This window comes from Mustelus asterias, chromosome 22 (assembly GCF_964213995.1).
Source record: "Mustelus asterias chromosome 22, sMusAst1.hap1.1, whole genome shotgun sequence".
Lineage (NCBI taxonomy): Eukaryota > Metazoa > Chordata > Chondrichthyes > Carcharhiniformes > Triakidae > Mustelus > Mustelus asterias.
Window position 1 is genome coordinate 30,889,454 of NC_135822.1, and position 144,179 is coordinate 31,033,632.

At 47.2% G+C, this 144,179-nt stretch overlaps 4 protein-coding genes and 1 non-coding gene across 6 annotated transcripts in view; 2 read left to right on the forward strand and 3 right to left on the reverse strand.

Annotated features, from left to right (window-relative positions):
• Nucleotides 1-23,428: 23,428 nt before the first annotated feature.
• On the reverse strand, nucleotides 23,429-49,246 carry LOC144509990 (CTD nuclear envelope phosphatase 1-like). Its single transcript, XM_078239072.1, has 8 exons — nucleotides 48,961-49,246; nucleotides 40,212-40,278; nucleotides 36,211-36,329; nucleotides 32,951-33,022; nucleotides 31,294-31,410; nucleotides 29,060-29,171; nucleotides 25,396-25,480; nucleotides 23,429-24,152 (listed from the first exon to the last, which is right to left on the reverse strand). Exons 1-8 carry the CDS (start codon nucleotides 49,060-49,062, stop codon nucleotides 24,092-24,094), a joined length of 735 nt encoding a protein of 244 aa, XP_078095198.1. The 5' UTR covers nucleotides 49,063-49,246; the 3' UTR covers nucleotides 23,429-24,091.
• Nucleotides 49,247-50,292: 1,046 nt separating this feature from the next.
• On the forward strand, nucleotides 50,293-50,491 carry LOC144510284 (U2 spliceosomal RNA). The gene has a single exon (XR_013500596.1). It is a non-coding gene; the product is annotated as a U2 spliceosomal RNA (small nuclear RNA).
• A 23,467-nt stretch (nucleotides 50,492-73,958) lies between these two features.
• LOC144510269 (proproteinase E-like) lies at nucleotides 73,959-93,500 on the reverse strand. The gene is made up of 8 exons (XM_078239764.1): nucleotides 93,464-93,500; nucleotides 91,280-91,368; nucleotides 88,474-88,571; nucleotides 87,288-87,416; nucleotides 82,890-83,026; nucleotides 79,239-79,381; nucleotides 75,860-76,012; nucleotides 73,959-74,150 (listed from the first exon to the last, which is right to left on the reverse strand). The coding sequence occupies exons 1-8, from the start codon at nucleotides 93,498-93,500 to the stop codon at nucleotides 73,959-73,961; spliced, it is 978 nt and encodes a 325-aa protein (XP_078095890.1).
• A 9,591-nt stretch (nucleotides 93,501-103,091) lies between these two features.
• Nucleotides 103,092-116,848, reverse strand: LOC144509761 (proproteinase E-like). Its single transcript, XM_078238549.1, has 8 exons — nucleotides 116,804-116,848; nucleotides 113,504-113,592; nucleotides 112,669-112,766; nucleotides 112,434-112,562; nucleotides 110,165-110,301; nucleotides 107,739-107,881; nucleotides 106,015-106,167; nucleotides 103,092-103,152 (listed from the first exon to the last, which is right to left on the reverse strand). Exons 1-8 carry the CDS (start codon nucleotides 116,841-116,843, stop codon nucleotides 103,135-103,137), a joined length of 807 nt encoding a protein of 268 aa, XP_078094675.1. The 5' UTR covers nucleotides 116,844-116,848; the 3' UTR covers nucleotides 103,092-103,134.
• An 18,909-nt stretch (nucleotides 116,849-135,757) lies between these two features.
• The window catches only part of LOC144509988 (F-box only protein 6-like), a 29,011-nt gene continuing 20,589 nt past the window's right edge, over nucleotides 135,758-144,179 (forward strand). The window contains exon 1 of one of the 2 annotated variants that reach the window (XM_078239068.1): nucleotides 135,758-135,816. The gene's annotated coding sequence lies outside the window, so the exon portion shown is untranslated. The remainder of the gene's footprint in view (nucleotides 135,817-144,179) is intronic. The other variant, XM_078239069.1, reaches the window with a different exon arrangement.

Here is a 144,179-nt window from a genome sequence, read left to right on the forward strand (position 1 = left end):
GGGGTCAGACTGAGTGGGAGGGTCAGAATGTGGGAGGGGTCAGACTGTGTGGGAGGGTCAGAATGTGGGAGGGTCAGACTGTGGGAGGGGTCAGACTGTGGGAGGAGTCAGACTGCAGCAGGAGGAGTCAGACTGTGGGAGGAGTCAGACTGTGTGGGAGGAGTCAGACTGTGTGGGAGGAGTCAGACTGCGCAGAAGCAGTCAGACCTTGGGAGGAATCAGACTGTAGTGGGAGGAGTCAGAATGTAGTGGGAGGAGTCAGAATGTAGTGGGAGGAGTCAGAATGTAGTGGGAGGAGTCAGAATGTAGTGGGAGGAGTCAGAATGTAGTGGGAGGAGTCAGAATGTAGTGGGAGGGGTCAGAATGTAGTGGGAGGAGTCAGAATGTAGGGGTGGAGTCAGACTGTAGCGGGGTGGAGTCGGACTGTAGCGGGGAGGAGTCGGACTGTAGCGGGGAGGAGTCGCACTGTAGCGGGGTGGAGTCAGACTGTAGCGGGGTGGAGTCAGACTGTAGCGGAGTGGAGTCAGACTGTAGCGGGGTGGAGTCAGACTGTAGCGGGGTGGAGACAGACTGTAGCGGGGTGGAGTCAGACTGTAGCGGGGTGGAGTCAGACTGTAGCGGGGTGGAGTCAGACTGTGGGGTGGAGTCAGACTGTGGGGTGGAGTCAGACTGTGGGGTGGAGTCAGACTGTGGGGTGGAGTCAGACTGTGGGGTGGAGTCAGACTGTGGGGTGGAGTCAGACTGTAGCGGGATGGAGTCAGACTGTAGCGGGGTGGAGTCAGACTGTAGCGGGGTGGAGTCAGACTGTAGCGGGGTGGAGTCAGACTGTAGCGGGGTGGAGTCAGACTGTAGCGGGGTGGAGTCAGACTGTAGCGGGGTGGAGTCAGACTGTAGCGGGGAGGAGTCAGACTGTAGCGGGGTGGAGTCAGACTGTAGCGGGGTGGAGTCAGACTGTAGCGGGGTGGAGTCAGACTGTAGCGGGGTGGAGTCGGACTGTAGCGGGGTGGAGTCAGACTGTAGCGGGGTGGAGTCAGACTGTAGCGGTGTGGAGTCAGACTACCAGGGAGCAGTCAGACTGTAGGGGTGTGGAGTCAGACTGTAGCGGGATGGAGTCAGACTGTAGCGGTGTGGAGTCAGACTGTAGCGGGATGGAGTCAGACTACCAGGGAGCAGTCAGACTGTAGGGGGTGGAGTCAGACTGTAGCAGAGTGGAGTCAGACTGTAGCGGGGTGGAGTCAGACTGTGGGGGGTGGAGTCAGACTGTGGGGGGTGGAGTCAGACTGTGGGGGGTGGAGTCAGACTGTAGCGGGATGGAGTCAGACTGTAGCGGGGTGGAGTCAGACTGTAGCGGGGTGGAGTCAGACTGTAGCGGGGTGGAGTCAGACTGTAGCGGGGTGGAGTCAGACTGTAGCGGGGTGGAGTCAGACTGTAGCGGGGTGGAGTCAGACTGTAGCGGGGTGGAGTCAGACTGTAGCGGGGTGGAGTCAGACTGTAGCGGGGTGGAGTCAGACTGTAGCGGGGTGGAGTCAGACTGTAGCGGGGTGGAGTCAGACTGTAGCGGGGTGGAGTCAGACTGTAGCGGGGTGGAGTCAGACTGTAGCGGGATGGAGTCAGACTGTAGCGGTGTGGAGTCAGACTACCAGGGAGCAGTCAGACTGTAGGGGGTGGAGTCAGACTGTAGCAGAGTGGAGTCAGACTGTATCGGGGTGGAGTCAGACTGCGGGGAGTGGAGTCAGACTGCGGGGGGTGGAGTCAGACTGCGGGGGGTGGAGTCAGACTGCGGGGGGTGGAGTCAGACTGCGGGGGGTGGAGTCAGACTGCGGGGGGTGGAGTCAGACTGCGGGGGGTGGAGTCAGACTGCGGGGGGTGGAGTCAGACTGCGGGGGGTGGAGTCAGACTGCGGGGGGTGGAGTCAGACTGCGGGGGGTGGAGTCAGACTGCGGGGGGTGGAGTCAGACTGCGGGGGGTGGAGTCAGACTGCGGGGGGTGGAGTCAGACTGCGGGGGGTGGAGTCAGACTGCGGGGGGTGGAGTCAGACTGCGGGGGGTGGAGTCAGACTGCGGGGGGTGGAGTCAGACTGCGGGGGGTGGAGTCAGACTGCGGGGGGTGGAGTCAGACTGCGGGGGGTGGAGTCAGACTGCGGGGGGTGGAGTCAGACTGCGGGGGGCGGAGACAGACTGCGGGGGGCGGAGTCAGACTGCGGGGGGCGGAGTCAGACTGCGGGGGGCGGAGTCAGACTGCGGGGGGCGGAGTCAGACTGCGGGGGGCGGAGTCAGACTGCGGGGGGCGGAGTCAGACTGCGGGGGGCGGAGTCAGACTGCGGGGGGCGGAGTCAGACTGCGGGGGGCGGAGTCAGACTGCGGGGGGGCGGAGTCAGACTGCGGGGGGCGGAGTCAGACTGCGGGGGGCGGAGTCAGACTGCGGGGGGCGGAGTCAGACTGCGGGGGGCGGAGTCAGACTGCGGGGGGCGGAGTCAGACTGCGGGGGGCGGAGTCAGACTGCGGGGGGCGGAGTCAGACTGCGGGGGGCGGAGTCAGACTGCGGGGGGCGGAGTCAGACTGCGGGGGGCGGAGTCAGACTGCGGGGGGCGGAGTCAGACTGCGGGGGGCGGAGTCAGACTGCGGGGGGCGGAGTCAGACTGCGGGGGGCGGAGTCAGACTGCGGGGGCGGAGTCAGACTGCGGGGGGCGGAGTCAGACTGCGGGGGGCGGAGTCAGACTGTAGCGGGGTGGAGTCAGACTGTAGCGGGGTGGAGTCAGACTGTAGCGGGGTGGAGTCAGACTGTAGCGGGGTGGAGTCAGACTGTAGCGGGGTGGAGTCAGACTGTAGCGGGGTGGAGTCAGACTGTAGCGGGGTGGAGTCAGACTGTAGCGGGGTGGAGTCAGACTGTAGCGGGGTGGAGTCAGACTGTAGCGGGGTGGAGTCAGACTGTAGCGGGGTGGAGTCAGACTGTAGCGGGGTGGAGTCAGACTGTAGCGGGGTGGAGTCAGACTGTAGCGGGGTGGAGTCAGACTGTAGCGGGGTGGAGTCAGACTGTAGCGGGGTGGAGTCAGACTGTAGCGGGGTGGAGTCAGACTGTAGCGGGGTGGAGTCAGACTGTAGCGGGGTGGAGTCAGACTGTAGCGGGGTGGAGTCAGACTGTAGCGGGGTGGAGTCAGACTGTAGCGGGGTGGAGTCAGACTGTAGCGGGGTGGAGTCAGACTGTAGCGGGGTGGAGTCAGACTGTAGCGGGGTGGAGTCAGACTGTAGCGGGGTGGAGTCAGACTGTAGCGGGGTGGAGTCAGACTGTAGCGGGGTGGAGTCAGACTGTAGCGGGGTGGAGTCGGACTGTAGCGGGGTGGAGTCGGACTGTAGCGGGGTGGAGTCGGACTGTAGCGGGGTGGAGTCAGACTGTAGCGGGGTGGAGTCGGACTGTAGCGGGGTGGAGTCGGACTGTAGCGGGGTGGAGTCGGACTGTAGCGGGGTGGAGTCAGACTGTAGCGGGGTGGAGTCGGACTGTAGCGGGGTGGAGTCGGACTGTAGCGGGGTGGAGTCAGACTGTAGCGGGGTGGAGTCAGACTGTAGCGGGGTGGAGTCAGACTGTAGCGGGGTGGAGTCAGACTGTAGCGGGGTGGAGTCAGACTGTAGCGGGGTGGAGTCAGACTGTAGCGGGGTGGAGTCAGACTGTAGCGGGGTGGAGTCAGACTGTAGCGGGGTGGAGTCAGACTGTAGCGGGGTGGAGTCAGACTGTAGCGGGGTGGAGTCAGACTGTAGCGGGGTGGAGTCAGACTGTAGCGGGGTGGAGTCAGACTGTAGCGGGGTGGAGTCAGACTGTAGCGGGGTGGAGTCAGACTGTAGCGGGGTGGAGTCAGACTGTAGCGGGGTGGAGTCAGACTGTAGCGGGGTGGAGTCAGACTGTAGCGGGGTGGAGTCAGACTGTAGCGGGGTGGAGTCAGACTGTAGCGGGGTGGAGTCAGACTGTAGCGGGGTGGAGTCAGACTGTAGCGGGGTGGAGTCAGACTGTAGCGGGGTGGAGTCAGACTGTAGCGGGGTGGAGTCAGACTGTAGCGGGGTGGAGTCAGACTGTAGCGGGGTGGAGTCAGACTGTAGCGGGGTGGAGTCAGACTGTAGCGGGGTGGAGTCAGACTGTAGCGGGGTGGAGTCAGACTGTAGCGGGGTGGAGTCAGACTGTAGCGGGGTGGAGTCAGACTGTAGCGGGGTGGAGTCAGACTGTAGCGGGGTGGAGTCAGACTGTAGCGGGGTGGAGTCAGACTGTAGCGGGGTGGAGTCAGACTGTAGCGGGGTGGAGTCAGACTGTAGCGGGGTGGAGTCAGACTGTAGCGGGGTGGAGTCAGACTGTAGCAGGGTGGAGTCAGACTGTAGCAGGGTGGAGTCAGACTGTAGCAGGGTGGAGTCAGACTGTAGCAGGGTGGAGTCAGACTGTAGCAGGGTGGAGTCAGACTGTAGCAGGGTGGAGTCAGACTGTAGGGGTGGAGTCAGACTGTAGGGGTGGAGTCAGACTGTAGGGGTGGAGTCAGACTGTAGGGGTGGAGTCAGACTGTAGCGGGGTGGAGTCAGACTGTAGCGGGGTGGAGTCAGACTGTAGCGGGGTGGAGTCAGACTGTAGGGGTGGAGTCAGACTGTCGGGGTGGAGTCAGACTGGTCAAACACAGGCTCCTGACATCACCAGAGCCTGAAGGAAGTGACCTGTGATTAAGTTTCTACTTTTATTTTGGTGATTATTAATTTTTGGCAGTGGGGTCAAAGTGGCTCTGGTTTACGTGGGTAACACTGCAGTCATACCAGTGGGGAAGGACTACACACAGAAATCAGTGAAATGTGGCAACCCCGAGTGGGCAATGGTCAACAGAATGTTTCCTGGGGCCGCAGTCAGAGCCCAGAAGGGCCGCATGTGACCCCCGGGCCGCTGGTTGCCCACCAAAGGGTTACAATCACGAGTTTAACTGGTCTTACTCCAGTTCCTAGTGTGCTCGGGCTGGTTGCGGTAAACGCTCCCAACCCGGCACCAACTCAATCAGGAAGGCCAAATGGACTTGGAAGCAGAGAGACATTTCAGAGTAACACAGTCGGAAATCTGCTTCTGGAGTGAAACTGAGGCACACACTTTACATCCAACAACGCCACACCCAAATTCGGAGTACTGGATGCTCTGACTGAGAATTATTCAGCATTAATAATTCCCTCAAATTCACAAATAAAAGCTTAAAATGAGGTCAAATTTAAATCTGATGGCGAAAAAAATGGGAATACGATTAACGCACAATGTAAGTGGATATATCCAAACGCTTGCACAGTGGCTCCTTCCCAGCTTTACCACGGACTATATATTTAAACAGCAATTCAGGGAGCTTTCCCCCTGCCCCTCAGTCACTGCGGTGGATTGTGTCACTTTTCTGTCTCCTTAGTTCCATTTCACAGTTCAGTGAGGATGAAAGTGCCCAGGTTCCCACACCTGCTGTTCTTACACATAACTGCTTCAATGGATAAGTGGCAGCTCCCCCAGCCAGGCAAAAATACTTGGCTACTTGGCAAAAATAATTTTGAAACGGAAAAACAAAATGCGGTGCTTTCTGAAACGTGTCATGCTGGGTTGAGTTGAGTTGAACTCTCCCAGTCCCTCAGCGGGAGGTGTCAATGCTGATGCGTCTGGTAAGTGGCAGGCTTTCAAAAGTGTGTTAACCAGGGTTCAGGGTAAACACATTCCTCTTAGAGTGAAGGGCAAGGCTGGCAGAAGTAGGGAACCCTGGATGACTCGGGATATTGAGGCCCTGGTCAAGAAGAAGAAAGAGGCACATGACATGCATTGGCAGCTGGGATCAAGTGAATCCCTTGAAGAGTATAGGGGGTGTAGGAGTAGAGTTAAGAGAGAAATCAGGAGGGCAAAAAGGGGACACGAGATTGTTCTGTCAGATAAGGCAAAGGAGAATCCAAAGAGCTTCTACAAATACGTAAAGGGCAAAAGAGTAACAAGGAAGAGAGTAGGGCCTCTTAAGGATCAACAAGGTCATCTGTGTGCGGATCCACAAGGGATGGGTGAGATTCTAAATGAATATTTCTCATCAGTATTTACTATTGAGAAAAGCATGGATGTTAGGGAACTTGGGGAAATAAATAGTGATGTCTTGAGGAGTGTACATATTACAGAGAAGGAGGTGCTGGAAGTCTTAAAGCGCATCAAGGTAGATAAATCCACGGGATCTGATGAAGTGTACCCCAGGACATTGTGGGAGGCTAGGGAGGAAATTGCGGGTCCCCGAGCTGAGATATTTGAATCATCGATAGTCACGGGTGAGGTGCCTGAAGATTGGAGAGTGGCAAATGTTGTGCCTTTGTTTAAAAAGGGCTGCAGGGAAAAGCCTGGGAACTACAGGCCAGTGAGCCTCACATCTGTGGTGGGTAAGTCATTGGAAGGTATTTTGAGAGATATTTAGAGATGCAAGGACTGATTAGGGACAGTCAGCATGGCTTTGTGAGTGGAAAATCATGTCTCACAAATTTGATTGAGTTTTTTGAAGAGGTAACCAAGAAGGTAGATGAGGGCAGTGCAGTTGATGTTGTCTACATGGATTTTAGCAAGGCCTTTGACAAGGTACTGCGTGGTAGGTTATTGCATAAGGTTAAATCTCACGGGATCCATGGTGAAGTATCTACATGGATACAAAATTGGCTTCTTGACAGAAGCTAGAGGGTGGTTGTAGAGAGTTGTTTTTCAAACTGGAGGTCTGTGACCAGTGGTGTTCCTCAGCGATCAGTGCTGGGTCCACTGTTATTTGTCATTTATATTAATGATTTGGATGAGAATATAGGAGGCATGGTTAGTAAGTTTGCAGATGATACCAAGATTGGTGGCATAGTGGACAGTGAAGAAAGTTATCTCCGATTGCAACGGGATCTTGATCAATTGGGCCAGTGGGCTGACAAATGGCAGATGGAGTTTAATTTAGACAAATGCGAGGTGATGCATTTTGGTAGATTGAACCAGGGCAGGACTTACTCAATTAATGGTAGGGCGTTGGGGAGAGTTACAGAACAAAGAGATCTAGGGGTACATGTTTATAGCTCCTTTAAAGTGGAGTCACAGGTGGACAGAGTGGTGAAGAAGGCATTCGGCATGCTTGGTTTCATCGGTCAGAACATTGAATACAGGAGTTGGGACGTCTTGTTGAAGTTGTACAAGACATTGGTAAGGCCACACTTGGAATACTGTGTGCAGTTCTGGTCACCCTATTGTAGAAAGGATATTATTAAACTAGAAAGAGTGCAGAAAAGATTTACTAGGATGCTACCAGGACTTGATGGTTTGAGTTATAAGGAGAGGCTGGATAGACTGGGACTTTTTTCTCTGGAGCGTAGGAGGCTGAGGGGTGACCTTATAGAGGTCTATAAAATAATGAGGGGCATAGATAAGGTAGATAGTCACTATCTTTTCCCAAAGGTAGGGGAGTCTAAAACTAGAGGGCATAGGTTTAAGGTGAGAGGGGAGAGATACAAAAGTGTCCAGAGGAGCACTTTTTTCACACAGAGGATGGTGAGTGTCTGGAACAAGCTGCCAGAAGTAGTAGTAGAGGCGGGTACAATTTTTTCTTTTAAAAAGCATTTAGATAGTTACATGGATAAGATGGGTATAGAGGGATATGGGCCAAATGCGGGCAATTGGGATTAGTTTTGGGGTTTAAAAAAAAAGCGGCGTGGACAAGTTGGGCCGAACGGCCTGTTTCCATGCTGTAAACCTCTATGACTCTAATTGGGATTGCACAAGCACCCAAAGACTTGTGTTGTCCTTCCTCTGTTAGCTCGGGCATCTGCAGGCTATCCCGCTGTGGATGGCATCACAGCGCAGCCTCCCCCTGTTCTCACCTGACATCTACATAAAGGCGACAAGGTGACATAGGGGTTAACACTGCTGCCTCGCAATGTCAGGGATCCAGGTTCAATTCCAGCCTTGTGTGACTGTCTGTGTGGAGTTTGCACGTTTTTAAAGTTTAAAATGTATTTATTAGTGTCACAAGCAGGCTTACATTAACACTGCAATGAAATTACTGTGAAAATCCCCGAGTCGCCACACTCTGGTGCCTGTTCGGGTACACTGAGGGTGAATTTAACATTGCCAATGCACCTAATGAGCGCGTCTTTTGGACTATGGGGGGAAACCGGGGCACCCGGAGGAAACTCACACAGACACAAAGAGAACATGTAGACTCAGCACAATGACCCAAGCCAGGAATTGAACCTGGGTCCCTGACGCTGTGAGGCAGCAGTGCTAACCACTGTCACTGTGCCACCCACACATTCTCCCCGTATCTGCGTGGGTTTCCTCCGGGTGCTCCGGTTTCCTCCCTTAGTTTAAAGATGTGCGGGTTAGGTGGATTAGCTATGGTAAATGTGAGGGGTTATGGGGATAAGGTGGGGGAGAGGACCTGGGTAAGATGCTCTATCGGAGAGTCGGTGCAGATCGATGGGCCGAATGGCCTCTTCTGCACCGTAGGGATTCTATGATAGCCAGGTGCGCTTGCCTTTCCAGCAGGAGTTTCAGAAGTCCCGGCTTTGCTCTGTGATTTCACCAAGTTCATCAGGCTTGAGTGTCAGTGAGCCAGTGTCCACACTGGCCATTAGCCAATGGCAGAGAGAAATCTGGTGGCCTGCTTAACCACGCCGAGGCCCAACCGTAACTAAGGGCAACCTCAGTGAACTCAACACAGAACAAGAGTGGAATCTCAGTCTTTCTTTGTTCCTACACGAGGCAGTGCTCTTTGACTGCACAGGGAGATAGCAATTTATGTCTTCTTGTTTACATGTCATCATAAAGTGTACAGCTAAATGACTTATTAACTGATGGGTGGGAGCAATGGGCCAGAATCTCATACTCCCCCAGCGGGGTGTTAGGCAGTGGTGGGGAGGGCGACTGTGGGAGGAAACTGGAGCACCCGGACGAAACCCACGCAGACATGGGGAGAACGCGCAGACTTCACACGGACAGTCACCCAAGGCCGGAATCGAACCCGGGTCCTTGGCGCTGTGAGGTAGCAGTGCTAACCACTGTGCCGCCATAGTGTGTTATAGGTTCTTCCTGAATGAATGAGCTGGGATGGTTTGAATGGCCTTTTTAGTGTGACATCATGAGAAGAGTTGGAATTCACAACCATTACAGGCTCAAACAGTACAGTACAATTGGATTAATGTCTATAGCCCCTTCTCCTGCAGTATCATTAGGCTAATGACTAGCTTTTACTTTTGTTGTTGCCTACCTCACGTTGCCAGTCTCTGGAATTCCTTTGAGCAAGAATATTCCCAGCAGCCACTGTTCAAATTAAAACTCGGATGATGAGTGGAACCAAAAGGAACAACATAGGACATTCTTTAAGCTTATTAAATTAAAAAAAAAGAAACAGATGGTCCTTTATAATAAGGATTTAGTTATTCAAAAGCTTTGACTGCTATTGTTATAGTTAACTGTGGTACAAAACAAAATCATTAAAAGCAGCTCCTTACCCTCCAGCAGTCCGTGAGATTGGAGAGAATCAGCAGAGTTATAGCAGAAAGTCCAAGTGTCAAAGAGAAAAGCTGTAGGATTGTGGCCCCCATAATTAACCTTCTCCAACACGGCCGTGATGTCAATCCTGCAATGAAGTCCAAACCGCTAAATGTTTTGAAAAAAATAATATTGTGACAGCGAATTAAGGATCTGGAACAATGCGTAAAATACTTATTTCACTCAGATCCTCACCTGACTCCTTTCAGTCTGTTGGGAGCTTTCTCATGTCCTGAGAAAGGGAATACGATGCTGTAATTCCATCATCGTTACGACTACGAGGGCGCTTCGTACAATTGGCTCCAGGAGACAGAAAGAAAAAGGCTTTGGGCGAAATGTCATCCTCTTGATCCCAGTGGTTTACGACGCAGGGAACAGCTTGACATTTCACCTCCTGCACTCCTGTTGGAGCCAGGCGTCACCGGGCAAACGATGGTACTTCTAACAGGCAAACAAACTCCAAAAGCACCGGGCTGCTGAGATGTTAGCAGAGGAAAGTAAACAGGGAGGTTTGTGAACAATTTCAGTGAGAGGCAGTGTACACAAGAGGAGGAGGTGGGGGGAAGAGCAGACAAAAACACAGCAGGTCTCATCGGCAAAGGTTTCATAATTTACAGTACATGACAGGCGCAAACTGAGCTTTGAGAATTGCCAACCTAGAATTCAATCAACATCTTTAACCAACCCCCTACGAGCACATTGCAAAAGAAAGAGGAGAGGTCATCCTTGTTATTGCAACTTCAGAGAACGAGAGCCTTGGTGGAAATTTCCAAAATATCACACTCGTTGGATGGAACCTTAGTTAAACGAGCAAATGCTAAAATAGTGTTCACAGGGATAGGAGTAGGCCATTTAGTTCTTTCAACATGTTCAGCTATCCATGGCTGATCTAACTTCAATTACTAGCCTCGATCCTGTAATAATTAACACACTCACCTGCCAAAAACCTATATGGCACAGTGGTTAGCACTGCTGCCTCACAGCACCAGGGACCCGGGTTCGATTCCCAGCTTGGGTCACCGTCTGTGTGGAGTTTGCATGTTCTCCCCATGTCTGTGTGGGTTTCCTCCCACAGTCCAAAGATGTGTAGGTTAGGTGTGTTGGCCATGTTAAATTCTCCCTCAGTGCACCCAAACAGGTCCTGGAGTGTGGCGACTAGGGGATTTTCGCAGTAACTTCATTACAGTGTTAATGTAAGCCTACTTGTGACTAATGAATAATTTAACTTTACTTTAAATACCATCAATAATTTCAACAGAGCTGTGGTTATATGGATATTTTCAATGCTAGTACATGTCCCTCTCGTGAAAACTCCTATTTTCTTGGCAATTTTAGCAACTGGTTGTAAAGGATTGCACTAAAAGGCCTTTCCATCTCTTGTAGTACTTGTAGAAATATTTTCAATGAAGATGCTTTTACCTTTAATTGGCATTCCTGTAGCTCAGGTGTCTGAAGATCAATAGGCTCCCATTATGTAGATTGTGTTGTGGATGTACAACCCTGCAGTCAGGATGAACTGGTTTCACTGATGTAATTGCGTAGAACTGAGAGGTGGACATTGCTTCTCTGCAATCCCAACCAACCACAGAACTGCCATATACCCCCTTCAGTCCAGTCAGTATTATACTCAGTGAAGGCTCAAATTGCTGTGAGATTGTCCCTTGGAAGGGGATGTCAGACCTGAAGGTTTTAATGTGTTTGGCACCCTCTCCAGTTACAGTACCCGCTGGCCTACATTGGTTTTCAGTCTGATAGTGCCTCAATTTTAAACCTTGTTTTCAAATTTGTCCATAGTCTCATATATTGCCCTCAGAAGGAGTGCAGCGGATTCACCAGAATGTTAGGACTTCAAGGGTTAAATTATGAGGAGAGCCATCATTAACATGTTTGAATTTCCTGGGACATAAAGGATTAAGGAGCGATAAGATTGAAGTTTTTAGGATTTTGAGTGAATTTGATAGGATAGATAGAACAAAACATTCTCTAGTTGGCAGGTGGACGTCTAAAAGCAGGGGCAGATCATCTTGGAGGGAAGTTAGGGAATCTCCACAAAAGAGTGGAACTCTCTCTCATTAAAAAACACGAGATGTTAACTCAGTTAATAACTTTAACTCTGAGACTGATGGAACATTGCTAGCCAAGGGTATCAAAATGAGTTGATGGACTTAGGATGCAGACCAGCCATGTTTTCATTGATTGGTGGAACAGGCTCGAAGGGCCTAATAGCCTACTCTTGTTCCTATGTTCCTAAGGTCGGGGAAAAAGACATTTGGCTTTGTTTCTATGTGATTCCAGCCCCACGTTATTGTGGTTGATTCTTAACTGTCCACAGGAGAGGCCTGGCAAGGCACTCAGCTATATCAAACGGCTGCAGTTCACAGAACATAGAACATAACAGCGCAGTACAGGCCCTTTGGCCCTCGATGTTGTGCCGACCAGTGAAACCAATCTAAAGCCCCTCTAATCTACACTATTCCAATATCATCCATATGTTTATCCAATAACCATTTGAATGCTCTTAATGTTGACGAGTCCACTACTGATGCAGGCAGGGCATTCCACGCCCTTACTACTCTCTGAGTAAAGAACCTACCTCTAACATCTGTCCTATATCTCTCACCCCTCAATTGAAAGCTATGTCCCCTTGTGCTATCCATCACCATCCGAGGAAAAAGGCTCTCACTATCCACCCTATGTAATCCTCTGATCATCTTGTAAGCCTCCATTAAGTCACCTCTTAACCTTCTTCTCTCTAACAAAAACAACCTCAAGCCCCTCAGCCTTTCCTCATACGATTTTCCCACCATACCAGGCAACATTCTGGTAAATCTCCTCTGCACCCTTTCCAACACTTCCACATCTTTCCTATAATACGGCGACCAGAACTGTACGCAATACTCCAAATGCGGCCGCACCAGAGTTTTGTACAGTTGCAGCATGACCTCCTGGCTCCAAAACCCAATCCCATTACCAATAAAAGCTAACACACCCTATCAACCTGGGTGCCAACTTTCAGGGATCTATGCACATGGACACCCAGATCCCTTTGTTCATCCACACTACCAAGTATCTTACCATTAGCCCAGTACTCTGTATTCCTGTTACTCCTTCCAAAGTGAATCACCTCACACTTTTCCGCATTAAACTCCATTTGCCACCTCTCAGCCCAGCTCTGCAGCTTATCCATGTCCCTCTGGATAACACACTACTATCTTCTCAAGGGTGGGCAATAATTGTTGGCCTGGCTAGCGCTGCCAACATCCTGAGAAGAAACAATACTTAAAAAAAGTGCTATGAGGGCCTTCACTTAACAAAAGACATTGTTACTTTTGCTTATTCAAAGCCCCCAACTGTCTCCGAGGACAGGCCAGGAGCTACCAATCCAGGCTGCTTAGCTGTAGGTGCCCTAGAAATTAGCTCAAAGTAAAGCTCAAAAAGGATGAGGTTGTTGAATCTTTAAGATACGAATATTTGTGGCAGCTGTGCCTCAGTTGCTGGCATTCCTGCCTCCCAGATAGCAGCTTCTGGGAGTTACGAGAATAGTCAGGACTTGAGCCACTTGCCACAGGATATCTAGTCTCTGACCTGTTCTTCTAGCCTCAGTATTCATGTGGCTGGTCCACAAGTTCCTAATCAATGATGAGACTCCCAGCATAGTGATTGTGGAGGATTGGTTCATGACATTTCCTTTGAACTGTTAGATGAGTTCTTGTTGATACTGAAGTGGCCTGAATATTATATGTCCCTCAGCAACTCAAACCTGAATGTTGTTTGATCATTCATTTGCTGTTCGTGTGGTGATCTTTAGCGCAAAGGACTGCAATACTTGCCCTACCTAACAATATTGCTAGCACTTTAAAAAATAATTTATGTTAGGACCACTCTGAGGATGCAACAAGGTGATAATATAAAGGCAAGTTCTTACAACTCAAACTGCACAGTTACTTTCTGCACATTGTGTGGCAGCTGATAAAATTCTTTCCCTAGTCCAGCATTGCAACTAATGACGCTCAGTTTGGGTTAGAAATGAAAATAGCAGTGCAAATTAGGTTCAGTAAGATAGTGAATCAGCACTAGATGTACTTGAAGTTTCAATCTGTAGTTAGTTTGTATTGAGGGCTCCAGGAACAGACTGCGGTGATTAGTGAAAGCACAAGAAATACCCTGGTAAAAAGCTGCATCTGTGGACTCTGACAGGTAGCACAGTGGTTAGCACTGCTACCTCACAACTCCAGGGACCAGAGTTCAATTGCAGCCTTGGGCGACTGTGTGGAGTTCGTATCTTCTCACTGTGTCTGCCTGAGTTTCCTCTGGGTGTTCTGGTTTCTTCTCAGTCCAAAGATGTGTAGGTTAGATGGATTAACAATGGTAAATGCATGGGGTTAGAGGGATGGACCTACGAAAGATGCTCTCTCAGAGAATCGGTACAGACACAATGGGCTAAATGGCCTCTTTGTGCACTGCAGAAATTCTAAGCTTTAAATCTCACACAATTGTTGATGTTAACAAGATGAAAATTAATCTTTATTTCATAACAAGATCACTTGTATCTCAGACCCAAGAGAATTATTCACTTCCACCCTGAAACTGTTCAAGTTTGAAAGTTTAGTTTCAGAATGCAGGGGAGATTTGAGTGTGGGGATAAAGTTTTTGTAGATTATGTTTTTCAGATCTCCTATCTATGTCTTCCAACTGCAGTAGGCAGGCACTTTAAATCTCACTGAATAAGAACTAGATTAATATTCATGAAATTGCAACCAATAAATGGGAGAAACTTAAGAGTGTAAATGCTTAAACACAACTGGGGCTCTCCTTCATACCAATATTGAAGTAGTAATGTTACTCAGCATTGATCTCAACTTCTCTAGAGTGGAAAAGGCAATATTATCCACAGCTTTTGCCTCCTGCCACTTGGCCGGTACAATCCCAGCACAACCTTCAGTCCTCGGCCAAAGGGACATGGCGCTGTTGAGTCCAGAGGCAGGAGTGGTGAAGGACATCATAAATTCGCCCGACATTCTCTCACAATTGGTGGCAGAGCTCAACGGATGGTGATAAGCCTCCAGTTCCCTTCCCCAAGGGGCGCAGTGGCTAGCACTGCTGCCTCACAACGCCAGGGATCTGGGTTCAATTCCAGCCTCAGGTCATTGTCTGTGCGGAGTTCTCCCCATGTCTGGGTGGGTTTCCTCCGGGTGCTCCAGTTTCCTCCCACAGTCCTAAGATGTGCGGGTTAGGTTGATTGGCTATGCTAAATTGACCCTAGTGTCAGGGGATTAGCAGGGTAAATATGTGGGGTTATAAGAATAGGGTCTGGGTGGGTTTGTGGTCGGTGCAGACTCAATGGGCCAAATAGCCTCCTTCTGCACTGCAGGGATTCTATGATTCAGGGAACTGTGGTGCTGTTATGCAGGTCAATTCGGCACAACCCAGGAATCATACCTGGATCACAGAATTGTACAGCGGAGGCAGCCATTCGGCCTATCATGCCTATTCTGGCTCCTTAAGAGAGGAGTCATGCTTAGTCTCACATCACTACCTCTACCTTGTGTCCAAAATCCTGTTAAGTTCTTGAAATCACCAACTCTTTTAAAATTATTTATGGGATTAGTTCTATCACACTTTAAAAAAAAATTTATTGGCAAGTGGACTGGGAGGATTAATACGGAAAGACAGTACACTAACTGGTACGGTTTTGAAACAGTGGATGAACTGGGAAACCTTAGTGTTCACATACACAATATCTTCAAGGTGGAATAAGAAATTGATCAGGTGGTTAAAACAGCAAATGAGTTACTTGTGTTCATAAATATAAGCAGAGAATATAAAAGCAAAGAGATCATGCTAGAACTTAATAAATCACTGAGCCTCAGCTGAGTACTGTGGACAATTCTGAGCACTGCATTTTAAGAAATAAAAGCCTTGAACAAAGCTAGAGAGAGATGGTTTACCAGGATGGCCACTACAAAGAGCAGTTTGATAGGTTAGGATCAGATTAAGAAGTGACCATTAGAAACAAGAATCATTTGCTCCATTCGGAGGGCCAATGAACATAGCTTTATGACAAAAGATCCAGAGGAAGAGGAGAATTACTTCCCACTCAGAATTTGGAATAGATCTGTGGCCTCTGCCTGGCTCCAGCATCAAGTTTCACACAATTGCAAATCATATTACAAAGATCTGTTATCATAGAATAACTACAATGCAGAAGGAGGCCTTTCGGCCCATCAAGTCTGCACCGACCACACAATCCAACCCAGGCCCCATCTCCTTGACCCCACGCAATTACCCCCGCCAGTTCCCTTGACACTATGGGGCAATTTACCATGGTCAATCAACTCAACTTGTTGGTTTTCTGCTAAATTGTGTTAAAATTCATTCGTGGGATTTGGGTGCCACTGGTTGGGTCAGCTTTTACTATCCATCCCCTTGAACTTGCTAGGTCATTTCAGAGGGCATGTAAGAGTCAACCACACTGCTGTGGATCTGGAATTACGTGTAGACCACCAGATTTCCTTCCTTAAAGGGAATTAGTGAACCAGCCAACTAGTTTCACGGTCATCATTCAACTTCTTAATTCCAGATCTTTACTGAATTCAAATTTCATTATCTTCCGCGTTGGGATTCGAACCTGGGTCCCCAAAGCATTATCCTGGGTCTCTGGATTACTCGTCCAGTGACAATACCAATACACCACTGGCCTTCCCTTATTGATCAATCAAACCACACTGCAGGATAATCAAAGACAGGAAAATGTTTTTTTTTCTCCAAGTTTATTCTTCTTCAGAAGGTCCAAATGTGTTTGGGTTTTGACATTTGTAAATAAATTTCAAAATACATCATTAAAAAAAACACACACTGCCTCACCCTTTCATCAAATTATAACAAGGGAATTAATATCCTGCCAATGACCTTTAATAGCTACCAACATGATTAGGTCATTTTTAAACATACAAAAATATTTCACTCTAATCTCTGCATGTAAATTGGTACAAAAATGTCTCCAACTTCAAGTCTATCGCAATATAAACAGTGTGTGAACTACAGGAGAGCTTCCTCCTCATGCGAAGAGAGGAGACTTCAGACCACAATGGAGGCTTTTGCATGTGTGGGTTTATCCATTAGGATCGAACACATTGGTACTGATACCATACAGGAAGAAAAGTGCATGTTAGCTGATACACCCATTAATGTTAAATCATTATTAGTGACAGACTTGCACCTTGTTACTCTGATCTATCAAGATTGTCAAATTTGAGCAAGTTGACTTGTGCGATGTTGTCCAGTCAAGTTATAACTGGACTGAGTTCCCACACTGTACGGTTTTTAAGTCTGCTGCAGTGTGGCAATTTTGCTGCACACACATTAAACCTCCCCAGAAACAAAACCGTTCCAGTATGAGCAATCATCTGCAACTTGCACTTTTGTAGCAGCATTCAATATAAGACTTTCCAAAACTCTATGGAAAGCCAAAGGGAGTCTGGATTTGAAGCAGAGTGGAGGGGAAAAGGTTAGGGGTAAGAGGCAGGCTGCAAGGAAGCCAGAGGGGGCGTCGAAGCACAGAGCATTAGGGAGAACATTGCAAAGAGGCAGCTGGAGCATTGGTCAGCGAGGGCGGAAGGAGAGCGCGATGTAAAGGGGGCCTGTCAGAAAACATGCAGCAGTATCAAGTTGAAAGAGCAGGAAGGAATAAAGCCCTTTTGAGGTTCAAAGGAAGATAAAGATTTTGAAATCACATTGGGAGGATGGGGAAGCAGCAAAGATTTGGGGCAGCAATGAAGATTTGAAGGACAGGAGGGTTGGGAGATACAGGATGACAGTGGTCGAACTTTGGACAAGTTGTGATGGGTCGAACTTGTGCATCAACGACCAATTCGGTTGTGTTTTCAAAGGAAACAAGTCCACCCTGACTCACCAGAGAGACACACACAAAAGAAACGACAGAAGATCTGAAGTAAAAGGAGCAAAATGTTTTGGACTTTCACAGTAGCTCAAACTGTTTGCAATCCAGGCCAACATTCTGGGCGATACCCTTCATTTCATAGAATCATAGAAACACTACAGCACAGGAGGAGTCCATTCAGTCCATCGAGTCTGCATCAACAACAATCCCACCCAGGCCCTAACCCCGTAATCCCACACATCCACCCACCAATCCCACTAACCTGCATATCCCAGGACACTAAGGGACAATCTAGCATGGCCAATCCACCTAACCTGCACATCTTTGAACTGTGGGAGGAAACTGGAGCACCCGGAGGAAACCCACACAGACACGCGGGGAATGTGCAAATTCCACACAGACAGTGACCCAAGCCGGGAATCGAACCCAGGTCCCTTGAGCTGTGAGGCAGCAGTGCTAACCACTGTGCTACCGTGTCACCCTCTTTTGGTAAAGGGTCCCACCTAAAGACTCAACCCACTTTCATTTTCAAAGGCCAATTGCTCAACCTACTGCCCATTTCCAGCATGTTCAGTTTTACTCCTTGACACAGTGCTTAATGGACTACAGTAAGGAAATGGAGTCTACAGGCAATTAGCGAATTGTGACAGCGTGGTGTACAATTGTCTACAACCAGCTGGCGACCAGACACTCAACGAGGAGGTTCTTATTGATCTTCCTAACATCCTAGTTCACATTACGCTGTTAATTCTATCATCTTTTCTGCATTTCTTTTGCTTTTCCATTGGTCAACAGGATACAAACTTCAGCTACACTAATGCTCAGCACAGTGGTACATTGGTTAGCACTGCTGCCTCACAGCACCAGGGAGTCAGGTTCGATTCCGGCCTTGGGTGACTGTCTGGAATTTGCTCACTCTCCCCGTGTCAGCGTGGCTTTCCTCCGGTTTCCTCCCACACTCCAAAGATGTGCAGGTTCAGTGGAATGGCCACACTAAATTGCCCCTGAGTGTCCCAAGATGTGTAAATTGGATGGATTAGCCATGGTAAATGTGTGGGATTACAGGGGCCTAGGTGAAAGGTTCTGCCAGAACATTGGGGCAGATTCGATGGGCCGAATGGTCTCTTCTGCACTGTAGGGATTCGATGATTCATGGCAGAGGAAAAGAGCACAGGATTTCTTGGGTTGAGACCATAGAAAAACTTTGTATTAAGGCAGGGAATAGAACTTGTGTACCAACACACAAGTTAGGAAGAACCACTTTACACGAGGGCAAATATTTGGACTCGCTTTCCAGGCAGGGATAACCAAGTGCACGCATCAACTGAACACATGATACAAAAGGGGAGTTCCAGGAAACAGGAAGGATCTGTGTCAATGGGTTTGTTCTTTGTTTTTCTTAGTATATACGTCACTGCAATATGTCCAAATCTACAAGTCAGACTGTGAAAACAGAAAGTTTAATCGCATTCACAACTTTATCCTGCAAGCAGCTGTTAAAAAAGAATCAAAACTCTAAACCCAATAAAAACATTAATTGACTGACAATGGAAACTGCAGAGCTACAGGTTCAGACCAGCGATCAAATTATGTTACTAAATTGGATTAAATTTGTGTTTTTAAATTCAGGTCTACACCTTCCATGCGTCCATCCATTTTCCCAAAGACAAACAGAAACCAGCAAATTTCAATGATAGCCTATTTTTGGATTGGTTGGCATCAACACTTAGCAAGACATTGGCATTTGAGACCCCCCATCCACCGCCACTCACCCTCTCATAGGTGCCAACTCATTTTGGGGCTAGACTTTACAGATGCCAGCAGCCAACTGCAACCTAAGCCAAGAGGAGCAACAGTGCCAAACTGCATTCCTATTCTCACACAACATCCGGCACTTTTCCGGAATGGTCACTGGATAACAGTCAAGATCCTGATTTACCTCCCCCCTCCCCCGCCCTCTAACTGCACTGTGGAGGCTAATCTCAGCAGTCCAGATGAAGATCGGCTAACCAGAAGCAAATTAAGGATCAAGTAAGTTGCCTTTCTAGTCTGTATAAACGCCACCGTGAGCAATGCACTTACTAAATCACCCAGATTGGTGCAGACTAGGAAGATCACCAAGAACTGCCATCACATTTAAATGAATTTCAACTTGCAACTAAAATTGCTTACACAACATTTCATGGAATCTTTTCAGGGTTGCCAGTGGCTCACACTGGAGCAAGTCCACTACAAAACAGATTGGATTTCTGTAGCTAGCCAATCACAAAAAGAACAAGAATCAAGCGATGACTTCCATATTGGTGAAGTACAGGGATGGATGGAAGTGAAAATCTTGATTTGGGCAGGTTTTTCCCAATGGTCACCATACCGGGAGATGGCAATCCCACAAAGCTCCTCTCGGCCATCCCCTGACATAGTTTTGGACTACCGGCCCACACCATTATGTAATGGTTAAACAGTGCTCAGTAAGTAAACCAAAACAGCTGTCGGCAAACTGGGCAAGATGTTCTGCAACGCTTGAATATACAGGTTTAGCATTACAGCTGTACTCTTCACATTATAAATACTCAAATACACATGGCGACAAGAATTTTTGGTCATCCCAAGTCATTTATAGATCAGTTCTGCTCAAACTGGTGCACTGAGAAAGCACCGACAGTCACCAGCTCCAGTCAACAGTGCCAATAGTCACCGGCTCCAGTCAGAGTTAACACTCACCGGCTCCAGTCAACAGCATCGACACATACCAGCGTTAGAAACTGCTAGATTGCTCAGATGAGCAGTTTTGGGTAAAGACAGCATGGAATGGCGCACATCACACACAACTAACTGAATAACACATCAGGCTTTCTATCAAGGCTGTCAGAAATAGCAATTAGTGCTGTTCAAGAATACAGCACAAAGGGTGGCACGGTGGTACAGTGGTTAGCACTGCTGCCTCTCAGTGTCAGGGACCCAGGTTCAATTCTGGCTTCGGGTCACTGTGTGTGGAGTTTGCACATTCTCCCCGCATCAGCGTGGGTTTCCTCTGGGTGCTCTGGTTTCATCCCACAGTCCAAAGATGTGTTGGTTAGGTGGATTGGCCATGCTAATTTGACCCTTAGTGTCAGAGGGATTAGCAGTGTAAATATATGGGGTTACGGAGATAGGGCCTGGGTGGGATAGTGGTCGGTGCAGACTTGATAGGCCAAATGGCCTCCTTCTGCACTGTAGGGATTCTATGAAAAAAAATCAGTGTAACTAATTAAAAATATAGGCTTAACAACTGGGCTCAGAAGGTGGTCTTTCAACACTAACTCAAACAGTACAATAGATTATCTCCAAAAGCAGGTTCCTTTTGTTTTATATAGCACCCTCCTATTTATGGCAAGGTACCCGTGGTACGAACTGATAAAACAATTAGTTTTGCCTCTCTCTTAAATTAGTAAGACCTGGGGATCCCTGTGAACCCAAGGGCAGGAATGGAGTATCTCGGGTCCATCCGGGAGCCGCAGCAGGCAGGCCCAGCTGATTTTAAATGACCAGGCCTCATTAACGTTATTATTACTGATTAAAGCAGCCAGAGTTGGTGGGAAGCAGCAAGCTGGCCATTAAAACAGTGCAAGGTTGATGTCAGAATCATTTCTAACTGCACTGTTACACCCTCACCCCTCCATCTGAAGCCTGTTTTCACTAGGCCCTGGAGTGTTTCAGGAGATTTAAGATTGAGGCTACAAAGTGCGGACAATAATATAATAACTTTTAGCTATATCATGGCAGAACCTCTGCTTCCTTCACACGTATTTCCCCTAAAAAAAAGAGTTTCACTCTACATTTAAATATCCTAATTAATATGGCAAACTCTACCGAAAAACTTCATATGCAAGAAATTTGAGAGTCATAAATGTTATTGATAATGCCTTTTTTTGGCTAGGGGAAGAGGTGCATAGGTGTAAAGTTCTCCCCATTCTCAGGCTAAAAAACCAGGTCTGTTATGAAATTAGCCACCATGATGCTGTTAAATACATACTCGGAGGTTGAAGAAGACAGTTTCATTGTGTTGATGGTTGGTGCTCCGACAGCCACTCCATGCATGGCGGCTATGGAACCAAAGCCTTCAAGGGAACAGTTTAGCCAAGGTACTAACCCAAGAAAGGATCAGAAAATCATAACCAACCTAATCGCTGGACCTAGATGTAAAGAACCTACATCACTAAGTTAATTACCCAGCTCTCCTCTAATCTGCATTATACCGATGTTCAAGTTAAATGTGCAAGAAAAGCCCAGAACAACAGTCTCCCCCTGTTGCAAATATCTCACTTCCATGACATTGCAGGCAAAAAAATAACTTGCCTCATTACATCAAGGCACATAAGCAGCAGCAGCATCAACTAGTGACCAATGAAGAGTCAAACCTCTTTAAACCAGCCTGTGCATAGCAACAGTTCCATATTGACCTTGAGCTTTGTGGAGGCCAAACTACCAAAACAGAACACAATGAATTGCTTGGCAGCCTTTTGTCTAATGCCATCAAAATGAAGTGCATCATCAGCACAGGAATCTTGAACTCCATGCAGCTGTAAACTATCACAATTTATAAATGGCCAGATTGCAAAGCAAACGTTAACTATTTTAATCTTTGGCCGTTTGGTGTCCTCTACTTGATTCAAAGTTCCATGCAACATATATCCATTCCCATTTTCCCTAGTGTTAAACGTGGTAAACTATTTGGACGCAACAGTGCAGAGTTCTCCAAAATCCTGGCACAGTTCAAAGAAACGTACGAAGCCCTTACATTTACACTCCGCTCCCTCACATCTATCCAGATAGCCCAAAGTGCTTCCCACCCTACATCTCTTGGAAGCACAGTTACTGTTATGCAGATGAATGTGGGAGCCACTTTACCAAGGCCCACAGACGCAATGAGGTGAATTACTAGTTCGATCTGTTTCGCTGCTCGCCGAGAAAAGATGTAAACCAGGAGAACATGCTGCTCTTTTATATGGACTTTAACCCCTAGGTCAAACTTGACCTACAGAGAGCGCATCACCAACTATGCCGTTACACTCACATAGCATGAAGCCGCACAATGTGACTGCAGCACAAGTGTTTCATTTTGAAGTAACTTGATGCTGGTTAAATGGACGTTAACAAAGCAATTCTCTCAGGAAATTTAAATTAAAAGACTCCCTCTCTGGTCATACTTTATTGCTCCAGCCCTGCCGTGGTGAGACCCGCTCTGGGGGGGATGCAGTGGGCCAGCAAAAACAGCAGGACTGGAAGATCCAACAATGGCCAGGCTGGAAAATCCCAGTCTACATGTGAGCGGCGGCACAGGGCGGGATTTTCCGCAACATTTCCAGAGGCGAAGGTGGTTCGTTATTGGCAACAGGTGGGATCGTCCGGCCTTACCAACGTCTGCGGCGTTTTGCATGGCTTTCCCATCCCACCACCGAGGAACCTGCGAGGCTGGGGCAGAAAGAAGGGTTCACCTTCGGCAGGACTGGAAGATCCCGCCAGCAGGAAGCACTGGAAAATCTGGCCCAGTGTCAGCAGTGGACACATCCCTGCTTTCACTTCTTACTTCTATCTTATAAATTCACCCCCATATTATACAATACACAATTTTCAAGCAGCAATCCCGTCACAGGGGTCAAGAGCAGAAATGGAGCTCACTTTTCCCTCCTCAGACCAGAGGGGTAAGGCTAATTCTAGCATTGTCGGAGACTTTTCTAGACTGCATGGTTCAGTAACGTGGCACATAGATCCTTTTACCTATCGAGTCAACAGACAGGTCTAGAAAGAGGAGAGGTGGGGGAGAGAGAGAGAGATAGCGAGATGATCAAATAAAATGCAAGGTAATTGTGGAAATCCTAGTGGAGATGAGCAGGATTTCAACTGAAATTGCCAGTCACTGATGAGGAGAAGCTAATTTCAGGCAAGACGGATGGTTGCAATGATAGTTAAGTTGCACCACTTCAGGCCACAAATGAAGTCATGATACAAATCATCCATTATTGTACTAGAAATGAGATTTTATTCTTCATTTGATATGCAATTATTAATACTGTTTGATAAAAGCTGAATTGACAGAACTATTCACATTAGGGAGGAGCTTTATAAAAATCTAGGCCTAAACAAAGCCTTGTTCTAGATTTGTGGTTTAGCACCATTGACAGGCTCAGACTTGGGATTGCTTCTCCTGGTCAAACAGCTGGGTGAAAACTTGGCATCATACGGAAGGACGGAGCAGATAAAAAAAGCTCACCTCCCTTTCAATGGGAAGCAGCCTGGTCACCTTTTGACCCATAAATTAATTCTCATGAGACTGTCTTTTTTTTTCCATAATCAAACATTAAAAGGCAGAACACTTCAAAAGAAAAACTCCCAACTCAGACAACTGAGCGAAGTTTAGCTGAAAAATACCATTTTATAAACAAAAAGATATATTAAAATGCATTGGACGATGCACCATTCCAGCACGGATTTGAACGTGTGTAACATTCACATACATTTCTGTCCACGCAGTAGTAAACAGGTCTTGACTATCCACTGAGCTTATGTCACTTCATGCATACTCAGAACCCCCTCCCTGGAGTGCAGGATTTACAATGTTCAAAGCTCAGGAGGAGATAGCATGAGCTGTCAACAAGGGTACACCAGAAAAACCTAATGCAAATGTCACCATAGTCTATGTTGGTGGAGATTCCGACTGAGGACGGACCGAACATCCGACGTAAACCTGAAGGAAGAGGAGGAATAAGAAAAATCAATTTAGAGCACAACTGACATTTTGTATCCCCGTTTACTAACCGCACCCTCCACCTCTGCCCAGCCCAGCCCATTATTTTCTCCTTTCTTCATTAGATGAGGCAAACACTTGCTGGGATGCGGTTCCATAGACGACAGCAGTCCTTTGCTATTCCTCTCTTTATTTCAGGAGAAAGTCCGAATGGGTTCCATGAGGTTATTTGACCACAGGTGGAAGGAGGTTACAGTACGAGTCATTGGTTAACATTCAGCAGCAAGGACACGTGGGGCAGCACGGTGGCGTAGTGGTTAGCACTGCTGCCTCACAGCGCCAGGGACCCAGGTTCGATTCCTGGCTCAAGTCACTGCCTGTGTGGAGTCTGCACAGGTTTCCTCCGGGTGCTCCGGTTTCCTCCCACAGTCTGAAAGGCGTGCTGGTTAGATGTATTGGCCATGGTAAATTCTCCTTCAGTGCACCCGAATAGGTGCTGGAGTGTGAGGACTAGGGGATTTTCACAGTAACTTCATTGCAGTGTTAATGTAAGCCTACTTGTGACACTAATAAATAAACTTTAAACCTCAACACAGAGGGAGATGAAGCAGTGCATTGGTGTTGAGCATAAACAGTGGCATAAACACCACCATCTGCAAGTTCCCCTCCAAGTCACTCACCATCCTGACTTGGAAATATATCACCATTCCTTTGCAGTTGTTGGGTCAAAATCCTGGAATTCCCTCCCTAACAGCATTGTGGGGTCAATCCACAGCACATGGACTGCAGTGATTCAAAAATGCAACTCTCCACCACCTTCTCAAGTGCAACTAGGGATGGGCAATAAATGCTGGCCTAGCCAGTGACGCCCATGTCCCACGAGTGAATAAAAAAATCCCCCTAAACAATGCTGGAAATTGGAAATAAACATCGGGAATACTGGAAAATACTCAGGAGGTCAGGGGTCTTCTGTGGAGCGAGGAATAGTGTTAATGTGAACTGTTAGCAGATAGTATACAAAATGCCCACTAAACCACTGGAGCGAGATACACACTTTTGGATAACAAAAAAAGAAAACAGAGGTGGACACACAATGTTTCCAATCAGGTAGGGCAAGAATTCATCAGACCTGCTCTTTGCAAGACACACGAGTTAAATAATCCTTAAAAGGTAACATCCATGAAGTTTGACCAGCATGAGAAATTCACAAAGCACGCTATATGCAGTAATTCAGTCAACTTACCTTAATGCATCAAGCATAGGTAACAGGTTTAATAAAGCTGTATCCCCAGGATCGCTGAACCAAGATTTTATCGGAATAGCATTATCTGTGTGGGGAGGCAAAAAGCAAACACAACTTTAACACAACTTTCCAAGGAAACTACACAAGAAAAAGTCCATCCAATGTCCCATCTATCCTTCTGCTATTGGATCTAAATGTTGCTTCTCCTGTTTACATTTATGATCTCCAATCCTACAAGCCAGAGTTGTTTTAAAATAAGCAGTCATCATTTACATCAAGTCTAACAATTGCGCTCTTTATAACGAAAGAGACATCATACTATCCAATTTTTAAAAACTACTGTTCTGCTGTCAAGGTGCTCTCTGTTTAATCGGGTCCATCACAAGTGAGCAAAGCCTAATTTGTACCATAGAATTCCTACAGTGCAGAAAGAGACCATTCAGCCCATTGAGTCTGCACTGACTCGCTGGAAGAGTATTCCACCCAGGCCCTCCTCTCCCCCTCTGCCCATAACCCCACGCATTTACCACTGCCAATCCACCTGACCTACACATTCTTGGAGCGCGAGAGGAAACCGGAGCACGCAGACACGGGAAGAATGGGTAAACTCCACACAGGAATTTACCCAAGCCGGGAATCGAACTTGGGTCCTGGCGCTGCCAGGTGGCTGTGCTAACCACTGTGCCACCAGTTGAGGTAAGGTAGAGGTCAACTGCAATCAATGAAGCAGGTTTACTGATCGGCAGGTGCCTTGCACATTTTTGGCTGTACCTCAAAAAAAGAAATCCAATGCTAAATGTCTGAGTTTAACCAGCTCAATTGTGGACTGGTCTCAAAAGATGATTCATAGTCAAGTCACACACTTCAAAAAGCTTCCTTCCCTATCTAGAGTATAGAGATTGAGGGGATTAACATCTGTCCTCGTAGATCAATGCCTCCCCTTACACCTTGAAACGATTCCCTTTGCTGTTCAAAAGGAACATCCTACTCGGAAAATATTGTTTCCATTGAGAGAACAAGATTCCATTAATGAGACTGTTAAATAACCAACTGTGTCATGATAGACACCAGTGGCCAATTTGCTTCATAAATAATTCACATTAGATTTGTTGATGTAAACACAGCGTCCATTTATATTTTAATCCAGACTAAAATCCGAATTAGGAACAGGGAACAGAGGCCTCGAGCCTGATCCGCGATTCAATTAGATGACAGCGGATCTGCACCTCAGTGCCAGTCTCTTGCCTTTGCCCCATGTCTGTAATTATCTCTATTTTGAAAGTTCCAATTCACCAAGCATTCATATTATGGGCGTTTGCCAAAGAAAGTTCCAAATTCCTATTATACTTCTGAAAAAGCACTCCGTTTTCAATGGTTTAGCTCTGATTTTAAGATTGTGCCCTGTGCTCTTGATTCTTCCAATAATGGAAACCGTTTTTCTCCATCTAACCCATCAAATCCTTGTAATACCCCCAATTACATTACCCCCTCAATCACCTTTACTATGCTGGAAAAGATCAGCAGGTTTTGCAGCATCTGTTAAAGTTTATTTATTATTTATTAACACTGCAATGAAGTTACTGTGAAAATCCCCTAGTTTCCATACTCTGGCACCTGTTTGGGTACACTGAGGGAGAATTTAGCACGGCCAATGCACCTAATCAGCACGTCTTTGGACTGTGGGAGGAAACCGGAGTACCCGGAGGAAACCCACACAGACACAGGGAGAACGTGCAGACTCCACACAGACAGTGACCCAAGCCAGGAATGAAATCTGGTCCCTGGTGCTGAGGCAGCAGTGCTAACCACTGTGGAGAGAGAAACAGAGGTAAAACTTCAGGTCCATATGACTTCTCTTCAGCAGAACAGTCATATGTCAACTCAGTTTCTCTTTCCACAGATGCTGCCAGACAGGCTGGATTTTCCCAGCATTTTCTGCTTTTGTTTCAGATTTCCAGCATCTGGGGCAACATGGTGGCACAGTGGTTGGCACTGCTGCCTCACAGCACAAGGGTTCAATTCCAGCCTTGGATGGCTGTGTGGAGTTTGCATATCCTCACTCTGTTGTGTGGGTTTCCTCCGGGTGCTCCGGTTTCCTTCCACAGTCCAAAGATGAAGGTTTAGGTGCATTGGCCATGCTAAAATTGACCCTTAGTATCCTAAGATGCATAGGTTAGGAGGATCAGCGAGGTAAATGTATAGGGTTATGGAGATGGGGTGGGCCTGGGTTGAGATGCTCTCGGAGAGTCGGTGCAGACTCGATGGCCTCCTTCTGCACTGTCAGGATTCTATGATTCGATTAATTCAGATCACGTGTCAAGTTTAGGCAACCTGTTCTCCAGGTATCATTCTGGTGTTGGACCAGAAAATAAATGTCTGCAATCAATTGCACAGATTGTAGACACATTGGCAGAGAGTTAACAGTAGCAGCAAAATACACAGCCTTCAAGTATTGAAGAGGAAGGGTGAATGACTACTTGTGTAATACAAGTATATTCTTCATGCTGTCACTGGATAACTGTAGGCAGGAAAAGCACATTAAAGCATATATTAAATGTTCAGTAAGACTTCCCCTCCATTGTTACATGTCCTGTTTCAACCAAAGTTTGTGCGTACAGATCATAATTTACTGCTGGGAAATTTTCAAAGTTTAAATAATACAAAAGAAAAATTACATAACAATGCACCCATAAATTTCCCATTGAAATATATCATTGCTTTTAACTGAAATGCAACTGACGGAAAGGATGCGAGCGTCCTTGAAGGGGTGCAGAGGAGACTGAACAACCCGGTCCCAAGGATGAGGGATCGGAGTTACAAGGATAGGGAGGGAAAGCTGTGGTCATTCTCCTTGGAGCATAGAAGATAGAGGAGTGATGTGACAGAGATGTGCCGGATGAGGAAGTCAAAAAAGCTGTTCCCCATTAATGGATTGTACAAGGACTGATTTAAGGTTTTGGACCAGAGATGGAAAGGGAGGATGCAAGGTAGATTTTTTTTAAAATGCAGCAAATGATGATGACCTGGAACTTGCCAACCAGGAGGGTGACCATGATGTGGAGATGCCAGCGTTGGACTGGGATGGGCATGGTAAGAAGTCTCACAACAGCAGGTTAAAGTCCAATAGGTTTATTTGGAATCACGAGCTTTCGGAGCGCTGCTCCTTCCTCAGGTGAGTGGAGTGACTCACCCAATGAAAAGAGCAGCGCTCCGAAAGCTCATGATTCTAAATAAACCTGTTGGATTTTAACCTGGTGTTGTGAAACTTCTTACTACGGAGGGTGGTAGAAGTGGAGTTGATCAACAATTTCAAAAGGTAATTGGATGAGCAACTGAGGGAAACAAACTTGCAGGGATACAGAGGGCGAATGGGACTGACTAGCTTGCTCTACAGAAGGCTAGCATGGACTCAACGGGTCAATTGGTCTCCTTCTATGCTGCAATGACTCTAGATTAGTCACAAAAAGAATAAAGTTTACTATGACCAGGAGTTAGAATACAAGTCACCCATCACTGAGTATATTCAAATTTAGGTAAATAAGGGATATGGGGAGTGAGTGGGAAAGTAAGTTGAGACGGAATATCAGTCATGATCGTATAGAATGGCTGATCAGGCATGAGGAGCCATATGGTGTATTCCTGCTCCTATTTCTTATGTTCTTACCTGGGTGCCCCCTGTATGCACTGGGCGAATTATCTAATATTACAATACTCGAGAGATCACTGTGAATGGCTGCAAGGTCTTTTACATAGCTGCCCAATTCAAGTGTACAGTGCTGAGGAAAGAATAAAATAACAGTAAACCACAAAACTGCATTCAGTATAAATTAACAGAGTAAAAATTCACACCATACAGGTCTACTATTCTCCTTTCATCCCCAGCTTTTCCACCCATACCCACCCTCTGCTCCACTCAGAAGATTATTGTAGAATCCCTACAGTGCGGAAGGAAACAATTTGGTCCATCGAGTCTGCATCGACAACAATCCCACCCAGACCCTACCTCCGTAACCCCACACATTTACCCCGCTAGTCTCTCTGACACTAAGGGTCAATTTAGCATGGCCAATCAACCTAACCTGAACACCTTTAGTGTGCAGGAGGAAACCAGAGCACCCGGAGGAAACCCACGCAGACACGGGGAGAACATGCAAACTCCACACAGACATCCAAGGCTGGAATCAAACCTGGGTCCCTGATGCCGAGAGGCAGCAGTGCTAACCACTGTGCCACTCAAGATGACATCGAGGGCCTTGCTGGGCTAGGGTTTCACTAGCACCATTTCAAACCCCACCCAAGCGAGCACCATTCACATCAGTACATTGGTAGGCATCACAGAATGGTGATCCTGTCCCAGCAATCAAACGGGCTTCCAGTTCATGGATGGACAAGGGGGGTTAGGTTAATGTGTCCCCGCTCTAACCCATGGGATGTTTCCATCAATGGAAATGGCCACACTGCTTTGCCTCCCAGATTCAGCTAAAATTCAAACCAGGCAAACCCCAGGTCTGTTAGTCACCTCTTGGCGGACGGGGTGAGGGGTAATGAGGGAAAGGGATGCAGTAGTATTTTCATTCTTCTCCTCCCTGCAACTGTGACTCCCCAGGAATAGCCAGCATTAAATAGGAAATGGACACTTTTCCATTTGAATTCAATGGAATGGAATCTGCGCTTTTACCTCCACATGCACAGGAATTCACCGTGCATCTTAGAAACATCTCATGAACACAGACTGCTCTGTAGGCAGATACTAGCAGCAGCGGAACCCTGGGGCTATTATTAAACATGAAGCAGCTATGCACAAAGGCTTTCGGGGAAAACATGTGATACAATAGAAGAAATTCCATCCCTCCATTATCATTGTTCCCTTTGCATTACAGATGTCTTAAAAAAACACATGCAAGAAGTTTTCTTACAACAATCAGCAAACATTTTTTATTCTTTTACAGGATGTGGCTGTTGTTGACTAAGCCAATATTAATTGCCCAACCCTAATTACCCTCCAGAAGGTGGTGGCGAGCTGCGTTCTTGGATCATTGCAGACCATGTGGTGTAGATACACCCACAGTGATGTCAGGGAGTAAATTCCCAGATTTTGACCAGAGGCAGTGAAGGAACGGTGATTCAGTCCCAAGTCAGGATGGTGTATGGCTTGGTGGTGCGTCTGCTGCCCTTTTGTCCTTGCAAGTGGTAGAGGTAGTGGGTTTGGAAGGTGCTGTCGCAGGAGTCTTGGTGAGTTGCTGCAGTGCATCTTGTAGATGGTACACGTTGCTGTTACTGTGTCAATGGAGGAGGGAGTGAATGTTTAAAGTGATGGAGGGGTGCCAATCAATTGGGCTGCTTTGTCCTGGGTGATGTCAAGCTTTTTGAGTGTTGTTGGAGCTGCATTCATGTAGATAATATTTTAATCACACTCCTGACCTGTGCCTTGTAGATGGTGGACAGGCTTTTGGGGGCAAAGTGGTGGTTATCCATTGCAGATTCTCAGCCTCTGAACTACTCTCCTAGCCAGAATATTAGACCACTTAATCATGGTCTGTATTACTGTTGTAACCTTAGCACCGTACAAGCAAAATCTCAACACTTATTTTAATATGATTTTGTTCCTCTCAATGGATTTATCGAAATAAGAGTTACAATAAACTTTATATATATATATATATAAATAAAAAGAAAGGACAAATGAACCCCAGTTTGTGTAAAAGCAGAATACCTAGGGCTGGTGTAGAGAGTGAGCACACACAGGAGGAGAGTATGAACAGGACAGGATGAAAGAGAGAGAGAGAAAACACACAAGAGCAGAGAGAAGAGAAATTATATCAAACTTCACTCACGAGACATTGTTTCAGACATCTCATTACACTCTGCGCTGGTTATGGAGCATCTGCTGTTCCGTACCTGTCTGTAGTATCGTCGATTTAATATTTTCTTGTTGTTGTCTAGTTTGTCTGCTACAGCTGCACCATAGATCTCCATACTAGCGGTGAAAATCACTAACTCGTACCACTGGCTGGCCTGGCAAAAGTACACAGCCGCAGCTGCTTATTAATGCACAATTTATTTAGCAGTTAAAATTTTTTTTAAAAACCCTCATTTACTTATTTAATGGCAACAAATGTTGACAGTGATGTAGATTTAGACCCTGAACGTACTTTGGCATTGCTTCCACTGCTGCTAGCAGCCAAAAACCCTTCATGTCAAAAAATCGGCTAACTGATCAGGAAGTGGAAGTGTAACTACAGGGATTATAGGAAAAGCATTGTGATGCACAGCAGCTTAGCTGTGCACTGCACACCAGATCACTAGTTACAGTCTTCGTGTGTAGCTAGTCACTGCGTTTATACTCTATGGCTGCAAACTCAACTCAGATTATAATGGAGACCACACCCAATGCTTCTGCTGCCTTGGAAAAGCAGCTAGCATCATCAAGGACCCCACACATTCCCGGTGGAAGAGGGTAAAAGATACGAAAGGCAGATCACATACCGACCGACTCAAGAACAGCTTCTTCCCTGCTGTCATTAGACCTTTGAATGGACCTACCATATATTAAGTTGATCCTTCTCTACACCTTAGCTGACTGTAACACTATACCCTGCATCCTCGCCTTTCCTTCTCCCCTATGTACTCTATGAATGGTATGCTTTGTCTGTATAGCACGCAAGAAACAATACTTTTCACTGTGACAATAATAAATCAAATCAAATCACAACAACTTGGATTTACACAGCATCTTGATCAATGCAAAATATCCCAAGGAACATCAAGGAAGCTTCACCAGGCCAGTAAGCTGTAAACGCAAGTGCAGACTGGAGAGCCCACATTACATCATTTCTGCTTTTGCGACTGTAAAGCTGCAGAACAAAGACGCTGTAAATCACTAATAATCTCACTGCTTGATGGGCCAACCCTCAGCAGTTCACCTCATCACAGAATTGTACAGGGCCATATTGACCACAAAACAACCCAAGTTCAGCAGAGTTTGGACTGAGTTGATCTCAATCAAGGAATCAGTGGGGTTACTAGAAACGGCCCTGGTGCTGTTAAAGGTAGGAACAGGAGGCACACTTAAATCATTGAGACCCTGCTTGCGATTGCTATCCAAAGTTTCCCCAAGAGAAACAACACAGCACAAAGACTAAGGTAGTTTCAAACTGGACTCTGATGCCCCCTGCAGACGCACTTGATGAATAACCACATGGATGAAACACTGGCAGGAACCACCGCACCCCAAGCTTTAAGTCCCATAGAACCAAATCTCTGCATGAGCCTGTACCGTGGACCGGTATCCCAGCATTGCTTAACATGTCATCGCACCCACAGAATCATCTCCCAGCACGTCAGTTGCTCGGAGTAGAGAGAAAGGTTGAAGGGCACAGTGGGGGAAGAAAAGGAAGACTTTTTAATCCCCCTTCCCTTTGTCAGAAACAATCTAAATAAATCCAGGGAACTAAATGAATTTGTGGTCTGCGCACTTTATGGGTATTGGAGCATTTTTGTTCTAAAGTGGGTTAGTACTGTACTTTAAGATTCATTGTGTTTCCAGCTAACTTACCACTTCTAGAAAGAAGTCCACATGAGGCCTTTTATGTACAAAAAATCTGATTGGATGTCTGTCGACAAGTACCTGAAGAGAGAGAAAATGTTTCCTTAAATAACATTCTAACCATAAGCATAGGATCCCTACAGTGCAGGAGGCCATTTGGCCCAGAGAGTCTGCACCGATTCTCCGACAGAGTATCCCATCCCATCCCCATGCATACACCCTGCATCTTGGGACACTAAGGGACAGTTTAGCATGGCCAATTCACCTAACCTGCACATCTTTGGAGTGTGGGAGGAAACTGGAGCACCCGGAGGAAGCCCACCCAGACACGGGGAGAATGTACAAACTCCACACAGATAGTGACCCAAGGCTGGAATTGAACCCGGGTCCCTGGCGCTGTGGCGCACCAGTGCTAACCACTGTGCCTCCCTGCATGGAGCACATAACAAAACATCACTCACCATAAAAGGAGTCCCTGCCCAAGTTTAAAACGAAAAACCTATTCAGTTCTATTTTGCAGCACAGTTTATCACGAGGCTGATTAAAAAGGAAGTTCACACAACCTCACAGTTTGATGCGAAAGAAGCTTCTCCTCACCTCAACTGCTCCCACCATTTATAACAGCTCCGTTAACCAGCAGTGCAGAAGAGAAAGAAACTGCATTTAATTAAAAAATATATATATAATCACCTCTCTCAGGACATCCTGAGTGCTTGCTAATCAATCGACTACTTCTGTAATGCTTCCCCTCTATTGTCCAGTTGTGGGGAGCAGCCCATGCTTTGTTAAACTTTTACCCATTAAGCCACACCGAAATCATCTCTAGCAATGGCCTCTCTGGCCCATTCCTACATTGTCACTTCAGGAATTCCTCACCCAAGATCTATTCCTGGTTCCCTCTTCTTCCTCAAATACGTGGCACCTCTCAACCGCACCATCCAAAACCAACGCGGTTTGCTGCTTATATAAACAGCAGTGATGGCTACCTCACTTTGCTGTGTCTGCATCACCAGGCCGCTTGTCCAACATGCTGTTTTGGATGAGTGGTAACTTCCTCCTACTAAATATTAAGACCAAAGTCTCGTCTTTCATCCCCAATACAACCCCCCACTAACTCGTCACCAACTTCCATCTCCTTAGACTGCCGCTCACCCAAAGTGCCCTCGGTCTTATTGACCAAACAGACCCTTGCTCCCCAACACGTCAAACTTTTAATTTTCCCGATTGCATTTAAATCCCCATGTCATCTGTGTAACCTCATCCAACACTACACCAACTGCTCCAAACTCTGTTCCTCAGTCTCTTGACTCTGTATACACTTTCAGTTCCCATTAGCAACTACACTTACAGTCCCCTATGTGCTGGAATTCCCTCCTGGAACCTGTCTGCTTCTGCACATCCAACTCCAAGTTGCTGCATAAAACCCACCTCAAACTAAGCTTCTGACCACCCCTCATAATCTCTCCATTGGCTCCATGCCATTTTCTGCACACTCTTGACGTTCCACACAAGGCTTTCCTAGATTAAAGATGTTAGAGGTAGGTTCTTTACTCAGAGAGTAGTAAGGGCGTGGAATGCCCTGCCTGCAGCAGTGGTGGACTCGTCAACGTTGAGAGCGTTCAAGTGGTTATTGGATAAACATATGGATGATATTGGAATAGTGTAGATCAGAGGGGCTTTAGATTGGTACCACTGGTCGGCGCAACATCGAGGGCCGAAGGGCCTGTACTGCGCTGTAATGTTCTATGTTCTAAAGATGGCATGCAAATATAAATCGTTGGATCAACTTTGAGGTTCAAAATATTTTCCTTCGGCAAGGCAAATCTGAAAGTACAGAATCTAAATTTTACTGCTTGGGCATTTTTCACGTTATGTGAAATGAAATCAGGTGCCCACCATTACCCATCATTCAAATCCAAGGGACAACAACATCATTTCAGTTCATTGCACTTTCCCAGGAGAAAAATGACTTTCCACTGGGATGAAGATGGGAAACATTTGTTGTTGGTGTTTAAACACTTAAATCCAAATGTGTTGTTGAACATCCACTATTCGCCCGCCTCCACCCCCTCCCCGCGTCCTCCCTCCCCAGCAATTCCCTGTTTTCATATCAGATTTCCAGCATCCACAGTATTTTGCTTCCGCTTGGTGTCATCAGCCATTTTTATAGCTTAATGGATGTTAGCCATATTTCAGGGCAGCCCGAGCAAGCCAGCAGTACAGTTTTTAAAGCATGGTTTCTTGCACAGACTTCCAGCCAAGCAATTTAAAATTACAGCAACAACTTTTGAATGCATGTTTAATTCTGCATATGCTTTGACAAAGGGTCATCTGGACTCGAAACGTCAGCTCTTTTCTCTCCTTACAGATGCTGCCAGACTTGCTGAGATTTTCCAGCATTTTCTCTTATGGTTTCAGATTCCAGCATCCGCAGTGATTTGCTTTTATCTACATGTACAGTGTTTGTCATTGCTGATGCTCCGAATACACCTCGCATTACATTAATAGCCCATTCCAACCTAGCTACAGCCTCGTTGTTGCTGGAAGTAGCCCTGCAACATTTAAAAATAAAGGGAGACTCACGTGAAGCACTCTACAAAGGAGTTCCCTAACTAAAAGGGCCAACAAACATTTCAGCTTGGCAACTAAACCCAATGCAAAACCAAAATTTGTGCGTGTGCATGTCTGTGTGAGAGATACCCGCGTGCCTTCACCATCCCATATCCCCAGAGAGAGATGTGGACTGCAAACTCTCATCTTGCCATCTAGGGCAGGCCACACCAAAGCACTGCATCACTCTGTTTGGTTCACATCAAAGTCCCAACCAATCTTGAACAGTCGCCTGATCTGGCTGTCAGGAGCAACAGGCGGTGCTGCTTGTGTCAACTGACACCACGAGGGTGGGGAAAGGGGAACTAATCCTGGACTTTCTAAAAGGTTAACAGGCAGCCTTCTCAGCACAGAGAGATCATGTCAAATATCACGCAGGCACACCATTAAATCATTCACTCCAACACAACACTGAATTATGCTGCATCGATAACAGCCTCAAACAAGTGGTGTTATGGATACCATATTCTACTGAAAACCACCCAAAGAAGAGGCATAGCACTAAACCTACATTTAAGACCAGATTACACATACCTGAATATTAGGATAGCAGGATCGTGGCAGAGAATTATTCTCACACAATTGCTGCATCTTCTTCAAATCAGAACTCAAACAAAGGCCAATGTAATTTTGCCCAGGTTCATAGTCACTTGCCTCACCTTTAGCATGAAGTCTGGCGGTGTGCCTGGCCTCACTGTCGGTTTTAACACGCCATCGTGATGCGAGTGGATTAATGTTTCATCTAAATCTAAAACTAGGATTTTCCTTTTCATTTGATCTGAAAAGAAAAAAAATGGTTTCGATGATGCAAGTTTATTAACGCTTGGGCTGATGTTAATGCAGCATCATGGCATTCCTTTAACCAATAAAATCGCAAACCCAAGAGTAACGACATGCCCAAACTTCAGACAGATCAGAGGCAACCCTTCCTTCAACAAATCAAAACCAGCACCATCTAAACAATGTATAATAAAGAACATTCTAGAAATGTCATGGCATATAACCTTTAGTACTGGATTTTGCACCATCCGCCACATACTCCTAAAATTGATTATTTTGATTATTAATTTTGTGTGTTCACGAAGAATATAAATCTCCTCTTTAACATCTGCTCCTCTTCCCTACCTAAAACTGCCAAACTCTACAGCAGCCTGGAATATATTCCCCCAGCGGAAGGCAGCACACTTACCCTCAGCTCTGCACCAAAGGATCCAACCCAAAGCTAAGTCTCAAAAGCACATCACGAGTGATTGAGAGTGAATTTTTGCATCTCTCACGAGACCTGCTTCTCACCTCCAATACACTGCATTGCATTTGAACTAGTAATATTCAGTGCCTTTGCAGCCAGAGTTTCTCCTATTTACTGTCCTAAACTTCAACCTAATCAAAGACCACTGTGAAGCTCTACCGCTCGTCATCTAAGCCCCTAAACTTTTACTGATCAATGCACCAGACAAGAGCCTAATTCACCAGGCCTACACTCTCCCTTAGGGACAGACTAATATTTTCTGAAGAGAGAGACATGTTGTTGAAGCTTTTCATCTTGCTCTCAGCAGGACAAATGCAAGAATGCCGAATTTCATATACCACAGGAGAAAAGGGTGTTGACTGGGTGGCAAGTCAACGCTGATTGGCCGGGAGTTGTCATGGAGAAAGCAAACAGCCCATACTTGCAAAACCCAAGACAAAACATCTACTGTTAAGTGGCGATTCTGCAATTGGGCAGCACTTGCTGAACATTCCCGAGTGCAATAATAGCTACACTAACGACCAATTTAAGATAATCAGTCGAGCTTGTAATGTGGCTCATTTACATTAGCTGGGTGATCTATAGTACATGAGTCTCAAAAAGTTAGTCTGCAGGTGCAGCATGTAATCAAGTTGGCTAATGGAATGCTATAATTTATAACAAGAGGAATTGAACACAAGAGTAGGAATGTTATGCTACAGTTATACAGGGCATTGGTGAGACCGCATTCCAAATACTGTGTGCAGTTTCGGTCTCCTTAGTTACGGAAGGATATAAATGCATTGGAGACGGTTTGGAGGAGGTTTAACAGATTTATACCTGGAATGAGTGGGTTGTCTTAGGAGGAAAGGCTGGGCTTGTTTCCAATAGAGTTTAGAAGAGCAAGAGGTGAGACTTGGTTGAAGTATTAAGATCCTGATTGATATTGAGAAGGTAGATGTAAAAAGGATGTTCCCTCTTGTGGGCAAGTCCAGGATTAGGGGTACTGGGGGAAAAATTAGGGGTTGCCCTTATGGGACAGAGATGAGGAGAAATTGTTCTCTCAGAGGGTTTTGCAACTTTGGAACTCTCTGCCCCAGAAGGTGAAGGAAGCGGGGTCACAGTGTTTTTAAGGTGGAGATAGGTTGATGCCTGTTAGGCAAGGGAATCAAAGGTTATCGAAGGATGGGTAGATGAGGAATGTGGAACTCAAAACAGAGATCAGCCAGGTGGAACCAAATGGTCTGCTTTTGCTCCCATTTGATGTGTTTGCATGCAGAAGCAACATACATTAATACGCAGAGACCCATTCTCTGTAAAGAAAAGGAATATGTTCAAGCATTGCGTTTAGTTTGAATCCCCCTTGCTTTTCCCATCGTGACACCTCAGGCAGAGTCAGCCTGCCAACCAATCAGCACCCCTTCCTCTTGTAGTGATCATTTGAAATTTGGCGTTTTTGCATTTATCCTGATGTGCGCAAGATGAAAAGCATTGCCAACATGTCTTATTCAGAAATATTCAAGCCCTGTACTACTAAGCAATTCATATCTTCCTTTACTGACCAACACTTACTGTTGTAACGCAAAAATATCGAATTTCAACTGCAGCAACCTTAGCCAATTAAAAGTTATAAGCAGGACCTAAAGAGTAGGCTGCTGGCTGATCCACAAAAGGAAAGTTCCCTTGAAGCCGTGGAGAATAAACCACAAAGATTTACAACTTAATTGATTTGAGACAAGCTTTGAAAAAAAAAGTTAATGGGGTGAACACAGAGAAATTAAAACTAAACGACTGAAAAGTTCTTTTAAAAAATATATTTTTGCAGCTGACTTATTAGCTATTCTAAACACTGGCAACAACATTTATTCAGTGTGATTTATAAAGACCAGCCAGCCCAAGGAAACCATAATATCTGCCTTCTAAAGGATTAGCAAATTAAAAACACATTTTGCAGTAGCCTATTTTTTTTTTAAAAAACCAGAATTCAGTTTCAGCTAAAATCCTCCTACCACAATCACAGGACTGGAGAGGATAATGGACTATAGTGCTGTAATTGACAACCCAGGATGGAAAGTTAGACAAAACCCTACATATTCACCACATTCCTCGCCAGCTCAGTCAATGCGCTAATGCAGTTTTCATATTTGCCCATCAGTGGAGGAACACTGCAATTCTTTTTCAATCACCAGTACTCACAAGGTTGAGCATTTTGACAATTTTAAAAGACATTTCTCAGCACCCAGGGTTAACCTGATAGCTCTGCGAAAAGAAACGCCTCATCTGCTGTGATATGTGCACAACAGCAAGGCCCCCCAGGCTTGTGCTAAGTTGGATGACCTTATCCTCTGTGGCAAGGGCAATATAGACTCATTATTTCTGGGTTAGGGAGAGCTGAAGCAATGTGAAAAAAAGTGTAGAAAATAACAAATACTGTGTCTGGCTAGTGCTTCAGATATGCACCAGATTTCAGCAAAAGGAAAGTTGATCATTTAATGTTAAATTGACCTGTAGGCTGAACTGTAGCGGCATATATGAGACTGCACAGCCCCTCCAAACAGCTAGAGTGATTAACCAGAGATGCAAGTTGTTTAACCAGACTCTCCTTCTGAAGGCCTGTCAGCAGTTTAAGTTTATTTATTAGTGTCACAAGTAGGCTTACATTAACACTGCAATGAAGCTACTGTGAAAATCCTCAAGTCGCCACACTCCGACACCTGTTCGGGTACACTGGAGAATTCAGCACAGCCGAAGCATCTAACCAGCATGCCTTTCAGACTGTGGGAGGAAACCAGAGCGGCCGGAGGAAACCCACGCAGACACGGGGAGAATGTGCAAACTCCACATAGGCAGACAGTGACCCAAGCCGGGAATCGAACCTAGGTTCCTGGCACTGTGAGACAGCAGTGCTAACCACTGTGCTACCATGCTAGTAGATTGGGGGCTATCACCCAAGCTGCCTGAGCAGGGCTTGTTAACTAGTGGAGAGTCCACTTGCCAACCAATCAGCACTCTTTTCTCACACAGTATAAATTGTTGTTCCTTTTACATTTGGTATTATTGTGAATTGTCCTGGTGAGTGCAAGAATAAATGCTTAAACAAAAAAAAAGTCTCTTCTTTTCAGCAATAATCTTTCTGCACTACCAAATGATTAAATGCAAAATGCTCGTGCACAATCTTCCTCTGCAGGCTGTCAACAGATAAGCAATATAACGGTCACCGTTCTCAGCAGAAGCAGCACTCTCTCTTTTGCCTATAAATGAATTGACAACCCATGGTCAGCTAAGATCTTGTGTTCTCCTGCCAAAATGCAGGAACCTCTGAAAATGCAGAGAATTTAAAAATTGTCACTGGACGTCACAATCTATGCAAGCACTAAAAAGGATTACGTTGTACAAAAGGCATCATTTTTAGATCACAGGATTAGTACTTACTTATTCTGACGCGGGAAAGAGGAGATAGAGGCAGAATGTCATAGCGGACTGTCTGGTATTGGATGATCTATAAAACAACAAATGAAATGTTAGGCAAGATTCCCTCCTGAGCAAAGAGAAGGTGCCGTGGATGCTGGATGAAGCAGGGTCCCTGTGGCCTTACAATTACTCACTCCAGCTGGCTCTTATCCTTGCAGAACAGACACACCCACTTTAATGTTCAAGATAGCTAAATCCACGAGGAAATCCCAGCGAGAAGGTTTGTGGAAGACCTCAATGCAAAAACATTTCCCAACAGGAAGGAAAAGTGCCCACTTCAGGAGACGGACTGGGATTCGAGGCAGCCTCATTAGGGTCAATGCCATTAAGTCAGTTAGGATTGTATTCGAAGAGCGAGAGGGGAATCTCGTAGAAACTTATAAAATTGCACTCAAACCCTTCTTCAAACATACAAAGGTTACCGAATAGGGATCATAATGGGAACTACACAACCACCGCCATCTCCCTCCCCCTCCCCCCCCCCCCCCCCCCCCCGCCCAACTCCATCCACAGCTTCGGTGGCCAAAGTCAATTCTAGTAACCCCGTCTAGATCAGCAGAACTCAGACTGGAGATCAATCCTGGTCCGTGAGACTCAGCATCAAACTTGAAACCCACTTCTCAATGCATCACACTTTCTCAACAGCACTTCGTGTGTAGCTTATGTTCAATGCCTTCCTTTAACGCTCATCTCCCATGGCACAGTGGCAAACACTGTTGCCTCACAGCGCCAAGGACCCAGGTTTGATTCCCGGCTTGGGTCACTGTCTGTGCATTCTCCCCGTGTCTGCGTGGGTTTCCTCCAGGTGCTCCAGTTTCCTCCCACAAACCGCCAGACATGCAGCTTAGGTGCATTGGTCATGCTAAATTCTCCCTCAGTGTACCCAAAACAGGCGCCGGAGTGCACAGTAACCTCGTTGCAGTGTTAATGTAAGCTTATTGTGACACTGATAAATAAAATAAATAACCAAAGTGGTTGGTTGCTGCTTTTCAGCTGTTGTTCTGTGCATTACTAGAACCACCATTTTAAATTCAGACAATATTTACTTTTTGTTGATGGATTCTAGTCTAATGCCCCGTTTACACTTCACTTTCCAAACCAGAACGGCTCCACAATCATTCAGAATCCACTTCCAGATATGCAGTTGAACCTGAACGGAGGTAGACCAGGACAGATCTAAACCACCGTGCCCTGATTCCAATCTCACAGCTCCCCTACTGCAGGACAAGTGCGGGATTGCACATCCGATACCCCAGATCATATTGTAGGTCAGCAAGGAATAGAGCTGTAAATCTTACACATGCTGTGGAGTCAGGCAGGTCAGGGAGACTTACATTGATCACTAAATGCTATACTGTAGCACCTTGCATAGCTTTTAGAAGATACAATGAAGTTCCACAGGACCTTCTGGATGCACATCTTACAGCGGCGTGGTGGCACTGCTGCCTCGCAGCGCCAGTTACAGGTTCGAATCCCGGCTTGGGTCACTGTCTGTGCGGAGTCTGCACGTCCTCCCCGTGTCTGCGTGGGTTTCCTCCCAAAGATGTGCAGGTTAAGTTGATGGGCCATGCTAAATTCTCCCTCAGTGTACCTAAATGTGTAGATTAGGTGGGATTAATGGAGTAAATATGTGGGGTTATGGGGATAGGGCCTGGGTAAGATGCTCTGTTGGAGAGTTGGTGTAGGCTTGATGAGTCAAACGGCCTCCTTCTGCACTGTAGAGATTCTATGATTCCATGAACACTTCTTCAACCAATGCGATACACTCCCGAGAGAGCCTTGCAAAAGACTTTGAGGAGCCTGTAAAGAGCAGCTAAGCAGAATGTAGGATTATTTTTAAACATTAGCCATAATGCGATTCTTCTATTCCACTTTTTTCCCCTTCTAACATTGTCAGCCTCTTGAAAGTGCTGTCTCCCACTGGGATACATACGCAGAGCTGGAAGGCACCTTCCAGCATTTCATCTGAGCTACTGTTCTTCCTATGTAATACTCTGCTACAACCCAATATCTGGCTGTTTGGTCCTGGGTGTCACCACAGGACTACTCTCTCCAATCTTCACATACACCTTCCGGCAGGGGGCAGTCAGGAGCATAACACAAGATGCAGTAAACCCTTTGGCTGGAATTTTACTGCCTTGCCTACCCCGGAATTGGGGCAGACAAGACTCGCAGAACGGAATTCTCCATTGGTCTCGGGTGGGTTTTACAATCTCGCCCGAGTGAGGTCGTAAAAATCCCGGTCTTTGAGTCTGCGCTTCCATTCAATATCCTTAAGTCCATAGGACACAGGAGCAGAATGAGGCCACTCGGCCCATCGAGTCTGCTTTGCCATTCAATCATGGCTGATATTTTTCTCATTCCCTTTCTCCTCCCCCAGACAAAATCTGTCTCTCTCAGCCTGAAATATATTCAATGATAGAGCATCCACTATTCTCTGGGATAGAGAATTCCAAGATTCATAACCCTCAGTGAACAAATTTCTCCCGATTTTGAGTCTTAAAACGATCGGCCCCCTATCCTGAGCCACCTTGTTCTAGATTCAAGTCAGGAGAAACAACCTTCCAGTGTCTAACTTGTCAAGCCCCTTCAGAATATTGCGTTTCAATGAGATCATCTCTCAAACTCCAGAGAATATGGCCTCAATTTATTCAAATCATAGGACAAGCCTCTCATCCCAGGCACCAATCTAGTGAACCTTCACAGTACGGCCTCCAATGCAAGTATCTCCTTCCTTCAATGAGAGCAAAACTACTCCAGATGTTGTCTCAACAAAGCCCTGTATAATTGCAGCACCTTCTCTATTGCTGTACTCTAATTCCCCTTGCAATAAAGGCCGTCATTTGCCTTTCTAATTGCTTGTTTCACCCGCAGGTGTACTTTCTATATTCCTTGTACGAGGACAGCCAAGTCCCTTGGAACATCACCAAGGAGAGGGAAGCTTGATTTTCCATTTGGAAAGCACTCAATAATTAGCTAACGAGGCAGAGAACGTGTCAAAATCGAAGTACGGGTTAACTAGATGGTTAAAGGAGCAGGACAGGGAAACTGGGGAGCCACCACAGGATTAGGACTGGCCAAAGGGGGTCATCAACAACACCGACTAGTTGAAGTGAGCAACCTGTTTCGGTGCTGCTAGTTCCATGTAAATGCCCATAGGATTTTATTGCAAAATCTTGGTGTGTTTTTCCCTAACCTGAGTATCTCAAACGGAAAGCATTCAATTTCCCAGCTAGCACCCCTCATCTTGGAGCTACCTGCATGAAAAGGCAGCTCTGGGAAATGAGTGTGCCTTGCAGCATTTTAAAGGCATGATGGTAGTGGAAGCTAAATTTAGCTCCAAACACAGCAATTAGAGTGAGTGGCTGTTACAGCAGTTGGTTCAGGAATCATTCCACAGCGAGCGAAGCTTTCTTTCCCCTTTCTCTCGTCCCCTCGACGACAATAAATGGGGGGGAAAATCACAGGAGCAATCGTTCCCTTAAGAAACTGTGTCAGTCTTTGATTATTTACTACACCCTGAATTGTTAGTGTTGCTTGATCCAGGGAACAAATATAGCATATTCTGGTTCAGTCATTTTTGCTTTTAAAAAAAAAACCCCCTCAGCGATATCCAGCAAATTCAAACGGAAAAAAAGGAAAATAGTCAAAATTTTACATTAACACCAAAATCATGCAGGGTGGACTTTTTGCTTTTAATCCAGATGTTACAGCCCAATCATAAAATTATACTGCAGCTTTCATCCAAAGCATTATCTCATCTTTGTTACTGATTAATTGCTGGAAAAGTCAAATTAATTTTTGATTTACCCCTTTTAAAAACAGATCAGTTATATGACAGTGTGTGCCTGCTCCTCCTCATCCCCCTGCAGAAATTCACTCGTCAGCCAGCTTGTTATGCAACACTTCTTAAAAATGGCTCACAGTTTAAAATGTTAACTCTTCTTATCCAATTTTCCTCTATTCTTTCAGCAGCTGACTCACGGTCCCACCTCACGCTGCCCACTGCCACTCCCAGTCAACTTAATCAGCTAGTTCAATACTAGCAGGGAATCGTAGCTGTCTGATCCATATGACCACAGCGTGTACTCCAGTGACCCATCAAGAGTTCCAAATCTATCTCCTCTCCAAGTCGGCCTTTCTTTGTTAACTCCACCAAGCACAATAGAAGACTTTGGAATCGGAAAGCATATTCCAAACTCCTGATGGATCTGGCTCCTGGAGCTATATTGCCTATTCCGAGTTCCTAAGTGATGTCATGAGGACACCCGCTATGGGCAATATGCATTTCCAGTTGTTTATTTTGCAATTTCCCCAGCTCACTATTAGTGCAATGTCCAGGAGAACCAATTTAACCCCATACTGCTCCAGACTCAAAGCTTTCAACCTCCCACCCCACATAATGCAAATATTCACATATACACAACTATATCACCCATAACACTTCATTCTGTAAGTTATGTTGGCACTGAGCATATTTTCACTCTGGAGTGGACATACTATAGGAAAACCAGAAAATTTAGGTTTATTAGTCACAAGTAGGCTTACATTAACACTGCAATGAAGCTAGTGCGAAATTCCCCTTGTCGCTACACTTTGGCGCCTGTTTGGGTACACCGAGGGAGAATTTAGCACGGCCAATGCACCTAACCAGCACGTCTTTCAGAGTGTGGGAAGAAACCGGAGCACCCGGAGGAAACCCACGCAGACACGGGGAGAGTGTGCAGACTCCGCACAGAATGACCCAAGTCGGGAATCGAACCCGGGTCCCTGATGCTGAGGCAGCAGCGCTAACCACTGTGCCACCCAAATATAATTTAATATTGATGCTCAAGATTGTCGCCTCAACCAATTCCCATTGCTTATCACAAGTGAAAAACTCCAATCACAATTTGGAGGAAAAAATCTTCAATCACACTGCCGGCTGGTCTCAGATCAAAGAGGCATGGACATTTCACACTTTAGATGTTAGCAATACTTTTTCACATATGCTTAACTCCACCCACTTTTTACATTGTTACAGGTGGGTTAGTCTCATTGCATACCCATGTAAAACAATAAAAGTCAGGTGGAAACATGGAAGGTTATCGCAAATGGAAGCTTCTGTCTGAATAACCTCCTTGAGGAAGTTACATCCCAAGTGGTAATATCTATGACATCATCACAGAATCCCGAGTGTAGAAGGTGGCCACTTGGCCCATCACGTCTGCACCGACTCTGAGGGTATCTTACCCAGACCCTCTCCCCCACCCCCATTACCGTACACATTTACCATAATTAATCCATCTAACCTACAGATTCTTTGGGACACTATGGGACAATTTAGCATGGCCAATCCACTTAACCTGCACATCTTTGGAGTGTGGGAGAAAACTGGTGCAGCCAGAGGAAACCCACGCAGACACGGGGAGAACATGCAAACGCCACACAGTCACCCAAGGCCAGAATTGAACACGGGTCCCTGGTGCTTGAGGCAGCAGTGCTAACCACTGTGCCATCATGCCACCCTTAAATCTTGTACCTAGAAGCCCTTGGACAAAACTCCACAAAAATGGCTATTAGTTAAGCTCAAAAATATGGGGAGTCAGGGTAAATCTTGGGTGTGCATAAACCAAATGGCTATAGAGCAGAAAATGGGTACTAGTTACTTCAGGGCTGTGGGACAATACTGTGTACAGTTCTGGTCACCTTATTTGAAAAAGGGTATTGGAGGCACTGGCAAGGGTACAAAAATAAAGATTTGTCTGTGTGGAATTTGCACATTTTCTCCATGTCTGCGTGGGTTTGCCCCAGTTTCCTTTCATCCAAAGGCTGTGCTAAATTGTCCCTTAGTGTCTCAAGATGTGTCAGTTAGATGGATTAGCCATGGTAAATGTGGGGGATTACAGGGATATAGAGGGGGAGATGGCTTGGGTAAGATACTCTGTCAGAGTCGGTGTAGACTTGATGGGCCAAATGGCCTCCTTCTGCATTACGGGGATTCTACGATCAAAGCCAATAGCAGACATGCAAGGAAAGCATAAACAGATCAGATCTCTTTTTCTGTCCAGAGAAAGCAGAGGATTAGCCCAATAGAAATCTTTAAACTTATGAAAGGCTTTTCTTGGCAAGGAGAGTATTTTTACACTTATACAGAAAAGCAAAAATAGAGGCCATCACTACAAGACAGTCACCAAGAAACCCGATAGGAAATTAAGGAGAAACATCTTTAATCGAGAGTGGTGAGAATGTGGAACTTGCTACAACACATCGAAGTGAATGGTATAGATATATGTCAGGGGAAGCTGGACGAAGATATGAGGGAAAAGGAATGAGAGGGTTATGCTGAGATTAGCAAGGATGGGAGAGGATGAATGCAGGCATGGATTTCTTGGACCAAAAGTGTTATTGGAGATTTGTTTGTGCGCTGTATCTTGGATTTAATTCTATGAGGGGTAGGGAAATTCTGGCATATCCCAGGGATTGGCGTTTTGAAATTAAGGGGAGGCGATGGTCGAATGATATCATCACTGGACTATTAATCCGGAAACTCAGCTAATGTTCTGGGGACCCGGGTTTGAATCCCGCCACGGCAGATGGTGCAACTTGAACTCAATAAAAAAATAATCTGGAATTAAGAATCTACTGATGATCATGACACCATTATCGACTGTCAGAATGAGCTGACCAGCTATCCAATTAGACTGAATAATACATATTTAATACAGGCAAGTCATAGAATCCCTATAATGTAGAGGGAGGCCATTCGGTCCATCAGGTCTGCATCAACTCTCCAACAGAACTCTCCACCCAAACCCTATCCTAGTCGCCCTCACTAATCCTCCGAACTTGGAACACTAAGGGACAATTTAGCATGGCCAATCCACCTAACCAGCACATCTGGACTATGGGAGGAAACCAAAGCACCCGGAGGAAACCCACACAGTCACCCAAGGCCAGAATTGAACCCAGGTCCCTGGTGCTGTGAGGCAGCAGTGCTAAACACTGTGTCATCTTAATGCAACATATGTACTGCCTCCATAACGGTGCGCAAATAATCAAGTTACAGAAAAGACTTGAGTTTTATTAGAATCAGATTTAAACAAGTCCCATCAATAGACTACAGAACTATATTGCTAAAATAGTGTCTTGCCCAAACTAGACTCCAAGCACCAGCCTTGATTCTGGCCACAAAAACATTCAAACAAGGAGGCAGTATTAAGAAGAGCTACAAGCTATCCCCAGTCTTAGAGGTTCGAATTATAAAGCTAGATTAGAGAAATTAGGGCAGCACGGTGGTATAGTGGTTAGCACTGCTGCCTCTCAGCGCCAGGGACCAAGATTCAATTCTGTTCTGAGTCAGTCTGTGCGGAGTTTGCACGTTCTCCCCATGTCTGCATGGGTCTCCTCCAGGTGCTCCGGGTTTTCTCCCACAGTCCAAAGATATGCAGGTTAGGTTGACTGGCCATGCTAAATTGCTCCTAGTATCAGGGTGACTACAGGATAAGTGTGTGTGGTTACGGGGATAGGGTCTGGGTGGGATTGTTGTTGGTGCAGGCCTTGATGGGCCCGATGGCCTCCCTCTGCACTGTAGGGATTCTATGATTCTAAGTCAGAAATACGAGCTCTTCAGCCTTTAAAGGGAACAGCATGGTGGCACAGTGGTTAGCACTGCTGCTTCACAGCGCCAGGGACCCAGGTTCGATTCCCGGCCTCGGGTCACTGTCTGTGTGGAATCAGAGAATCAGAGAAACCCTACAGTACAGAAAGAGGCCATTCGGCCCATCGAGTCTGCACCGACCACAATCCCACCCAGGCCCTACCCCCATATCCCTACATATTTTACCCGCTAATCCCTCTAATCTACGCACCCCAGGACACTAAGGGGCAATTTTAGCATGGCCAATCAACCTAACCCGCACATCTTTGGAGTTTGCACATTCTCCCTGTGTCTGCGTGGGTTTCCTCCAGGTGCTCCGGTTTCCTCCCACAGTCCAAAGATGTGCGAGTTAGGTGGATTGGCTATGCTAAATTGCTCCTTAGTGTCAGGGGGACTAGTTAGGCTAAATGCATGGGGTTATGGGGATAGGGCCTGGGTGGGATTGTGGTTGCTGCAGACTCGATGGGCTGAATGGCCTCCTTCTGAACTGTCGGGTTCTGTCTATGTCTAAAGGAGACATTCCAGAAGTGAGACATTCCAAAATGGTTTGAAACAGTTGAATTTGGAAAAAGTGACTAAACTAAACATTGATTTCAGGGATAAAGCAACAAAAGGGAAGTTTAAGAGTGACACCAGGGAATTCTCCTTTAAGAGAAGTCAACACAACAAATGGACTCTGGAAGAAAAGTCCCTCTGATAGTTCAAGAGATAATAGGATAACGCAATGGAGAGACTTCAGGGTCATTCTGGATGGATAAGGCAAGATGGGCAGAGTTAACTCACGCTGCAAAACACCTCAAGTTACACTGATCTCTGGTAGCCTTAAAACTAAAAACCACATCCCTCCACCGTTACTCAAAGCAAAACACTGCCTCCAACTTTAGACTGACTGGATTTTACAAAACAGTTCTGGCAAATATAGAAATTGCACTCTCCATCTCCCCCCCCCTTTCCCACTCCCTCTCTCTCATTCCTCCTCTCCCCTTTCCCATTCCCTCACTCCTCCTCTCTCCTTCCCTCACTCACTCTCTCTCTCTCCCTCCCCTCCCTCACATTCTCTCCCTCACTCACCGCTCTGACTTGTCTCCGGGCCGCCTGCACACACACACTCCACACCTTCACCGCCAGCCACACGAAGCTGCGGAGCCCCATCAGGAAGTATTTGCTGAACATGCTGCCGAGCCCGGAGCCCCCTCCCCCAGGCCGGGCTGACCTGCTCCTGGGCCTGGCCTGGCCTTGCCCCCGGGCCGGGCTGCTCCTGGGCCGGGCCTGGCCTAGCCCCGGGGCCGGCTGCAGGCTCCTCCGGCCGCTCCGAGTTCCGGGCCGCGCTCCGCCGCCGCCGCCATCTTCACTTAAAGGCAAGGTGCCGGCCTCTTAAAGGCAACGTCTCCCTAATGTCGGCCGACTGTCTGCCAGGGGCTGAAAAAACACCCTCACTCTCTGTAAACTAACTCCCTCAAACTCCTCACCCTATAAACTCCTCACTCTCTATAAACTCACCCTATACACTCCTCACTCTCTGTAAACTCCTCACTCTCTATAAACTCACCCCTATAAACTCCTCACTCTCTGTAAACTCACTCCCTCTATACTCCTCTCTCTATATACTCCTCACTCTCTATACACTCACACTCTCTATAAACTCCTCACTCTCTGTATACTCCTCACCCTCTGTAAACTCCTCACTCTATAAACCCACTCCCTATAAACTCCTCACTCTATAAACTCACTTCCTGTGGAGGGGGGGTGGGGGGGGAAGTGATGGCTAGACTATGAATCCAGAAACTCAGCTAATGTTCTGGGGACCTGGGTTGGAATCCTGTCCATGGTAGATGGTGGAATTTAAAGTTAAAGTTTATTTTTTAATCACAAGTTGGCTGACATTCACATTGTAATGAAGTTACTGTAAAAGTCCCCCAGTCGCCACACTCTGTTCGGGTACACTGAGGGAGAATTTGGCATGGCTAATTCAACTAACTTGCACATCTTTGGATTGTGGGAGGAAACCGGAGCACTTGGAGGAAGCCCACGCAGACACAGGAAGAATGTGCAAACTCCACACAGACATTGACCCAAGCCTGGAATCGAACCTGGGTCCCTGGTGCTGTGGGGCAGCAGTGTTAACTACTGTGCCACCGTGCTGCCCCTGATATGAATTTAATTTTTAAAAATCTGGAATTAAGAATCTACTGATGACCATGAAACTATTGTTGATTGTCGGAAAACCCATCTGGTTCACTAATGTACTGAGTTTCTGGATTCACAGTTGATAATAGCCGACCTTACCCAGTCTGGCCCACATGTGTCTTACTGTGTCTACATGTGACACCACAGCAATGTGGTTGACTCTCAACTGTCCTCTGAAATGGCCTAGCAAGCCATTCAGTTGAAGGGCAACTAGGAATTGCTTCTCTGCCTTTTGGCTAAGATCAAGTGTAGTTTTGGCATCCTGCACTTGGTTGAAGTCATGAGGTTACACTGAGGCTTCATTTGAAGTAATTTTTTAAAGCGGCATCTCGGCCTTTTGGCTAAGATGCAAATAAGATCAAGCCTTGGAGGAGGTGCAATGCCTGTTCCAATCAGCTTGAATCATGTAGATCAAGCCCAAGACAGGAAGTGGGAAGCCTGTCTTGTCAGCTTGGATCTGGAATGTCTCACTAGCTGAGACTTTGAATTGGACTTTGATTGGAATGAATTGGATATAAACAAAAAAAAATTAGGAATGGGCAATGAATACTGGCTCAGCCAGCGACGTCCATGTCCCATGAATGAATTAAAAAAAACTCACTTCCAATACACTCCTCACTCTACAAACTCACTCAGCATTGTTTAGTGTCAGGAGTGAGATTATTATCCACCTCAAGATGATCCTATGCTCTTATTTAAAGCAAGAAGTTTAACAACACCAGGTTAAAGTCCAACAGGTTTATTTGGTAGCAAAAGCCACACATTTAAAGCTACAGTCATAATTCAAGATTAGTATCAATGTGATATACAAACGCAATAAAGCTGGAAATACTCAGCAAGTCAGGAAACGTCTGAGGAAGCAGACACCGAATTAATGTCATTGACCTGAAACATTCATACTGTTTCTACAGACCATTGCTCATCTAATCCCATGGAGAGAGATTGATTTGAATGTGCCCATACTATCTCTGGGAGTTGAGGAGAATGAGAGGTGAACCTCAACAAAACATATCAGATTCTGAGTATTGACATAGGCCTCTGATCTTCGGGTAAGCGTTCTCCAAGGCGGCCTTCACGACACATGACAGCGCAGAGTCGCTGAGCAGAAACTGATAGCCAAGTTCCGCACACATGAGGACGGCCTCAACCGGGATCTTGGGTTCATGTCACACTATTGGTAACCCCCACAGCTTGCCTGGACCTGCAGAATCTCACTGGCTGTCCTGTCTGGAGACAATACACGTTTCTTTAACCTGTGCCTAATACTCTCTCCACTCACATTGTCTTTATCTTTAAGACTTGATTAGCTGTAAAGATTCGCATTCTAATCAGTATTCTGTAACTTGAGTTTGTGTCTCTGTGTGCCTTGTTTATGAGCAGCTATCCACTCCATCTGACGAAGGAGCAGTGTTCCAAAAGCTAATGGCATTTGCTACCAAATAAACCTGTTGGACTTTAACCTGGTGTTGTTAAAACTCTTACTATAATAAGCTTGTGTCAGGATTGACTACCATGAAGCTCTGGGATTGTTGTAAAAACTGGACTGGTTCACTTTGGAGCAGGAAATCTGCCATCCTTACCTGGCCTGGCCTAAATGTGTCTCCAGATCCACAGCAATGTAGTTGACTCATAATTGCTTTCTGAAATGGTCTGTCCAGCTACACAGTTATATCAATAAGGTCCAATAAGAACAAGCAAAGAGGGCACTTGGTAGAGTGTATATATCATAGGAACATAGGAACAGGAGTAGTCCATTCAGTCCCTCAAGCCCACTCTGTCATTCAATAAGATCATGGCTGATCTGTGGCCTAACTCTATCTATCAGCCCTAGACCCATATTCCTTGATACCCCTGCTCCATAAAAAAATCTATCTTAGACTTAAACCTAACAATTGAACCAGTATCCACCACTGTTTGAGGAAGAGAGTTCCAAACCTCCCCCACTCACTGTGTAGAAGTGTTTTCTATCATCTCTCCTCAACAGCTTGGCCCTAATTTTTAAGATTATGGCCTCTGGTTCCAGAGCCTTCAACTAGGGGAAACAGTTTATTCTTATCCACCTTATCCTTTACATCCACCGCGCTGTGTTAACACATATTTATTACAAATACCCACCTCTGCCTTGTGCTTTTCCCCTGCCTGGTTGATGCTGTCTGACTACAAAGCTGAAAAAAAAGAAATCCTTTTATTAAGAGCTCTATCTCGCTGAGGAAATCAATTTATATCCAATGACCTGCTCTGAAAACTCTGCTCACAATTTGACAGCAGTGACCAATTCCATCACAGCAGCTGAGCCACTCTATTAATGCAGTATTAATGTAAGCCTACTTGTGACTCTAATAAAGAAACTTTAATTTTTTTTTAACCATACCCACCACCTTAATCATAGAATCATAGAAACCCTACAGCACAGAAAGAGGCCATTCGGCCCATCGAGTCTGCACCGACCACAATCCAACCCAGATGTGCCATTTACAAGATGTTCTGCAACAATTTGCCTATGTTCCTTCATCAGCACACTCCAAACCCACCACCTCTACCACCTAGAGCAGATGCACGGGGCCACCACACTACCCGCAGGTTCCCTCACCATCCTAACTTAGAACTTTTAACGTTGTTCCTTTTGTTAACGCTGGAGCTCCCTACAGAACAGCACTGTGGGTGTACGCTCAAATCATGAACTAGAAGCCTGTTCACCACCACATTAGGAATGGAGAATAAATGCCAATGTTGCCAGAGGCAACCCGCATCGCGGAATTAATAGATTTTATAAAATTCAATAGAGTACCCCAGACATTGATTACGAGCAGAATTCCTTTTTGATTTCTCCCTTGCTTGTCAAAGGCCATTGAGCGCATTGGGACCTCACTACTATTTGTAGAACAGTAAAATCTTACAGCCCAGGTGTCTGTTTGGCTGTTTTTGATTTGATTTATTATTATCACATGTATTTAGCATACAGTGAGAAGTATTGTTTCTTGCGCACTATACAGACAAAGCATACCGTTCATAGAGAAGGAAAGGAGAGGGTGCAGAATGTAGTGTTATAGTCATAGCTAGGGTGTAGAGAAGGATCAATACGAGGTAGGAGATAGTTTTATCTCTTTGAAAGAGCAATCCAATTGCTCCCACTCTCCTCTTTTCCCATACTATAAAAATCTTTAATTTCCAAATAGTCATCCAATGCTCTCTAGCAAGTTGATTGGATCGCGTCCATCACACTTTCAGCGAATGCATTCCAAGTCATAACAACTCGCTGCACAGAAAATAATTCTCCTCTTTGCCCCTGTTTCTTTTTCCAATCATGTTAAACGTGTGTCCTTGGTTTCCAATCGACCTATCAGTGGAAACCTAGCAGTTCCACCTTCTATACTTTTGTCAACTCCCTGAAAACAGCTGGCTAATTCTGAAAGTTCCCATGTTACTCTGCACCAGGCTTGTTTAACCATTTTGTGCAAGGGGACACATTTCAACTTTTTTCTCACTCAAGGGGCTGATGAGCAAATTTTGGAAAGATAAGGATTGGTGCAACGGTAAACATGAATTTCAGTAACATGTTGAGGAAAAGAAACAGCATACTGCACAAAAATAAAACATTGTCAAAGCAATAAATCGATCATTTTAAACAATGAGTAATTAATAAAGATGACCACTTGAGTGTGAGGGGGGTTAAATTGTGTTTGTCTGTCTCATTCCCAGTCTCAGGTGCTTACTCACTCACATCCAATGTGTGAATTGATGTAAGAACAAAGAACAAAGAACAGTACAGCACAGGAAACAGGCCCTTCGGCCCTCCAAGCCTGTGCCTCTCTTTGGTCCAACTAGACCATTCGTTTGTATCCCTCCATTCCCAGACTGCTTATTTGACAATCCAGGTAAGCCTTAAACGATGCCAGCGTGTTTGCCTCCACCACCCTACTTGGCAGCGCATTCCAGGCCCCCACCACCCTCTGTGTAAAAAACATCCCTCTGATATCTGAGCTATACCTCGCCCCTCTCACCTTGAGCACGTGACCCCTCGTGATCGTCCCCTCCGACCTGGGAAAAAGCTTCCCACTGTTCACCCTATCTATACCCTTCATAATTTTGTACACCTCTATTAGATCTCCCCTCATTCTCCGTCTTTCAGGGAGAACAAGCCCAGTTTACCCAATCTCTCCTCATAGCTAAGACCCTCCATACCAGACAACATCCTGGTAAACCTTCTCTGCACTCTCTCTAACGCCTCCACATCCTTCTGGTAGTGCGGCAACCAGAACTGGACACAGTACTCCAAATGTGGCCTAACCAGCGTTCTATACAGCTACAACATCAGACTCCAGCTTTTATACTCTATACCCTGTCCTATAAAGGCAAGCATACCATATGCCTTCTTCACCACCTTCTCCACCTGTGCTGCCACCTTCAAGGATTTGTGGACTTGCACACCTAGGTCCCTCTGTGTTTCTATACTCTTGATGGCTCTGCCATTTATTGTATAACTCCCCCCTACATTAGTTCTTCCAAAATGCATCACTTCGCATTTATCTGGATTAAATTCCATCTGCCATTTCTCCGCCCAATTTTCCAGCCTATCTATATCCTGCTGTATTGTCCGACAATGTACATCGCTATCCGCAAGTCCAGCCATCTTCGCGTCATCCGCAAACTTGCTGATAACACCAGTTACACCTTCTTCCAAATCATTTATATATATCACAAATAGCAGAGGTCCCAGTACAGAGCCCTGCGGAACACCACTGGTCACAGACCTCCAGCCGGAAAAAGACCCTTCGACTGCTACCCTCTGTCTCCTGTGGCCAAGCCAGTTTTCTACCCATCTAGCCACCTCTCCTTGTATCCCATGAGCCTTAACCTTCTTAACCAACCTGCCATGAGGAACTTTGTCAAATGCCTTACTGAAATCCATATAGACGACATCCACGGCCCTTCCTTCGTCAACCGTTTTTGCCACTTCCTCAAAAGACTCCACCAAATTTGTAAGGCACGACCTCCCTCTTACAAAACCATGCTGTCTGTCACTAATGAGATTGTTCCGTTCTAAATGCACATACATCCTGTCTCTAAGAATCCTCTCCAACAACTTCCCTACCACGGACGTCAAGCTCACTGGCCTATAATTACCCGGGTTATCCCTGCTACCCTTCTTAAATAATGGTACCACATTCGCTATCCTCCAATCCTCAGGGACCTCACCTGTGTCCAATGAAGAGACAAAGATTTCTGTCAGAGGCCCAGCAATTACACCTCTTGTCTCCCTGAGCAGTCTAGATGCCATCAGGCCCTGGTGTGCTGGTGTGTGGGGGGAGGGTGAGTGTGGACACTGAGGCTGGAAGTGAGATACAAACACACACACACACACACTCTGGGCCGAATTTTCCCATCCTGCCCGCCACGGAATTAAGTTTATGTTTATAAGTTTATTTATTAGTGTCACAAGTAGGCTTACATTAACACTGCAATGAAGTTACTGTGAAATTCCCCTCGTTGCCACACTCTGGCACCTGTTCAGGTACACTGAGGGAGAATTTAGCACGGCCAATGCACCGAACCAGCACGTCTTTCGGACTGTGGGAGGAAACCCATGCAGCCACGGGGAGAACGTGCAAACTCCACACAATGACCTGAGCCGGGAATCGAACCTGGGTCCCTGGCGCTGTGAGGCAGCAGTGTTAACCACTGTGCCATCATGCCTTGTAATGGGTGGGGGCGGACCATGCAAAGGTCCGTTGACTTTGGGCGGGATTTTCCGGCCTTGGGGTGAGCGCAGCTGGAAAATCCCACCCTCTCTCACACATACATTCTCACACACACAGACTCTCACACACACACTCATCTGGTGCACACTCATTTCTCACACACTCTCACACACATCTCTCTCTCACACACACTCATCTCTCTCTCACATCCACACTTTCATACAGTCTCTCACATACACGCAATCATCTCTCTCACACACATCTCACACACACACGCATCTCTCTCTCTCACACACACATTCATCGCTTTCTCACACACACACTCATCTCTCCCACATGCACGCTCTCTCTTACGCTTACTCTGTCACACACACACTCTTTTCTCTCACACACACACCGATCTCTCACACACACACACTCTCACACATACTCGGTCTCTCTCACTCACTCACTCACTCACTCACATACTTTCACTCAACCCATCCACAGCCAGTCTCCTGCTCCCACCCCACCAGCAGCAGTCTCCTCCTCACTTGGTAGTCACTCGCCCCCGCTCAGTAGTCACTTTCTCTCCTCACTCAGTAGTTGCCCTCCCCAACATGGTAGTCACTCTTTCCCAGCCTAGTAGTTGCTCTATCCCTGCTCTCTGAAAAACCCCCTCCCTCCTATCAGACACACCAGGGCCGTCGCAGATCTTAGACTGTAGGAAGCAGCTCCTCCAATCAGAGATTGGTTCTCTCTCACCTTTTGCTCACTCGAGATCCAATCAACAGCAAAGACAGGAGAGAAATGGCCTGTGATTGGAGGAGCAGCAACTTTTAAAATTTATTCGGCAGGCCTGACAGCATCTGTGGAGAGATCTCCAGCGGCGCTGTCAGACCTATAGGGTTTTTCCAGCATTTTCTGTTTTTGTTTCAGATTCCAGCACCTGCAGTGATTTGCCTTTATCTTCAAATTTACTTACCGGCATTTTAAACATGAGGTCTACGGGCCGGATTGGAAGGCCTGGTGGGCCTTTTAGTGGCCTGGGGCAACAGGTTGGACAAGCCTGGTCTGGTTCGTTGCACTCAGTACAATGTACTGGCCTTCCAAGCGATTTCAGTCACCACTATCTTGGTGTTTTCTGGCAAGGATAATTGAAAGTAATGTAGGAAGTGATTGACTAATACGCTGCAAATCTAAGTGTTCCACCGAACAAAGAAAAGCATTAGTATCTAAGTGGATGATCACAATCTGATGGTAATAACAGCTACTCAGTCTTGAGTGCATGACTGCAGTGTGTAATTTACTGTGCCATTTGATGCTTCATTCTTTTCTTTTAATTCATTCATGGGACATGGGAGTCACTGCCTGGCCAGCATTCATTGCCCATCCCTAGTTGCCCGAGGGTCAATTGAGAATCAACCACATTGTTGTGGCTCTGGAGTCACATGTAGGCCAGACCAGGTAAGGACAGCAGATTTCCTTCCCTAAAGGGCATTAGTGAACCAGATGGGTTTTTCCGACACTCGACAATAGTTTCACGGTCATCAGTGGATTCTTAATCCCAGATATGTTTTATTGAATTCAAATTCCACCATCTGCTGTGATGGGGTTCGAACCCGGGTCCCCAGAACATTAGCAGAGTTTCAGGATTAATAGTCTAGCGATAATATCACTAGCCCATCGCCTCCCCTCATGAAGTAAAACTGAGTGGAAGGATAGAGAAAGGTGCTGGTATTTTCCATTCTCACCAGTTTGTAAAAATCTGACAGTTTTCTGCTTTGCACAGGAGCTGGTTTCTCTCTCGATTAGTTGGCCATAAGACCATAAGACATAGGAGCAGAATTAGGCCACTTAACCCATCGAGTCTGCTCCGCCATTCAATCATGGCTGATATTTTTCTCATCCCCATTCTCCTGCCTTTTCCCCATAACCCCTGATCCCCTTATTAATCAAGAAGCTATCTAGCTCTGTCTTAAAGACACTCAATGACCTGGCCTCCACAACCATCTGCAGCAAAGAGTTCCACAGATTCACCACTCCCTGGCTGAAGAAATTCCTCCTCATCTCTGTTTTAAAGGATCGTCCCTTTAACCTGAGGTTGTGCCCTCTGTTCTAGTTTTTCCTAATAGTGGAAACATCCTGTCCACGTCCACTGTATCCAGGCCTCGCAGTATCCTATAAGTTTCAATAGATCCCCCCTCATCCTTGTAAATTCCCAACGAGTACAGACCTAGAATCCTCAACCGTTCCTCATTAGACAAGCTCTTCATTCCAGGGATCATTCTTGTGAACCTCCTCTGGACCCTTTCCAAGGTCAGCATATCCTTCCTTAGATGTGGGGCCCAAAATCGCTCTCAATACTCCAAATGGGGTCTGATCAGAGCCTTATACAGCCTCAGAGGTACATCCCTGCTCTTGTATTCTAGCCCTCTTGACATGAATGCTAATATTGCATTTGCCTTCCTAACTGCCGACTGAACCTGGGCGTTAACCTTAAGAGAATCTTGAACAATGATTCCCAAGTCCCTTTGTGTTTCTGATTTCCTAAGCATTTTCCCATTTAGAAAATAGTCAACGCCTCCATTCCTCCTTCCAAAGTGCATAACCTCACACTTTTCCACATTGTATTCCATCTGCCACTTCTTTGCCCACTTTCCTAACCTGTCCAAGTTCTTCTGCAGCCCCCCTGGTTCCTCAATGCTATCTGTCCCTCTAAATATCTTTGTATCATCTGCAAACTTAGCAACAGTGCCTTCAGTTCCTTCCCCCAAATCGTTAATGTATATTGTGAGAAGTTGTGGCTGTGTCACAGGTCTCGCTTCTTTGATATTCAGCTTCAGAATTTTGAAAAGGGAACAGACACTTTCAAAGTCAAGACTGAGGAATGCCCTTCAGGGAACAAGGGAAGACAGCTTTCCTCCACCAATGGTTTGGTATTACTGACTGACCTACCATCCAACCCGCACCAGTTCTCCCACCTATCAACATGGAAATAGAATAGAATCACTACAGTACAGAAAGAGGCCATTCGGCCCATCAAGTCTGCACCGACCACAGTCCCACCCAGGCCCTACCCCCATATCCCCCCTCTAACCGACACATCTCAGGACACTAAGGGCAATTTTTTTTTAAGCATGGCCAATCAACCTAACCCGCACATCTTTGGACTGTGGGAGGAAACCGGAGCACCCGGAGGAAACCCACGCAGACACGAGGAGAATGTGCAAGCTCCACACAGACAGTGACCCAAGACGGGAATCGAACCCAGGTCCCTGGAGCTGTGAAGTATCAGTGCTAACCACTGTGCTACCGTGCCGCCCCATGGTAAATAAGATGTAGGTGCAAGAGAATGACTATAGACCATTACAAAGTCTTTACAGAAACAAGCTCCCAATGATACTCCTCCCACTCCTCTTCATCTAACCCCAACAGTCACCTAGAGCGGGATTTTCCAGCTGGGCTCGCCCCAAGGGTGAAAAATCCCGCCCGAGGTCAACGAACCTTTGCATAGTTCGTGTCCTGCCTGCTAGGACTCCCGTGGCAGGTGGGTTGGGAAATCTCCTCAACATATCCATCTATTCCTTTCTCCCGCACACATTTATATATCTTCCACTTGAATGTATCTATGCTATTCACCTCAAACACTCCCTGTGGTAGCGAGTTCCACATTCTAACCACTCTCAGTACAATGGTTTCTCTTGAACTCCCCCCTTGATTTATTAGAGACCATCTTATATTTTGGCCCCGAGTTCTGGTCTCTGGAAACATCTTTGCTACACCTAACCATCAAAGCCATTTATATCTTGGGGGCTTCCATCATGTCACCCCTCATTTTCTCTTTTCTAGAGCGTTTCAAGAACCCCAACCTGCTCAATCCTCCCTACAAGTATAGCCTCTCTATTCTGGCATTGGTTTTGTAAATTTTATTTGCACCTTCTTGGATGATTCTATATCCATATGAAGTTTTAAACAAATTATTCTGTCCCTTGTCTTTCATCTTTCCTGATGATATTTGCTGAGATACAGATCCATGGACCCCAGCATTCCTACACTACTTCCGCATGTAAACTCATGAACCAGGTTATTCAACCGTGTTCAACATTGAACTGTGTTCAACCCCCTCAAAACCTGCGCAGGGTTGGCTATTGGGGTGACACAGTGGCACAATTGTTAGCACTGCTGCCTCACAGCGCCAGGAACACGGGTTCAATTCCTGGCTTTGGATATTGGGATAAGTAAAAGTTTATTTATTAGTCACAAGTAAGGTTTACATTAACACTGCAATGAAGTTATTGTGAAATTCTCCTAGTTGCCACACTCTGGCACCTGTTCAGATCAATGCACCTAACCAGCGCGTCTTTCAGATTGTGGGAGGTGTTGTAGGGAAATATCCCTTACCAGTGCAGAATAGAAGTTGAGTCGCAAATCAAGGTTCAAAGCGTGTCTTTATTGTACAATTACTGTGATCCCAGGGAGACCCCCGTAGCCAGCTCAGAAACAGTGGCTTGGCCACGTTGATCTCAATTAAATCACATCAGCTCTGGATCTTTATAGGGATCCAAAATTCGCGCGGGAACATTTGATTATGCCTTTTTTTACACAATGTATAAAGTGGTCTGTCAGTTTCAAAAGTGGAGATGCCGGCGTTGGACTGGGGTAAACACAGTAAGAAGTTTAACAACACCAGGTTAAAGTCCAACAGGTTTATTTGGTAGCAAAAGCCACACAAGCTTTCGAGGCTCTGAGCCCCTTCTTCAGGTGAGTGGGAATTCTGTTCACAAACAGAACTTATAAGACACAGACTCAATTTACATGAATAATGGTTGGAATGCGAATACTTACAACTAATCCAGTCTTTAAGAAACAAAACAATGGGAGTGGAGAGAGCATCAAGACAGGCTAAAAAGATGTGTATTGTCTCCAGACAAGACAGCCAGTGAAACTCTGCAGGTCCACGCAACTGTGGGAGTTACAAATAGTGTGACATAAATTCTGATTCTAGGATCGCATGATAAAGACTCAGGAGGAAAAAAGCAGAAATATTTATGTGAAATAGTGTGACATAAACCCAATATCCCGGTTGAGGCCGTCCTTGTGTGTGCGGAACCTGGCTATCAGTTTCTGCTCCGCGACTCTGCGCTGTCGTGTGTCGCGAAGGCCGCCTTGGAGAACGCTTACCCGAATATCAGAGGCCGAATGCCCGTGACCGCTGAAGTGCTCCCCAACAGGAAGAGAACAGTCTTGCCTGGTGATTGTCGAGCGGTGTTCATTCATCCGTTGTCGCAGCGTCTGCATAGTTTCCCCAATGTACCATGCCTCGGGACATCCTTTCTTGCAGCGTATCAGGTAGACAACGTTGGCCGAGTTGCAAGAGTATGTACCGTGTACCTGGTGGATGGTGTTCTCACGTGAGATGATGGCATCTGTGTCGATGATCCGGCACGTCTTGCAGAGGTTGCTGTGGCAGGGTTGTGTGGTGTCTTGGTCACTGTTCTCCTGAAGGCTGGGTAGTTTGCTGCGGACAATGGTCTGTTTGAGGTTGTGCGGTTGTTTGAAGGCAAGAAGTGGGGGTGTGGGGACCTGCAGAGTTTCACTGGCTGTCTTGTCTGGAGACAATACACATCTTTTTAGCCTGTCTTGATGCTCTCTCCACTCCCATTGTTTTGTTTCTTAAAGACTGGATTAGTTGTAAGTATTCGCATTCCAACCATTATTCATGTAAATTGAGTCTGTGTCTTATAAGTTCTGTTTGTGAACAGAATTCCCACTCACCTGAAGAAGGGGCTCAGAGCCTCGAAAGCTTGTGTGGCTTTTGCTACCAAATAAACCTGTTGGACTTTAACCTGGTGTTGTTAAACTTCTTACAGTTTCAAAAGTCCCTAGGAAGTTTCATGGATTAGCATTTGTATGGTGTGTATTCGTGTTAATGGGATTACTTGGTCCTGCCCCGGTGTCTAAATGCGTTTTCCATTACCATCTCTATGTGTCCTCTTATTTAAATTGATCCTATTGTTCCGTGTCTGTGTTTCCTGCTTGTGAGATTGAGTGTTAATGTCATCCTGTCCTGTTGGGTGTCTGGGGTACTTCATTCTTAACCTTTTATCCTTATCTCTTAGTTTATCAGATTTTTATGTCTGCCTTGGCCAGTTTAAAAAATGCAGCTACGTGCTGTTGCTAGGCAGATTAGGGATCTTCCGTAGTTTCTGAAATTCGTGAGTCTCTCAGCTGTGCAGGGGGAGACCCGATTGAATATCCATCCGGGGGTGCCCCTCTGCATTGTTGGCCCGTTATGAGTGGTGCCAATTAGTCCAATAAAAATATGTTTGATGATACAAATATGGTTTTCTGGAAAATTTCCTCCTTCAGTCCCTCCTCTCGTCCAGGGGGTGCCATTCATGGCTGACCCCCCATGGACGACCTTCAGAGGAACAGTGATTTGTACAGCTGTTGTCCTTGCCGTTGTTCCTCCTCTTCTGTGTCGTTGTTAAGTTCTTGCATCTGGATACTGGCAGTGGGTAGCATTCTTGATGTAATATTTGCACATATCACTTTAATACAGGTTAGGCCAAGGCAGAGTGTGAACAGGATGGCTACTACTAGGATTAATCGCTTCATAATATATGCTCCCCAAACTGTGTTAAACAGCCATCCTAACCACCCATCAGTCCCTGTTAACCCCTGTTTAAAGTTATCCAATTGCTTTTGTATCCCGGACATGGCTGCTGTTATGTTTAGTGTCTCGTCGTGTACGTATGTGATGCATTTTTCCTTGATGATGGTGCATACCCCCCCTTGTCTGATAGTCCACCGCATATCTCGTTTGTTGTGTGTATAGTCTGAGTTCTGCGAGTTCTTGGTCAATTGCGCCTAATGCTTGTAGGGTGTTGTTTCCTAAAATGGTCAGTCCACATATGAAGAAGTTCCTATTACTGGCACTGATCACCCCTGCGGCGCCTCCCAGGGATAGTGTCCCCAGAAATCCATATCCTAAAGAAGACCCTAGTGTGACAGGGGCCTGCCAGTCGGCGCAAAATTCTGCGCTGATGGCCCTGGTCACTATGCGTTTCTGGACATGCCCTTCACTTGGGCATGGAACCGTGAGAGGTCTGATTGTCCCTACGGAAAAGAACCTTGGAGGCCTGTCTGTGGCCGTCATATATACATTTTTAAATAAAACACGTACCCGTCTTTAACCCGATAACATGCATTACCCCGGGGTCGTTTGACCGCATGGCCCCATCTTGTGGAACCTTCCCTCCCCCTTGACTGTCCACTTGATTGTACCTCTTGGCGAGAATCAAATGGATATGTCCCCGAGGCTGAGCTTACGTGGGTGCCGTTGCACTTGCCACACATAAGCTGCCTACCCGCGGTGACTGCAATGCATTTTTGTTGCTTGCAGTCACAAGTGAAGTGTCCTTCCCGGACCCGGCACTCCTGGAGAGCACAATGTGCCTCAGCGCACGAATCATTTTTAGGGACAAAGGCATGCACGCACCCCCATCCCTCTCCCTTAAAACATTGTGGGTAGTTCCCATGTGTCTCCTCCGGTTGGGGTCCCGTCCCCCTAGAATTCCCGGCTCAGTGAGCTCTACACACCTTCCTTGTATCCCTTGCTTAAAGTACCCAATATGTTCTTTGCAGGGTGCCCCCGATGTGTCAATAGTGAATAACTCTTGTGGGAGCCACCCTGGTGTTGCGATGAATAGGGAGTTTACTGATCGCGCTGAGGGGTAACAAGCGGTCCTATTCCCATAGATCTGGATGTGTGTTTTCAGGAATAGGTTTCCTTCCATGATTGGTGATTCTGCTCCCCTAACCCCCATATGTTGGAGTGTATTTACAATGGTCAGGGTTATTATCAGATATGTCCCTGTTCCCATATCGCTCTTTTTTTTTCAACAGTATTTTACAATTACAGTATATACAGAAAATAAACAGGCAATCAAATTAAAAGTAGTTGGTTCCGACGTCTTGATAGTAGATCTGGTCCTGGTTCCTGTGGAAGTTGAATGAGCAAAACGGTATTTTTTTAGTTCATTTGTCCTCATATAGTTTTAATTGGGTCCAGTGTTTCCAGACCCCCTGTCCCCTTATATCTATACAGGCACAGGTATCTCCGCTAATAATGACCTCGTAAGGTCCGTGCCATCTTGGGGCAAATCCTGGTTTTGCAGGAAGCACTTTTGTTAATACCCGGCTCCCGGCTTTTGGGACTTCTGGTAATATTTCTGAGTCCCCCTCTGCGTCGACCTGTGCCTGATTAGAAATTACGGACCGGCGCATCCCCTTCAATTGGGTGCTAAGGTCTCGGATGTATTGTCGGATACATCCATTCATTTGTATGTAGTCTTATCAAAAGACATCGCTTTCCCCATTAAAATCACATGCCATACAGTTCCGATCTTTATATGAGTACTCTTACACTATCTCTAATTTGATCATTTGTTTGCGTGCAAGCGCTACACCACAGTACTTCACAAAATAATTATGTCTTTATCAATGCCCAATATAGTATATGAATATATCATACAAAGTTGGTTAAGGCTTTTCAGGATTTGATGTTATTCTTGTGTCTATATGGCAGTGCTATACTGTATAATAAAAATAATCAAGCGGCAGTTGTATCATACCACTTTACACATCGTACCCGTGATATCCAAACCCTTTTAATTCAAGCCGTTTCTTTTTTTAAACTGAGCTCCAGATCGAAACCCCCGCACTCTAGGAAAAGTAACAGGCGCCGAATCAAAATCAAAGCAGGTACAATACATACCAGTTATTTGATTAGGAACATTTTGGTTTCTTAACTGGCTAGGTTTTAAGCTTTGCAGTGCTTTTATATTTGGCAAACCTTGAACCTTGATGGCTCATGAAATTCCGACGGCAGTACATAATTTTAACTAGTTCAGAATACTAAACTATCTGACGTTCGCAAATCGCGATATTCTGCGATTAATACTGTATTTCACTGTCTTGATACACTTTAAACTAATTCATAGACCTCAGTCTTTTGTTCCTGCTTTTCTACCTTTCCACAAAATAACTTATTTTCTTCTCTTAACTCCTCAACTAACTCTTATAATTTCTACTTCAAGACAAAGGAAAGAGCACATGCTTCCTTCCAAGGTTTAAATCCTTTCTTAACATTAAAACAAACAACAACAAAGCATCCACGCAACCACTTTGTTTAAACACACACACACACACACATGGAAGCTTCCAAAAGTCATTCCACAGTACATCCTTTTTCATTCAAACTTATCATTTCAGACTGGGATGAGTGTAAAACATTCAAAGAGAATACAGAACATTGATTAAGACAATCGCTTTTATTCTTCTTTCTTCCAAACTGTAATTAACTCAAAGCAGAAGTAAATTCAAGAAATCCTATCACTTTAATCTTTAACAGTTTTAACACTCTCCCAGCCCCCTGAGGCTAAACCAAGGTGCAATGTACTGCACCCACTGCCTGTAGCAAACATTCCACAGGAACAAAGAGCTCCCTGCTCTCAATCTAATTACAACAACAACCACCTACATTCGACAAGCTACCAGATCTCACAAACACACTGAAATACAAAAACTAAGATCTCTCCTATCCATCTGCTGCCTTTCCCCTGGCGTAAAAGGCTTATAGGTTGCCTTTGGTTGTGCTAACGTCCCTCCTCTCGTGACTGGCGCTAGATTATAATTTTCTACGTTTTCTTCTGATGCTGGAGTGGCTGTATGTTTCTGCACTGACTCGTATGGGCGCCGAGGGTCCGTTTCCTCTGATCTCTGCGTTATCTCCGCAGTGTGTCTTCTGTGTTCTAATTCCCTCACTCTCTCCTGTAATACTTTAATTTGTTCTGTCTCTTTGTGTCTCTCCTCCATTGAGGCATTTACTTCCTCAATTAGTCCAGCTAACTGGGTCACTAATATTACTCCCATTACTTTTGTTTTGTCCCGTTTAACTCCGTCTACCCACTTTCTTTGATCTTCTAAAGTTTGTGATGCGTTCCACCCGTTCCGTTTCATCTTTGCAACAATCGCTTCTCTGGCTAACAGATACTTCAAAATGAGAGCTACTGCAGTTTCTCCCTTAACAACGTGGTCTGCCATTTTTCTGTCTAGCAGTCCTGCAACCCCCGTATGCTGGCTGCTACAGTAAAAGTGCCTCAACTCTCTCCCTTATCTCCTGTCACTGATACTGCCCCAGCACCGTCTGTATTGCTGTAGGGCCTCGTAGTGAGGTTCCAGTGGGTCTCTTTCCCCTGGGCTCCCCCAACTATTCCTGACACCTCACGCTTGGACTATTTTGTGTTGTCTTATTGGGATGTGTGCTGGTTGTTTAGTGGGTTTGTCCGCCCCTGTTCCCAGCCCCTCTAAGTACAACGCCTCCCGCTCGGCCACCACCCCCACTAGCAGGGTTGATCCGTTACCCCAAAACCGGGTATCCTGCTATGGGCTGTGGTGTTCCCTACAGACGAACAAGGTTATCAAACTCCGCCCGGGTCCCTAATGGATCCTCCGTCGTCGTGTCTCTTGGTCAGGATGGATCGGGTCCCCTTTTCCTCAACACTTACACACATGTATTCTGTTATCAAAGCCCCTGTTATAGTTAGTAACTGTATCGACTCTGAGGTTGTTCGTCCCTTCAGAGTCAGTGTTGTTACCCGATTTACACTGTCCGTGCCTTGCACCCTGAGTGCCTGTGCCTCTTAGCGCCCGCTTCAAAACCCAACCTTAGCGTGGGAGATTTCTCCTCTTAACGTCCAGTTTAGGGTAGGGCACCTTGAGTCAAGCACTCCCTTGTCCTATTGCCTTGGCACAGACAGCGGTTTCATTTACAATCCTGGGTTAGTTACACCAATTAGTTCTGCATGCGGTACTTATCTTTATATTAGTCTTAATTCCTGTTATCAAATAGCCCAAAACCTGTTATCTTTACCTCTGGTCCTTTACTCCTATTAAAGTTAAAAGTTACTTACCTTCTTCCACGCGGTCGTTCTGACCTGTACCTCTTTAGTGCGGACTTCTGTTTCAATTTAAAAACTTAGGCAAGATTATACAGTTCTACAAGACAACAATACTTAAAACAGACAAACCCTAACCCTTAAAGGTACCTCACTTTGAACGGAGACCTGCACTCGCCTTTGACTGCTCTGGATTTGTATCAGATTCGTTTAAATTTGATCCCGACTTTCAAACTGTGGCCATCAGTCAGAAGTCAGATATCAAATCCTGCTGACTACGCCATTTTGTTGTAGGGAAATATCCCTTACCAGTGCAGAATAGAAGTTGAGTCGCAAATCAAGGTTCAAAGCGTGTCTTTATTGTACAATTACTGTGATCCCAGGGAGACCCCCGTAGCCAGCTCAGAAACAGTGGCTTGGCCACGTTGATCTCAATTAAATCACATCAGCTCTGGATCTTTATAGGGATCCAAAATTCGCGCGGGAACATTTGATTATGCCTTTTTTTACACAATGTATAAAGTGGTCTGTCAGTTTCAAAAGTCCCTAGGAAGTTTCATGGATTAGCATTTGTATGGTGTGTGTTCGTGTTAATGGGATTACTTGGTCCTGCCCCGGTGTCTAAATGCGTTTTCCATTACCATCTCTATGTGTCCTCTTATTTAAATTGATCCTATTGTTCCGTGTCTGTGTTTCCTGCTTGTGAGATTGAGTGTTAATGTCACCCTGTCCTGTTGGGTGTCTGGGGTACTTCATTCTTAACCTTTTATCCTTATCTCTTAGTTTATCAGATTTTTATGTCTGCCTTGGCCAGTTTAAAAAATGCAGCTACGTGCTGTTGCTAGGCAGATTAGGGATCTTCCGTAGTTTCTGAAATTCGTGAGTCTCTCAGCTGTGCAGGGGGAGACCCGATTGAATATCCATCCGGGGGTGCCCCTCTGCATTGTTGGCCCGTTATGAGTGGTGCCAATTAGTCCAATAAAAATATGTTTGATGATACAAATATGGTTTTCTGGAAAATTTCCTCCTTCAGTGGAAACCTGAGCACCCAGAGGAAACCCATGCAGACATGGGGAGAATGTACAAACTCCACACAGACAGTGACCCAAGCCAGGAATCGAACCCGGGTCCCTGGTGCTGTGAGGCAGCAGTGCTAACCACTATGCCACCGTGCCGCCCAATGGATGGTGCAGTAAGGTGGAATTATGGCAGTAAATCAGCTATGATTTTGTTGAAACCAGCTTGTAAGATTGAATGACCTATTTCTACTTACATCTCTTATGTGTGGGCGGCACAGTGGTTAGCACTGCTGCCTCATTGCGCCAGGGACCTGGGTTCAGTTCCGGCCTTGGGTGACTGCCTGTTCAGAGTCTGCACATTCTCTCCGTGTCTGCGTGAGTTTTCTCTGGGTGCTCTGGTTTCCTCCCACAGTCTGAAAGATGTGCTGGTTAGGTGCATTTGCCATGCTAAATTCTCCCTCAGTGTACCCAAACAGGCGCCGGAGTGTGGTGACCAGGGGATTTTCATCGTGACTTCATTGCGGTGTTAATATAAGCCTACTTGTGACACTAATAAATACACATTAGACAATGGGAGCCCTGCCTGATTTCCCCACTCCCAACCCACTTGTGGAACTCCTGTCTCAGTTCAAATCGATCAACTTACCACAGTGTGCTCTCGGGAACTCCTGTTTATATGGCAGTCCATCTGCCAATGGAACCATCAATTCCTAAATAGATGATACTTATTTTGACAAGATTTACCTGATGAATTGGCTTCATCCTTGCAAGATTAGGAATGAGGCACTCTTCATTAAGCAAGCGACTATATACTTTTGTTTAGGAAATAGGGAATCAAGTAGTCCTGTTTGTCTGAATAATGTTTAGTCGAAATATTAATCTATTTTTCTCATTCAGATATTGACCAATCTCTCTAAGGGTGAGATTTTCTGCCTGTGTGCACCCCAAGACCAGAAATTCACGCCCAAGCTCAAGGGACCTTTAAATGGTCCCACTGAAATTTCTGTCCCCCTCGCTACGATTCCCGCGGAAGGCAGGATGGGACATTTTAGGCCTACATTTATCTTTTACGGCTTGGGATTGTCACTTAAAAGCTCCCTCCATTCATCCCAGCAACAACTTCAGAGTAGCATTCTTAACTCCATTAGTGTAGCATTTTCTCTCCAACTGAGACCGCTAATGTATTACCAGTGTCTTGTCCAATCCTAGTTGGAGCCATTAACACTGAATTATGGACAGCTTTTGGTTATGGATGGGGTCCATTAGGTTCTGGGCTGCATCCATAGCCCCATCTGACTCCTTAAGCCCATTGCAATTAGAACCCTGACAGTCATTATGGAAGGGAATGTTTCATCACATTGGACCGGGCTGGATTTGGAGTTTTTGATGAAAGAAGAGTGTGCTAGCTTTCTATGTAGTGTGTAATACTGTTCACACCTTAACAAGTAACACATCATTGACTGATGAAATTCTTTGTTCATATAAGTGATGGAAATAATAGAAAGATCATAGAAGAATTATAGAATACAGTGCAGAAGAAGGCCATTCAGTCCAGCAAACCTACACCAACAACAATCCCACCCAGGCTCTATCCCCTTAACCCCGCATAGTTACCCTGCTAGTCCCCCTGACACAAATGGACAATTTAGCATGGCCAATTCACCTAATCTGCACATCTTTGGACTGTGGGAGGAAACCAGAGCACTCAGGAGAAACCCAGGTAGACACTGGGAAAGCATGCAAACTCCACACAGACAGTCACCCAAAGCCAGAATTGAACCCGGGTCCCTGGTACTGTGAGGCAGCAGTGCTAAGCATTGTGCCAACATGCCACCTTTAGATTCTTGGATTCATGTAGTGCATTTCACAACCTTGGCCTTTTCCAAAGGGCATAACAAACAATAGATTATAGAATCATAGAATCCTACAGTACAGGAGGAGGCCATTCGGTCCATCGAGTCTGCATGACCACAATCCCAACCAGGCCCTATCCCCATAACCCCATGCATTTAGCCTAACTAGTCCTCCTGACACTGAGGGGCAATTTAGCATGGCCAATCCACCTAACCCGCACATCTTTGGGCTGTGGGAGGAAACCGGAGTGCCTGGAGGAAACCCACGCAGACAGGGGGAGAATGCGCAAACTCCACACAGACAGTGACCCAAGCCGGGAATCGAACCCGGATGCCTGATGCTGTGAGGCAGCAGTGCTAACCACTGTGCCACCGTGCCGCCCTATTATTTCTGAACAGTTGCTGGCGACGACTGTCCCTCGATTCGAGGATCACGGCCACTCAGAGTTGGCGACTTTCTGTTGTGGGTCTTTATGTGACTGAATGGACCAATTCCTGACCTGCACATCTTTGGGTACATGGAGCGGGACATCCCATGGTGGGATCTGGAGTGCAGGATTTGCTTCTTTCTCTTTCCATATCTGTTGCCTCTTTGCCTCTTCATTAAGATGTCATGACTCCAAAGCATGTCAGCTATTTTGTGCGAATGGTAGCAAGCTCCCCCAGTCATTAATATCAATTCTGCTGCACTTCAAGAAAACTTCCTTGTGTCTTTGTAGCATTTTCTCCATCCTCCTCTTGAACACTGGCCTTTTGAGAGTTGAGAAAGCAGGACCTGGCAGAAGAGACACTTTTCAACCATCCAGCACAGTGACCAGTCCATTAAAGTTTTGTTGGAGTTTTACCTGAAGGCTTCAAGAATGAGACTAGTGTTAGTTTGATGTTCCTCCCATTGAATTTGGAGGATGTGGTGGAGGCATTGCTGATGGAATTTCTCTGGTGTTTTTATGTTTCGCTGATTCACAGTCCATGGGTGGGATTTTACCACCCCACCCGCCATGAGAATCAGAGCATGGAAAGGTCTGTTGACCTCGGGTGAGATTTTGTGGTTTTAGGATGAGTGAGGCCATAAAATCCTGCCCCATGTCTCTTTGCAGTACATGAGCATAGTGACAACTGTTCTGCACATGAAAACTTCTGTTGACTTATGGAGGTCTTTATTTTTAAACACTCGCTGCCGTAGTTTATAGAAGGATGAGCTGGCATACCCGATCTGGTCTTGGATCTTCTTGTCAATGGTGACCTTTTGAGAGGGGTGGTTGCCAAGGTATGGGAAGTACTCAACATATTCCAGAGTCGCTCCTTCAATAAATATGGGAGATGGAATACTTGGCCGGGCAGCTGGTCTGGGTTGATATATGAGTTTTGTGTTGGCAACGTGCAAGGACAGGCCATGTTTCTTATATGCAGAACTGAAGAGATTGAAGGTGGCTTGCAAATATGGTGCAGAATGGGCATCAAAACTATAGTCATCCGCATAATATAGATCATGTATATCTATGGCGGACTTCTGTTCAAACCAAGACTCCATGCCCTCATCCTATGGGTTTGGGAGGGAAAAGATCCCCTCTTTCCCCGCTCCCTCCACCCCACCCCGCAACACCTGTCCCTGGCACCATCTTCAGGAATGTAACAATTGTATCTTCAAGAAGGGAAATAAATCACGTTGTGAAAACTAACACAGTGTTTCCAATTTGCCCACAACAGGGAACATCTGAACTTTCTATGGATTCTCCTCCATCCTGTGGCTGAGAAAATCCTCCCAAAGAAACCGTGTAGCTTTAGACCTTCCAAAGAAATACTTCTGACCTGGTCTTTGCTGCCGGACAAATCTAAGAAATGTGTCGAGAATAACTCCAGCTGCACTCAGCAACCTGAACCAACCGCGAGGTCTCTGTGTATTGTGATGCAGACATTTGCATCTTCAAGAAACTTCACCACAATCCTGCAATTGCTTCATGACGATGTGACTGCAACTGTCTCGAGTGGGAGATCTGAAATGGACGCCTTCCAAACTTAGGCTGGGGTCAGGCAAGGTTGTATGATACCATTTATAATCTACCTGACAGTGGCTTTCACCTCTTCAAAGATCAACGGCCCTCAGACGGAAAATTCTCTTTAACCCCAGTCACCCCCACACATAAAAACAAAGTGGAGCTCTGGGTCGAAATTCTCCTGTCCTGCCCGTGCGGGAATCGTAGCGGGTGAGACAGAAAATGCAGTGGACCATTCAAAAATCCGTTGAGCTCGTGTGGGAATTTCTGGTCTCACAGTGGGCGGGGGTGCATATGGCTGGAGAATCCCGCCCAGAGTCACTGCTATTATGTAGGTTTAACATAGCAACATAGAAGATAGGAGCAGGAGGAGGCCATTTGGATATTGGATAAACATATGGATGATATTGGAATAGTGTAGGTTAGATGGGCTTTAGATTGGTTTCACTGGTCGGCGCAACATCGAGGGCCGAAGGGCCTGTACTGCGCTGTAATGTTCTATGTTCTATTTGGCCTTTCCAGCATGCTCTGCCATTCATCATGACCATGGTCCAACTCAATAGCCTAATCCTGCTTTCTCCCCATAACCTTTGATCCCATTCACTCCAAGTGCTATATCTAACCGCCCCTTGAATACATTCAATGTTTTGACATCAACTACTTCCTGTGGTAATGAATTCCACAAGCTCACCACTCTTTGGGTGAAGAAATGTCTCCTAATCTCCATCCTAAATGGTCTACCCCGAATCCTCAGACTGTGACCCCTGGTTCTGGACTCCCCCATCATCGGGAACATCCTCCCTGCATCTACCCTATCTAGTCCTGTTAGAATTTTATAAGTCTCTATGAGATCCCCACTCATTCTTCTGAACTCCAGCGAAAACAATCCTAGCCTAGTCAATCTCTCCTCATACATCAGTCCTGCCATCCCCGGAATCAGCCTGGAAAACCTTCACTGCATTCCCTCGAGAGTAGGGGATGGGATGGGCGGGAGAAGGACGTGCTGAAACGTGCGATGCCCGAAAATGGAAATTAGTGAACCAATCAACTGGATTCAGTTGTCATGGTGAACGTGATTGATGCAGATACAAAGAGGCATTTTGTAGGGATTAAATAACCACAGTTATCAAGCCTTTTGTTCTATTAATTCAGTTTATTCAGTTCTAAATTAATGGTTGTTGAAACGCTGTTGTCCCACCTTTCAATTACTGGCCATTGTCTGAAAATAAAAAGACATAGGAGGAGGTATCAGTAACAATGAGGAAAGGAAGATACATAGTCGGGCTAACATCTTCTGTTTTTATCTCGATTTAGTTTAAATTATAAAGCAGCTGAGGCACATGTAACCTGTGATGGGAGCCTTTCTCCGAAGGGGAGGCGATGATCTAGTGGTATTATTGCTGAACTATCAATCCAGAAACTCAGCTAATGTTCTGGGCACCTGGATTCGAATCCTGCCACGGAGATGGTAGAATTTAGAATCATAGAATCCCTACTGTGCAGAAGGAGGCCATTTGGCCCATCGAGTCTGTACCGACCACAATCCCACCCAGGTCCTATTCCCGTAACCCCAAGTATTTACCCTGCTAATCCCTCTGACACTAGGGTCAATTTAGCATGGCCAATCAACCTAACCTGCACATCTTTGAATTTGAATTCAGCAAAACAAATCTGGAATTAAGAATCTACTGATGACCATGAAACCATTGTCCATTGTCGGAAAAACCCATCTGGTTCACTCATGTCCTTTAGTGAAGGAAATCTGTCATCCTTACCTTGTTTGGCCTCCATGTGACTCCAGAGCCACTGCAATCTGGTTGATTCGCCTTCTGAACAAGGACAACTAAGGATAAACAATAAAAGCTGCCCAGCCAGCAACGCCAATGTCCCACAAATGAATTTAAAAAGAATTCCTCCTGGCATCGGTGGGGAACACTTTCGGCCTCTGCTCAGCAGATCTCCACAGAGGCAATACTGGGATTGTGAATGCGACAGAATGGATGTTCTGCCGTTGCTTAAAACTGGTGCTGTGATCCTTTACATAATGAAATAATCCACTGGCACGGCGGCACAGTGGTTAGCACTGCTGCCTCACAGCACCAGGGATCTGGGTTCGATTCCTGGCTTGGGTCACTGTCTGTGCGGAGTCCGCACGTTCTCCCCGTGACTGCGTGGGTTTCCTCCGGGAACTCCAGTTTCCTCCCACAGTCCGAAAAACGTGCTGGTTAGGCCATGCTAAATTTGCCCTCAGTGCATCCGAACAGGTGCCAAAGTGTGGCGACTATGGATTTTCATAGTAACTGCATTGCAGTGTTAATGTAAGCCTACTTATGACACTATCAAATAAACCTAAACTTGGCAAGACTCTGTGCTTTCAGGAGTACGTGAGTGAAAAAACATAGAAAACGGGAGAGAAATCCAAAACCGAACTGAAAACCTCGTAGGACAAGATGGAAATGTTGGTGGTTCTGTTATCTTTTTGAATCTTTCGTACTTTGAATTTCATATTCTCAATCACTTGTCTAGATGACCTGCCCTCAATGGTTTTCTTCACTAACCTTGATCTCTAGGTAAATTTATGATAGTGCAACAAAGATAGTGAACATAATAATTACTCTTCTCAGTGCATTAGCTATCAATATTATCCAGGGCCTCCACAAGACTCTCTCTCCCATCTTTGACAAGCGATAGAGTTTGAGGCCATCAAACCTCATTTTAGGTTTAATCAATGAGATAAATTAGTTTAACAGAAGATGAATAGCTGAATAAATAAGTGATATATAACCAATTTTTTTTATTCATTCGTGGGACATGGGTGTCACTGGCTGGCCAGCATTTATTGCCCATCCCTAGTTGCCCTTGTTGAGAGTCAACCATATTGCTGTGGATCTGGAGTCATGTGTAGGCCAGACCGGGTAAGGACGGCAGATTTCCTTCCCTAAAGGACATTAGTGAACCAGATGTTTTTTTCCGACAATCGACAATGGTTTCATGGTCATTAGTAGATTCTTAATTCCAGATATTTTTTATTGAATTCAAATTCCACCATCTGCCATGGCGGGATTCGAACCCGGGTCCCTGGAGCATTAGCTGAGTTGCTGGATTAATAGTCCAGTGATAATACCAATAGGCCATCGCCTCCCCTATATACCATATATTTACCTATTTACCATATACATGTATAGATAAAAAGTCAAAATTGTGAGACTAATTTTTCAGGCCAAGGATCAACTTTTACACGAACAATGCTTGTGGGATTTGTCGCCAGAATTAGCAAATGGAAATTCTAAAGATTCCTGGGCCTGCCGTTAAATGAATGAACTGTAGCAATTACTGGTATAATAATTAATAATCATTCATGATCTGATCACTTTAACAATTTAAATAACTGGAAACAGAACGTAAATGTAGAAATTTTTTGAGCACTTATTTAGCGCATTTATTTTTATTAGTATTTATGCATTTATAATGAAATTGAATCTTTAACATGTCCAGGATTTGGTTCTGAAATTCTTGGTCCTTGATCCCTGAAAAACTGAAGTTAGCGTTTACACGAGGTTTCAAAACATGAGAAATTGCGTAAAGGCAAAATACTGCGGATGCTGGAATCTGAAACAGAACCAGAAAATGCTGGAAAATCGCAGCAGGTCTGACAGCATCTGTGGAGAGAGAATAGAGCCAACGTTTCGAGTCTGGGTGACCCTTCGTCAGAACTTGTGTTTTTTTAAGGCCAAATATCTTGGGGTCAATTTTTACATGAGGTTCATGTTTGCACAAGTATATACTGTACATTTTTACAGTGAACCCAGCTGTTTTAAAAGGAAAGCAAGAAAATAATGGGAATATTAGGCAGTTCTTTTTCTTTCCTTTTCCTATTCAAGATTTTTTGCATACTTATATTTCACTGTGGGAGGCATGCTTCTCTGAATTATAAATCTCGGATGTCCCAAATTTAATCACTTGGTTCTTCAAATGTCGCTAAACACAATCATCTGGACTCTTACTAGCTGTCAAGCCCACTTAGAAATACCTGGCTACCCAACCCATAACTAAAAAAAAGCCGCAGAAAGTGCGTTTGTTCAAAAGTAGCTCAACTCCTCCCCCAAGCTTTGCAGAGAATCAATTGACCACACAACATTCGTACTGAATGAGCATTGGGCGAGATTCTGACTGTGGTGATTAGCGACTGAATTAAAGGAGCCTCCATAAAGCCCAACATGTCGGAATTACGCCATTTTTGCTAAACAGTACCCTCATGTTTAATATTTTGCTCACCGAATCTATCCAGGAATTGAAGGCAGATACGCGGGTGAAGACTGTGGGTTTCTTCAGAGTGTTGCAGCCCCAACCTGACCCAAAGCTGACTACACCATAAACATACCACAATCCATCAGCACCTTGGCAGTTCAAAGGACCACCTGAGTCCCCCTGAATTAAAAGAAGGATAAAGTATGTTAACCAGTAGCAACATTAGCAGTGGATATTATTATTAAACCCTTCCTAAACTGTAGCATCAGCAAAGACTTAATAAGACCATACAACTCCAGTGCAGGTCGACTATTTCAACTCTTAGCCCATATTTATTGGGCGGCACGGTAGCACAGTGGTTAGCACTGCTGCTTCACGGATCCAGGGACCTGGGTTCGATTCCCGGCTTGGGTCACTGTCTGTGTGGAGTTCGCACATTCTCCTCGTATCTGCGTGGGTTTCCTCCGGGTGCTCCGGTTTCCTCCCACAGTCCAAAGATGTGCGGGTTAGGTGAATTGGCCATGCTAAAAATTGCCCTTAGTGCCCTGAGATGCGTAGGTTAGAGGGATTAGTGGATAAATATGTAGGGATATTTATATTTATCCCCCGCACTCCTGATGGGGCAACCCCACTCAGGTTCTATCCCTGTAACCCCACATATTTACACTGCTAGTTCCTTTGATACTAAGGGACGGGTTGGCGTGGCCAGTCCACCTGGGCGGCGCGTCTTTGGACTGTGGGGGGAGGCCGGAGCGCCCGGAGGAGGCCCACGCAGATATGGGAAGAATGTGCTGTGAGACCTTGTCCAGTGCCGTAGTGACATAAGCTCCTCCTGCCACTCAGCAAGAGTCTTCCATTGTGGCAGAAAACTCAAAGGTGTAGGAGTGGAGTTAAGAGAGAAATCAGGAGGGCAAAAAGGGGACATGAGATTGTTTTGGCAGATAAGGCAAAGGAGAATCCAAAGAGCTTCTACAAATACATTAAGGGCAAAAGAGTAATTAGGGAGAGAGTAGGGCTTCTTAAGGATCAACAAGGTCATCTATGTGCAGATCCACAAGAGATGGGTGAGATCCTAAATGAATATTGCTCATCAGTATCTACTGTTGAGAAAAGCATGGATGTTAGGGAACTTGGGGAAATAAATAGTGATGTCTTGAGAAGTGTACATATAACAGAGAAGGAGGTGCTGGAAGTCTTAAAGTGCATCAAGGTAGACAAATCCCCGGGACCTGATGAAGTGCAGGGAAAAGCCTGGGAACTACAGGCCAGTGAGCCTCACATCTGTAGTGGGTAAGTTGTTGGAAGGTATTTTGAGAGACAGGATCTCCAGGCATTTAGAGACGCAAGGACTGATTAGGGACAGCCAGCATGGCTTTGTGAGTGGAAAATCATGTCTCATAAATTTGATTGAGTTTTTTGAAGGGGTAACCAAGAAGGTAGATGAGGGCAGTGCAGTTGATGTTGTCTACATGGACTTTAGCAAGGCCTTTGACAAGGTCCGCATAGTAGGTTGTTGCATAAGGTTAAATCTCACAGGATCCAGGGTGAGGTAGCTAAATGGATACAAAATTGGCTTGATGGCAGAAGCCAAAGGGTGATTGTAGAGGGTTGTTTTTCAAACTGGAGACCTGTGACCAGCGATGTGCCTTCGGGATCAGTGCTGGGTCCACTGTTATTTGTCACTTATATTAACGATTTAGATGAGAATATAGATGGCATGGTTAGTAAGTTTGCAGATGACACCAAGATTGGTGGCATAGTGGACAGTGAAGAAAGTTATCTCAGATTGCAACTAGATCTTGATCAATTGGGCCAGTGGGATGACAATTGGCAGATGGAGTTTAATTTATATAAATACGAGGTGATGTATTTTGGTAGATTGAATCAAGGCAGGACTTACTCAGTTAATGGTAGGGCGTTGGGGAGGGTTACAGAACAAAGAGATCTAGGTTCAAAACTCCTTGAAAGTGGAGTCACAGGTGAACAGAATGGTGAAGAAGGCATTCAGCATGCTTGGTTTTCATTGGCCAGAACATTGAATACAGGAGTTGGGACATCTTGTTGAAGTTGTACAAGACATTGGTAAGGCCACACTTGGAATACTGTGTACAGTTCTGGTCACCCTATTATAGAAAGGATATTATTAAACCAGAAAGAGTGCAGAAGAGATTTACCAGGATGCTACCAGGACTTGATGGATTGAGTTATAAGGAGAGGCTGGATAGACTCGGACTTTTTTCTCTGGAGGGTAGGAGGCTGAGGGGTGATCTTATGGAGGTCAATAAAATAATGAGGGGCATAGATCAGCTAGATAGTCAATATCTTTTCCCAAAGGTAGGGGAGTCTAAAACTAGAGGGCATAGGTTTAAAGTGAGAGGGGAGAGACACAAAAGGGTCCAGAGGGGCAATTTTTTCACACAGAGGGTGGTGAGTGTCTGGAACTAGCTACTAGAAGTAGTAGTGGAGGCAGATACAATTTTGTCTTTTAAAAAGCATTTAGACAGTTACATGGGTAAGATGGGTATAGAGAGATATGGGCCAAATGCGGGCAATTGGGACTAGCTTAGGGGTTTAAAACAAAAGGGCGGCATGGACAAGTTGGGCCGAAGGGCCTGTTTTCATGCTGTAAACCTCTATGACTCTATGACTCTATGATATGGGGGTAGGGCCTGGGTGGGATTGTGGTCGGTGCAGATTCGATGGGCTGAATGGCCTCTTTCTGTACTGTAGGGTTTCTATGATTTCTATGATTTGTAATTTCAAAGATGGGGAATATTTTCTATATCTTTAACCCAGCTCCTTGTCAGTTCACACATGCACACATTACATATATATATATATATGTATTCATATATAATAACATGCAAGATAGATGGACAGACGAACGGATGGAAAGACAGGCAGACAGATAGGTAAGCAGATAGACAGATGATAGGTAGATAGATAGACAGACAGATACATACATACATACATACATACATGATTACATACATAGAAATATATATATATACAGCTCCATCAGGAGCTATGGTTCACCCTTCAGCTCCTGGACCTGGGTTCAGATCCAATTGCGATGCTTGAAGAAATAAAGTAGCAGATTGTGACTCATAGAATAGAATCATAGAATCCTCACAGTGCAGAGGAGGCCTTTTGGCCCATCGAGTCTGCACTGACTCTCTGACAGAGTATCTTACCCAGCCTATCCCCGTAACCCCACACATTCACCGTTGCTAATCCGCCTAACCTACACATCTTGGGACACGGTGGGGCAGTTTAGCATGGTCAATCCACCTAACCTGCACAGTTTGGGACCCAGTAAGAATGGGAGAACTGTTAGCCCTGCTTCCCCCAAACCACAATTCCACACAAAGCATTTGAAACCAAATTATGCAGAGAGATTACGTACGTTACATCCAGACTTCTCATACCCTCCAGCGCACACCATGGTGGTCTTCACATTGTTACCCCACCAGTCACTTTGCTGGCAGATCTGATGGTCAACGATTGGCAGGAGCGCCTGTTGCAGCTTAGTGGCAAGTGGTCCACCAGCTACAGGAGTGCAGATAGAAATATTCATTCATCAGGAGAAATCAAATCGTCAATAAATAATGATTTTCACAACACAGCAATCAGAGGGATGTCATACTTAAAACTGGGTATGGGGAAAAGCTTGAGACACATATATACACTGACACACGCCTGATGGCTCTGCATACTTACATTATATACATTCCAGTATATTTCAATAAGACAGTGTTTGCTGTCTGGTGTGAGCGTAGTAATAACACCACATCAATGATTATATTAATAGGCTTTAGTAAGAATCGGGTGACAGCATGAAGGTTACGAAGAAAAGTAAGAACATTATTCTGACATGATCAAGAACATAAGAGATATAAGCAGAAACAGGTCATTCAATCTTACAAGCTGGTTTCAACAAAATCATGGCTGATTTTCTGCCTCAATTCCACCTTTCTGCACTGTCCCAATATCCCTTAATTTCCTCAATATCCAAAAATCCCTCGCGCTATGAGGCAGCAGTGCTAACCACTGTGCCACCGTGCCACCCTCTGGGATTCTCTGGGGTAGAGGATAGCAAAAATCAGTCTCTGTCTTGAAAATACTCAGTGACTGAGTGTCCCCAATTTAATGTAAAGTTGAAAGTTTATTAGTGTCACAAGTAGGCTTACATTAACACTGCAATGAAAGTACTGTGAAAATCCCCTAGTCGCCACACTCCGACGCCTGTTCGGGTACACTGAGGGAGAATTTTAGCATGGCCAATTCACCTAACCCGCACATCTTTGGACTGCAGGAGGAAATTGGAGCACGTGGAGGAAACCCCACGCAGACACAGGGAGAATGTGCAAACTCCACACAGACAGTGACCCAAGCCGGGAATTGAACCCGGGTCCCTGACGCTGTGAGGCAGCAGTGCTAACCACTGTGCCACCGTGCCACCCTCTGGGATTCTCTGGGGTAGAGGATGACAAAAATGTCCAGGGGTAGAGAATGACAAAGATTTACTGAGTGAAGAAAATTCTGTTCCTCTCAGATCAGAACGGCCAACGCCTTATTCGGCACTTGTAATGCTCAATTCCATACTGCTATACCAGGGGAAACATCCCCCTAACATCTACCCTGCCAAACCCTTGAAGAATTTTTAATGCTTCAATCAGATCATCTCTTTTTCTTCCAAATGCTCGGGGATATCTTTCTCATCTACTCAATCTCTCCTCAGCAATACCTATTTCCCAGACATCAATCTAGTAAGTCTTTATTGCTCTCCCTCTATCGCAAGTATATCCTTTCCTATGTAAGGAAACCAAAACTGTGTTGTCCCATCAAGGCACTATATAATTGTGATATATCTATTTATAACATAAAACTTCTATTTGTATAACTGCACCTCAGGTACTACAGCTGTTCAAGAAGGCAGCTCACCACCACCTACTCAAGGACAACTAGGGATGGGGCAATAGATGCTGGCATGGGCAGCGATGCCCAAATCCTGTAAATTAATTTTTAAAAAAGCACTTTGTCAGCCTTTAGTACCTTCCCTAGCTCTTCACGTGCTACGGATCATTGTGGAGCCTTTCACGGTTATGACAAGGGAAACATTGACACCAGAATAGCTGAACTCAGTCCTGACCTTCATCCACATACGTGTGTTTTCTGACATGCGTCATGGAGCAATGGGGACCATGGATGATTTTAATCCTTCCTGACCCAAAGGCACTGAAGGTAATTATTGCATCTTTACCGCGACCCAAAATCAACATGGCACAGACAGAGAGAGTCAAAGTGGTGCCTTGTTGGTCTAGAAATCTCATTGGGAAGTGACATCCACACAATCATTGTGTGGCTTATAAATATTACAGTTAGTTAAGAATATCCTAAAGTGAAGATAAAGGAGCATCTTTTTTATAAAACATAATCTCCTGCAACTTCACAAAATCACCCTGTATACAGAACAAGATCCCTTTATTATCAATACCATCGAAAAATAATGATGCATTAGAGTCGACATATGATATATTTCAAAATGAAAGTTTCTAGAATGCTATAGGGCGGTACGGTGGCATAGTGGTTAGCACTGCTGCCTCACAACGTCAGGGACCCGGGTTCAATTCCGGCTTTGGGTCACTGTCTGTGTGGAGTCTGCACGTTCTCCCCGTGTCTGCGTGGGTTTCCTCCGGGTGCTCCGGTTTCCTCCCACAGTCCAAAAATGTGCAGGTTAGGCTGATTGGTCATGCTAAATTGCCCCTTGGTGTCAGGTAACTGGCAGGGTAAATATGTGGGGTTATGGGATAGGGCCTAGGTGGGATTGTTGTCAGTGCAGACTCGATGGGCCAAATGACCCCCTTCTGCACGGTAGGGATTCTATGACTGTTGGAGGCAAAGCTACTAACCTTGATACTGGACTCTCAACTAGTGTATCAAAGGAACCTTAGCCTTGACTGCCATTGACATTTCCTTTCACTGATCGCATTTTCTCTCAATGTAGTGTCCTCGTTGTCTAAGGGTTGTCATGATATCATTATGGGACAAGGCAAAGAGGCAGGCACCAAAAAGTACCTCAGTCAGTGCAGGAATTGAGCCTTCACTTTGGGCATTATCCTGCATCACATTCTGACCATCCAGCTCACTGAGCTCACCAACCCCTTGTTGCGGCTTGGCAGTTCTTAAATTAACATTTTACCACAGAGGAAGGTAAATATCTGGAACACGCTGCCTGGGGAGGTGGTGGGAGCAGGTACGATAGCGGCACTTAAGGGGCAGCTAGACGAATACATGAATAGGATGGGAATGGAAGGATACGGACTCTGTAAGTGCGTACGGTTTTAGTTTTGGCAGGCATCATGATCGGTACAGGCTTGGAGGGCCGAAGGGCCTGTTCCTGTGCTGTACTGTTCTTTGTTCTAATCTGTAAAGGGAGCACTCGCTGGGGAGTGGGTTGTTTCATCTCAGTGGGAGCAAAACCCACTGTAGAAAGGTTCTTCCCAATGTTTAAGTGGACGGTCCCTTCCCTGAAACAGTTAATTTCAGGGCATTGGGTTAATCAATGAGAATACATTAATAGATAGTGGGGCGGCACGGTAGCACAGTGGTTAGCACTGCTGCCTCGCAGCGCCAGGGACTTGGGTTCAATTTTGGCCTTGGGTGACTGTGGAGTTTGCACGTTCTCTCCGTGTCTGCGTGGGTTTCCCCCCGGGTGCTCCAGTTTCCTCCCACAGTTCAAGGATGTGCGGGTGAGGTGGATTGGTCATGCTAAATTGCCTTATGTCCCAGGATGTGTAGGTTAGGGGGATTAGTTGGGTAAATACATTACCCCAGGGATAGGGCCTGGGTAAGATGCTCTATTGGAGTTTCGATGGGTTGAATGGCTTCCTTCTGCACTGCAGGGATTCAATGATTCTATAAAGGCAACAAAAAAACTCATGGAACAAAGTAACTCTCAAGTAAATGTGACATCATCATCAATTTAATTTGATGTTTACTTTCTTCCTGTTTGAATATCACCGCCAAGTTTGGAAAAGAAAGGTAGGCTACTTACTATACAACGTGCCCCATCCGCTCACATAGCAGGAATAGTTATTTGCAAAGATGTCACCAGCTGGAGGAATACAGGCAGTTTTGACCTTGTCATTCAAGGTTGCGGGTTTGGAAAGTTTGATCAAAGCAATGTCATTCCTAAATTGAAAAAGTTTCAGTCAGTTGCTATATCAGACTTGTTCCATATGGGCTGCCCTCAATTTAAAGGTGGGGGAGCACTTCAGCAGTCACGGGCATTCAGCCTTGGATCTTCAGGTAAGCGTTCTCCAAGGTGGCCTTAACGACACACGACAGCGCAGAGTCGCTGAGCAGAAACTGATAGCCAAGTTCCGCACACATGAGGACGGCCTAAACCGGGATGTTGGATTTATGTCACATTATCAGTAACCCCCACAGCTTGCCTCCTGGGCTTGCAGAATCTCACTAGCTGTTCTGTCTGGAGACAATACACATCTCTTTAACCTGTGTTTAATATTCCCTCCACCCACATTGTCTGTACCTTTAAGACCTGGCTGGCTGTAGGATTCGCATTCTAATCAGTATTCTGTAACTTGATTTTGTCTGTTTGCACTGTTTGAGAGCACATTTCCACTCCATCTGACGAAGGAGCATTGCTCCGAAAGCTTATGGTATTTGCTACCAAATAAACCTGTTGGACTTTAACCTGGTGTTGTGAGACTTCTTACTCAATTTAAAGAACAGTTGATGGCAGCGAATATGGCTTTTGCTACCTCTTAATAAAGATATTCTTGATGGTTGTCACTGGCAAGGGCCGCATTAATCGTCCTTGAAAAGATGGTGGTGAGTACCTTCTGGAACAACCACAGTCCATGTGGCGTAAGTAGTGCTTTTGATGTAGAGTTTGTTAGCCCATTTCAAAGACCAGCTAAGAGCCGTGGATCTGGGTTCAAGACCAGACCAAATAAGGATCAACAAATCCTCCACTGAAGAGCATTACTAAACCAATGAACTTCATGATCATTATTAATAAGACCAACATTTCATTCCAGATTTATTAATTAAATTTATATTCCCTCAGCTGATGGAGTGGGATTGGAACTCACATCTTGGGTACATGTATCCAGAATGCTAATCCAGTAACTTTACCATCCTGTTACTATTCCAAGCTTGCCAATGATCAGAGATCTACAGATTTACAAGGCATGGAGAAGGTGCCCAAATGGGTGGAAGGGGCTGAGGTCCTTCTGCAATCTCAGCAACAATATATCACCAGCCCTTCACTGTTGCTGGGACCTGGAACTCTCTTCCTAACAGCTCTGTATCAACGCCAGATGAGCTCCAAGAAGGCGACTCACCACTACCTTCTCAAGGACAGGAAGGGATAAGCAATCAAAGCAGGTTGACCCAGCAATGCCCCCGTCCCAGAAAAGAACAACAAAAGTGCTGAAAAAGGCAGGCTACAGCTGAGGGGGTTGTTGGAGAAAGAGCTGGAAAGCTTAAGAAGGAAAAAGACTTGAGTATTGCTGAAAAAAAGAGACATTCTGTCAAAGCTTTGCATCTCGCACTCATCAAGGCAGATTCGCAAGAATACCAAATCTGACCTGATGAGTACAAAATGAAAAGCTTTGACAGGATGTCTCTTTTTTTCTGAGCAATACTCAAACTCCGTGTGGCCAAACAACTATAAGGGAAAAAGACTTTAATCAATTGTTGAAATAATTGAGGACTTGTTATTTATTCTGCTATAAGTCCTTTGAACATTTTGCTTTGTTAAAATTGCTAAAGAAATGCAAGTTGTTGTTGTTTTTTGGATTTGCAGTGACCAATGAAGCTGAACATTGTAATCATGGCTAAATACACAGCTGAAGCCTTTCTCCTGATTTGGAAGAGGGACTGATTTCTTTTCCCCTTGAAATTAGTTCAGTGTTTCTACTGTGAAAAGTGATCGAATTAGAAAGTTTGGCTATCAGCCTGTATGCAGTCAAACAGACATTATACACACACACAAAGCGATAGATATGCAGAAAGACTGGATCACAGCCGCACAAAGTATTTAATCATTGCTGTCCGTTCCCAATCCCCTTAATCTTCAATCTCATCCCAGTCAGCTATTTTTATTCTCTCACAGAATTAATCAAAACTGCCATTGCTGTGAGCCTGCGACACATGTGTAGAATAACTCCAGTTTAAAGTAAAGAGGGAGAGCTTCAAGTCGAAACAAGTTACTCGAACTTTGTAAAACGGGGGAAACCATGGGGTCTATTAATGTCTGGAATGTGTTGCCCGGGGAGGTGGTGGGAGCAGATACAATAGCGACATTTAAGGGGCTACTAGATGAATACATGAATAGGATGGGAATGGAAGGATATGGACTCTGTAAGTGCACACGGTTTTAGTTCAGTCAGGCATCATGATCGGCGCAGGCTTGGAGGGCCGAAGGGCCTGTTCCTGTGCTATACTTTTCTTTGGTCTTTGTTTTTTCTTTGATAGTGGGCACGATGGTGGCAGGGTGAGAGGGTGATGGTGCGGGGGGGGGGGGGGGGCACTGGGAGAATTGGGCAGGAGTATTGCATTGTTTTCATTTTGTTTTATTCATTCACAGGATGTTAGCATCGCTGGCTGGGACGGCATTTATGTTACAGTGATATAAAACATCGGTTAGGCCACATTTGGAATACTGTGTCCAATTCTGGTCGCCACATTACCAGAAGGAGCCTTTGGAGGGGGTACAGAAAAGTTTTACCAGGATGTTGCCTGGTATGGAGGGTATTAGCTATGAGGAGAGGTTGAATAAACTGGGATCGTTCTTCCTGGAAAGACAGAGGCCGAGGGGGCGACCTCATAGAAGTTTATAAAATTATGAGGGGCATAGATAAAGTGAACAGTTGGAAGCTTTTTTCCCAGGGCAGAATTGACAATTACAAGAGGGCACAAGTTCAAGGTAAGTGGGGAAAGGTTCAGTAGAGATGTGCGGGGGAAGTTTTTTACACAGTGGATGGTGGGGGCCTGGAATGCACTGCCAAGTGTCTGGATAGACACATGAACAGGCAGGGAATAGAGGGATACAGGTGGTTGGTCTAGATAGAGCAACCTGATCAGCGCAGGCTTGGTGGGCTGAAGGGCCTGTTCCTGTGCTGTACTGTTCTTTGTTCATTTATTGTCCATTCCCTAACCACCCTCCATTTCAGAGAGCATTTCAGAGTCAACCACATTGATGTGGGTTTGGAGTCACATATAGGCCAGACAGGGCAAGGAGGACAGATTTCTTTCCCTAAAGGACATTAGTGAACCAGATGGGCTTTACGACAATCGACAACGGTTTCATGGTCACCGTTAGACTACTGAATTCAAATTTCACCATCTGCCATGGTGGGATTTGAACCCAGGCCCCCAAATCTTGCCCTGGGTCTCTGTATTGACTAGTCCAGTGACAATACCACTATGCCCCAGTTCGTGGCATGGGGAAAACTATTTGCAATTAAGTTGGGGATGGGAAGGGCACGATGTGGGAATCTTGCCTCCGAGTGGCGGGATGTCAATTAGGATCATTACTGAGGCACTGGAGAGGAATTGTCCCTGAGTTCAGGGATTTAATGAGACTTGCAAGGCTCTTTCGTGCCCCCTGAAGGAGGTCCAGCAAACATTGGCAAATTTGCCTGCGATCTCCCCCTGAGAGGGGGGAGCTTCCTCCTCAGGCACTGAGTGCCCGCTCAAGGGAACCGGTATCGGAAAGGTGGATTTGCTGAAAGCCAGCTCCCTGGCCTTGCCTCCAAATCCCCTGCTCGCCTTCTCTGGCTATTCCCTCACCATGATCACCCCATCCCCCTCTCACCCACCTCCTCGGCCTGGGCCATGACACAGTTATGTTTACTTGTAATTTTCCTCAACAGGCACTCCCTAGTGAGCGAGTCACTGTCCATCATCTGACCTAATATCTCCTCATGTGGCTCAGGTCATGCTTTGTTTCATAAGAGTCCTGCAAAATGCCTTGTCAGAATTCAGTGTGGGTGGTACAGTGGTTAGCACTGCTGCCTCACAGCGCCAGGGACCCGGGTTCAATTCCAGCCTCCGGTCACTGTCTGTGTGGAGTTTACACATTCTCCTCATGTGTACGTGGGTTTCCTCTGGGTGCTCCCACAGTCCAAAGATGTGCGGGTTAGGTTGATTGGCCATGCTAAATTGCCACTTAGTATAAGGGAGATTAGCAGGGTAAATATGTGGGGTTACGGGAAAATGGCCTGGGTGGGATTGTGGTTGGTGCAGACTCGATGGAGCGAATGGCCTCCTTCTGCACTGCAGGGATTCTACGATTCTATTATGTTAAAGATGCTGTATAAATCTAAGTTGCTGATTCACCGATTCACCCCATCATTTAAAACTGCAAGTCAGTTCGACACTTGAGCCCAGACAGACTGGAAAAGCAAGCAGAGCTTCTTACCCACAGGACAGGCAACTGGGGTTCCACTGAGGGTGAACGAAGATTTTGGCAGCAGCGATGGTCTCTTCCGAACCTTCTTGCACACGCCTGTCATACTCCCCCAGCACCACATAGTAAGACCAGGACGAACTTTGAGGATAAGATGCAATATTAAAAGAGTGGAGAGAGTTTCACAATATAGAGATACATTTTCACCTTTAAGACCTCTTTAATTAGAGCATCAGACATATGGCGGTGGTGGGAGTCTCGTGGCCAAATTCCCGATAAACCCGCAACATGAAAAATACCCTCGTAATCCTAGAGTCTTGGTGTTGAGCATAGATGCCAAACAGTTAGAGCATTTATATAATATATGATATATTGGGTGGGATTATACGGCTTTGGTCCCGAAACTCTGGGTCTGTACTCGTTGGAGTTTAGAAGGATGAGGGGGGATCTTATTGAAACTTACAGGATACTGCGAGGCTTGGATGGAGTGGACGTGGAGAGGATGTTTCCACTATTAGGAAAAACTAGAACCCGAGGGCTTAACCTCAGGCTAAAGGGACGATCCTTTAAAACAGAGATGAGGAAGAATTTCTTCAGCCAGAGAGTGGTGAATCAATGGAATTCACTGCCGCAGAAGGCTGTGGAGACCAGGTCATTGAGTATCTTTTAGACAGAGATAGATAGGTTCATGATTGATAAGGGGATCAGGGGTTATGTGGAAAAGGCAGGAGAATGGGGATGAGAAAAAAATTAGCCATGATTGAATGGGGGAGCAGATTCGATGGGCCGAGTGACCTAATTCTGCTCCTATGTCTTATGGTCTTATGGAAACCGTAAAATCCCACCCGAGGTCAACGGACCTTCCCATTGTCTGCCCCTTGCCCGCTCCAATTCCCATGACGGGTTAGGTGCATTGGCCATGCTAAATTTTCCTTCAGTACCTGAACAGGTGCTGGAGTGTGGCTACCAGGGGACTTTCACAGAAACTTCATTGCAGTGTTCAAGCAAGCTTACTTGTGACACTAATAAATAAACTTAAACTTTAAAATGATAACGTGTTGTCTGCACTTTTAAGGGAAGCAGTCTCCTGGGTGAATATCCCCTGTAGAATAGTGGACAGAAGATTGTTGCACAAATGCGGTTAGCCCACATTGGGAACAGTACTTGTAAAGGTTTATCTCTCGGGCAAGGTACTCACGTGATGCAGTGTCCCGCTGTCAAAACCCACTGACTGTTAATCAGGCTTCCTCCGCAGGTGTGGGCATAATATGACCCATAATCCAATTGCAAGGAGACCTGCCAATAAATCAGAAGAATCAATGATAAATACCGACACATCTACCACTGTCAAACAGCCAGGTTCATCCAAGGTTTCACCCTCAAACAATGGCGCAACTTCTATTCGGTCCCTGACACATTCTAATATGGTACATGCAAGGATTAAAGGTCGAATCAGGATTCAACGTATTCAAAGTTCGAGTGGCACGGTGACACAATGGTTAGCACTGCAGTCTCGCAGCACCAGGGACCAGGGTTCAATTCCCGGCTTGTGTCACTGTCTGTGTGCAGTTTGCACATTCTCCCCATTTCTGCATGGGTTTCCTCCGGGTGCTCCGGTTTCCTCCCACAGTCTGAAAGACGTGCTGGTTAGGTGCATTGGCCATGCTAAATTCTCCCTCAGTGTACCCGAACAGACGCTGAAGTGTGGCGACTAGGGGATTTTCACAGTGCTTCATTGCAGTGTCAATGAAAGCCTACTTGTGACATGAATTAATGAATAAATTTTAAACTTTTCTGAGCCAGGGTCTAATGCTCAGCTGACTGAATTTCCCAAAGGTTTTTTGCAATCTAGAGAGAATATTTCTTTAATTTCCCTTCTTCCTCACCCTCCCCTCTCCTGATCAGCTTGTTTCTTTCTGAGTCCATGGGCTTAAGCAGCTCTTTGGTACTTCACCCAAAGGATTGATCTCCGCAGGGAGTTTAGGTCGCGAGCCTTGAGATCCTGTTTGATTGCAGAGGGCATGATCAACAACCCCAACTTATATTAGTATAGCATCTGTAAATCTTCCCAAGGCTTCACGGAGGGGAAGGGGGGTGGGGGGGATCGTACAAAATTTGAAAACCAGCCACATAAGGAGAGTAGGAGTGATGAACCTGGATTAGGAGCAGCCGCCAAAGCAAGCTTGTGAATGAAGGGAGCACACAGATACTAACCCAGGTGTAAGGGGGGGGGTTTAGAATAACTCGGGACTAAAATATAACAACAGATCAGAGTGAACAGAGTGTAGAGAAAGTCACAAAGTGCCTGGAATATAGTTTACAAAGTTTCTGCTTACATAGAGACACATATAACCACTGTTAGAGAATTTAGACATGGACTTTTTAATATTCTGTATAAAAAACATACACCTTGGTCAATGGTACATGCTCTAAGGCATGATGGGATGTAGTCAAGTAAAAAGAACCACATTCCTCGGAACAATGCAGCGACTGAGTGAAGGGAATAGAAACTCTTATCAGTATGGACTCCAAAGGTCTCAGATGGTTTCAATGAATAGGGGATACATTATACCAGATAAGGATGTCTGGAAGAAGGTCAGGTGACCGTGAGAAAGACTTCAAAAGTCCAGAACTCACGTAGTCCCATGCTGCCAGAGGGTAAATGTAATTGGCCAAGGTAAATAAACTATACTAATAATGATTGGCTCATACCCGGCTGGTCTGGGTGAAGGGTGGGCAAATGGTTTTTGAAAATTGTATAATTGTAATACTAAGAGTGATATAATTTCAGAGTGATTAGGAATGCCACCAAAGTCGCTCTCCCTCGTATGGTGAACCAAGCTTGGGAAATAAAGAAATGCCTTTAACCAGAATACTGTCTCTGCGAGTCTGTGTTAGCTGTAATTAAGTGAAAGCCAGCTCAATACTTAATCTCTGAAAAAAGCTCCAACACCAGGATCCATCTTGAATTCCAAAACCTTATGGACTGTAAGATGCCTTTTGGACCTCCTGTGGTTGTGAAATATCTTTTATAAATGCTTTAAAGTCTTTATTTCTATCCTTTGAACCTTTGATCACCTAAAGCAGACAAACTTGCCACAAATGGTCAATAGATGATAATCAACAGTGGCAACCCAAGCTGATTCTTATTCCCTTCCTGACTTATGTGTGGTCTGGGCAACTGTGGAACCTCTGTTGCTGCCACTGCTGAGATCAACCTACCCTTGGATTGAACTCAATATCTCATGGGACAATGCCACAGTGCACAAACATATTTACCAGCAAGGCATGAGAAAGCTAAGGGTTTTGCTTTTCTGACAGCGATGGCATTCCATCAATGATGATGAAGTGGAAATGGTCAAGGACCTCAAGTTTCTAGCTGTCCAGATCACAAACAATATGTCCTGGGCCATCCAGGCCGATGCTATAGTTAACAAAGCCCACCAATGCCTTTGCTGTCTCAGGAGGCTAAGGAAATTTGGCATGCCCACTATGACTCTCACCAACATTTACAGGTGCACCATAGAAAGCATCCGTTCCAGATGTATCACAGCTTGGTATGGCTCCTGCTCTGCCCAAGACCGCAAGAAACTACAAAGGGCCGTGAACGAAGCCCAATCCATCACACAAACCAGCCTCCCATCCATTGACTCTATCTACACTTCCCGCTGCCTCGGAAAAGCAGTTAGCATTGTCAAGGACCCCAAGCACTCCAGATATACCTCTTCTACCTTCTTCTGTTGGGAAAAACATAGAAAAGTCTGAGGTCACGTACCAACTGACTCAAGAACAGCTTCTTCCCTGCTGCCATTAGACTTTTGAATGGACCTACCTTATGTTAAATTGATCTTCCTAGCTATGACTGTAACACCACATTCTGCACCCTCTTATTTCCTTCTCTATGAACGGTATGCGTTTTCTGTATGGTGCGCAAGGAACAATACGTTTCATTGTATCCCAACACACGTGACAGTAATAAATCAAATCAAATCAAAGTAACTCACCTGCCAGGGCCAGCTATAGGGTCTAGCGTCAATTCCATTGACCACTCTTGTAGCAAGAGGTGCGTAGGTGGGATTTCCACAGGCATTGGCTGAAAAGACAAATGTTCCGTTCACATCGATATCAGTAAAATGGGGCATTTTTATCTTGCAGTTTGGTGATTAGATCGTAAAGAAGTGTTTAAGATCATAGAATCATAGAAACCCTACAGTACAGGGAGAGGCCATTCGGCCCATCGAGTCTGTACCGATCACAATCCCACCCAGGCCCTACCCCCATATCCCTATATATTTACCCACTAATCCCTCTAACCTACACATCTCAGGACACTAAGCGCAATTTTTTGTATGACCAAACAACCTAACCCGCACATCTTTGGACTGTGGGAGGAAACCGGAGCACCCGGAGGAAACCCACGCAGACACGGGGAGAATGTGCAAACTCCACACAGACAGTGACCCAAGCCGGGAATCGAACCCAGGTCCCTGGAGCTGTGAAGCAGCAGTGCTAACCACTGTGCTACCATGCTGCCTTTGCTGCAAAGATCGATTAGACAGTTTAGAGAAGGTAAAATTGGAGCATTACTTCAACGGTCGAGCGGGGCAATGGGATAAGGGGCACAGCTTCAATTTGGTCAATAGGGAAATTCAGGAGTGATATTGGGTATCATTGTTTTACACAAAGTGTATTCATCACTCGGGATAGACCATTCCGGAGGGTAGTGGAGGCATAGCCTTTACCTTGTTCCAGGTGGAAGTTGTGCATTGTGGCAGGTTTCGGTTCCTGAACAAATAAGCTAAAATGGGGCAAGTAACCTTTCTTGTTTGTTTTTACCTCAAGATCTCTTCAGCGTTTGGTGGCTTATCAAGAAAATGTCTTCCGTGCAAAAACTAATTCAAGTGTGAAATCAAATCATACTCCCCCTTTCTGAACTCATTGAACCCTTCAGTTTGTCTTTCTGACTTCACACTCCACTCTCTTTTTATAGAATCGTACGATTCCTACAGTGCACAAGGAGGCCATTCGGCCCTGTGGCCCTGAGGCTGGGCAGTCGTGCAGGTCAGGTGGAAAGATTTTGGTGGGGTAATCTGTCATTTCGGGACCTCATGTTCCAACAGGATTCCAACATTACTGTTCTTTTGCATGTCTGCTCCCACTATGGGGGTACTAGTTACACAAAATAGCAAATGTTGACATCAGATATCCAATGGCATCCATGCCATGATCAGCATTGGCTAATTTTCTACATTTTCAGTTGAATTAGAGCAATAGGACCCCTACAGGATAGTAAGAGGCCATTTGGCCCATCAAGTCTGCACCGATTCTCTGAAAGAGCATCCCACACAGGCCCTTCCCTCAGCCCTACCCCCATTACCCCACCCATTTACCATGGCCAACGCACCTGACCTGCACATCTTTGAAAGGAAAGGGGCAATTTAGCATGACCAATCCACCTAACCCGCACATCTTTGGACTGTGGGGGGAGACCGGAGCACCCGGAGGAAATCCACGCAGACACAGGGAGAATGTGCAGACACTGCACGGACAGGGACCCAAGGCTGGAATCGAACCTGGGTTCCTAGTGTTGTGATACCACAAAAGATACATAGGACAGGATTTTCCAGTCACGCCTGGTTAGAGGCTGGAAAATCCCATCTGAGGTCAACGGGCTTTTAAGCGATTTGTCAAATGTCAGTGCAGCCCGTGACAATCCCCATGGCAGACTGGACCAGAAAATTTACCCCTTGGTTTAAAATAAGAAGAAACTACCCTGGGTTTTACACTTGAAGTGTTTCTGAAACTTGTCTCTATCAACTTATATTCATCAAAATGCAACGATAATTCACCCTTTCTCATTTCAGAGCGCCCAGATATTTTCCCAGATCAGATGCACAGCAATTAGATGCAGAATGAAGCTTCCTCTGCTTTGCTGCAAAGATGCCTCTTAGCCTGAGGTACAGGAAAGAAACACAACTTTAAAAGAGCCCCCCCGGTCCCCCTCCAGTGTGAAATGTCCCAATCCCACAATCATTACGCCCTTGGAGCAAGAATGCTAAATTATGGTCAGCTTGGAGCAGTAGGTCCTGACTAGGATCGAGACTGAGGGGAATTTCTGCAATTCCCACAATGTTATAATATCCATATTCAATGGGGCCCAATCACAATTCAAACATCAGTCAACTTACCACCGGCCACAAGCAAGAGAACGAGCAGGGCTTCCATTATGCTCCTTTGGTATGGATGAAATAAAACGATCAGCGTCCATTTTATATCAACTCGGACGCTACAAAGTCAATCATTACCTTTCCAGAATATTAAAATATGCTTTAAAAATACTGGAGCACACTTTATCGCACTGGACGAGGATACTCCCCCTGCAGATACGGGTCAAGGTTACACTATTTTTGTGTTTTGTATAAAACCTGTGGATGAAGTCTGTCACTGAGCTACCCAGCAGGAAGGTAGCAATGGCATTTTAAAAAACTGCCATATTGTGTTCAAAGTGGCCCAATGGTTAACTTAAATAACACCTTTTAAAAGTGTTAGATTAGTTTAGAAAAAGGTCAGAGTGAAGACAGCTGTGACCTTTTCTCTGCATATTTTGGTGTTACTGTCCATTTTTGTAGGACTTCGCTGTGGGTGACAGTATCATTCTGCCATTCACACCTCCTCGAGACACATTGTTCCTTCACTTCATAGAAATCATAGAAACCCGACAGTGCAGAAGGAGGCCATTCGGCCCATCGAGTCTGCACCGACCACAATCCCACCCAGGCCCTACCCCCACAAATTTACCCGCTAATCCCTCTAACCTACGCATCTCAGGACTCTAAGGGGCAATTTTTAACCTGGCCAATCAACCTAACCCGCACATCTTTGGACTGTGGGAGGAAACCGGAGCACCCGGAGGAAACCCACGCAAACACGAGGAGAATGTGCAAACTCCACACAGACAGTGACCCGAGCCGGGAATCGAACCCGGGACCCTGGAGCTGTGAAGCAGCAGGGCTAACCACTGTGCTACCGTGCCGCCCTTGTTCCATTAGCATTCTCTTTGGCCTTTGCATCAATCTAGTGTCGGGGGAACGGTGCCAGAGTGTAGTGTCCAGGCAGTGCGGGAGGAGTGGTGAGTGTTGCATCTGGGTGGGGGAGGGGTGTTGTGTCTGGGTGGGAGAGACGGGCGTTGCATGGTGGGGGGAAAGGGGTTCCATATGAACTTTCGAGCACTGGGGCAACCTTTAAAAGTGGCGCCCCGATCTTCAGAAAATGAAGTTGATGGGGGGCTCGATCAGCACCCTCCCCTCTGGCGTGACGTCATGGGACGTACCCATTGCCTTTTTTTTAACTATGCCTCCAGCAATACGATGGAGAAAGTTACCATTGGTGCCGGCACCTTCAACACTGCTTTTCCCACCCGCTTTTGCCGATGCTCGAGAAAATTTCACCTCTGGAATCTCCTGGGGCTTTCACCCCATGTCAAAATGCCCTGTACATTTTTCACCAAGAGTTGGTCACCCTGATCCTTTTTATGCTGTGGCTAATTGAAAATTGATAGTTTTGTTTGAGTCCAGTCCTCATTTTTCTCTCAATTTTTGTCTAAAAAAAGGATCCTTTATGGGGCTGTTGTTCTAAAGTCACATAGTTTTGGTCATCATGCTCTAGATGCAAGGCTAGACTATGAATGTTGGCTGTCTTTTTCATTTTGGAGAATTTCCTGTTCTTCTGAGCGTTGTAGCATTTACTTCCATGACAGTAGATAGGATGTCCATTCAACATTCAATCCTCCAATAGTGCTGCGCTCCCTCGCTATTTTAAAAAATTCATTCATGGGACATGGACTGTCTGAACAGCATTTATTGCCCATCCCTGGTTGCCTGAGGGCAGTTGAGAGTCAACCACGTTGCTGTGGCTCTGGAGTCACATGTGGGCCAGACCAGGTAAGGACGGCAGATTTCCTTCCCTAAGGGACATTGGTGAACCAGATGGGTTTTTCCAAGAATCGACAATGGTTTCATGGTCATCAGTAGATTCTTAATTCCAGATTTTCTTTCTTGAATTCAAATTCCACCACCAGCTGTGGCGGGATTCGAACCCGGCTCCCCAGAACATTAGCTGAGTCTGGATTAATGGTCTGGTGATAATACCATTAAGCCATTGCCTCCCCAAATTAAGTAAGTATATTTATTAGTCACAAGTAGACTTACATTCACACTTCAATGAAGTAACTGTGAAAATCTCCTCGGCGCCACACTCTGGCGCCTGTTCGGGTAAACTGAGGGAGAATTTAGCATGGCCAATTCACCTAACCTGCACATCTTTGGACTGTGGGAGGAAACCGGAGCACCCGAACGAAAACCATGCAGACACAGGGAGAATGTGCAAATTATTATCATATCAAGTCTAAACTATGTATTCAAGTCCTAGAGCAGGATTTGAATTGGTGGCACAATGGTTAGCGCTGCTGCCTCACAGCACCAGGGGCCTGGGTTCAATTCCTGGCTTGGGTCACTGTCCATGCGGAGTCTGCACATTCTCCCCGTGTCTGCGTGGGTTTTCTCCGGGTGCTCTGGTTTCCTCCCACAGTCCGAAAGATGTGCTGGTTAGGTGCATCGGTCATGCTAAATTCTCCCTCAGTGTACCCGAACAGGCGCCAGAGTGCGGCGACTCAGGGATTTTCACAGTAACTTCATTGCAGTGTTAATATAAGGCTACTTGTGACACAAATAAATAAACGTTTTAAAACTTGATTCAGAGGACAAATGCTACACACTTATCTAAAATACCGTACAATTAAGAATTCTGTAATAAGTGACGTGCTCAAAAGTTCCGTCTGACCTCCTTTCGAAGGTTGTATGATGCTTAGTGGGGAGAAAGTGACACCTATCTAAAGTATACAAGGATATCAAATAAAAATTCAGAAAGGTCTCAATGTTCCCACAGAGAAAGAAAAATGTGGGATGGAAAGTAACAGGAAACACCTGTGTTCGAATAACTTAACCAAAACAAGTAATGCCAATGCCAGCTACTTCCATTTATCTGAATTAAATCATAAATATGTCAATACAACTGTTTGATTCACATGGGCTTTCGGGAAGAATCATGGCTGTTTGGTGGAATGAAGGAATCCATGAATGGGTCGGCCATGCTTGGGGGCTGTGGAGCGAATGAGCTTGATGGGCCAAATGGCTTTTCTCAAACTCAAATCGCATGTTAACCTTGCAATTCACAAGCTTGAAATCTCAAACCAGAAGGAAAATAATGCGGGGGGGGATTTATAACATTGAGGAGTACGTGGTTGGGATTCTCCGGCTGCCGTGCCCCAAGACGGGAAATTCCCGTCCAAGCTCAAGGGACCTTTGACTGGTCCCGCTGAATTTTCTGTCTCGCTCGCTACGATTCCCGCAGCGGACAAGACAGGAGAATTTCGGCCTGCGCCTTTAGGGGCACAAGAGGAGGGGCTAATGTCAGGAAGTAATGATTGGAAGTGCGCTCCAATGCACTGACTTAACTCAGGTGCATCCGGTCTCATGAGTGTCACCCCATGTGGAGAAGCAGGTTCGTGATTTGAATATGTAAATCCCTGAATGGCTGTGATATTTCCATGGAACTGTTGATAGGTCTGTGTGGCCAAAAAAAGATAAAAAAGAAACTAGCCAATTTTAATCTCATTTTCCAGCACCTGGTCCATAGCCTTGCAGGTTCCAACGCTTCAGATACAGATCCAGGTACCTTTTAAATGAGTTTAGCATTTCATCCTCAACCAGCAATGTAGGCAGTGAATTCCAGATGCTCACCGCCCTCTGGGTGAAAAAACTTGCCATTATCTCCTCTCTAATCCTTCTACCAATCACCTTAAATCAATGCCCCCCGGTATTGACCCCCTCAGCTAAGGGAATCAAGTCTTTCCAGTCCACCCTACCTCTTCTTCTCTCTATCTCAACCTTTCCACACTCCAATGGTGCATAGGTCAGACTTTCACCTGCTTCTGTAGTGCATTATTCCTGGAACAGGTCGCTAGTCTGTCTCCAGGGGCTTATAATGTGAAAGGGTTTACACCACACCAAGCATAGCCACATCTTTACCCTACCTAGGCCCTTCATAATTTCGTACACCTCAATTAGATTACCTCTTCGCCTCCTTTGTTCGAAGGAAAACAACCCTGGCCTATCCAATCTCTCCCCATAACTGCAATTTTCAAGTTCTAGCAACATTCTTGAAAATCTCCCCTGCACTCTCTCCAGGACAATTATGTCCTTCCTGTATTGTGGTGGCCAGAATTGTGCACAAAATTCCAGTTGTGGCCTAACCAGCGTTTTATACAGTTCCATCATCAGATCCCTGTTTTTGTATTCAATACCTCACTCAATACAGGATAACATTCCATATGTTTTCTTGACCATCTTGTCCACCTGACCTGCCACCTTCTGGGATCTGTGGAAATTCACCACAAGGTCTGTCATTTCCTCAACTCCTCTCAATATCTCCCTGTTTATTGAATATTTCCTTGCTTTGTTTGCCCTCCCCAAATGCATTACTTTACACTTTTCAGGTTTGAATTCCATTTGCCAGTTTTTTGCCCATTCAACCAAGCCATCGATACCATTCTGGAGGCGACAGCTATCCTCTTCACTCTGAACTAGATGGCCAATTTTTGTGTCATCTGCAAATTTCCCCAAATAACATACAGGCAGTAATGCATGGACAAGTTGGGCCAAAGGGCCTGTTTCCATGCTGTAAACCTCTATGACTCTATGACTCTATAAGGACTACAAGGTATGGGTCAGAGGCTCAGAGCTACAGTCAGAAAGAAATAATGGTAATGCTAAAAACAAGTCAGCCACCACATTTAAGTCCAAATAATCAATAGATACAACAAGCAACAAGGATGCCAACACTGAGTCCTGTGGAACACCGCTGGAAATCATTTTCCATTCTGAAAAATATTCAACAACCACTACCCTTTGTTTCCTGTCGCTGAACCAATTTTGGATCCAACTTGCCACTTTCCTCCTCATCCCATGGAATCTCACTTTTCTGACCAGTCTGTCATGTGGAACCTTGTCAAATGCTTTATTGAAATCTATGTAGACAACATCCACTATATCATGCTCACCAATCATCCTTGTTACTTCTTCAAAAATTTTATTTAGTGAGGCACGATCTTCCCCCAAACAAAACCATGCTGACTATCCGTACCTTTCGAAGTGACGGTTTATCATGTCTCTCAGAATTATTTCCCATAATTTTCCCCCTACCGAAGTCAGACTGCCTGGTCTATATTTTTCTGGCTTATCCCTCGCACCCTTTTTAAATAATGATATAACATTTCAATTGGCTTCTTAACATAATGGTACCATAGAATCCCTACAGTGCAGAAAGAGGCCATTCAGCCCATTGAATCTGCATGGACTCTCCAAAAGAGCACCTTTCCCAGACCCACCCTCCTGACCCCCTGACCCACCCTTCCTATCCCTGTAACCTCTTGCATTTGCCATGGCCAATCTACCTAACCTACACATCTTTGGACAAAACTGGAGCACCCGGAGGAAACCCACGCAGACACAGGGAGAATGTGCAAACTCCACACAGTGACTCAAGGCTGGAGTTGAACCTGGGTCTCTGGTGCTGTGAGGCAGCAGTGCTAACCACTGTGCCACTGTGCCACGCAGGTTTCCTGAAACTTGCCATCAAAACCAAGCCAAGATAAGAATGTTAGTTCGTGTGGTTCAGAAGACACCAGACAGGCAATAGCAATAAATACTCAGTCCTGGAAGCTGCTTTCTTACCTCCCATTGGGAGTACTTGTGGGAAGAGGATAATTCCTGCATTTTGGAGATATTAACCTTCAGGATCACAAAATGGCTGCCATGGATCGAAGTCCCAGGAGCAAACGAGAGCAAAGTGAATAGCAGAGCAAAACCAGGCAGAGATGGAGAGATTTGCAGCTGATCAGCAAGGAGGGTGACAGTGGAGATAGAGACAGCAGAAGGATCAAGGTTTCAGGAGGCACGATGTAACAGGGTTGTACAGGCACAGCTTCATTGAGCTCTTGGAAGAGCACCCCGAGATTAAGATCAGGTGGTGACAGACACCTGGTGCCACCTTGAGAAAGACCTGTTCCTTGCTGGATGAAAATGCTTTTGCTGCCAATCGGATAGGCCTCTCCTAGAGCTAGGATCTACCAGTCAGGCTCATGTGAATACATTCGACATGTCACTCATGGGCTATTTGGCAATTATGTGAATTCCACCTGTCCCGATGCCAGTCAGAATGTGTTGGCATACCTGGCTAACTTCCCACTGGGCAGGGCATTATCAACGGCATTGACACAGGAGTATTGGTAAACTGTGCGGAGTTCCATTCCATCAATCAGTTGGTGCGCATTCATAAGCAAAGTGTTATACAGAATCTACAGAAGGAGGCCATTTGGCCCATCGAGCCTGCACCGACAACAATCCCGCCCAGGTCCTATCCCTGTAACCCCATATATTTATCCTCCTAATCTCCCTGACACTAAAAGGCAATTTAGCATTTAGCCAATCAACCTAACCCACACGTCTTTGGACTTTTGCCATGATGCTTTCACCCTCCTCAAACTCTTTCGACTGGAAACAGATTTAAGGGGTGGTTACTGGGAGACAAGGGCTCGCCCCCTTGGCTGATGACTCACATCAGAAACCCAACCAATTAAACCCGTGGCTGGTGCAATGAAAGCCATTTGACATTCAGATGCATCACTGGGTAAGCCATCGGGATGTCCTTGAGGTGCAGGGACAGATTTGGGTTGCCCTTCAATATGCAACAGCCATCATCTCCAGATTGATATGTGGTGCTGCCCTCTGCACAACAATGTGCGTGAGTGAGGATTGAAGCACCAAGAGGAATGAAACACTGAGCATGCATTGACTGTGGATCAATCTGGGAAGGAGGAAGAGGAAACGGTAAAGGGAGAGGAAGAAGAGGAGGACGGTGACCCATTGCAGCATCGGTCAATAAAATTGCTGACTGTAATGCCTGAGGTACCCTGATAGCTGTAAGGTTCAGTTAGATACCACCAGTGCACCAATATAACAATCACGTCCCACTGACACAAAGCAGGATTATTAACATCCAACAAACATCTGCACGCCCCCATTGTGATAACCCCCACGAGATCCATGGGGAATCGATGATTGGTCTTCCTGTGGGGCTCATTGAGTATGAGTTCCCCTGGTAACAGGCAGTGCCCTGCCCAGCTAGAACTCATTACCTAAGTCTTTTATAAGGCAGGCCCAGGACTGGGCCTGCTGAACTGTAATCGCAGTGACTAGTGTGTGTACACCACAGCAATGATTTTACTTTGCATTCTGTAATAAATTATGTTCCTTTCCAGTCGGGCTTTCAGAGTCATTGCACTCCTATTGATCCTGATTGACTTACAAACAGCAACAAAGAAAGGGCAATAAGGGAATATGGTGCAACATATTTAACAATGGAAACTTCACAGAACAACATTTCCTCATCCACTCAGATTGTGAAAGAGCCTTGATAAAATACAATTAGTGGAATTTTCCATCCCAGGACTAAGTCTGATAATGGGAGTAGGAACCAGGAATGTTTTCCGCCATGGATACCAGTGGGAATTTGTGCCACATCATGAAAAACTGGCCTCGTTAGTTACGTAATGGGGGGTTTGTACAGCAGGGGGAAATGTGCCAAGCCATCATATCTAGGCACCATATTCAACAAGTGCCCGGACATCAACTTGCCCACTGTTCAAGGAGGGGAATGTCCGCCAATCACAAAGAGCAAGGTCCTGAAATTCAAGGGCATTTTCCTGGGAGCCCTGCTGAGTGAAGTGGAGGCCAGGAGCCTAGTCCTCTACCAAGAGGATGGAAGGAGGAGGTGGGGCTAACAGACCATGCTAGCAGGGGAGGAAGTCTGCAATGCTGAAATGGATGAAAGACCTCATCCACTCCACCGGGGTACATGAACCCTGAACTGCTCATACCCACCTCACTGAATGGTAGTAGGAGCACGGGCCTCAGTGGCAACATGATAAGGTGGTGCCACATAGCCCGACTGCAGTCCATCTAGGCTGCAGGTGGGGAGGCCATTGTGGGTCATTGACCCTTCCACACAGAGAGTCCAGATGCTGATGGGGAACACGCTATCGTGGGGAGGGGAGGGGGGGTGGTGGAGGGCTTGAAAATCCCGCCCCTTGCCTTTTCACCTAGTGAATGGCGCTGCAATGCTGTAAACAACATGGTACCCATCCCAATTATAGAAACAACCCTTTTGCGAGGGCCAATGCCAGGTCAGAATGGGCACTCAGGGCAAACCAGACAGACATGGTTTCCAAGCCTTTCATGACCATGATTTTCAATTCTTTCCCCCATTTGGTCTCTCACATTCTCTTCAATATAATATCCTGATTCTCTATCTCCCAAATACCATCCTACTTTGTGTGTGCATTGCTTATCTCCATCCAGTCTTCTGAAGCTTTGTGGAAGAATGGTGAAGGTATTCAGTCAGAATGCTCCAATATTCATGGGGCTGGGTTTACAGGCCCTTCATCAGGTGTGTTTGCAGTAGCGGGATTGAGGGGGGGCAGGGGAGAAATATGTAAAATATGAGGGGTGACGTGCCCACCACCTTCCCGTCCACCCCTGACCTATCCTCCTTAATATGGTAGATGGATGGGGCACCAAAATTGACAGCCCACCCAGCATGTTTAAATAAATAATTAAGGGTCGATTGAGCTTGTCACCAAGTTAATTGACGTGGATAATAAGTTGCCCGCACACTGTAATAGGGTTGGCCTGGGCAGACATGCAGGGGTGGCCTGGCTCTCTCTCCCTGGTAGCCATGCCCGCTTCATGCGTGGGATGCTTGCAGTCCTGGCAGTGCCCATCACACAGTTTTGGTGTTGCCAGGGCTGCTAGAGCTGCCAGTAAATCAGCTTGGTTGGCATCCCTGGAGGGTGGTGCTTCCTCCCACTGAGGCGCAGGAGTGCCACTCGCACCTCAGTCATGCTGCCCGTCTGATATTGGATCATTCTTTATTTATTTGTGTCACAAGTGGGCTTACATTAACACTGCAATGAAGTTACTGTGAAAATCCCCCAGTTGCCACACTCCGGCACCTGTTCGGGTACACTGAGGGAGAATTTAGCATGGCCAATGCACCTAACCAGCACATCTTTCGGACTGTGGGAGGAAACCGGAGCACCCGGAGGAAACCCACGCAGACACGGGGAGAGCGTGCAGACTCCACGCAGACAGAGATCCAAGCCGGGAATCGAACCTGGGTTTCCTCTGGTTGCTCCGGTTTCTTCACACACTCCAAAAGGTATGCTGGTTAGGTTGATTGGCCATGCAAAAAAAATGCCCCTTATGATCATGGGTAAATATGTGCGATATGGGGAAAGGGTCAGGGCGGGATTGTTGTCGGTTCAGGCTCGATGGGTCGAATAGTCTCCTTCTGCACTGTCGGTATTTTATGAGAACTGCTTCTTGTAAATGAAGCACCGAGTAAGTTCTAGGAAGTGTGATACAGTGTGGTAGAATTCTTTATACCTTCATTCCCCACCCGCTGTCCCACCTCCTCCTTTTCTTGCCTTTTTTATTTCTTTCTTTTTTGCCTTCCTCAACCCTGGTGGAGTCAGGCACTGAACTCTTCAGCTCGATTTGTTAATGAGAAAAGTGGTCTTGGAACTCTCCAAAGCAACATCTCCAGTCCAACGGGGACCAAAGATTCACCAGGTTTTACAGCAGTGACTCAGAAAAACAACTCAGATATGTTTCACTTCATGATTTATTGTTCTTTATTGTTCATCATGGGACAACAGTTTGATGAATGTCAGTCTCCTCTCCCGTTAGTTATAAGCCATGGTCTGTAATAGAGGAGTTAAAGAATAGTTACAACATTTTCCTCTCAAGTGAACGCATAAAAATGTGCAAAGGGTCTGGAAGATGAGACTTCCTCAATCCGACCGTTCGATAAATGATGATGTACTCAACCTTTCTAGATTTTGTTCATATAGTTCCAATATTACTGTGGTTCTTCCTGCCCCTTTGCTGCCTTCAGATCAATACCCATCTAACTCCTTCTGCCCCTCAAGATCATGAACCATTCCCTGTACCTTCCCCTGCCATTAGACCTGATGCCTAAAATGCCAGGTCCTGTCTCTCAGCATTGCAGCTTGAAGCAAAGAGAATGGTACCGTGGACTGGCACAGGATGTGTGGTGTGTCACCATCTTTGTGACAATCTCACGCAACATCCAATTACTGCGGTCATTAAATGTTTGCCCAAAACTTGTGTTTCTCTGGCTTCTGTTTTCCCTCTCTCTTCTTGGTTTCCTATCGTTTCAATGTTGGTGAATGGATTGAGATGCTTCTTCCAATTCTCCAAAGACTGATAAAGGCACTCCCATTTAACTGCCCCCCTCCCCCTCTGCCTGTCCCTTTAAGTTTCACTGCGAAGTAATTCTTAGCTCCCATCATGAGCTTCCACCCTACAAAGGAACCAAATCAGCTCTCGGTGCCAGTTAAGCTTGGCAAACTGGGTGGGTGTGCACAGCAGTTTAGTTTAGTGTATTTGTGTCACAAGTAGGCTTACATTAACACAGCAATGAAGTTACTGTGAAAATCCCCGAGTCGCCACACTCCGGCGCCTGTTCAGGTACACTGAGGGAGAATTTAGCATGGCCAATGCACCTAACCTGCACACCTTTCAGACTGTGGGAGGAAACAGGAACACCCGGAGGAAACCCATGCAGACACGGGGAGACTTGCAGACTCCACATAGACAGTGACCCAAGCCGGGGATTGAATCCGGGTCCCTGGCGCTGTGAGGCAGCAGTGCTAACCACTGTGCCACCGTGCCGCCCTAATCTACAATTTTGTTTTGGGCTATTTCATAACCATCAATGGAACTTTTGCTAAATTGCATGAGAGAATTCAGGTTACCCTCTTGCCAGTGTGAAGCGGATTTCATACAAGGTGAACGATATTAATGTGAAAAATCCACGTCAATATTGGATTTTTTCTAAGGTTATGCGATTATTCGGAGCAGCCAATTTCTCACTGCTATACACAGGTTAAAACGCGATGTAACTGACAGAGTACTGATGGAATAGTCAACTCTCTTTTAATTTAAAAAAAAGTAAAATTTGGGGAATGGCGGCTGTGCTCTCGCTCATTTCAATGCAGCAGTGCCAATCCTTGATAAGCTCAGGACATTTGGGCAATATAGTTTCTTGGTTGTAGTACCGGCAGTACAATTAAAGTGGCTCTCTTCCTCTCCTAGGCTTTTGCAAGCATGAAGAAAACTAAATCCACATTTTCCAATTGCTAAACCTCAATTGTTTGCGATAAGACATTAAAGTAACGATTCCAAGATTGTCCCAACAATCACACATCGTTAGGATTCATTGCTGATACAGACTCCTTAACAATAGATCGAAGACGCGATGCTGCAGAGCTATAATTCCTTTTCCTCATCTAATGCTAGCAGCAGAGCTTTGCAAAATGACCCCCAGAAGCCTTGTAGGCTCCATCATCTCCCACTGAACCTTAATGCCCATTATACTCTGGAATGCACTGCCTGGAAGTGTGGTGGACTCAGGCCCAATCAAGGCATTCAAGAGGGCATTAGATGATTACTTGAATAGAAACAATGTGCAGGGGTACGGGATAAAGGCAGGGGAATGGCACTAAACCATGATGCTCATTAGGAGAGCCCGTGCAGACACGATGGGCCAAATGGCCTCCTTCTGCATCATAACATGTCTGTGATTCTGTCATAAGGAGGGCGAAATGGTATTCTGTGTTGGCTGTATTTAACATTCTGCTCAGAAGTAATGTGGTGATTGTCCCTTTAAGGTAAACACAGGTGGATGTGGTGACCATTTCATGAAGGGCAACAAAGATGGATGTGGCTATTGTCCCTTTAAGGGCAACACAGGTGGATGTGGTGGTCATCCCTTGAAGGGCAACATGGGTGGATGTGGTGATTGTCCCTTGAAGGACAAGACAGGTGAATGTGGTGATCGTCCCTTTAAGGACAACACAAGTGGATGTGGTGATTGTCCCTTTAAGGACAACACAGGTGGGTGTGGTCATTGCCCCGTTAAGGGCAACATAGGTAAGAAACAATGAAAAAATATGCACTACATCGTTGTTCAGACCACAACTGTAGTGTTGTCTGCAGCTTTGAGCAGTCAATTATAGAAAGGATTGTGGAGACAAGGAGAAGATAGTTGCGATGATACCAGGGATCCAAGGATAAAGTTATGAGAGTCTTGGAAAAAAACTAGAGCTGTGTTTTCCAGAGCTGAGAATGTCAAAGAGATCTAATAGAAGCATTTAGAAATATGGAAGGGTTTGAGATGATAAGCAGTGAAAGATTATTTTGACTGGCGTGAAATTGGTAATAAGCAGCATAAATATAAGATTAATATGAGAAGCATAAAAGGATGATTTAAAAGAACTTAATTCGCCAGGAGACATTTTAGCACTGGAAATGTATTACATGTGGCTATTGAAGATGGAATTAGGTAAATAACTCCACATGAAAAATATTAAAGGGGGAGGAAAAGAGATTAGATTTGTCCTTTTGGGAATAAATGTTCACACAGGTACAACCGATTGAGTGGTCTCTTACAGTGCTTATTTTTTGGTTCGATAAATTTGAGTTTGGCAATAAAAACAGCAAAGCATTTGTGCTCTTTACAAATTGGAAATGATTCTTACCTGGGCAATCCAATCATTGAAGGCGGATACTCGAGTCCAGACGGTAGGTTTCTTTGCCGTGTTACAGCCCCAGGCCGACACAAAGCTGGTCACACCATGGACGTACCACAGCCCGTTAGAATCCTGGCAGTTCAAAGGTCCACCAGAATCTCCCTGTCACACAAAACAAAAGACACAAATTGTTTCCAGAGTCTCTGCCGAATTTCATTCTTTTGTTTCATTTCCTCGTCTCCAGAAGGGAGCGATAGTGTAGTGATATTGTCGCCAGGCTGGTATCCAGAGACCCAGCGGAATGATCTCGGGACCAGGGCCAGGTGGTGACATTTGAATTCAATACAAAAAAAAATTACCATGAAACTATTGTCATAAAAACCCCCATCTAGTTCACTACTTTGGCACAGTGACACAGGGGGCAGCATGGTGACACAGGGGGCAGCATGGTGACACAGGGGCGGCATGGTGGCACAGTGGTTAGCTCTGCTGCCTCACAGAGCCAGGGACCTGGGTTCAATTCCCGGCTTGGGTCACTGTCTGTGTGGAGTTTGCACGTTCTCCCCGTGTCTGCATGGGTTTCCTTTGGGTGCTCCAGTTTCCTCCCACAGTCCAAAGATGTGCGGGTTTGGAGGATTGGTCAGGCTAAATTGCCTCTTAATGTCAGGGGGACTAGCTAGGGTAAATGCATGGGACTACGGGATAGTGCCTGGTTGGGATTGTGGTCAATGCAGACTCGATGGGTTGAAAGGCCTCCTTCTGCACTGTAGGGATTCGATGATTCCATGATTCACTCAGAGAGTTGTGAACCTGTGGAATTTTCTACCGCAGAAAGCTGTTGGGGCCAGTTCATTAGATATGTTCAAGAGGGAGCTGGACGTGGCCACCCAGATGTATTTATTATTCCTGAATTATATAAGGATCACAACAACTTAATATAGGGAATTTCTTTTTTATACAATTAGCCCCAAGGGGGTAACTGCGTGGGGTCTAGAGGGGGAGTGGACCTGGTCATCCAGGCAGCAGAGTTCTTAGCAGCACGGGGCTACAGGGCATTCAAGTCATGCCCGCATAGTTTCCTAAAGGTGAAATGTGCCTCAACTGACCCGGCAAACTTTGACGGGGTCAGTGTGGAAGGATTATGGGATGGCTAGATTACTGGGGTTTAGAAGAATGTCATAGAAACCTATAAAATTCTAACAGGACTAGACAGGGTAGATGCAAGAAGGATGTTCCCGATGGTGAGGGAGTCCAGAACCAGGGTTACAGTCTGAGGGTACTGGGGAGACCATTTAGGACAGAGAGGGGTGAAATTTCTTCACCCAGAGAATGGTCAACCTGTGGAATTCGCTACCACAGAAAGTAGTTGAGGCCAAAACATTGTATGTTTTCAAGAAGCAGTTGGATATAGACTTGGGGTGAAGGGGATCAAAGGATATGGAGGGAAGGTGGGATCAGGCTATTGAGTTGGGTGATCAGTCATGATCATAGTGGAGAAGGCTCGAAGGGTCGAATGACCGCCTCCTGCTCCTATTTTCTGTTTCTGTGGCAGCACAAGATCTTCAGATCTGATGCCTTTTACTCACTTGGGCCACTCCAGCTTGCCCGTTGGCATCCACCCATTACATGCTAGGTTGTGAGCTGGTGACCCTGGTGCCCCCAATTAACCGAGTAGGACCCGACTCAGCCCTGCGCTCAATGCACACATACACGTGCCTAGCGATATTACGCACATTACATCCGGACTTCTCACCGCCTCCGGCACAAACCATAGTCGTTTTCACAATGCTGCTCCACCAGTCTCGTTGGCTGCAGTGCTGATAGTCGATGACTGGGATGTAAGCTTGCTGAAGCTTACCTGGAAGTGGGCCATTCGCTGTAAAGATCAGGACAAAAGGTTTTCAGTCAGTCCGATAAAGTCAAACATTTTCAAACACAAGAATACTTTTATGCACCTGTAAAGATGGAATTACAAGCAAGACCCTGTAGAGAGCTGCTCTCATGTTACCGTGGGTGGGGTTTTCTGACTCTACCCACTGCCAGGATCACCCGGTCCTGATGGAAGTCAACAAGCCTTAAACTGGGAATTGTATCCCCCACAGTGGGTCTCACCATGAAGGGAGCAGAAAATCCTGTCCCATGTGCAGCTATGGGAAGACACGGTGGCACAGTAGTTAGCACTACTGCCTCACAGTGCCAAGGACCTGGGTTCACCGGCCTTGGGTGACTGTCTGCGCGGAGTTTGCATGTTCTCCCAGTGTCTGTGTTGGTTTCCTCCGGTTTCCTCCCCCAGTCAAAAGATATGCAGATTAGGTGCATTGGCCATGCCAAATTGACCCTTAGGGGATTCGTGGGGTAGACATGTGATAGGGCCTGGGTGGGAATGTTGTTGGTGCAGGCTTGATGGGCTGAATGGCCTCCTTCTGCACTGTAGGGATTCTATGATTTCCACCATTCCCTTTGTGGATAACTAATTGTCTTAGACGTTTACTCTTAGGGAAGAGAGGGAATATTGGAGAATTAATAGGGTTGACTTTTCCGGCCCTTCCCACTGGTGGGATCATCCAGCCCCACCGAAGGCGACTCCCTACCATGGATTCCTCGGCAGCGAGATGGACAACACACACAAAAATGCCATTGACGTCAGCGGGACTGGAAGATCACACCAATGGGTAATAGCGAGCCGCCTCTACTGGGGGGAAGCGCATGGGAACACATGGCTTCACTAGCTGGGAAGAAGGCGTCATTGGAAGCATTCTGTCCAACTACTGTCTTGTGACCTCCATATCAGTAAATTTCAACTCATCCAAACATGGCTGCCCATATGAAACCCTGCTTACCCTTCAGTGATGGCGTTGGCTCCCAGTCGCCCATTCCTGTATTCAATTCCATTCCTGGTTTTACCCCTCTTTGTCCCTGTAAGCCCTATTACAGTGCTACACCCACCACCTCCACCTATATCCAAATTTCCATTCCCCTGACTGTGGCCTGCTATGCCATTCCCCTCCTACCTTTGCCCACCATTAGCTACCATATCATCAGCAGCCTTGGGCCTATAGTTAAGAAGGCTTTGCTCACTCTTTTTACTATCTCCTTCTTTGCTTTGGCCTCCATTGTCTTTTCATTACTTCTCTCTGGTGCACCATGAAGCATGTTGCGAGGTCAAGTGTGCTATACAAATGCAGATTATTGTTGTTGGATTCTTACCTGTCCAGTTGTTTTTTGTGGGAACTCCTTAAATTGCTAAAATGGGAGCCAGGCACCAAAGCAGAAGTCTATCTTGACCCCAGTTATGATGTGGGTGGCATTGGCTCCTGGGATTTCCCATGAAATCTCAGGAAAGGGCGGCACGGTAGCACAGTGGTTAGCACTGCTGCTTCACAGCTCCAGGGACCTGGGTTCGATTCCCGGCTCGGGTCACTGTCTGTGTGGAGTTTGCACGTTCTCCTCGTGTCTGCGTGGGTTTCCTCCGGGTGCTCCGATTTCCTCCCACAGTCCAAAGATGTGCGGGTTAGGTTGATAGGCCAAGCTAAAATTGCCCCCGAGTTGCATAGGTTAGAGGGATTAGTGGGTAAATATGTCAGGATATGGGGTAGGGCCTGGGTGGGATTGTGGTCGGTGCAGACTCGATGGGCCAAAGGGCCTCTTTCTGCACTGTAGGGTTTCTATGATTTCTATGATTTCTATGAACATCCAGTGAAACTTCAACTCTGATCTCACCCCTGCCCCAGCTCTATTGTGACCTTGATCCACTGTATTTTACGGGGAGAAGGTGGGGTTGTGGTAATGTCATTGCACTAGTAATCCAGAGGCCCAGGCTAATGCTATGGAGGCAACTGTAAAGTAATATCTCAGCAAATGGTGACTATCACAGCCATCATGGAAAGTTATTTAAAAAAAAGATTTGGTTCACTAAGGCCATTTAGGGAAGGAAATCTGCCATCCTTACCTGGTCTGGCCTACATGTGACTCCAGACCCCACAGTAATGTGGTTGCCCTCAGGGCAATTAGGGATGCGCAATAAATGTTGGCCTTGCCAGTGACGTCCATTGTCAAAGAAAGCATTAAAAAATATGGAACTTTCACATTCAGTCATCAATTTGGGGAAGAAAAATTTGAAACGGGGAAAAAAATGCTTTTAAAGTTTGTGTTGACTCACTGTAAAGGCGGCCCCATCCAGTAATGTAGCAGTAAAAGTTATTGGGAAGAAGATACCCAGAAGGGGGAATGCAGGCGGCTTGAACTCTATCATTCAGGTATGCAGGCTTTGAGAGCTTGATCAAAGCAATATCATTCCTGTAAAAGAGTCATAAATCTCTGCTTAATGTTTTATCATAAAATCAACCTGTTCTCATGTTACTTGAAATTTTAAGCAAACTTGTGTTCAAGGAATAGATTTTTTTGTGCCTATTCCTTACATTTCCTTGCATCTCTCGCATCCAGTCATTACAACTGTCAACAGACCTGTCAAAATCAACTATCAAAACTGTCAAAAGTACTTGTCAAAGGGAACTGTCAAGGCATTTAAAGTCCCTGCTGTTTAAATTTTTGAAGGAGCAAAAAAAAAACCATTGTTTGCTATTTCACTCTGTCTGTTGGAATACACCAGAAGGCTTCCATTATTGGATTAGACATAAGAACATTTTGGCCCTTAGAACCTGCTCTGACATGCATTAAAATCATAGCTGAGCTGATTGTAGCTGTAACTCCACTTGACCCTGCCTCCCAATAACCCTTGACTCCCATGAAGATCAAAAATCTGTCTAACCCGGTCTCGAATATATTCAATGACCCAACTTCCAAGTGAATGCCAAAGATTAATGGCCCTCTGAGAAAAAGCATTTCTCCTCATCCCCTTCACAAATGGGAGATCCTTTATGTTGAAATTGTGCCCCCTCGCTCTAGATTCCCCCATGAGGGGAGATACCCCGCAGCATCTCGCCTGTCAAGCCTCCTCAGATTGTTATTTTTCAATAAGATACTCGTTCTTCTAAACTCCAATGAGTACAGCGTCCGGCCTGCTCAACCTTTCTTTACAAGCCAATCTGTACAAGATCATCCATTTCTTGTAACAGCAAAATAGGCTATTATTTAAATGGTAAAAAATTGCAGCATGCTGCTGTGCAGAGGGATCTGGGTGTCCTTGTGCATGAATTGCAAAAAGCTGGTTTACAGGTGCAGCAGGTAATTAAGAAGGCAAATGGAATTTTGTCCTTCATTGCTAGAGGGATGGAGTTTAAAAACAGCGAGGTTATGTTGCAGCTGCATAAGGTGCTGGTGAAGCCTCGCCTGGAGTACTGTGTACAGTTTTGGTCTCCTTACTTGAGAAAGGATATACTGGCACTGGAGGGGGTGCAGAGGAGATTCACTAGGTTGATTCCGGAGTTGAGAGGGTTGGCTTATGAGAAGAGACTGAGTAGACAGGGGTTACACTCATTGGAATTCGGAAGAATAAGGGGGGATCTTATAGAAACATATAGGATTATGAAGGGAATAGATAAGATAAAAGCAGGGAGGTTGTTCCTACTGGCGGGTGAAACTAGAACTAGGGGGCATAGCCTCAAAATAAGGGGGAACAGATTTAGGACTGAGTTGAGAAAGAAATTCTTCACCCAAAGGTTGTGAATCTGTAGAATTCCCTGCCCAGTGAAGCAGTTGAGGCTACTTCATTGAATGTTTTTAAGGCAAAGATAAATAGATTTTTGAATAGTAAAGGAATTAAGGGTTATGGTGAGCGGGCGGGTAAGCGGAGCTGAGTCCATGAAAAGATCAGCCATGATCTTATTGAATGGCGGAGCAGGCTCGAGGGGGTCAGATGGCCTACTCCTGCTCCTAGTTCTTATGTTATTTCTGGTACCACTGAAGGGAGGGAAACCAGGCCATCCATATTACTACATCTCCAAATTTTTCTGGTTCTAATGAAAGGGAAAAAGGTGGGAGAATGGGGTTGTGAAACCTATCAGCCATGATTGAATGGTGGAGCAGACACCACGGGCTGAATGGCCTAATTCTGCTCCTGTATCTTATGGTCTAAGATCATTGACTTGAAACCTTAACTCTCATTGTTTCTCCACAGATGCTGCCTGACCTCCTGAGCATTTGCAAATATTGTTCTTTAGGTTGACACCACCACCTGTGGCTAATAGCAACACAACTGCACCTTTACAGAAGATTGCAGCCTTGCGATGTTAAAAATGGCCTTCTCATTCAGGTTTTGCTGATTATGGAAGCTTAAAACCAATAAATAATCTACCGGCGTTCCGCACTGAAGTGGCCATATTAATTTAGTTTTGAACAATGTTTCACAATTCCTATAACTTTCCTGCAATGAATTGTGTAGGCGACATGGTGCATGGTGGACTGAAGCAGGCAAGTAATCATTAAGACGTTGCAATCATAATGGTTCTTTTTGAACCTTTTGGACTCACCCACACGCAACGCAGTTCATATTCCATCCTGGGTGAACCACAATTTTGGAAGGGCTTATAATCTGTTCTCCACCATCATCGACAAGCCTGTCGTACTCTCCCAGTACCACGCGGTAAGACCGACCCGCCCTACGGACAAGGACCAGAATCAGATTTAAATCATATTTATTTCAGGGACAGAAAGAATTATGGAGGAGAATGGAAGAAAATGTTTTGATAGTGCAGTCTTACTCACGAGATACAGTGGCCTGCGGTCATAACCCAATCTGCAGAGATGAGGGTCCCACCGCAAGTGTGAGAAAATAAACCGCTGCGATCAACTTGCAGAGAAACCTAATGGTAAAGCAAATTACAAAGAGGCTTTTACATCCCTACAACGTATTGGCATATGCATTCCCCTCTTACCTGATGGACAATTCGTATCAGTGTGCTTCCCTCACTCGCATAATCTTTCTTGACTCTTTTCCATTCTTATCTCTATTGTAGCCAGAGAAACATTTGCAATGGTTTGATTTTGTACTTCTGCATCTTTATCTTTGGACTGGAATTTTCCCCTCCCCCACCATCTCCATGGCGTGCTTTCCAGTGGCAGATGGTTAGCCATCGGCCGGCAAATTGCTTGTTGGCTGGACTGGAAGATCCTGCCGGCGGGAAGGGCTGGTTAATCCCAGCCTTGATGTCCCCCGAGTATCGATTCTTTGCCGTCTCCTTTTTGTCCCAACTCGTCCATGCTGTTTATGCTCCAAACAAACCTTCTCCCATCTTAATTTACTGATCCACTTACATGGCCAAAATGAGTAATCCGGCTGCTGTCCGGCATTTGATGCATTTCCCCCAGACAAACTGACTGCTTGTAACAAAGCACTGCATCTTAGAGCAGTCCCCCTCAAACATAAAATATACTAATAGCACAGAATCATCACAATCGCACAGCAGAACAGTTGGCATCTGCAAAGACAACTCTGTCCTTCCCATGGACAGAGGCTGATCTGCTTTGCGTCTTATTTTATTCTGTTTTCCAGAATTTGCGGCGTTTGGGCTTCACGGGATAAAGTTCTGTGTTGACTTACCTGCCACGGCCAGCTGTAAGGCCTGGCATCAATTCCGTTCACCACCTTTGAGGCATATGGAGGGAAGCTGCTCTGCCCACAGCCATAAGCTGGAATCACACAAACAGAAGCTAACTATTCATTCTGACCAAGGTAGCATACAGATATGTCTTTGTGTGCATATGCAAGTCAGGTATTCCAAACATCTGCTTCACATGTATGGTGATATTACATGATACATTATGCTACATTGAATTACAGCACACACAAACAGGCCATTCGGCCCAACTCATCCATGCTGGTGTTTGTGCTCCAAACAAACCTTCTCCCACTTTAATTTACTGAGCCTAGCAACATACCCTTCCATTCCTTTCACCAATTTTAATGTGATTTTAAAAATTATATCCCCTTTTTTCTTAAAAGCAAAATGCTGCAGATGCTGGTATCTGAAACAAGAACAGAAAATGCTGGAAAATCTCAGCAGGTCTGACAGCGCCTGTGGAGAGAGAATAGAGCCAGAATGGCTCCAAAGATGTGCGGGTTAGGTTGATTGGCCATGCTAAAATTGCCCCTTAGCGTCCTGAGATGCGTAGATTAGAGGGATTAGCGAGTAAAATATGTAGGGATATGGGGGTAGGGCCTGGGTGGGGTTGTGGTTGGTGCAGACTCGATGGGCCAAATGGCCTCTTTCTGCACTGCAGGGATTCTATGATTCTATGGCTCTATTCTCTCTCCACAGATGCTGTCAGACCTGCTAAGACTTTCCAGCATTTTCTGTTTTTGTCCTCTTTCGCCTGCTTGTCCCAGTGAGAAATATCAGTGTTGGGAAAGGATAGAGTGTCTCACAGTGTCTGACAATGCTTTCCCTTAAGAGAATGTGCCACTTGAGTGAGATACCAGAGGATTGCTTGGGCAGAGGGAACCACACTCTCTAAAGAAAATATGGGGGTAATTTAGACTCCGTGCGATGGTAAAAAAGAAAGGCGCCAAGTTTGCAGGCAGTTTTACGTCACTCCCCACTTTTATTTCAATCGACCTCTCTTGAGATGGCAACCAGGAGAGATGGAAAACAGGTTGGTCTTTTCACTGTCAATATCGCAAAAATTATCCCCAAAATCCGCATGAAGGAGAAAGATGAGAAAAGTCAAATTTTTTACAGTACAGCTCAGGAACAAACCCTTCAGCCCACCAAGCCTGAGCTGACACATTAGTTTCTAAACGACCGTTACGTGGTCCATATCCCCCTATTCCTTGCCTATTCATATATCCCCGTGTTTGTGTGGGTTTCTTCCGAGTGCTCCGGTTTCCTCCCACACTCCAAAGATGTGCGAGTTAGGTGGATTGGCCACGCTAAATTGACCCTTAGTGTCAGGGGGATTTGCAGGATAAATACGTGGGGTTACGGGGATAGGGCCTGGGCTGGGACTGTTGTCGATGGGCCAAATGGCCTCCTTCTGCATTGTACAGATCTGTCAAGATGCCTCTTAAATGTTGCTATTGTATCCACTTCTACCACCTCCTCTGGCAGCACTTAATACCCTCCGTGTGAAACACTTGTCTCTTACATCTCCTTTAAACTTGTCCCCTTTTACCTTAAACCTCTGTCCTCTAGTAATTGACATTTCTACCCTAGGAAAAAGACTCTGACTATCCATGTCTCTCATAATTTTGTAAACTTCTATCAGGGTGGTGAATGTCTGAAACTGGGGAGGTGGTGGGAGCAGGTATGATAGCGACATTTAAGGGGCAACTAGACGATACATGAATACGATGGGAAGTAAGTGCATATGGTCTTAGTTTAGGCAGGCATCTGATCGGTGCAGGCTTGGAGGGCCAAAGGGCCTGTTCCTGTGCTGTATTTTTCTTTGCTCTTCTTCGTTCTTTGTTCTAGGTCGCCCCTCAGCTTCCGACGTTCAACTGAAAACAAACCAAGTCTGTCCAATCTCTCCTCAGGGCTACCACCCTCCAAACCAGGCAACACACTGGACAGAAACATTAAACCACTAACTGGTCATTTGTTTTCCTAGTCATGTGAATAGAAGTTAGATACAGTTCCGTAATCTAATGTGTTGAGAATCTGTCTCAGAAACCCCTGAGGGTTCGATGTTTCGGCAATCCCTATTTTTAGCAGTGAAGTAGGTTTAAATATAAAGGCAGTTAGCTCCCTTTTATACTTGTCTATTTGTTCACCAGTGAATAAAGGCCTCTGTATTTTTCAATACATATGTCTTCAATCATAAACACAGCTACAATACATAACTGGTCAAATAATAAAGTCTCTTGAGCAGTCAGTGAGTAATCACAATGAACTGTACAGACCAGAAGACTTCATGTCTGATCTCCAGTCTTTGTTGGGTGGGGTGCTGTCAGTCAGGACAATGGTCGCATTATTGTAAATGGCCTCAGCAACCTTGGCCTTGGGAAGGAAGGGCTGGGGGCCCCTTTGTCAATTTCTTGATCTACTCCATCAACCCTTCATAGAAAATAGAAGCAGGAGTAGGCCATTCAGCCCTTCGAGCCTGCTCCACCATTCATTTTGATCATGGCTGATCATCAAATTCAATATCCTGATCCCCCTTCCCCCCCATATCCCTTGATCCCTTTAGCCCCAAGAGCTATATCTAATTTCTTCTTGAAATCACACAACATTTTGGCCTCGACTACATTCTGTGGCAGTGAATTCCACACATTCACCACTCTCTGGGTGAAGCAATGTCTCCTCACCTCAGTCCTAAAAGGTTTACCCCTTATCCTCAAACTATGACCCCTAGTTCTGGACTCCCCACCATCCAGAACGTTCTTTCTGAATCCACCCTGTCTAATCCTGTTAGAATTTTATAAGTTTCTCTGAGATCCCCTCTCACTATTCTAAACTCCAACGAATACAATCCTAACTGACTTAATCTTTCCTCATATGACAGTCCTGCCATCCCAGGAATCAGCCTAGTAAATCTTCGCTGTACTCCCTCAATAGCAAGAATATTCTTCCTCAGATAAGGAGCACCCTTTGTAATGTTGAAAGCTTCTATTACTTGTTAATGTTCTCTGCCCAGAGGATTGCAATCCCAGCATCTCTATTCATCCCACATGATTCAAGTCCTTCATTTTTGATACCAAAATCTCCTCTGTACCCTTTCCAAAGCCATGGCATCCTTCCCAAAGTGTGATGTCTAGAAATGGACATAATAGCTCATCTGGGGCATAGCCAGTAATTTATCAAAGTTTAACAGGGCTTCTTGGCTTTTGTATTTGACTGCTCAAATACAGATTTTTGGAGTTAAATACGTTGCTTGAATGGAGGGGTATTTTCTGGTGACTTACCACTGGCTGCGAGCAGGACAAGGAGGAGGACTTGGTACATCTTCCTTCTGCGTGGCTGCGATGCTAAGAGATCCAGTGAAGAATTTGAACTTTTATATGCCTTGCAGGCTTTTGGATTCTGCTTATATTTTAATAATGTTGCTATCTGCTAGCTTTCCCCATTCTAAGTAGGAAAGTAAACAATAAAATATCTTGGTATCAAGGTTGCGCTGTTTATGTAACCCAAGAAAGCTTTCCAAGTGCCACCACCACCTGCCATAGGAACATTCTCACACAGGGTCACTCAGCATCAGGAGTAATTAATTGTTAAGGAAAAACATTCCCAAATATTTCCATTGATTAATCCAGGGAGGGCTGAGTCAAACAGACCAGACATTCCTAGGTTCCATCTCTGGTTGGTGTTCAGTTAAGCGACCTAGCGACCGCTCTGGGGGAGGTGTGATCCGATGCGGAGTGGTAGATTCTTCCCTTTGTGAAAGGGTGTAAAATGGCAAATCAGGTATCCCATTTTCCATTTGTCCCAGTGCGAATTGAAATCAATGCATTCGGGAAAAAACAGTCAGGTCTCCTGCCCCTGAACTGCCACCCAGTGACCCATTAAACAGGATCACCTGTAATGTGCCTGTAGTGTATTAAAAATTGCATTGCGCATTTTGTCCACTTGATGTTACCATACACACATGTACCAGCAGAGGGAGTCTGCTAGGAAGAGATAATAAAAGATCAATGTTTAACTGTTCGTGCAGTTCTAATTCTAAATGAATCTGGCTGATTATAGAACTATTTCTGTCTCAAATCTTCACAATGGCTTTCAAACCCATATGACGGAATACCCTATCGACATTTCTTGCTTTGACTCATATATGAGTTGATCAGATGATCTAAGTTTAAGTTAAGTTTATTTATTAGTGTCACAAGTAGGCTTACATTAACACTGCAATGAAGTTACTGTGAAAACCCCTAATCGCCACACTCTGGCGCCTTTCGGGTACACTGAGGGAAAATTTAGCATGGCTAATACACCTAACCAGCACATCTTTCAGACTGTGGGAGGAAATCCATGCAGACACGGAGAGAACATGCAGACTCCGCACAGATAGTGATCCAAGCCTGGAATCGAACCCGGGTGCCTGGTGCTATGAGGCAGCAGCGCTAACTACTGTGCCACCGTGCCGCCCGAATATTCTAGATATTCAGTGGGGAATGGAAAGCAATGCTCAGAGACACTTGAGCCAGTTCTCTCTTTCTTACTGTTGTCCTATCCAGATTGAGCCCAGGACTGTCCACATGGCTCATGAGCACAATCAAGGACATTGTGTCCAAGGGTGTGTAGGTTAGATGGATTAGCCATGGCAAATGTGTGGGGGGTTATGGGTGGGGGAAAGGGCCTAAAAAGATATTCTGTCAAAGAGAGTCATTGCAGACTCTATGGGCTGAATGGCCTCCTTCTGCACTGTAGGGATTCTATGATTCTATGAAACGTTAATCCTGTTTCCCTCTCCACAGATGTTGCCTGACCTGGTTAGAGTTTCTAGCATTTTCTGTTTTTCTTTCAGATTTCTCACATCCACTGTCATTTGCTTTTGTGCAAGAAACGCATATCATGCTGTTATATATTGAGTTCCTAGTCATGGTGGCTGCCTTGATATTGAGTTAGAATAGAGATGCAAAATCTAAAGAGGCAGCTAGGTGTTTTCTAACCCCTTATAGGTGCCTAGTTTAAAACAGGAACCTCTGTTAAATACAAGATTCTCTGTAGATTTGAGAGACACTGCCTCACGCTGAACCTTGAAGAAATGTTTTACTGGATATAACAAGCTCAAATGATTAAAACAGTATCATGTGTAGAGACAGGGAATACACACGTTGGGTTAAACAGTCATTGTGTGTGTTTTGATATCAAAGAAGATGGTCGCCTCACCTAATAAAGCCCTTGGTGACTAATGAGAACTATCTTTGCTGGGAATCCATATCCATAGATTGAACACAGGATCCCATGCTTCCTGTTTAAGGTCAGCTGTGCTTATTCAGTGCTTTATCATTGTAGTTCTTCATTGAACTGATCTCAAGATGTCTGCCTACAGAGACTGCCCAGTGGCAGAGGTCACCTAACTGCAGGAAGCCAGATGGGATCTATAGAACTGATTACATTTCAAATCCAAACATCCCCCTTTTCATACCAACAAAGATACAAACATCTCCCTTTCCCTAAAGTACAAAAAACAAGTGTGCATGCATGATCATGTGTAACTGTGAGTTACCCAAGTTACCCATTTTGCACCCACTGTTCTCATGCAGATGGGACATGTAGATTGCATTGCAAACCCAAACACCATATGCAATGGGAATCTTCCTGGTGAGATTACGGGCGGGATTTTACGACTTCATTGCACCCGTTTTACAGTGGGGAAAAAATTGTGAAATCGGGTGTGATGTGACTAGCGGGAATGGCGCCCACTTTTGCGCCCATTCCCATTTTATCACAAAATAAATCGGCGTGATCGGGACCCCATCCAAAAATGGCGCAACGTCAATTTGCATTTTTTTGCATTCATCACAATGTAATTAGTGAGCTTCAATTGTCCCAGCTCACCTGCCTTAACCACCTCATTCGCTGCAGCTGGAACCGGTGAGGAAAACACCTCATGTATAAAAGCTAGTTTCAGGTGCTGGAGCAATGAGGGTGAGCGAGGAGGTAAGTCTCTGCTTTCAAACTGCTCTGTGCTACTGAACGGTGATTGTTTCGTGGTGGCCATGTTGCGTTTTAAGTTAGGGTGGACATGCGAGGGTGTGAGGGGGCTGTTGTTGCTCATGGGGTCTGACTTCGGACTCTCAGCACCGACCCAGGTCTGAGCGCTGACCTCGGGTCTTAGCGTTGACTCTGGGTCCAAGTGCTGGCAGCAGCAACCACTGTTGCTGGCAGGGGATGGGCTGGAAACTCTCTGAAGTCATGATGTGGAGATGCTGGCGTTGGACTGGGGTAAACACAGTACAAAGTCTCACAACACCAGGTTAAAGTCCAACAGGTTTATTTGGTAGCAAAAGCCACTAGCTTTCAGAGCGCTGCTCCTTCGTCAGGTGGGTGGGAGTTCTATTCACAAACAGGGCATGTAAAGACACAAACTCAATTTACAAAATAAAGATTGGAATGCGAGGAACAGTCGACAGAGAGATCCGCTGTGCATCCGAAGAGGAAAGAGTCGAATTGGACTCCTCCGGAAGGCCGCTGCCTTCGACTTGACATGTATGCCCAAGCCGTCAGGAGGTGCGTCAACACCAGATTCATCAGCCGCACTCACAAGATAGCCCCGAACATCACCCAAGCACAGCGCCATGCCATCCGCGCTCTCAAGACCAAGCGCAACATTGTCATCAAACCAGCAGACAAAGGAGGGGCCATCGTCATACTGAACAGAACGGATTACTGCAAAGAAGTGTACCGACAAACTAAACAATGTGGAACACTACAGACAGTTACCCGCAGATCCGACCAAAGAACACACCCGTCAACTCAACAGACTGATCAAGACCTTTGATCCGGACCTTCAGTGTACCCTCCGTGCTCTCATCCCACATACTCCTCGCGTTGGCGATCTCTACTGCCTCCCGAAGATACACAAGGCAAACACATCCGGCCGTCCCATCATATCGGGCAATGGGACCCTGTGCGAGAACCTCTCCGGCTATGTCGAGGGCATCCTGAAACCCATTGTACAAAGAACCCCCAGCTTTTGTCGCGACACTACGGACTTCCTACAGAAACTCAGCACATGTGGAGCAGTTGAACCAGGAGCACTCCTCGTCACAATGGATGTCTCGGCACTCGACACCAGCATCCCCCACGACGATGGCATTGCTGCAACGGCTTGAGTGCTCAGTGCCGACAACTGCCAGTTTCCAGATGCAATTTTACAACTCATCCGCTTCATCCTGGACCACAATGTCTTCACCTTCAACAACCAGTTCTTCATCCAGACACACGGAACAGCCATGGGGACCAAATTCGCACCTCAATATGCCAACATCTTCATGCACAGGTTCGAACAAGACCTCTTCACCGCACAGGACCTTCAACCGATGCTATAGACTAGATACATCGATGATATTTTCTTCCTTTGGACTCATGGTGAACAATCACTGAAACAACTATATGATGACATCAACAAGTTCCATCCCACCATCAGACTCGCCATGGATTACTCTCCGAAATCGGTTGCATTCTTGGACACACGTGTCTCCATTAAGGACGGTCACCTCAGCACCTCACTGTACCGCAAGCCCACGGATAACCTCACGATGCTCCACTTCTCCAGCTTCCACCCGAAACACGTTAAAGAAGCCATCCCTTATGGACAAGCCCTCCGTATACACAGGATCTGCTCGGATGAGGAGGATCGCAACAGACACCTCCAAACGCTGAAAGATGCCCTCATAGGAACAGGATATGGCGCTCGACTCATCGATCGACAGTTCCGATGCGCCACAGCGAAAAACCACACTGACCTCCTCAGAAGACAAACACGGGACACGGTGGACAGAGTACCCTTCGTCGTCCAGTACTTCCCCGGAGCGGAGAAGCTACGACATCTCCTCCGGAGCCTTCAACATGTCATTGATGAAGATGAACATCTCACCAAGGCCATCCCCACACCCCCACTTCTTGCCTTCAAACAACCGCACAACCTCAAACAGACTATTGTCCGCAGCAAACTACCCAGCCTTCAGGAGAACAGTGACCACAACACCACACAACCCTGCCACAGCAACCTCTGCAAGACGTGCCGGATCATCGACACAGATGCCATCATCTCACGTGAGAACACCATCCACCAGATACACGGTACATATTCTTGCAACTCGGAGTGTGTTGCTGGGGGTCTGTTGCTGGGGTTGGGTGGGGGAGTATGGGGAGTGTGTGTTGCTGGGGGTGTGTGAGGGGACGTGGGGAGTGTGTGTTGCTGGTGTTGTGTGGGGGGGTATGGGGATTGTGTGTTGCTCGGGTTGGGTGGGGGTATGGGGAGTGTGTGTTGCTGGGGGTGTGTGGGGGTGTGGGGAGTGTGTGTTGCTGGGAGGTGTGTGGGAGGGGGATGGGGAGTGTGTGTTGCTGGGGGTCTGTGGGGGGGATATGGGGAGTGTCTGTTGCTGGTGGCTGGTGGGAGGTATGGGGAGTTTGTGTTGCTGGGGGTCTTGGGGGAGGTATGGGGAGTGTCTGTTGTTGGGGGTGTGTGGGGGTATGGGGAGTGTGTGTTGCTGGGGGAGTGTCAGGGAGTATGGGGAGTGTGTGTTGCTGGGGGAGTGTCGGGGAGTATGGGGAGTGTTTGTTGCTGGGGGTGTGTGGGCGGGGTATGGGGAGAGTGTGTTGCTGGGGGTGTGTGTGGGGGGGCATGGGGAGTGTGTGTTGCTGGGGGAGTGTCAGGGAGTATGGGGAGTGTGTGTTGCTGGGGGAGTGTCGGGGAGTATGGGGAGTGTTTGTTGCTGGGGGTGTGTGGGCGGGGTATGGGGAGAGTGTGTTGCTGGGGGTGTGTGTGGGGGGGCATGGGGAGTGTGTGTTGCTGGGGGAGTGTCAGGGAGTATGGGGAGTGTGTGTTGCTGGGGGAGTGTCGGGGAGTATGGGGAGTGTTTGTTGCTGGGGGTGTGTGGGCGGGGTATGGGGAGAGTGTGTTGCTGGGGGTGTGTGGGGGGTATGGGGAGAGTGTGTTGCTGGGGGTGTGTGGGGGGGTATGGGGAGTGTGTGTTGCTGGGGGTGTGTGGGGGGGGTATGGGGAGAGTGTGTTGCTGGGGGTGTGTGGGGGGGGTATGGGGAGTGTGTGTTGCTGGGGGTGTGTGGGGGGGTATGGGGAGAGTGTGTTGCTGGGGGTCTGTTGGCGAGTATGGGGAGTGTGTGTTGTTGGGGGTGTGTGGGGGAGTATGGGGAGTGTGTGTTGCTGGGGGTGTGTGGGGGATATGGGGAGTGTGTGTTGCTGGGGGTCTGTGGGGGAGTATGGGAAGTGTGTGTTGTTGGGGGTGTGTGGGGGAGTATGGGGAGTGTGTGTTGTTGGGGGTGTGTGGGGGATATGGGGAGTGTGTGTTGTTGGGGGTGTGTGGGGGAGTATGGGGAGTGTGTGTTGTTGGGGGTGTGTGGGGGATATGGGGAGTGTGTGTTGTTGGGGGTCTGTGGGGGAGTATGGGGAGTGTGGGTTGCTGGGGGTGTGTGGGGGATATGGGGAGTATGTGTTGCTGGGGACGTGTGGGGGGTGAATAGGGAGTGTGTGTTGCTGGGGGTCTGTGGGGGATATGGGGAGTGTGTGTTGTTGGGGGTGTGGGGGGATATGGGGAGTGTGTGTTGTTGGGGGTGTGGGGGGATATGGGGAGTGTGTGTTGCTGGGGACGTGTGGGGGATATGGGGAGTGTGTGTTGTTGGGGGTGTGGGGGGATATGGGGAGTGTGTGTTGCTGGGGGTGTGTGGGGGATATGGGGAGTGTGTGTTGCTGGGGACGTGTGGGGGATATGGGGAGTGTGTGTTGTTGGGGGTGTGGGGGGATATGGGGAGTGTGTGTTGCTGGGGGTGTGGGGGGATATGGGGAGTGTGTGTTGCTGGGGACGTGTGGGGGGGCATGGGGAGTGTGTGTTGCTGGGGGCGTGTGGGGGGTAAATGGGGAGTATGTGTTGCTGGGGGCGTGTGGGGGGGCATGGGGAGTGTGTGTTGCTGGGGGCGTGTGGGGGATATGGGGAGTGTGTGTTGCTGGGGACGTGTGGGGGATATGGGGAGTGTGTGTTGTTGGGGGTGTGGGGGGATATGGGGAGTGTGTGTTGCTGGGGGTGTGGGGGGATATGGGGAGTGTGTGTTGCTGGGGACGTGTGGGGGGGCATGGGGAGTGTGTGTTGCTGGGGGCGTGTGGGGGTGAATGGGGAGTGTGTGTTGCTGGGGGCGTGTGGGGGGGCATGGGGAGTGTGTGTTGCTGGGGGCGTGTGGGGGGTAAATGGGGAGTATGTGTTGCTGGGCTGGGGGCGAGCAGAGTTCTTTAACCTCTCCATCTGTCTCTCCAGTTCCCCAGACTCCGCCCCCCCCCTCCCACCGCTTCAGTTTGATAAGATGTCTTTTGCGATGCAACCCAAATATCTTGCTGTTCTTTGGGTTGTTGCTGGAGCTGAGAAGGATGAGCAGGGGTATGAATTGCGGGGACAGGAGGCCCAGTCCTTACCACTCGCAGGAGTAGTAGGAAACGGCTGCCGGAGGCAGGATGTGGCCGCCATTCGCCCAGAGGTGGGTGCAGGAGGAGGAGGGAGCAGAGACCTCGGCTGTCCTTTGAATAATTGTCAGACATCATGTGCCACTGATGGCTCCGGCTCCGAAAGGAGACAGTTTGACACCTGTGCCATTTGTTGCAGGACCTGGCACCTCGGGTTGGGGGGTGGGGGGTTGCGGGGGGGGGGGGGGGGGGGGGGGGGGGGGCGGTGGGGTGAGGTGGGGGGGGGAAGGAGGGGGGTGGTGGAGGAGGGTGGAGGGGGGGCACCCCCTCCCGATGGCTGTGAAGTTGTCGTCCGCCTTTAATCTTTACGCCACCGGATCCTTCCAGACCACCAGTGGAGACCTTTGTGGCATTTCCCAATCATCCGTTCACAAGTGTGTCCAGGAGGTCACGGACGCCCTGTATGCCCGGGCTGGCCAGTATATCAAATTTGACCTGGACCAGGCTCAGCAGGAAGCCCGAACTGTAGGATTCGCGGCCATCGCGGGGATGCCAAATGTGCATGGGGTTATAGACTGCACCCGTGTTACTCTCAAGGCCCTGGTGAAAAATCCAAGAAGATTCGTGAACTGAAAGGGCTTCCATTCAATAAATGTGCAGTTGGTGTGAGACCATTAACTCCCCATCATGCGCGTCTGCGCCAGACACCGCAGAAGTGGGCATATCAGTTTTATATTGAGGAACTCAGATGTCCTGCAGCTTTGTAGCACCAGAGTGGTGGGCCCAGGTATGCTGTGTTAGTGAGTTTCTGTGGCAGGCGGAGGGTGATGGCGCCATTGTGATGATGCCCTGGTGCAAACTAATCTGACTCCTACATGAGCTCCGCATGCACTCTGGCACCTGGGCCTACATCTGGGTGGTGGGTAAGGGAGCACTAAACCCCCATGCAGGACTGTGGAATGGGTGGGTGGGGGGGCTGGGAGGGAATCTCTCTTGGCTTCTGGGGATGCCATGGCAGATGCTGTAAGTCGCTGCCAATGCTTGCCACTTGCTGCAGCCAGTGAATTATTTGAGCGCCTTTATTTTCTCACTCGCAGTGCGCAGAGGGGCCTCCTCCACTGATATCAAAGTGCAGGGTCCGTCCGGCGACCGTTGGGGTAAGTACATTCCTGCTAGAGGATAATCAGAGACAATTTAGTCACAGGTGTGAGGAGAAATAACATTTATTGGTGCCAATAAAAGTGCCTCCAAAATAAGTGATAATATAAAATATAAGTGAGATTTTAAAGTGCTTAAATATTCTATTTTACCATTTTGATTCTAAGTACTGGGTGGACTTGAAACTGGGAGTGTTTCAGATCCGACCTTTAGACCCGTTCTCAGGCGTCCCCATTTGCACTCTGCCCGAAAAAATATTAGCGATTCCGCATCTTGCTGCAGAAGGCTGTGGGTGGGGCTTAACGCACCCAAAATCCTGCAACTCCGATCGGAGCCTCCAACTGCGCATGCGCAGGAAAAAAAAAGATAGAATGCAGCTCCCCTGCCACATCCTTCCCGGGCCGGATAATGCCCCCCCATGGCTCCTGCAGGCATTGCCCCACCGCCCCCCCCCGCAACATTAGTGACCCCCTTATCCTCCCACCCCCTCCGTCGCCCAGACCAATCACAGGCCCCTCCCCCCTTCCCCCCACCGATCCCAGGCAGAGGGGCAGCGGACACACCCCCTTCCCCCTCACTGATCTCAGGCAGAGTGGCAGCGGACCCACCCCCTCCCTCACTGATCTCAGGCAGAGTGGCAGCGGACCCACCCCCTCACTGAACAAAGAACAAAGAACAATACAGCACAGGAACAGGCCCTTCGGCCCTCCAAGCCCGCGCCGCTCCCCGGTCCAGGATTGAATCCTGAATCCAGGATCCCCACCCAATTTTCCAGCCTATCTACATACCAATATCCTATCCACCGAGCTGTCCCTCACAGCTACGATGCTTTGTTCATTACAACCTATTAACTTACCCCCACCCCCCCATTCCAGACCATGTGATCTCCAGGGAGAGGCGAAAACCCAGAGTGAAAAACCCCAGGGCCAATATGGGGAAAAAAAAACTGATCTCAGGCAGAGTGGCAGCGGACCCCCCCCTCTCTCACTGATCTCAGGCAGAGTGGCAGCAGACGCCCCCTTCCTCCTCACTGATCACAGTCAGAGTACCACTACGTCTCAGTGTCTCCCCAGGATGTACATTGGAGGTGGAGGTGGCCAGCTGTCTACTGCCCCCCCCCCCATGGCCTGTGATGCCCTTGGCAATCGTCCTCTGGAGGGCCTGGACCTTGAAGGCCCTGGCCGGCTTGCTGGTGTCTGGGATGTATCCATGACACCCTCTTCAGCCCGCTGCCCCTGAGATGCCCCAGTATCAGGAAGGGGGCAGTCAGAAGGTGGAGCAACAGCCACAGTCTCCTGGCTGGAAGGCCCCGGCATGGGCTCTAGCTCTTCCTCCTCCCTTAGGGTTCCTGTGGACCCCTGGGTCACTCCATGGAATGGCGGTGCTTCTGCAGTGAGCTCCAGAAGCTCCGGCATCACCTGGCCCTGCCAGTCCTAGAGGACCACCTGCATTCTTGCCAGGGCGGCTGAGCTCTCAGCGAAGGCCCTCTAAGTCAAGGGCCACCTGTCAATGGCAGCAGCAAGTGCTCTCTGAGATTGGGCCATGCTCTGCAGCCCCTCAGCCACGCTCTGCAGTCCCTGAGTCATGACCCCCTGTGAATGGGCCACGTTCTCAAGGGCTGCAGCCATAGCCCACTATGTCTCAGCACTCAGCTGCCTCTCCTGCAAGCTCTGCAGCCTCTGGTAGCACGGTGGCACAGTGGTTAGCACTGCCGCCTCACAGCGCCAGGGACCTGGGTTCGATTCCCGGCTTGGGTCACTGTCTGTGTGCAGTCTGCACGTTCTCCCTGTGTCTGCGTGGGTTTCCTCCGAGTGCTCCGGTTTCTTCCCACAGTCCAAAGATGTGTGGGTTAGGCGGACTGGCCATGATAAATTGCCCTTTAGTTTCAGGGGAACTCGCTAGGTAAATGCATGGAGTTGCGGGGATTGGGCCTGGATGGGATTGTGGTTGGTGCAGACTCGATGGGCTAAATGGCCTCCTTCTGCACTGCAGGGATTCTATGATTCTCTCAGCCATGGGCCGCAGAATCTTGAGAAGCCTGTTGAGGCCCTCAGCTGTGGTGCTCTGGGACTCCTCTGTGGTCACTGGATGGGAGGCTAGTTTGGATGATGGTCTGGTCTATGTTCACAACCCTTTGTATTTTTTTACGGTCTTGGTCATGTCTCAACAGTGGAAGTGGCAGGTTGTGGAATACTTTGTTCACGCTTCACAGTAAAGTGGGCAAGCTACTGGACTAACAAACTATTCTGTTTTGCGTTTACTAATAATTCCCTTGAAGAACTGACACTTTGAAATTCGCTCTGAAGAAAGTTGACCAGCTGAGCAATACGATTGGCTGTACAGCCCTAAGGACGAAATGCAGATGGGACATTGATGAAGATAATCATCAGACACGTAGGCCAGAAAAATTCATTCATGTTCAAAGACAGACAGGCAGGAGGCTCAGTGAATAAACCTTGCCTCTGAATTAGGCATACCTAACATTGGGCTTCAGGCCTCGATCATCTATTAAGCTGCAGACTCCGAATTGATGTGCCCAGGCATCATGTTGGGGAAGAGGCCTCTGTGCTGAGCAGCCTCCAAGCGGGGGTCTTCAATCAGGCCTCTGGGCTTCCCATGAGCCAATGAGCCAATGTAAAACATGTTTGAGACAGCTGCCATGAATCCATGTATATCGGCCACATCAAATTGGCATTGGATGTTAACCTTGCAAACTTGGAACATTTTCCATCTGATAAATTGGTGCAGTGAGCTCCAAATTCTTTGCCTCCTGCTTCTCACGATATTTTGCACCCACATCACCATTCTCACTGACAGGCAGACTGAGTGCAAAATTGCCCCAATGACTCTATGACTGTGATTATCTCTTCCAACTCTTCGGTGGTAGTCCCTGTCTAGTATGCGGAGAATGAATGACGTCTTTAGAGATACCCAGTATATTTGGGGCAGAGTAAGAGAGATTAATTGTCGGGCTATACTGGTCACTTACAGGCAGAGAGAAGCGTGCCACAACTTGCACAAGTGGTCTGGTATTAATATGGCTATGAGTCAAGCCACTTAGCCCAGTCATTTGTGGAAAGGAGGATGCAAAGTGACCAGGTAACCACATGCTCCAGAAAACCATGTATCCACTGCTCCAGAAGCAAATATCAATATCCCAGGGGAAGAAGGTCAACCAACCATGTCACCCATAATGATAAGGATGTATAAGCTCTGGGAGTATTGTTGATCCCATACATATAGGGTATAATGCTTCATTTTTGAGACTAGGTGCTGTGGCAGACAGCTCCAGCAACACCTTACCCACTGTCCAGAATGGTGGGATCCCAGGTTCTGCGCTTGCAAGCTCATTAATTATGCACACACGAGCTCCCCTCCAAATGATAATGGAGATAATATGGGGCCAGTTCCTCAGCCCAGGGTCAAATTGGCTTGAACTGAAAGGAGAGAGTGGCCAGGGATTGGCACGGATTCAGTTGTGAAGGAAGGACTTTGCAGTCTGGTCTGAAAGCAATGACTTCCATCTCCATGATGTTTAATTGCAGGAAATTTGGATTCACCCAGGACTGAATGTTGAATGAGCATTGGAGGAATTGAGAACAGTGATAGTGAAATAGAACTGGCTGCCATCAGCACACACGTGGAGCTTAATGTGATGGTGAGTAACGCTGTCTATTAATTATTTGCAAGGTAACCCCAACTATATAACTACATATATTTATTAACTGTTTGTATACTCAATATTTACAGTTAAGTACTAATAATTGTAATTTTGTAGTTTTCAAATCTTTATTCGTTAATGACTTGTTGTCTAACCCCTCTGATTTGAAAAACAAACAACTGTCTCAGTAGCTTGTGTCTATCCTAATTGAGGGAGTAGAATGGTGAATTCAATTTTCTTTTTTATTCATTCGTGGGACAAAGGTGACACTGGCCGGCCAGCATTTATTGCCCATCTTTAGTCGTCCGAGAGCAGTTGAGAGTCAACCACATTGCTGTGACTCTGGGGTCACAAGTAGGCCAGACCAGGTCAGGATGGCAGATTTCCTTCCCTAAAGGACATTAGCGAACCAGATGGGTTTTTCCGACAATCGGCCATGGTTTCACGGTCATCAGTAGATTCTTGATTCCAGATATCTTTTATTGAATTCAAATTCTACCATCTGCTGTGTTGGGATTCGAACCCGGGTCCCCAGAACATTAGCTGAGTTTCTGGATTAATAGTCTAGCGATAATAGCACTAGGCCATCGCCTCCCCAAATAAATGATCCAAATAATTAGGCCTAGGACAGCTTACTGAGCCAACCAAGAAAGCATTCACTCCCCGGCCTAAATTGAACAATTGCCATAAGACCCATAAGACATAGAAGCAGAAGGAGGCCATTTGGCCCATCGAGTCTGCCCTGCCATTCAATGAGATCATGGCTGATCAGAAATGATAATCTTCAACTCCACTTTCCCGCCTTAACCTAATAACCCTTGATTCCTTGTTGATTAAAGATCTGTCTCTCTCAGCCTTGAACATACTTAACGACCCAGCCTCTACAACCCTCTGCGATAAGGAATTCCACAGATTTAATGCCCTCTGAGAGAAAAAATTCCTCCTCATCTCTGTTAATTCCTGATAATTTTCTGAGGGAAGAATTAAGTGAGCAGGTTAAGGATTGCATGATATTTATTTGTTAAGACCCCAGCAATCTCACAAGAGGCTCATTCCGGCCAGAAAAAACCAGCCAGAGGGTGAGCAGGTAACAAACATATGGTGATTGGATATTGTGTGAGGGAACCATGATTTTTATAATATTACAATTCCATTTCATATTGGGCTGAATAGCCTGTTCCTGTGCATACATCCTATGTAATGTAAAAGAGTATGATTAACACAAAATTAGCCATGAAGACAAAGTTGTGAATCCTGGAGCGTTACGTTTTTGCATCGAAAAGTGAGTGTTGAACGATCAGAGAGGAATTGAGGCTAAAGAATTGTAGTTTTTGAGGTGAATAATGTTGGCCTGTCAGCTGCTTCGATAGAATTGTGATAATATGTAATATTCATTGTGTACACTGTGAGTTAGACAGCCCAAGGGAATTTCCACAATTCCCCTTCCCTCGGTTCACGATGACTGAAAGGTCTTAGCCAGTGACCTTTCCCATGTGCCTTTGCGGTTGCAGCATGAGTGCATCCCTCAGCATGTAGTCCTGGGCTTTGGAATGTGCCAGCCTGCAACACTCGGTCGAGGACAATTCTTTGCACTGGAAGTTCAATAAGTTTCGGGCAGACTGCCTTTCACCGCGTGGATGACTGTCTACATCAACGGGGACAAAGTAGGAAATGTCGAGAACTTCAAGTTTTTAGGTGTCCGGATCACCAACAACCTGTCCTGGTCTCACCGTGCTGACACTATAGTTACGAAAGCCCACCAACGCCTCTACTTTCTCAGAAGACGAAGGAAATTTGGCATGTCAGCTACAACTCTCACCAACTTTTACAGATGCACCATAGAAAGCATTCTTTCTGGTTGTATCACAGCTTGGTATGGCTCCTGCTCAGCCCAAGACCGCAAGGAACTACAAAAGGTCGTGAATCACACAAACCAGCCTCCCATCCATTGACTCTGTCTACACTTCCCGCTGCCTTGGAAAAGCAGCCAGCATAATTAAGGTCCCCACGCACCCCGGACATTCTCTCTTCCACCTTCTTCCTTCGGGAAAAAGATACAAAAGTCTGAGGTCACGTTCCAACCGACTCAAGAACAGCTTCTTCCCTGCTGCTGTCAGACTTTTGAATGGACTTACTTTGCATTAAATTGATCTTTCTCTACACCCCAGCTATGACTGTAGTGCTACATTCTGCACTCTCTCGTTTCCTTCTCTATGAATGGTATGTTTTGTCTGTATAGCGCGCCAGAAACAATACTTTTCACTGTATGTTAATACATGTGACAATAATAAATCAAATCAAATCAAATGATCCTCCAGCAATGTTTGTCTCAGTGTGTGTCCCTGGGAATAGCGCTTAGAACACAGAGTCCTGCATCACGCAACTGCTCTGGCAACCGATACACTAAAAAGGGGGCATGGCCTCCCTGAGTCCATTGGACTTGCTTCACCCTTTGGTCTTCAGGACACTCTGCTCAGGGAATTGTCCACTAATGTCCTTTGGGGAAGTAAATCTGTCATCCTTACCTGGGCCGGCCTACATGTGACTCCAGATCCACAGCAATGTAGTTGACTCTTAAATGCCCTCTGAAATGGAGGGCAGTTAGTGATGGGCAATAAATCCTGGCCCAGCCAGCGACGCCCACATCCCGCAAATGAATTTTAAAAAAAGACCCACTACCTTCTTTGCCTTCAGGCCCTCTAGGATATTAGGTGCATGGACTTGGGGTCAAAGGTGTTTCTCTGCATACATTTTTCCCCCGAGGGACAGGTGGCACGGCACAGACTTGGTGCGTTCCTCGGCAGCTTGGCCGCACCCACCCTCAGCACAGGTAGAACCTCAGCATCCAGTCACATTTGGTGCTTGCGCACTGAGGGTCAATGCACAGCTCGATGCAGCTACACACAACAGCTGCCATCGGGATTAGGAGGATATCAGACATGCTTCAGCTTTGTTATTTAGCGGTTTGTACATCACTTCTTTACAAACGCATTTGACCTCCAGATAAAGTGGAAGATGGTTTGAATGATCATCACAGCCCAGGAGTGAGGAATAAGCCAGACCTGCAACACATACAGCAACACTGAGAGTGCCTCACACCTGATAATTAGATTCTTACCCACAATCATAGAATTCCTGCAGAAGGAAGCTACATGTCTCACCGAGTCCGCACCGACAACAATCCCACCAGGCCCTATTCCCGTACCCCCCCTCCCCCCCCATATTTACCCCGGACATTCTCTCTTCCACCTTCTTCCGTCAAGAAAATGATACAAAAGTCTGAGGTCACATACCAACCGACTCAAGAACAGCTTCTTCCCTGCCGCCATCAGACTTTTGAATGGACCTAGCTCGCACTAAGTTGATCTTTCACTGCACCCTAGCTATGACTGTAACATCACACTGTGCGCTCCTTTCCTTCTCTATGAATGGTATGCTTTGTATAGCGCGCAAGAAACAATACTTTCCACTGTACACGTGACAATAATAAATCAAATCAAATCGCATCATCATGGACACAAACTTTATCACTATTTTTAAAAAGAAATATTGATTACCAGACGTGCTGGTTGGGAATCTCCGGCTGCGCTCGTCCCAAAATCAGAAAACCCCACCGTGGTCACCAGACCTTTCCATGGTCCGCCCCTCGCCCGCTCTGATTCCCATGGCGGTGGGGACAGCAAAACTCTGGCCGTTGTCTTTGACAGTACGATTTGCCAATTTGCACACATCGTGGTAATGACCAGGTAATCTGTTATTTCGTGTGATGGTGACGGAGGGATAAATTATTATTAAAACACTTTGGTTTTTAATCTTTTCCATGTGTAACTTCTTTAGCGAAATAAACTAAGGTAAGGAAAGGGAAACTCAACTACATTTTACACCATGGGACAGGAGTCACTTGTGCACAGTTCTTGATTTGAATTGCACTGATCAGGCAAATGGGACTTCAGACCTCCAACCTCCAACCTCCATGCAAACTCAGAGAAGGCTAGGCTCACATCTAGCTGGTCTCCGGCACTTCCTAGTGGCCAGATACGGAATGCCCGGCCTTGTCCAAGGTAAAGGACTACCCGAAAAAAGGGGTGGGAAAAACATTAAGTTTAAGTTTATTTATTGGTGCCACAAGGAGGCTTACATTAACACTGCAATGAAGTTACTGTGAAAATCCCCTAGTCGCCACACCTCAGGCACCTGTTCGGGTACACTGAGGGAGAATTTAGCACGGGCAATGCACCTAAGCAGCATGTCTGTGGGAGGAAACCGGAGCACCCGGAGGAAACCCACCGCAGAAAAGAGTTAAATTATGTTAATAAAGGAGGTCAGGGGAAAGGGGGACAGTTTGACTGTATCTCTAATAACATAAAATGAAAACAGATGCTGAAATCTGAAACAAAAAATGCTGGAAAAACTCAGCAGGTCAGGCAGTGGGTGTGGGGAGAGAATCAGAGTTAAACTTTAACCCAGCAGAGTAAATTCATGTTCCACTGGAATTACAAGAGTTTAAAGCAAACTTATCTGCTTTAGAAAACTTTGTACAAACTACTGGTGGCTGGAGGTACTTGGGGTCTGCAACCTACACCGACCACAATCCCACCCAGGTTCTATCCCCGTAACCCCACATATTTACCCTGCTAATCCCCCTAACACTAAGGGTCAATTTACCATTCCAATCCACCTAACCCACACATCTTTGGACTGTGGGAGGAAACCAGAGCACCTGGAGGAAACCCACGCAGACACAGGGAGAACGTGCAAACTCCATACAGACAATGACCCAAGGCTGGAATTGATCTTGGGTTCCTGGTGCTATGAGGCAATAGTGCTAACCACCGTGCCGCCCCTCTACTCACTGAAGAATGTGAGTTAATAGAGGCACAGTAATATATTGGAGGCGATATGTAGGCCAGTCTGGGTAAGGATGACAGATTTCCTTCCCTAAAGGACATTAGTGGAAGGTTCCCTGAGCAGAGTGTCCTGAAGATCACAGGGTGGAACAAATCCAGTGAACTCAGGGAGGCCATGCCCCCTTTTTATTGCATCGGTTGTCGGGAAGCAGGTGGGTTTAGATGATCCAGTGAACCTGACAGGCCTACAAGGAAGTAAATGGATGGGATCCGGCTGGTTGGGGGTCAGATCTGAGATGGGGAGGGGTGGGGGGAACGTTTGGTCTGAGGGAGAGGGGTCAATTCCAGTCTGGTCAGGTCCAGTCGGGGTCCTGGTCGGTTGTTGGGTTGGGTCATGTCAGAACAGTGGATGGGGGTGGTGGGGGGTGGGGGGGAGGGGTGGGGGGTGGGGGGCTGGTGGTGGAGTTGGGTCATGTCAGGTAGAGTCAGGTGAAGGGACACAAGGGGAATGGGTCCAGGCGGGAGGGGGTCAGTTCCAGTCTGGTCAGGTCAGATCTTGGGGGGGTGGGGGGTCAGATCATGTTAAGTTGGTTCTGAGGGTGAGTGGGGGGGGTTGCCATGCTTAGAGTCATGCCCGCTAGTTGGGGCGGAGGGAGGAGTCCCATACAGCTGGGGTTTGGGAGGTTGGGGGGAGTCCCATGGGGGGAGTTGTCAGTAGTCGAGGGGGTTGGGAATACTCTGCGTGGGGGGTGGGGGGAGGTGATTAGTTGGGGTGGGGGCTCTGGAGGGTGTCCTGTGTGGGGATCGGTTTGGGTTTTTCAAATAGTTACAATGAAGTTAGAAGTGGTTTTATTTCTTCTAACTCTGTCAGAGTAACGGTCAGTGTAACATCCATCCCAAAGTAATGATTTAAATCATTTTGTTGGAGGCAGAGCAATTGTACCGGGGAAGTCAGTGCTTCTGGACAGTTGCCAGCTAAACCCTCAATGGGGAGCTTCCGAGAAGGATTCCCCAGCGCATCATTGGGATACCACCCTAATCGGACGCCGGGGGAGCCAGAAAGTTTCCAATCTTAGTTTTTGAGTCCAATACGGCTTCTATAGCACTCTGAAGAAGAGTCGTACGGACTCAAAACGTTGGGCGGAATTTTCCCATCCCTCCCACCACGGGAATCGTAGCGGGCGGGACACAGACCATCCGTTGAGTTTGAGGGGGATTTTCCAGTCTTGGGGCGAGTGCGGCCTGAAAATCCCACCTGTTAACTCTGCTTCGCTCTGTGTAGGTGGCACAGTGGTTAGCACTGCTGCATCACAGCGCCAGGGACCCGGATTCGATTCCCGGCTTGGGTCACTGTCTGTGTGGAGTCTGCACGTTCTCCCCGTGTCTGCGTGGGTTTCCTCCGGGTGCTCTGGATTCCTCCCACATTTTGAAAGACGTGCTGGTTAGGGTGCATTGGCCGTGCTAAATTCACCCTCGGTGTAACCCGGACAGGCGCCGGAGTGTGGCGACCGGGGGAATTTCACAGTAACTTCATTGCAGTGTCAATGTAAGCTTTACTTGTGACACTGATAAATAAACTTTAACTTCTCTGCAGATGCTGCCAGACCTGCTGAATTTACGAATGAATTATTTAGTTTAGCAACCCACAACTCTAATCCTCATTAACAGATGGTGTGTGACAGAACATTTCCAATTGCAATTGCCACTAATTCCAGAGAACAGAGAGAGAGAGACAGAGCTTAGAGAAGCTGCAAGGAACCTCCCCCAATTGCATGAGCAAAGCTCAGCAAAGTGAAAGCCAGCCTAGTGCCTGTTAACAGAGTTCAAGCATGTATTAAATAGTGTCATTAAAAAAAAACAATTTATTTTTTAGGATTCTAGCACGATCTTTAGAAGGCTAGAATTTTAACACCAACACTCTTGGGGGGATTTTTAAAAACCCTTTATTCTGATCTCAGATTCCCACTCCCTTTGGTTGAGAAAATATTTCCTCTTTCTCTTCTTCCGTGTTTGCAAATTATTTTTCTCGCAGCGACTGGTTCTAATTTTTATGGATTGAGTGAATCCCGGGAAGCAGCCAATAAACAGCAGCGACAACCCAGAAGCGAAAGGAACCCAGAAGTGGAAACAAGATCGCAGGTCAAGAGGAAACTGAGTCAGCGCAAACCGAGCAGCGGGGTAAGCAGCTGGGGGAGAGGGGCAAGAGGGGCAAGGAGCTGGGGGAGAGGGGGTAAGGAGCTGGGGGAGAGGGGGTAAGGAGCTGGGGGAGAGGGGGTAAGGAGCTGGGGGAGAGGGGGTAAGGAGCTGGGGGAGAGGGGGTAAGGAGCTGGGGGAGAGGGGGTAAGGAGCTGGGGGAGAGGGGTAAGGAGCTGGGGGAGAGGGGGTAAGGAACTGGGGGAGAGGGGGTAAGGAACTGGGGGAGAGGGGCAAGGAGCTGGGGGAGAGGGGCAAGGAGCTGGGGGAGAGGGGCAAGGAGCTGGGGGAGAGGGGCAAGGAGCTGGGGGAGAGGGGCAAGGAGCTGGGGGAGAGGGCAAGGAGCTGGGGGAGAGGGCAAGGAGCTGGGGGAGAGGGCAAGGAGCTGGGGGAGAGGAGCTGGGGGAGAGGAGCTGGGGGAGAGGAGCTGGGGGAGAGGAACTGGGGGAGAGGGGCAAGGAGCTGGGGGAGAGGAGCTGGGGGAGAGGAGCAAGGAGCTGGGGGAGAGGGGCAAGGAGCTGGGGGAGAGGGGCAAGGAGCTGGGGGAGAGGGGCAAGGAGCTGGGGGAGAGGAGCTGGGGGAGAGGAGCTGGGGGAGAGGAGCTGGGGGAGAGGAGCTGGGGGAGAGGAGCTGGGGGAGAGGAGCTGGGGGAGAGGAGCTGGGGGAGAGGAGCTGGGGGAGAGGAGCTGGGGGAGAGGAGCTGGGGGAGAGGAGCTGGGGGAGAGGAGCTGGGGGAGAGGGGGCGAGGAGCTGGGGGAGAGGGGGCGAGGAGCTGGGGGAGAGGAGCTGGGGGAGAGGAGCTGGGGGAGAGGAGCTGGGGGAGAGGAGCTGGGGGAGAGGAGCTGGGGGAGAGGGGGAGAGGAGCTGGGGGAGAGGGGGCGAGGAGCTGGGGGAGAGGGGGCGAGGAGCTGGGGGAGAGGGGGCGAGGAGCTGGGGGAGAGGAGCTGGGGGAGAGGAGCTGGGTGAGAGGGGGCGAGGAGCTGGGGGAGAGGAGCTGGGGGAGAGGAGCTGGGGGAGAGGGGGCGAGGAGCTGGGGGAGAGGGGGCGAGGAGCTGGGGGCGAGGAGCTGGGGGAGAGGGGGCGAGGAGCTGGGGGAGAGGAGCTGGGGGAGAGGAGCTGGGGGAGAGGGGGCGAGGAGCTGGGGGAGAGGAGCTGGGGGAGAGGGGGCGAGGAGCTGGGGGAGAGGAGCTGGGGGAGAGGGGGCGAGGAGCTGGGGGAGAGGAGCTGGGGGAGAGGGGGAGAGGAGCTGGGGGAGAGGGGGCGAGGAGCTGGGGGAGAGGAGCTGGGTGAGAGGGGGCGAGGAGCTGGGTGAGAGGGGGCGAGGAGCTGGGTGAGAGGGGGCGAGGAGCTGGGTGAGAGGGGGCGAGGAGCTGGGTGAGAGGGGGCGAGGAGCTGGGTGAGAGGGGGCGAGGAGCTGGGTGAGAGGGGGCGAGGAGCTGGGGGAGAGGGGGTGAGGAGCTGGGGGCGAGGAGCTGGGGGAGAGGGGGCGAGGAGCTGGGGGCGAGGAGCTGGGGGCGAGGAGCTGGGGGAGAGGAGCTGGGGGAGAGGAGCTGGGGGAGAGGAGCTGGGGGAGAGGAGCTGGGGGAGAGGAGCTGGGGGAGAGGAGCTGGGGGAGAGGAGCTGGGGGAGAGGAGCTGGGGGAGAGGAGCTGGGGGAGAGGAGCTGGGGGAGAGGGGGCGAGGAGCTGGGGGAGAGGGGGCGAGGAGCTGGGGGCGAGGAGCTGGGGGAGAGGGGGCGAGGAGCTGGGGGAGAGGGGGCGAGGAGCTGGGGGAGAGGGGGCGAGGAGCTGGGGGAGAGGGGGCGAGGAGCTGGAACTGGGGGAGGGGGTCGGGGGAGGGGGGCTGGGGGAGGGGTGGCTGGGGGATGGTGGGGAGGGGGGGATGGTGGGGAAGGGGGGCATGGGGAGGGGGCAGGGGTAGAGAGGGGGGAGGTGGGGCTGGGGGAGGGGGGGCTAGGGGAAGGGGGGGAGGGTGGGAGGTGGGGAGGGGGGCTGGGCTTGGGGGAAGGGGGCAGCTGGGGGAAGGGGGGCATGGGGAGGGGGCAGGGGTAGAGAGGGGAGAGGGGGAGGGGTTACAGGGGGAGGGAGGGGAGGAGGAGGGAGGGGAGGAGGGGGGAGGGAGGGGAGGAGGAGGGGAGGAGAGTGGGGGAGGAGGGGAGGAGAGTGGGGGAGGAGAGTGGGGGAGGAGGGGAGGAGAGTGGGGGAGGAGGGGAGGAGAGTGGGGGAGGAGAGTGGGGGAGGAGAGTGGGGGAGGAGAGTGGGGGAGGAGAGTGGGGGAGGAGAGTGGGGGAGGAGAGTGGGGGAGGAGAGTGGGGGAGGAGAGTGGGGGAGGAGAGTGGGGGAGGAGAGTGGGGGAGGAGAGTGGGGGAGGAGAGTGGGGGAGGAGAGTGGGGGAGGAGAGTGGGGGAGGAGAGTGGGGGAGGAGAGTGGGGGAGGAGAGGAGAGGGGGTGGGGCGGGGAGGGGAGGATTGGGCTGTGGGGGAGGGGGGTGAGGGTGGCTGTGGGGGAGGGGGGTGAGGGGGGCTGTGGGTGAGGGGGGTGAGGGGGGCTGTGGGTGAGGGGGGCTGTGGGTGAGGGGGGCTGTGGGGGCTGTGGGTGAGGGGGGCTGTGGGTGAGGGGGGCTGTGGGTGAGGGGGGCTGTGGGTGAGGGGGGCTGTGGGGGAGGGGGGTGAGGGGGCTGTGGGGGAGGGGGGTGAGGGGGGCTGTGGGGGAGGGGGGCTGTGGGGGAGGGGGGGGAGGGGGGTGAGGGGGGAGGGGGGTGAGGGGGGCTGTGGGGGAGGGGGGTGAGGGGCTGTGGGGGAGGGAGGGTGAGGGGCTGGGGGAGGAGGTGGTGAAGAGTGGAACAGAGACCTACCTGGACCCCCTTCTTCAGGGGATGGCAGCGCAAATCTGCTCCTGTGCCCCTGGAGTTGTGGCTGTTCTGGGAGAGAGCGACCAGATACCTCCCAGAAATGGGGAAAAAGACCCTGGGGGGCTTTCTGGGGAGGCGGAAGGGCGGGGGGAGGAGGAGGAGGAGCGAAAGACCCCTGAGGGATTGGTGGTGGAAACAGAGACTCCCAGGGAGGGGATGTTGTGGGGGGCGGGCACGGGGGTGGGAGGTGAGAGACAGCCCCTCCTGTGGAGTGGTGGGGGAGGAAAATAACTCCTCCCCCCCGCCCCCAGGCATTGTTTGTTGGGAGATAGAGACCCTGTCCCACAAGGGAGAGAGAGCCCCAAGGGGAATAAGGGAGTGTCCCACCCATCCCAGAGGGGAGCGAACGAGCCCGCAGGGACAGAGGGAGAGAATCCCCCCCCACCCACCCCCCTCAGGGGAGACAGACAGAGAAAACATCCAACCCCCCCTTCCCACCGTCACTGAAAGCATCGTTAATATAAATGAAACATTGATTTTATTTTTGGTTTGTGATTTGCAGAGAGTCGGGAAAACATGGTGTTCCCCTGTGACTGCAGTATTTGCGTCGATGTTTTGTGTGTATGGTTTTATATTGTTTGTCTAAGCCTCACAGCGATGAGCACAGCTCTGGAGTTTGAATTAGATCCACAGTAGTTAGATACGGAGTTCTTCATTGTCCAGTTATCGGCAGATTATCCGCTGTATTGTGTCATGATCTGTAGTCATAACTTGGAGCGAAATACTCGCATTTATACAGGGGGTTTCCACCACCTCAGACTGTCCCAGAGCACTTTACTGCCAGAACATCTGGGTGAACCTCCCCCCTCCCAACTCTCCAAAATATTAATAACGTGGAGATTAGTTATTGGATTGAGTTCCATCTAAAACCCACAGGGACAGAATCAGTCAGTAATATCCAGATTTGGTTAGGGATGTTTTGAATACTGTAATGGACTACGAAGAGGTTTGCCTGAGGATTCAGTGAATAATACAGAGCCATGCAGACCAAGGCCATCCAGAGATGGACCTTTGGCCTGTTCCCATGTATGTGAATGCTATTAAGCCTCAGTGTCCAAGGGCTGCACCAGAGGGGCGGGTGCTGCAAGGGTTATGTGGCAGACAAAGAAATTAACTGTTCGCCATCTGGTGACCTCTGGGCAAAGGTGACAGTTGCCTGTTTGGCGTCATCGCCCACAATGAATCTCCACCCTTGCTGGCACACGGCAGGATGGCAGTCGGGTGGGTGGGGGGAGGGGTTGAGTGATGGACATAGACCGCCCCCGTATCTTGGAGAAGATTTTTTGATTTGATTTATTATTGTCACATGTATTGGGATACAGTGAAAAGTATTGTTTTTTGTGCGTTATACAGACAAAGCATACCGTTCATAGAGTATGTAGGGGAGAAAGAAAGGAGAGGGTGCAGAATATAGTGTTACAGTCATAGGTAGGGTGCAGAGAAAGATCAGCTTAATATAAGGTAGGTCCATTCAAAAGAAGGGGGGGGAGGGTTTCTGGATTATGGGAATAAGATGACAATTCTTCTAAGACCTGTTATAGTATTTTGTGACTGCATTAAATGACATAGAAATTTTCAGCCAAAAAAAGGGGCAACACGGCACATATTAAATTATTATTAATATGGCTCTGTATTATTCACAGAATGCTCGGCTGTCAGTGCGGAGTCTGCACGTTCTCCCCATGTCAGCATGGGTTTCCTCCGGGTGCTCCGGTTTCCTCCCACAGCCCAATGATGTGCCGGTTAGGCGCATTGGCCGTGCTAAATTGCCCCTTAGTGTCCGGGGGATTAGCAGGGTAACTGTGTGGGGTGACAGGGATAGGGCCTGGGTGGGATTGTTGTCGGTGTAGACTCGATGGGCCGAACGATTCTATGATCTTAAAAGGATCACTGTGTTCATAAAAAGAAACATTGAAGCGAAAAGTGGAATATCATAAACGTACAACTGCGTCACTCCTGTGTACCACCAGCTGGGCACCAACAGAGAATGTGTGTCTTTACTTGCCTGCCCGACCCCCTAAGTTAAAAGTCTGCCGCCAGTGTAAGCTGCTGGGGTTCAGCCATGCACCGTTTATGTTGCTGGCTGGATTATGGAATCAGCTGCATTCTCTCGATCGTGTGCATTTTCTGTTAGATGCTGCTTTATAAGTCTGAACAAGGAGGCCTTGTGGCCCAGTGGGTAGCCCCCCCTCCCTCCCTCCCTCCCTCCCTCCCTCCGTCCCTCCCTCCGTCCCTCTGGGCCAGAAGCTGCAGGGTCATGAACCTGGAAAGGTGCGTTGAGAATGTGGTTAAATTGTCAGCCTGTGGGATCATTACGATTTGCCTGATTGCGAGGCGGTCGGAGCGGGAGAGTTTTCCCGGGCAGCCGTACTGCGGAAGCCAATGGCTTGCTCTACCTCCCCACCACCTCCGTCGACCCCCCTCCACTGCTCCTGTTTGGTCACACTGCTTATCCGACAGCCAGCCCTGGATGAGCAGAAGTTTGCTGTTCAGTATTGGGAAGATCGAAGCCGGGGACCCTGATCCCGTCTCAAACTCCACTCCCTGACCATCGACTCCGTGCCTGTCCCGGGCAAACTGCCTCGAGGCTGAGTCAGACAGTTCGCAACCGCGCTTTCCCGTTTGACCCTAGGATGATCTCCGCGCAGTCGCCAAGGCTGCTTCCACCTCAGTAACATCGCCCCCCGCTCTGCCCTGCTTCAGTGTATCTGCTGAAACTTGTGCCTTTGTCACCTCAAGCCTGGACAATTCTAATGTTCTGCTGCATGGCCTGCCATCTTCCCATCCTCAATAAACTTCAACTCATCCAAAACTCTGCTGCCCATGTCCCAGCTTGCAGCAAGTTCACCAGTCACCCCTGTGCCCACTAACCTGCCCGTGTCCTAGCTTGCAGCAAGTTCACCGGTAAGCCCTCTGCCCACTAACCTGCCCTTGCTTGCTTGAGGAATACATTTTGGCTAGGCGCTCCCTGAACTTTGAAATAGAATCCATAGGATTCCTACAGTGCAGAAGGAGGCCATTCAGCCCATCGGGTGTGTACAGTTGTACAAGACACTGGTAAGGCCACACTTGGAATACTGTGTACAGTTCTGGTCACCCTATTATTAAAAGGATATTATTAAACGAGAAAGAGTTAGGGATTAGCTTAGTTTTTAAAAATAAAAGGGCGGCATGGACAAGTTGGGCCGAAGGGCCTGTTTCCATGCTGTAAACCTCTATAACTCTATGACCACAATCCCACCCCAGGCCCTATTCCCGTAACCCCACATATTTACCCAAGCTAATCCCCTGACACTAGGGTCAATTTAGCATGGCCAATCAACCTAACCCGCACATCTTTGGACTGTGGGAGGAAACCGGAGTACCCAGAGGAAACCCATGCAGATACGGGGAGAATGTGCAAACTCCAACAGTCAGTGACCTGAGGCCGGGAATCGAACCCGGGTTCCTGGCGCTGTGGAATGGGATCTTTCACTTTCACCTGAGAAGGCAGCCGGGTCTTCGGTTTAAAGTCTCAACCAAGCGGCGGGTATGTGTGGCAGTGCCAAGCTCCCTCAGCACTGTGCTGCAGTGTCAGCCTAGATTGTGTAGCTGAAGGCTTGGAAAGGGGGCTTGAAGCCATCACCCCGCTGGCTCAAGAGGTGGAAGAAAAGAACAAAAAACATACACTTGTGCAAACATTAACCCTTTTCTAACCCCAATGTTTGGTTTGCAGCCTGAAAGACGATCGACCTTCTGGGCATTACACGCCCCACTCCCCCAACTCCCTTTCACCTTTCAAAGGATGGCCACTCTGGGAGACCTGCACGAAGATGCCCTAGCGGAGATCTTATGCCATGTGCCGGGAAGGGAGTTGGTTTTATCATGCCGACTGGTCTGCCGCTTGTGGAAGGAGCTGGTGGACGGAACGCACATTTGGAAGGAGAAGTGTATTCGCGAAAAAGCGATCAAGCGGAATTTGCACTGGACTCCGGACGACTGGAGGAATTTGTATTTCTTGCTACCGACGGTGAACTTGATCAAGAACCCCTGTGGAGTAGGTCAGTGCCATGGTTAAGTTTCTCCTTTGGGCTTGTGTTGCAGTCTCGGCTGCATGAACTCTTTCTGAATTCACCAGCATGTCGTTGGCAGAAGGGTCTCGGCCTGTGTTGAATGGTGATGGGTTATGAATCCAGTGCGTGGGTTTGTGTCTAAAGGGGCAAGAGGTGGAAGAGCATCTCACAAAAAGGGCTTGAACAAGTTGGTTGTGATTCCTATGCAATGGCATGTGGTGATTTTTAAAATCCATTCTTTCATTTGACTGCCTGGGACTAGTGGGTTCATTGAGTGGCTCCGCTCTTTCACTGGCAGCATTGTGGTCATTGCTCCTCTAGACTTCCCTCTCTTGCTCCTCCAAATATCGTCCCCCAGCCTCCTCTCCAACCTCGCTGTCCTCAGGTTAAGAGTCACTGTGCCATCTCCTATTTTAACACATTGATCTTGAGATTAACCGCCCAACAATGGGCAGGAGATGTCTGTCATTTCAAAATGAAATGTGCGGAACGCAGACCAACCCGCCATGCAGACGCTCACCCCCAGTTTTACTCCGGTGTCCAAGATGGGATGCTTATTGTCAATGAAGTTGGCCGTGTGATTGAGAGCCTGATTTGAACATTACTGCTGTGCCAGTTTTTCCCAGGTTTCATTGCTGCCAGTTTCCAGGTGGTGAGTGGCAGGAGTGCGTCTTCCAATCTCTCAAGCTGACTGTCCAAACCCACATCTCGAGCCTCCAATCGGACCCACATCATCTCAGCTGCCCAGGAAGTTTTATTTTTAGCATTTGTCGTCTTTTGTTTAAAATAGGGAAGATGGGACGTGCCCAGCTGTGGCCCACTGCAGCTCTTGTTTTGTCTTGTACCAACAATTAGACTGACACCACATCCCGGGCCTTGCCAGTTCCCTCAACCCGATGCAACCTCCCACAAACCCCCCCCCCCCCCCCCCCCCGCCACACACACACCCTCGCCCTCTCTCGCCTGCCCCTCGCCCTCTCTCGCCTGCCCCTCGCCCTCTCTCGCCTGCCCCTCGCCCTCTCTCGCCTGCCCCTCGCCCTCTCTCGCCTGCCCCTCGCCCTCTCTCGCCTGCCCCTCGCCCTCTCTCGCCTGCCCCTCGCCCTCTCTCGCCTGCCCCTCGCCCTCTCTCGCCTGCCCCTCGCCCTCTCTCGCCTGCCCCTCGCCCTCTCTCGCCTGCCCCTCGCCCTCTCTCGCCTGCCCCTCGCCCTCTCTCGCCTGCCCCTCGCCCTCTCTCGCCTGCCCCTCGCCCTCTCTCGCCTGCCCCTCGCCCTCTCTCGCCTGCCCCTCGCCCTCTCTCGCCTGCCCCTCGCCCTCTCTCGCCTGCCCCTCGCCCTCTCTCGCCTGCCCCTCGCCCTCTCTCGCCTGCCCCTCGCCCTCTCTCGCCTGC

What these genes read in the sequence shown, in the direction of transcription:
- LOC144509990 (XM_078239072.1), bottom strand. Translation starts at nt 49,062, where the DNA reads ATGTTCAGCAAATACTTCCTGATGGGGCTCCGCAGCTTCGTGTGGCTG. An exon ending in ATCGACGATACTACAGACAG is followed by an intron (nt 29,172 to 31,293) that starts GTACGGAACAGC and finishes TTCTTTCCTCAG; the next exon opens with CACTGTACACTTGAATTGGG. An exon ending in CCTATGCTTGATGCATTAAG is followed by an intron (nt 24,153 to 25,395) that starts GTAAGTTGACTG and finishes CTCTTCCTTCAG; the next exon opens with GTTTACGTCGGATGTTCGGT.
- LOC144510269 (XM_078239764.1), bottom strand. Translation starts at nt 93,500, where the DNA reads ATGGAAGCCCTGCTCGTTCTCTTGCTTGTGGCCGGTG. An exon ending in TCTCTTGCTTGTGGCCGGTG is followed by an intron (nt 91,369 to 93,463) that starts GTAAGTTGACTG and finishes TTGTCTTTTCAG; the next exon opens with CCAATGCCTGTGGAAATCCC. An exon ending in CCCAGTTGCCTGTCCTGTGG is followed by an intron (nt 83,027 to 87,287) that starts GTAAGAAGCTCT and finishes TTTTCAATTTAG; the next exon opens with GAATGACATTGCTTTGATCA.
- LOC144509761 (XM_078238549.1), bottom strand. Translation starts at nt 116,843, where the DNA reads ATGTACCAAGTCCTCCTCCTTGTCCTGCTCGCAGCCAGTG. An exon ending in TGTCCTGCTCGCAGCCAGTG is followed by an intron (nt 113,593 to 116,803) that starts GTAAGTCACCAG and finishes GTGTGATTCCAG; the next exon opens with CTTATGGCTGTGGGCAGAGC. An exon ending in ATGAACTGCGTTGCGTGTGG is followed by an intron (nt 110,302 to 112,433) that starts GTGAGTCCAAAA and finishes ACTCTTTTACAG; the next exon opens with GAATGATATTGCTTTGATCA.